At 34.9% G+C, this 144,179-nt stretch overlaps 11 protein-coding genes and 1 pseudogene across 13 annotated transcripts; 6 read left to right on the top strand and 6 right to left on the bottom strand.

Moving 5' to 3' along the window:
• Positions 1-1,800: 1,800 nt before the first annotated feature.
• Positions 1,801-2,735, bottom strand: LOC115962817 (germin-like protein subfamily 1 member 7). The gene is made up of 2 exons (XM_031081690.1): positions 2,609-2,735; positions 1,801-2,336 (listed from the first exon to the last, which is right to left on the bottom strand). Exons 1-2 carry the CDS (start codon positions 2,733-2,735, stop codon positions 1,801-1,803), a joined length of 663 nt encoding a protein of 220 aa, XP_030937550.1.
• Positions 2,736-16,056: 13,321 nt separating this feature from the next.
• LOC115964950 (germin-like protein subfamily 1 member 11) lies at positions 16,057-16,968 on the bottom strand. The gene is made up of 2 exons (XM_031084171.1): positions 16,842-16,968; positions 16,057-16,592 (listed from the first exon to the last, which is right to left on the bottom strand). The coding sequence occupies exons 1-2, from the start codon at positions 16,966-16,968 to the stop codon at positions 16,057-16,059; spliced, it is 663 nt and encodes a 220-aa protein (XP_030940031.1).
• Positions 16,969-35,994: 19,026 nt separating this feature from the next.
• LOC115962640 (probable E3 ubiquitin-protein ligase RNF217) lies at positions 35,995-38,908 on the top strand. Of its 3 annotated transcripts, none has more exons than XM_031081527.1 (3): positions 35,995-36,465; positions 36,714-37,310; positions 38,600-38,908. In XM_031081527.1, exons 1-3 carry the CDS (start codon positions 36,434-36,436, stop codon positions 38,772-38,774), a joined length of 804 nt encoding a protein of 267 aa, XP_030937387.1. In that variant the 5' UTR covers positions 35,995-36,433; the 3' UTR covers positions 38,775-38,908. The 3 variants fall into 3 exon arrangements, with proteins under 3 accessions (XP_030937387.1, XP_030937389.1, XP_030937388.1); XM_031081529.1 differs by having other exon boundaries at positions 36,699-37,310; XM_031081528.1 differs by having other exon boundaries at positions 36,694-37,310.
• A 6,678-nt stretch (positions 38,909-45,586) lies between these two features.
• Positions 45,587-47,006, bottom strand: LOC115964949 (UPF0481 protein At3g47200-like). The gene has a single exon (XM_031084170.1). It carries the CDS (start codon positions 47,004-47,006, stop codon positions 45,726-45,728), a length of 1,281 nt encoding a protein of 426 aa, XP_030940030.1. The 3' UTR covers positions 45,587-45,725.
• A 41,461-nt stretch (positions 47,007-88,467) lies between these two features.
• On the top strand, positions 88,468-89,145 carry LOC115964948. The gene has a single exon (XM_031084169.1). The coding sequence runs from the start codon at positions 88,468-88,470 to the stop codon at positions 89,143-89,145; it is 678 nt and encodes a 225-aa protein (XP_030940029.1).
• A 2,093-nt stretch (positions 89,146-91,238) lies between these two features.
• Positions 91,239-92,811, top strand: LOC115962793 (E3 ubiquitin-protein ligase RNF144A-like). The gene is made up of 2 exons (XM_031081666.1): positions 91,239-91,846; positions 92,484-92,811. Exons 1-2 carry the CDS (start codon positions 91,461-91,463, stop codon positions 92,683-92,685), a joined length of 588 nt encoding a protein of 195 aa, XP_030937526.1. The 5' UTR covers positions 91,239-91,460; the 3' UTR covers positions 92,686-92,811.
• Positions 92,812-95,130: 2,319 nt separating this feature from the next.
• On the top strand, positions 95,131-99,167 carry LOC115963210 (probable E3 ubiquitin-protein ligase RNF217). The gene is made up of 2 exons (XM_031082140.1): positions 95,131-95,741; positions 98,987-99,167. Exons 1-2 carry the CDS (start codon positions 95,131-95,133, stop codon positions 99,159-99,161), a joined length of 786 nt encoding a protein of 261 aa, XP_030938000.1. The 3' UTR covers positions 99,162-99,167.
• A 4,809-nt stretch (positions 99,168-103,976) lies between these two features.
• On the top strand, positions 103,977-116,213 carry LOC115965738. Its single transcript, XM_031085034.1, has 11 exons — positions 103,977-104,249; positions 104,337-104,512; positions 105,617-105,718; positions 105,808-105,872; positions 106,422-106,520; positions 107,046-107,125; positions 107,223-107,427; positions 110,136-110,191; positions 115,079-115,174; positions 115,332-115,512; positions 116,004-116,213. The coding sequence occupies exons 1-11, from the start codon at positions 104,194-104,196 to the stop codon at positions 116,127-116,129; spliced, it is 1,242 nt and encodes a 413-aa protein (XP_030940894.1). The 5' UTR covers positions 103,977-104,193; the 3' UTR covers positions 116,130-116,213.
• Positions 116,214-118,025: 1,812 nt separating this feature from the next.
• LOC115964947 lies at positions 118,026-119,607 on the bottom strand (annotated as a pseudogene).
• LOC115964946 (G-type lectin S-receptor-like serine/threonine-protein kinase At5g35370) lies at positions 119,447-120,679 on the bottom strand. Its single transcript, XM_031084167.1, has one exon. It carries the CDS (start codon positions 120,677-120,679, stop codon positions 119,447-119,449), a length of 1,233 nt encoding a protein of 410 aa, XP_030940027.1.
• A 1,920-nt stretch (positions 120,680-122,599) lies between these two features.
• LOC115964945 lies at positions 122,600-123,427 on the top strand. The gene has a single exon (XM_031084166.1). The coding sequence runs from the start codon at positions 122,600-122,602 to the stop codon at positions 123,425-123,427; it is 828 nt and encodes a 275-aa protein (XP_030940026.1).
• A 16,429-nt stretch (positions 123,428-139,856) lies between these two features.
• LOC115965619 (G-type lectin S-receptor-like serine/threonine-protein kinase At5g35370) lies at positions 139,857-142,571 on the bottom strand. Its single transcript, XM_031084882.1, has one exon. It carries the CDS (start codon positions 142,543-142,545, stop codon positions 139,969-139,971), a length of 2,577 nt encoding a protein of 858 aa, XP_030940742.1. The 5' UTR covers positions 142,546-142,571; the 3' UTR covers positions 139,857-139,968.
• Positions 142,572-144,179: the final 1,608 nt, after the last annotated feature.

Below are 144,179 nucleotides of genomic sequence, written 5' to 3'. Positions count from 1 at the left end.
CACTTTAATTAAAAATTTTAAATAATAAATTTTAATTATGAAATAAGATAATTTTATAAACTTTTCTTGTCATTAAGCAAATGGCATGTTAGTACACAAGATTTTTAATATTAGTTTAATAAAGTTTCTTCAATTGAATGTTAAGGGGGGAAAGTGTTTTTTCTCTTCAAGTTTGGGGTAAAGTGTCATTTTTTCAAACTTCAAGGGAGTGGAACGTAATTACCCTTAAAAATAATAATAATAATAATTAATACATTGTATTTGAATACAAGGAGAGTAGATTAGAAAAGGAGAGAGAGGATCTATAACCATATTTTATTTAAAGTCTAAGCCATCAAGTTAGGAAGATTATAGAGAGTAATCGGTTTTGTCCAATTGAACATAGCTATCCATTGGGCCAAACGATGGCAGGGGAATTACACTCCCTTAACACAAAAGAAAAAGAACAATATTCAAAAGTACTAATAAAACTCCTTTGAATCTATAGTGTCGGACCAATACTGATTATTTTTTATCATTAGAAACATCAATTAACTTTTGATGTAGATGAGATGTGAAAAAAACAAAACTTCATCTGTTTTTTTGGCTAAGTGTAGTGTAAAATTTTTAAAATAATTTATTAAAGATATTAATTTTAATTTTCAAAAATACTAGAGTTAAGTGATGTTATTTGGTTTTTCTTGTAAAGAGAATTAGGTTGTGAGTCGTGCTTTCATATAAAAACATTCAACAGTAGTGATGATGAACTAGTCTTACTTAAATTAGTAAGGTGATCGTTTCAACTTCAATGATAAGCATTATGATGGATATCACTTGACAACAAAACTAAGAAAAATAAATTGAACATGTGATGTAAAATTTGACACCAATTAAAATTAAATAGACAACAATTACTCTACTCCAAGCTTCAAAATAGTGAAGAACAAAATAAGAGAAGAAAAAAAAAATGGCAAGAAGAAAGGAATGTTTTTGAGGTCCCGACGTTTTTACAATTTGGTGATGTTGGAGAGGTAGTCAATTGGGAAGTATGATAATTCAACATGGAAAACTTGCAAATTAAGTTGATTTTCTGTCATTCTTGCACATGAGATATCTAACAATACAGTGATGATCTTGATGTACAATTATTGTAATACCTAGATAATCAACTCAATTTTATGAAAGTAACAACTTTTATGATCACTCATGCATGGTTTGTGGTGAATTTGTGTGCAAAGTTGGACCCTCAATATAGTTTTGGATACAAAAAGTGGGTTTGGCTCAGTTCTTTTTACTTTCGCGAACTTACCTTTTGCCCTTCTAAACATTAATTTAATTAAAAATATATATATTATTGGATAGTTTATGACGTAAATTTTCAAAAATATCCCATTATTATATAGCTACTATCAATAGCAATTGATATTGCTTTATTCCATTGGCCATTTAAGAAGAATATGAAACATAAGTAAAATATATACAAATTGCGGTACAAATGGAAAATATGCTAAATATGTGATTATACTAAACGTCACAACAATATCTAATTGAGGTTTAGTTGTGTATTTATTCTTCCGTTGTCATACTGTTAAAACACAGAAACAACAATATTATTTGATAATAATTATACTAAAAATTAATTGATATCTTGGTCTGACGATAAGGAATAATAATTATAAAACGGAAATTACAAATTCAAATCATAATACCTCAACAAAAAAATCATAATACCTCTATAAAAAATAAATAAATTGTTACTTTCAAATACAACAATTAAAAATGCCAAACTTTATTGGAGCTGTGTAATGGTTCATCATTTCACTAGAATTTTTGTTGAAGATAATTAATCACACTTTTGTCGAGTTGGAATGCCTTGGCGAGAACATAAGGATTGATAGGAGGATTAGATCCAAAAGTTGCATTTGCTATTGTGATAAGCCCAGGATTTTGGCTATCAAGACTAGAAAATGCAACGGCATTGGTCTCTCCTATATTGAACTGAAAGTGGATGAGACCCATTGGAAATACAAAGATGTCTCCCTTGTTCAAAACTTTGGTGAAGAGCTGATTATCAGGGTTGGATGTGACAAAGCCAACTAAAAGTGTACCCTCTATGACTGTCAAAAGCTCGGTGGCACGAGGGTGAATGTGGGGAGGATTTAGGCCATACGGTGCGTAGTCAACACGAGCCAAAGCTATCCCTAGAGTGTTGAGGCCAGGAAACATGTCCACGTTTACTAGAGTGACATTTGACCCAAGTTGATTAAGGGTGTTTCTAGGAACATCAAGCCCCATGAAGATAAAGTCATCAACTGTAGTAAGCTTTGGGTCCTTGCAAAACTTTCCATTCACAAATACTGCAAAAGAAAAGATTGTTAATATCACAAATGTGAGGCTTCAATGATAAAAGGATGATAACATGTCATGCATGTACGTTAAAAAAAAAAACAAAAAACAAAAAAATGAAATCCCATGTAGCTATTATATATCGCTTCTAAAAATAATTCCATTAATTTTTAAGATTCCCAATATCAGAAAGTTTTCATTAATGTGTAGAATCTAAAAGAGAAAAATCAATCCAAATAGCTTGAAACGACTCCAAGAAAACCATAATAGAGTAGGTACATACCAGCAGAGTTGGGATTGTCAACTGCAACACAAAAGTCTTGCAATGGACTAGGGTCATGAGCAGAGGCAAGAGGGGATGCCAAAGCCAATAGCGCAACAGTTAGAATGCAAGTAAAAAGTTTCGTCATATTTGAGGCTGTATGCTTGGTTTATTTTTGCTGAATGCTTGGTTGAGGTGTGAATGATATTGCAGATCAGAACATGTCCATTTATAGAGAGGAGTCACCGAATTGGTCTATATATTTTCTCGCAAATAGCATATAAGACTAGGTAAATTTAAACGGCTATGATATTTTTTATGTAATGCGTGAACCATTTCTTAACCACCACTACTAGCCCATGTTAAAACACCAATTTAATTGGAGCACTTCATTGTCATTGTTCAGGGTAATGTTTCTTTGACCAATTATCATACACATGTTTTATTGAAAAGATCAAATACTAATAATTAAACCTTACGTACAATGATATATACTATATTTAAACTTGAAATGATTGAAGGCTAAGTCTAACACGTCCTTGGCTTAGTAGTAAGCCACTGGTGAGATAATTAGTCTACTTGGTCACTTGTATAACTTGGTCTCTAGGAGAGACAGAGTTCATTGTTGTTATGTAGTTTCAGAACCAATGGTTCTTAATGAGAAATGGGGTTGCAAGTTCTAACCTGAGCCACAGTTTTTGCCTTGCCTGAGGCATGATGGTGAGGTCCACCAATGATGCATAGAGCCTTGAAGATTGACAGAGTGAAGGACAAGCTGGCCATTGACATTTGGCTTCGGTCATGTTCAGGTTTTTTGAGGGTAAATAAGATATCCTCAAGGTCTTTGTTTCTTTCCCACCATTTGTTTTCCCTATCGATCCCAACTACCTTCAAAAATCCTGTTCACAATATTGAACCTGTTGATTCTTGAACGAGTTGTTGCCATAAACTACCAATGACTTGGTCAAGCAATACCCTTGGTGCTACTGTGGTAGTAATCAGCGGTAGTCTTGCTCTTGTTCTTGCATGCTTCATTCTCGTAGCAATATAAATTTGAGTTCCGAGAACGATACTGCATGGGCTTGTAGACACCCCTTTGTTGCAACCGCCAGTTTAACCCAACAGAAAACCAAAACATAATTTTACATCATTAAGGGAAAAATCGTCATTTTGACCTTTCGATAAATAAGAGATTAATTGAAAAAAAAAATCTTAACAATCTAAACGACATTTTGAGTGCAACAATCGGACCACTAAATATGAAGCCACATCAAATTTCAATGGATAATATGCATTCTTGAAACCGAAGGTTAACCACAAGTGATTATGAGTGATTAATTATAATTTGAAATTCAAAATAATTTATTATAACTATGGGGCCGGGGAGCTTATGGTCCGGCCCACGTTCTATCTAGGCTCATGGCCCGTGCCGAGGAGGTCGTGTGCCGAGGACGAATAATCAAAGGCCGAGGTGTCGAGGGGAACAGCTAAGGACAACCCTATCCTCGGCACTCCAGGACTACAATGAGAAGAGCAACGTCTTGATGGAGGCTATCCCCAAACAGCCCCCTGAAGGGGATGTGAGTGGAATTGGGCCCACGTGAAGGTACGGTGTAAAATTGGTTCAAGGAAAATACGTCCCCTCCGCATTAAATGCACCCGCCAGCGTCCTGATCATGTTAATGAGAAAAGACGCTTGAACGGTGTAACTTCAATCATCGCAACTAACAGAAAGTAAGAGGGGACAGCTGATGGGACGGGTACAGAAGTAAGCACCTGCCTAACCAACAAGTGGAGGGCTAAGATCAACCAAGAAAGACTATATAATGTAAAAGTTAGTGTACCAGGGAGAGGGCGGGGAAAAATGGCCAAAAACCAGAACCTCCCAGCCCGCCTCCAGGAGAAAAACTCCTAGGACGAAAACGACTTAACCATGTATGAACACCACGAAAAACCCACCGTTTAGTGACCAAGGCCTAGCCTTTCAAACCCACGCTCTATAAATGATATTGTTTGAGCCTTTTTACGTGCGAACCCAACACTGTTATGGGTCGTTACAAATTGTGTCCTTACAATTGGCGCCGTCTGTGGGAAAGGCTTGTGTGTTGGCATAGGCGGTAGGTCGAGAGAGTCCCTTTATCATTTCCAACAACCGATTGTAGTGTTCTAGCGTAAAGTTCCACCAGGGGCTATGTTTTCTTTACTAGGGGCTGCGCTTCGTAGCGTCAACAGCACAGATGGTCCTAGGGGCTTGGCCGAGGAGCTAATTCTCCGTAAACCAAGATCTCATGTCGTAGCCGAGGGGTTAATTCCCCCAACTACTTATCAGAATCAAGTTTTGGACAGAACCAGGGTATTGCATGGTCCTCGGACTCAAACCTATGGGGAAACCAACTACTTATCAAAATCAAGTTTTGGACAGAACCAAGGTATTGCATGGTCCTCGGACTCAAACCTATGGGGAAACCAACTACTTATCAATATCTATCAAGTTTTGGACAAAACCAAGGTATTGCATGGTCCTCGGACTCAAACCTATGGGGAAACCAACTACTTATCAATATCTATCAAGTTTTGGACAGAACCAAGGTATTGCATGGTCCTCGGACTCAAACATATGGGGAAACCAACTACTTATCAAAATCAAGTTTTGGATAGAACCAAGGTATTGCATGGTCCTCGGACTCAAACCTATGGGGAAACCAACTACTTATCAATATCTATCAAGTTTTGGACAGAACCAAGGTATTGCATGGTCCTCGGACTCAAACCTATGGGGAAACCAACTACTTATCAAAATCAAGTTTTGAACAAAACCAAGGTATTGCATGGTCCTCAGACTCAAACCTATGGGGAAACCAACTACTTATCAAAATCAACTACTTTAAAGAAACCTGGGCACTAAGCAGGACTTAGCAACTACACGTGACATTTAAAATGATACCTATATCTTCATTGAATGAGGGTTAGAAATGAGTTCAAGGCTCTGCAGGTGCAGGTAAGCTAAGGTTTTGAAACATGATGTTAAATGTATCGCATGCACAAATATTCATACGTGTTAAGATAAATTAGTTCAAAATTCATAAACGATAGTAAGTACCGACAAGGGCAACTAACAAGTAACCAAAAGGAAAAAGGAAGAAAAGGATTTCATATATACATGTTCAACAGGTTCAAACTACTAATGGATTACAAAGTTTTCAAAATGAAAAAGAAACAAGTTAATCGTTAAACTAAAAACAAATACGGAGCCTAGTCAGGGTTTCTATTTCTTTAGTTTTGCGTCGGCCACGTCCTGGAAAGGCAGAACGGAATCAACTTCGACGCCCTGGAGGATAGTCCCTTCTGGGGAAGGCTGAACAGGGTCAGTATCGGTACTCTGGGGGACCACAGCAAGGGGAATTGCCTGTGGGAGCTGGGCAAGTATGACTGGTTCCTCAGCATTAGGCATCTGAGTGCCAACCACGGGCTCAGTAACCTTTTTGGGTACCTCAGGATCCGTATGCTGAGATATTTCTATCACATCCTGAAGTTCTTCCTCTTTGAGCGTCTTGCCAAGGGAGCCGCCGATCTGTAAGTTTTCCGACTGAGTGACCCCTTCTTCGGGTTGGTCGCTCATAGCCACGGAGCTGGAGGAAGTGGCCTCACGGATGGCTGTAGGGTAGAATATGTTCTTCGCTTTCCACAAATCAGATGAAGCATTCACCCCAGCTCGCTTCAATGCATCTTCCTAAACCTGGGAGCAGTAAAGCCTGCATACTCCAGGAATCTGGGTTTTAAGGATGGCTTGGGTTTCAGCTACCCCCGCATTATAACCATCATCCTCGGCCGTTTCCTTGGCAGTCTCAGCCTCATTTCTGGCAAACTCGGCCTCCTGCTTGGCCCTTATGGCTTCGTCACGGGCATACTCCACCACGCCTTTGTCATGCTCTGCCGCGGCCAGTTTTTTACTTAAATCCTTGATCAGCTCTTTAGCTATTTGCAACTGATCCTCGACTTCTAATAGACGTTTTGTTTGGTCCTCGGCCTGTTTTTGGGCACTAGCTAAGCCCGTCAAGGCGCTATCCCTTTCACGAATAGCAACTGTTAGGTCAGCCTTGGCCTTGGCGAGGTCCTCCTCAGAAGCTTGGAGAGTCTTCGCGGCCGTTAAGCGCTTGGTGCGTTCATTCTCGGCCGCCTTACTCTTATTATTCACCTCTTCCTCCATCCTATAGGTGGCCTGGAGAGCCTGGCAAGGGAGATAAATGCATAGTTAACGACAAACCAGGAGTGAGAGTTAATAAAGTTTTAGGTTTCAAGAAACCTTACCATGCCCAAATACCTCTTAGTATTGAGGAAGACCTCCTGCATCCTCATTTTCCTCAGTCCATCCACGTCAGTGGGAAGTAGCATGGTTCTCCCTAGTGCGTCTGCCACGTAGCCACCCTCGCCATCTCCAAGGTCCCTCATGGATGCAGTTTCCAGCAGTGGACCCCCGTGAAGCATTAGGGCAGGAAGCCAGGCGCTTGGCGAGGACTGGGCCTCAATCCCCTTTCCCTTGCCTTGAGAGGATTGGACTTCAGTCTTTTTACCTTTGCTTTGGTGCCCAATCTTCAGTTGTTTTGTACGCGGAGCCTCCTCCTTCTCCTTAGAAGGTTGGGATTTTCCCCCATCCATGGTTTCCTTGCCCTTGGGGCTCCTCTTTCTCTTTGAATCAGTGCCTTCCGGCCGAGGAGGTAGAACTGGTTGGGAGGAAGCAGGAAGTTTGGGGCGGGGGGATTGTGGCTGTGACTTGGTGGAAGATGACCTAGTCTAGACAATCTGGGGCTGAGGTGGTGGGGAAGGAGCATGAGGTTGTAGCGTTCCCTGCGTATCCTTCCCAGGTTGACCCTCGAGGAGTTCGAGTAGGGGGGTCGGGGGCTTTCTCTTAAGTCCCATCTCGGCTTGGGAAGAGGTGCCTACTGGCGACAATTCTGCCTCGGACAAGGCTGGGTCACCTATATCACCAGAAGGATCCTCAGATTGGTTGGCTAGGTCAAATACCCCAAAACCTTCCTCGGGTTGGTCTAGCTCGCCTTCGTCCTCTGCTACTTGATAAGACGAGGAGGGGCCCACCGGTGGGATGTTCTCGGGGACAGATGGTTCCTGGGAGATTAAAAATCCTGTCTCGACCACGGTAATTTTTGGAAGCTGAGGTCGGCTGGCACTGATCACGTGCCTTGCGTCCGCAAATGACTTCTGAACAGGAGGGTACCCTAGTATTTTGTGAGCGTCTCGGACTTGACCATCTCCGTCATTTACGAAAACTGCCGCTTGTAGAATAGTCTCCAAGTCCGCCCGGTTGACTAAATGAAAATGACGTTGGTAGGCGTGTGGATCTACAAAAAGAAAAACATGTATGCATGGTTAGTTATCGAACAACATCAGATTAGAATGGCGTAAAGGGTCATCGCCCTTCCATTCCCAGTACCCCACCTGGTTCTCCTTCTACTATGGGGCACGGATCGCTATCGTGCCATTCACCGAGACGATAAGGAAATCCTTGTTTAATCCCTTGTTGGAATCAGGGAGGCACTAGATTAATCGAACCCTTTCGTCCCTCGTCTTCATGTAGTAGGTTTTCCCCTTCAAATTTTGGAGATTATAGCACCAGTTCACATCATGGTGGGTCAGTCTTAACCCCATCTTTTCGTTTAAAGCGTCCACGCAACCCAGAATCCTAAAAACGTTGCCGGCGCACTGGGTGGGGGCTAATCGGAAGTGCCTGAGGTAACCCCTCGTTACCGGCCCCATAGGGATTTTCATACCCCCTCTACAAAGGCGAGGACGGGAATTACTACCGCGCCCGTTTCCCTCTTATAGTGCGACTCCCCCATCTTACAATGCCTCAGACTTACGTTGGGAGGAATCCTGTAATCGACGATGAACTTATTCATCGCCTCTTCAGTATCGACTAATTTCCTCAATCTCAATTTAGCCATCTCTATGATTTACTAAACAAACCCAACCCGCGACGGGAGAAGAAAGGGAACCAAAGAAAAATAAACCCAGAAAAGAAAAAGCACGAGTTAATGGAGGTAGGGAACTTACATAAAAGAAGAAAGACGCTTCGGACAGGCTTTTTGTGCTGGAGATAGACTTGAGTTTGGGTGAAAGTTCAGATGAACCCAGAATATACGCGCTAGAACTCTTAAGTGCAAAACTGAAGAGACAGATCCGTTCCAAAAAATCTTTTATACTTTCTAGGGTAACTGCACAAATTTTCCCGCCCTTAAAGGCCAAGGGATCACCACCGTTCGATCTTCATCATGTCGTAGAACGTGGGAAACACAAAGCCGCCCGTATTTAATGAGGCCACGTTTCGCCTTCCAAGGGCTCTAGAGACGTGTCTCGGGCAGATGAAAAGTCTCGGGAACCGATAGGTGACAAGGATTGCCAGGCATTAGCAGATATCTGATGTCATCAAAACCCTCCTATCCGACCGAGGAGTCAGATAGTAGGATTTTGAGGGGCTATTGTGGGGCCGGGGAGCTTATGGTCCGGCCCACGCTCTATCCAGGCTCAGGGCCCGTGCCGAGGAGGTCATGTGCCGAGGACGAATGATAAAAGACTGAGGTGTCGAGGGGAACAGCTGAGGACAACCCTATCCTCGGCACTCCAGGACTACAATGAGAAGAGTAACGTCTTGATGGAAGCTATCCCCAAACAGCCCCCTGAAGGGGATGTGAGTGGAATGGGGCCCACGTGGAGGTACGGTGTAAAATTAGTTCAAGGAAAATACGTCCCCTCCGCATTAAATGCACCCGCCAGCGTCCTGATCATGTTAATGAGAAAAGACGCTTAGACGGTGTAACTTCGATCATCGCAACTAACAGAAAGTAAGAGGGGACAGCTGATGGGACGGGTACAGAAGTAAGCATCTGCCTGACCAACAAGTGGAGGGCTAAGATCAACCAAGAAGGACTATATAATGTAAAAGTTAGTGTACCAGGGGGAGGGCGGGGAAAAATGGCCAAAAACTAGAGCCTCCCAGCCCGCCTCCAGGAGAAAAACTCCTAGAGCGAAAACGACTTAACCATGTATGAACACCACGAAAAACCCACCGTTTAGTGACCAAGGCCTAGTCTTTCAAACCCACGCTCTATAAATGATATTGTTTGGGCCTTTTTACGTGCGAACCCAACACTGTTATGGGTCGTTACAAATCGTGTCCTTACAATAACTAATTATATATCCTGATATTATTGGTTTGACTTTAAAGAAAAAAAAAGTACATGATGTGTGAAATAACAATATGTAAATAGGGTTTATTAATGTTCTAATTAGGCTGTGTTTGGTTGCCGTAAAACGTTTTCCGGAAAATACATATTTTCCGGAAATGCTAATTTCCGGAAAAGGAAAATATTTTTGTATGTTTGGTTGCATTTCAAAAAATTTTCTGGAAAATATTTTCTGGTGTTTGGAAAAGAAGAAGGAAAACACAAATCTAGAAAAACACAAGCCACAACCCAGAAAACACGAATCCAGAAAACACAAATCCAGAAAACACGATCGCGATCTTGCCGGCGCGATCTCGCGAAGGCGAGATCACGATCAACGTCGCGATCTCGCGTTCGCGAGATCGCGATCGACGCTTCGCGAGATCGCGCCGTCGATCGCGATCTCGAGAAGGCGAGATCGTGATCGACGGCACGATCTCGCGAAGCGTTGATCGCGGTCGTCGGACTGGTCTTCTCCTCTCGCACGCGCGGACTGGAGCTTGGACTGGAGATCGGCGCGGACTGGAGCTCGGACTGGTCTTCTCCTCTCGCGCGCGCGCGCTCTCTCTCTCTCTCTCTCTCTTTTTCCGGAAATCCTTTGAAGTGAAAATAGAAGTGGTAATTGATTTCCGTGGTCAAAGGCCTTTTTTTTCGGTCAACGAATTTCATTTTCCGGAAAATAGAATTTTCCGAACCAACCAAACAGCCTCATTTCCGGAAAAGCATTTTCGGAAATGATTTTCACCCAAAACAAACACAGCCTTAATCTAGCTTTGGCACCATGTTAGAATTTTTGTTGAGAATGTGAGTGAGAGAGAAAAGAGAGAAGCAAAAGTAAGAGGATTAACATGATTTGTCTTGACAGGCAATGTCCATAATGAAAAACCTTCTGTGGCTATATCTTTATTATATTATTTATATGAACTGTATTTTTACAATAAATCCAATATAAGGTATACTAATCAATAAGCCATATAAATATGTATAATGCATTGGAAAGTTTAATGTAATAAAATTTCTTCTTCTTTTCTTTCCTCTTGTCTACCTATGAAATTTGATAATTTTGGTAGTTATTAATAGTAATTTATTATAATTGTATTTTTGTACGGAACTATATACTCTCCTATTTAAAGAAAATATAATGTGCAAAGATTATATTGGTGAGATTAAATATTAAATAAAAGTTGATATATATATACACTTAAATTTTATATATATTATACTTTTAGTAACTAAATCTAGACTACTCCTACAGTTATATCAATACTTGCACTATAAGTCAAATTATGATTAGCTTGCTTGTCATATAAATACATACATACATACATACATATATATATATATATATGAGCCTACTATGAGTTTAGGCCTCTTCATGATAATTTCCACAAGTATAAAATTTGCGCAGATTTCAAGACTAATGCAACTTCTGCTTAATTGTTCTAAGGGTTAAAATAACTGGAAATGTGACCCTAAAAGCATTACCATTAGGCGTTGCAAAATTATGTCATTTTAACATATCAAAAAACCTACTTTATTATTTAACCACATCATTTTACAATACACCATTTATCACATGTTCTACTCTTCACTTCTACACATTAAAATAATATATACAACACACTAAAATAATATTTACAACTCATTAAACACAATCTACGTCACTGTCACAACTACCACACAACCGCCAACAACCAACAACCACCACCACATCCTCCACAACCCAAAACACAATTCAAAACAAACCCATAGCCCACCAACACCAAATTGGAAGCCCCACCACCACCACCTCCATGGCCATGGGTTAGAAACAAAAACCCAAAAAAAAAAAAAAAAGGAGAAAACAAAATATAGAAGTAGAGAGATGGTGAACCTCAGTGGTGGTGTAAGCCTTGAAACTTTTGGCCATGGAGCTTTCAGCCATCAATCAGAACTCACAGGCTAACCCACCCACCGCCAACCCATCCGTCGGAACCCACAGCCTAACCGACCCACCATCGATCCGCCCATCCAAACCCACCCACCACCATCGGAACCGAACCCAGCCAACACCATCTGAACCCACACATCACCGTCTAAACCCACCCATCAAATCACAGCAAAAAAAAAAAAAAAAAAAAAAAAAAAAAAAAAAAAAAAAAAAGAAAAGAAAAGAAAGAAAGAAAAAGAAAAACTGTTGCTAGAGAGAGATTGGCAGCACAGTGAAGAGATGAATCAACCTAATCAGTTGACCTCATTGGTGAGGCCGAACTCCATGACAACTGCCAATCTCAATGGCAATAGTCTAGGTGGAGAAAAAAGAAGAAAGAGAGAGAGAGAGAGTGATAGGAAAAAAAAAAAAAGGGAGAGGTGATCAAGATTCTGGAGAAAAAAAAAAGTGTGTGACAAAGATGAAGGGAGTGGCAGAGAAAAAAAAAAGTCATAAAAGAAGAGAGAGAAAACAAATATATATAAATATATATATATATATATATATATATATTTTTTAGCATTTTCATCTACACCGTTCCAAAGATGGAACGAAACTTTTCATATGTGTCAAAAATTATAACATTTGGAACATCTCATGTGAGGGGTTTTTGTGCCAAATGTGATAAGAATGCTCTAATGCTTTTCACTTGTAAGTTCTATATCTTACTATATATAGAAAAGGAGTTTTTTTTTTTTTTTTTTTTTTTTTTTTTTTTTTTTTTAAGGAAAGCTTGGGGTGTTTGGTAGAGTAGTTTGAGATGGGATTTTTGTAGTTTTTTGAAATACGTGTAGGTGAAAAATTGTGTAAAAATGTGTGTAATGTTGTTTAAAATGTAAAAATGTGAGTTTGAGTTATAATACCAAACAAGCCCTAACCTTCATTAATTGGAAACAAGGGATAGATCCAATAATAATTGGTGTTGCAAAAACAAAGTAGGCTTTCCTCTAGCTAACTATCAAATGATACGACATTTTGAGCATGTTTAATTAGAAAGGATGTGGCCTTACTTCCCAGGTGCAAAATTTGTGCAAGAAATGTTGAAAATCTTGAAGGGAAGAGTTAACGGATATTTTAAGAGAATTAGTTTAGAAAATAGTAAAAAATCTGATAATTTTTTATATTTCCCATAAAAGTAATATCAATATTTTTTTTAAATGATATATTATCATATGCCCTAATGAGACCCTATCTTGAATCATGTTGCCTAGCTACTAGCCAATAAGGAGAATTCTTCATTGTGAGATTGTATCGCGGCTATCATATTCATTGAAACGCCCTCCTAATCAATGTCGACACGACTGTCAACCTCATAGGCAAAGGTCAAAGCTCTAACTTTTATGCTTAAACCAATTTATGAAATGCGCTTTGGAGTTAGGAGTCTCGCACGATAACCCTAAGGTTTCAACTTTCAAGCAAGTCAAATTTTCCAAGCTATTAATTGTGAAGAAGAGTTCAAACTCATCCATGTTTCCTTTATCTATCTACCCATTGCCAAACCAGGTGCAAGGAATCCTATTGATCTTCGCGAATCCCATTAAACCACAATGGGCTAGCTATATATATATATATATATATATATATATAGTTTTGGAGTTATCTTGACTGATTTGAAAATTTTAAGGAAAATTATCATTTTGGCCCTCCATACTCGAATAATATATACAAGAAAGTCTAAAATTACATATAACTTTAAATAAGATAGAATCTAAGTAGTGATAAATAAATATATATATATATATATATATTACAATAATTATTAGACATTCAGAATTTTGAGATGCATAGCTATTTTAACAATTATCTAACAAATAAAAAGGGGAAAAAATCTAAATAATTTCATCTTAATACTTCTAGGGTTTACTTGCCCCAAAACAAAAGTAAGATCAAAGGTTGGAGGCGCCACATCACCACACAGTTGCAAACATTTTTCTACACCGGAGACTCTCTCTCCCTCTCTCGCTCTCACTCTCTTTGTCTCTCTCTTGCTTTCTTGTCTGACTGCTTCTATCTCTGGCATGGTGTTTCAACTCTCATTCTCTCAACAACTCAACTCTGCCTTCTTCTTTTTCTTTCTTTTTCAGTTTTTCTTTACTCTATGTTTCGTCATTTACAATGTAAAGTATAACAAAGCTTCCATTCAGTGTGAACAGTGAATAAATATTGCAGCAAACTAGACATAAGACAACCACCCATGTGTATGGTTAATTTTTCTACAAAAGCAATTGTGTTTGTTGTACCCGTGTAGGCCCTTTGGGCTAAAATGGTCAAATACCACTGTTAGCCGAAATATGTAGTAATCTACTACTGTTTTGGAACTATTTGGGCTATCTACCACTATTTTGGAACTCGAGTTCCTCAAACTCGAGTAAGAGTTTGACATGTTACTCGAGTTCCATTAAAAAATGCCACCATGGTGGCTGAGCTGGACTTTTTAAAAATTTAAAATGCCACCTAGAACTCAAGCTTGTGGAGCTCGAATTCCTTGTAAATAGTTTACAAAAATTCATTAACTTCTTGTAAAAATTGATCTTGTTCAACCTTTTCAATATTTTCTTCAACATTTAGCTTAAAAATGTCTAACTCCAATTTCTTGCTCAACAACGTTAGCTTTCCTTTCCTTCCTTCTTTTTTTTTTCTTTTCTTTTTTTTTCTTTTTTCTTTTTTTTAAGTAGTACTGTGTCTTTGTTTTTTGTGTAACTTTTCTTGCTTTTAATGTTTTGGTCATAATTCTATGGTTAGGTACATATGGTGTTTCTACTTCGTTTGTCATTGTTTTTGAGTTCCACTGTGTTATTTTGTTCCCAAAGATGCATTTCTGTGTTCTGATTTAGCTATCTAGCTTGAAGAGCTCAAACATTTTTGTGTTTTAATTTATTTTTATAGTACTCTAGCTAGCTTGAAGAGCTTGAGTTGTATCAGCAAGGAACTCGAGCTTCTAGAGCTCGAGTTCTACGTGGCATTTTAAAATGATAATAATCCACCTCAGCATGCCATGGTGGCAATTTTTAATGGAACTCGAATTTCCAGAACTCAAGTTACACGACAAACTCAAATTTGAGGAACTTGAGTTCCAAAATTGTGGTATATCTCTATATAATTCGTAAACAGTGGTAGATTGTTACATATTTCGGTCAATAGTGGTATTTGGCCAAGCCCTTTGATTGTGAAGCATATTTAAGCATTCCTACTTTCCTAGGTACAAAGGTACTCTTCTTTTCTTTTCTTTTTTTCTTTCTTTTATCATCATATATTTATTTGTTGTTAAAACAATCAATATATCATATAACATTATAATTTATAAATGTACCTAATTAAAATATACTACTATTTATCATTTAATTTAATTTATACATAAAAATAATATAACATGTATTTAGTTGTACTTGTATTTTGTTAGATGTTTTTTATTCATTGACGTTTAAATGATTGTTTGTCTTTTACTTAGCAATCTTTAAATTATTAGTATTTTTTTTTTAAATCTTAGTCATTATACTTTGCCCATTTCATAATTGATTAAAGATATTAAACCTTCTTGTCAATTTTGTCTCATGATTGTTTAATTTTAATTAAATATTTTTTTTTTGTAGCATATATTGAATTATAAAGTACTTAACTTCTATATTGATTATTAAATTGTATGTACATTACTATTTTAGACTTTATAGTGAAAAGTTAGTTGTCTAATTTTATGTTCGACCCTCCCAAAAATAAATTCCTAGCTTCACCACTAATTTGAGTTTTGAGATTTTTACTTTCCATTTGTTTCAGAAAATCATATAATCTAAGATTTTGATTTGTTAGTTCTCTCTCTATCAGATCATGGAGATGTCTTGCTAGGTATGGGTTAGTATAAAATGTCATTGGAAAGTTTGTGATGTAAATTTTCTCAAGATATCACTTTATTCCATAGCAACCATCAATAGGAATTGATTTTCCTATATTCCATCGACAATAAGAACAATATGAAACTTGTGTAAAATACATACAATGTGGAACAAATGAAAAATATGCCACATATGCGATATAGTACTAGCAGTCACAAGAAGATCTAATTGAGGTTTAGTTGTGTATTTACGATCACTAAACACTATTTGGTATCTTGACTTGATAATAAGGAATAATAATTATAAAACAGACATCATAAATTCAAATCATATCACCTCTATAAATAAATAAATAAATAAAAATTGTTACTTTTCACATTACAACAATTGAAAATGCCAAACTTTATTGGAACCGTCTAATGGTTCATCATTGCACTAGAATTTTTGTTGAAGATAATTAACCACACTTTTGTCAAGTTGGAATGCCTTGGCGAGAACATCAGGGTTGATAGGAGGATTAGATCCAAAGGTTGCATTTGCTATGGTGATAACCCCAGGATTTTGGCTACTGAGACTAGAAAATGCAAGGGCATTGGTCTCTCCTATATTGAACTGGAAGTGAATGAGACCCATTGGAAATACAAAGACATCACCCTTGTTCAGAACTTTGGTGATAAAACGGTTATCTGGATTGGATGTAACAAAGCCAACTAAAAGAGTACCCTCTATCACTGTTTGAATCTCCGTTGCACGAGGGTGAATGTGGGGAGGATTTAGGCCATATGGTGCATAGTCAACACGAGCCAAGGCTATCCCTAATGTGTTGAGTCCAGGAAATTTGTCCACATCTATAAGAGTTACATTTGACCCAACTTGATTTGAGGTGCTTCTAGGAACGTCAAGCCCGGGTAAGAAAAAGTCATCGGCTGTAGTAAGCTTCGGGTCCTTGCAAAACTTTCCATTCACAAATACTGCAAAACAAAAGATTGTTAATATCACAAATGTGAGGCTTCAATAATAATTGTTGAAACATGTCATGCATGTACATTTAAAAAAAAAAAAAATCCCATGTATATAAATCACCTCCAAGAATAATTCCATTAATATGTAGATTCCCAATATCATGAAATTTTCATTAATATGTGAAATCATAACCGAGAAAACTAAATCCAAATGGCTTGAAACGACTCCAAGAAAACCATAATAGAGTAGGTACATACCAGCAGAGTTGGAATTGTTAACTGCAACACAAAAGTCCTGCAAAGAACTAGGGTCATGAGCAGAGGCAAGAGAGGATGCCAAAGCCAATAGGGTCACAGTTAGAAGGCAAGTAAAAAGTTTCGTCATATTTGAGGCTGTATGCTTGGTTGTTTTTGCTGAATGCTTAGTTGAGGTGTGAATAATATTGCATATCAGAACATGTCTATTTATAGAGTGGAGTCACTGAATAAGTCTTATGTATTTCCTCGCAAGTGGACACAAGACTAGGTAGTTTTTAATGTTGATGTTTTGTATTATAGTTTATGCGAGAACCATTCCTTAACCACCACTACTAGCCCATCTTAAAAAACCAATTATTGGAGCAGTTCATTGTCATTGTTCGGGGCAATTGATGTTTCTTTGACTAATTATCATGTGCATTTTTAGTTTTTTTTTTTTTTTTTTTGAAAAGATCAAATACTAATTAAACCTTGCGTACCATGAATATGATAGTATATTTAAACTTGGAAATGATTGAAGCGCAAGTGTGTAAGCTGACTTTGTCCTGCTTTGTGAACTCTGAGGCACTTATATATTGGTCAAGTGATCTAAAGGTTCAAGTTATCCAGGTCTTATAGTTCAATCGCACTAAATGTAATACCTGGTACTTAAAAAAATATATCTTCAAAAGGGTTTAGCATATATATAGTGACCGTTTGGATAGAGCTGAAACTTGCGTTTCAGCTCTACGTTTTCCTGCCTTTTTTTTTTTTTTTTTTTTCTCTGCACGTGAACAGTAAAAGCACTGTACAGGAGACAAAAAATACTATTCACACACTGTTCACGTACTATTTATGGGTCCCACGATACTATTCACATATTTAAAAATTATTTTGTTACAGTGTTTTCTGTTTTCAGTTTTCAGTTTTCAGTTTCAGTAACAATAAGCTCAATCCAAACGGACCCATAATCTAGTTTTGAAAACTCTAGCCTCCATTAGGCTATTAGTTTTTGTTTTTGTTTTAAGCCCAAACAGAATTCTCTGTAAACATTCAAAAAAATAATAATAACAAAAGCAGGCCGGAAGATTTTTGAAAGGGAAAAACGTGTAACACACGCGTGGGATCCACAAATGTATATAATAAACAAAACAAAACTATCTTAAAGCAAAAGCTATAAGAAGTAAGGAACTTCATCTTAAGGCCAAGACAGAAATACATGCCAAACAAAACTCAAAGTTTTAGAAATTTTTAAGGGTAAGCGGCCAATTTTGAAGAAATCTAACTCTTTAATGATTATTATTTTTTTTGGATAAGGTTGACCGTATTAACTATCTTGACTCGGCATCAGTTGAAGCAACGTTGACCATGTTGATCTGCAAACTGCAGCCACAAGTGGTGAAATTCCTTACTTTTTTTTTTTTTTGATAAGTGTGAAATTTCAATATTACATTTATCGATCATTCATGCATGAAAAAGTTATGGTAAAAAAGAAAAATGGGTTTAATTAGAAAAGGAGCTTTAGCAAAATTAGAAAATGATTCTCTCTCCTTTTGAGGTGTAAAGATTGACATATAATTAATGACATTAGTCTAACGGTTGAATCCAGAAAATAAAATCTTAATTATAAAATGAATTTTTGCAAATAAAGAGCATATTTGTTTTAGCCATATATGATATAATTTATTGGGCATTACCTATTTACACCAAAATTAAAATTTCCATGTCAGCAAGATTTTAAAATTGACACGTGTGAGAGCTTTAATAAAAATAAAAATAAACTGTAAAGTGCTGCCACAATTGGTGCTCTATCATTGGTTTGACGGTGAATGAGTCTTTTAATTTTTGGATAAAACCAAAGGATTGATGTTTGATGCATTCACATTATGACATGTTCTAAAGGAATAAATCATCAGTAGCAACATATAAATACTAAGAAGACAAGGTTCTACCATTCCGGTCAAAAAAAGAAGACAAGGTTGAAAAGTCTTCAATACACTTTATTTCACTAGAATACAAGACCAATTTAACATTTCCTCTTTGTTTCCGATACTTATATTTAATGTGAACTGAGATTCACAATATTTTTACAATACTTTCATAATAAATTTTAAGTAATAAGTTGTTATGCACTATTACATATGGTCAAAAAAATAATTTAAGTGATGGATTCAAATTAAAACTAGTAACAATTTACTATCTATTTGTTGTGAGTGTTGTAAAAATATTATGGACATATCACTTTTCATGTGAAATTCCTTACTTGTTTTTCTTATCTTGTTATTATTGTTTGTCAAATTCTCTTAACTAAGCCAATTCCGAACCACACAAAATAAAAACCATAAAACTTTGGGCAAAATTAACAACATAATTAGCATCCCTTTTTCATGTTAAATGAATTTTAACTCTAATTTTTATTTTTATTTTTATTTTTGTTTATCAAAGATGAAATGGAATCAGAGATCTGCTTTGATATTGTGGTAACTTATTGCTACTATTCAAGTTAAGGAAGCGTTTTATTCATATCTTCCTACTCTTCAATTGCCAAGGATCTTTCCAATCTTATCTCAAATGTTATCTTTGTCTATACTCCGATTGTACCATGTATATGCGAATAACCCTTAAACCCCAAATCAGTTATGGCAACAAGTTAAGGAACTTTTGAAGGCTTTCAATTAGTACTTGATGATGTCCGAATTGTCAGTCAAGTGTGATCGTCCAAATTGGAGTCATCCTCAGCCAACCCAACCCTGAAAAATGAGTAGGGAAAAGAAGAAATGTGGGTCACTGTGTGGTGCCTGTTACAAAACCTCTGATGCCAAAGTCAGAAAAATTGGCCAAAGAAATGTTAAGAAATCAGTATGAAAAAGTTAGAGTATTACTTTGTATATGTACCTCTCTTTTGGATTTCATGGCTATATATACATGTACACAGGTGCCTCTTTCTAGCCATTGGTGGAGCCTAAATGGTGACTTTATTCTCTCCTGGTAATGCCTCTGCAGGGTGTTAATGGTGGGTTATCCTCCCAATGGTATAGAGGCTAATCATTACTTTATAACGGTTCATTAATGTGGATTAGTTTGTCCTTGTTTGGCGACCATTACTGGCTGGACGAATTTGGGAATCCTCTTCGTCCTTGCCCATGATTACGAACGACGATGGTATGATCGGGTCTATCAACTGCCCCCCTATTCCGAGGTCATCCACACTTTGGACGGTCACAGGAATACGAAAGGATTTATTTATTATTTATTATTTTTGGCGGTTGTGGCGCTTGGGGTTCTGCTCCCACATTGATTGCTTTGTGGCGGCATGGCACACATCGTGGCCACGTGTCTGATTTTGATTGGCCGAGGGGTCTTGTTTCCGGTGAAAACATTTTCAGGTTTCCCGCATTTTTCAAGGCAAAACCTTTTGATTTTTGCTTTCCTTTTCTCACTTCTTCATCTTCTCTCTGTGATTGGTTTTTCTGACTCCCTTAGTTGCGCATTTTGCTCTTAGTCTTCTCAGTTTCCTCCCTAATTTTCAGGTACGCCCTTTATTTACGCTCTTTTCCTTTCTGAATTTTGCTTGTATTCTTATCTTTTGAGTTCCTTTTTTCTTTCTGTGCTTCCCTTTTTCCCTTTTCGAGTGGTGTTGTTTCCTTTAATGGTGGGTTACTCTGAAGTTAAGCGCACCTCTCCCTCAGTCGCATTTCTTTTTGCCCGCTTAGGGGCGTTAGTAGAATCTTCTAGTGACCCATTGGGTGTGTTTTCATCTAGTGATCCATACCCACAGATTGAGGGTTTTATTTTTAGTGGTAGTGGCTTAGGTTTAGTGTTGGGTGATTTATACCCTTTATTGCATAAATCTTAGGTTTGGTTTAAATCTGTTCGAGGGGTCTTAAGGAGGGAAAATATGGGGTCCGAGGTGGGGTTAGGTGACTTGGAGAGAGACTCGTCTTCTAATGTCGGCAAGGAAGGGACTGGGGTAGACACAACCACTTCTGTGCCTTCTCATGTGCCGTCGTCTTCTCATCCTCCTGCTCCGGTCATTGCCCGTCCTTTTCATGCCCTTAAGGAAAAAAGTTATTTGAAAATAGAGGTCTTTAGCAAGTTCAGAGATAGGTTCCAGTTTCTTGAGGAGACTAGGGCTCATCTTCCCAGAAAAGGTGAGAAGGCTTGCGCCTTTACTCACGAGGAAGTTTGTTTTTACAAGGTTGCATTTTCGTGCAGCCTCAGATTTCCCGTCCATCCATTTATCATGGAGCTTCTTCACTGCCTAAACCTTGCACCAGGGCAGCTTATGCCTAATTCATGGTGAATCGTCATAAGCTGTATGGTGATTTGGACGACCATTGCCGACGGAGATATGATCACGCTGAATGAGTTCGTCCATCCCTATTGTTTGAAAGAATCCAAGGAGTTTGGGTATTATGAGTTTGGACCTTGGGATAGAAAGTCGCGTCTTATCGTTGATCTTCCATCGTCCTTCCGTTATTGGAAATCTAGATATTTCTTTGTGTCGGGCGACAGTTGGGAGACTCTTTCTGATGATTTTTAGGGGGACGTCCTTAGGTTGCTGCGCCGGTGGGAGACCCCTTTGCTTGGTGCGTTTGCTCCTCATGAGATGTTTTTTCTTTTCTAACTTCTTGTTTATATTGGTCATTACTTTTGATCTTTTCTTGGTTTTGCATTTTGCAGTAAAGGAGCGTCCTGAGCTCGAGAGTAAGTTTGAGGAATGGGTTCAAGCAGCAATCAAGTACGCAAGGACTATTGATGATTTTGATGAGTTAATTGATCCACGTACGTTAGCTCATTATTGCTTAGGGCCGGAGCCTTCTCTTTACGTCCTTAGCACGCTTGACCGAGAAGAGAGAAAACGTAAGTTGCCTTTGCATATGGGATCGTCTTATCCACTTTTTCTTCGTCTTAACTTTCTGTTTTCTTTGGTGTAGAGATGATGACCAAGTTTAACAAGGAGATGTACAAGAAGATTAAGGAGAAAAAGAACGGTCCTCTTTCCAACATTGGCCAAACAAGGTTAAGGATCACAGACAAGGAAAAAGAGAAAGAGAAAGAAACAATGGAGAGAGGTTCGTCCACCCCTGCCTTGGACTTAGAAGAGGGTTAGACAGCTTCTCCTAGCATTTCTGTTGAGGAGGTTGTCCGTCCTTTGAAGAAGCAGAAGATAGTGAATAAAGGAAAAGAGAAGATTGGTTCTAGTGTTTGGTCTGATGCCAAGATGGCCATGGACCGTGCCAATAAGCTCCTCATCCCGTGGAGATGAAAGAGATTTCAAGCGTACCCTCCCATGAGATGGTGAGTCGTCACATCCATAAGCTCGTGCAGGTAATCCTTCTTATCCTCGTCCTTTTTTGCTTCGTCCTTAAGCGTTTAACTGTGTTTACTAAATTTGATGAAACTTTTCGTTGTAAGGTTTTGGGAGAAACAATGCATATCACAACTCAGTATTTGGAAAACGAGGAGAAGGCCGTTGTGGCCAACTCGAAGGTGGAGGCACTGGAGGCTAAGGCTTCGGGGTTACGGAAAGACCTGATCACTGCTATGGATGCTCTCAACACTTCCAAGGAACAAATCAAAGTTTTAACCGAGCAGCTGGAGTCTAAGAGGCAATCAGTGAAGCAAAAGGACGAACTCCTTGCAATAGCTACTCAAAGGATGAAGGTTGGCGTAGCTAAGGCCGTCACCGCCTTCCAAACCACAGACGAAAATAACATTATACTGTTTCAGTGGTATTTCAAAGGCTTCGAACTTCTAAAGAGATACCTGATTAAGCACAGCCTGGTACGGATCTTGAGGAGTTGGATTTTGAAGCTGTTGATAAAGAGATTGAGGAGGATGAGGTAGCCCAAGCATCAGCCCAGACCGCAGTGTCAACTGGTGCAGAACCTTCCCAGGCAAACAAAGACGACGACGATGCCCCCCAAGCTTGAACCTGTTGCCTCTTACCAAAGGTTTTTTTTTTTTGGTGGCCTATATGTTTAGAGGCTACTGCACACCTGATATTCGGATGGCCTACCTGTTTTTGGGGCTTTTTGAATAGTTTAATTTTATATAACATGTCTATGGATTTACCTTTACCTTCCTGGTTGGTTGATATCTCTTGCTTGTGTTTTGCTAGAATTTACTTTTGGATGTTCTTCTTTTCCCTTCGGGGACCTAGAAAAATTTTGTTGGCATATTTGTTTATCCTCGTCCCTTTACGGGCTTACAAGATTTTGCCCAATTTTTTACTTGAACGTAAGGTTTGATGCTTTGTAAAAAATCTTTCGTTTGGGCAATGTTTTTGCAGCTATGAAATTTGACTGCTTTCATCAGGACGATGTGACTCCATTCAAGGATTTTTACCGTCTTTTCGTCTGGACGATGTATTTCCTTTTGAGGAACCATATCGTCTTTTCGATCGGGACGATGTACATCCTTTTAAGGAATCTTATCGTCTTTTTTATTAGGATGATGTACATCCATTTAAGGAATCTTATCGTTTTTTTGGTTAGGACGATGTACATCCATTTAAGGAATCTTATTGTCTTTTCGATCTGGACGATGTACATCAATTTAAGGAATTTTATCGTCTTTCTTGTTTGGACGACCATTTTGGTTTTTTGAGGAGGAAATAATTAGAGCACATGAATTGCTTGATAATTCTTGTGAAATGCTGAATAACAACTTAGGAAATTCTGAATAATCACTTATTACATAAAAAAGCACGAAATCAAATTACGTTAACTGCTTACAATCAGGCTATAACTCCTTTTCGTAATACCTCTTTAGATGTTCGACATTCCATGGACAAGGTAGCCTTTTTCCTTCTGAGTCTTCTAGATGGTAACTTCCCTGGCGTGAATAGTGGACGACTCTATAGGGCCCTTCCCAAGTTGGACCTAGTTTGCCTTGCGTTGGATCTTTTGTTGTAGGAGTCACCTTCTAAAGGACGAGATCTCAAATGCTGAATCTTTTCAACTTCACTCTCCGATTGTAGTATTCGACTATCTTTTGCTGGTACTTGGCCATTCTTTAGGAGGCTTGGTCTTTGATTTCATCCAGACAATCCAGGTTTTGCTTCAATTGATCGTCATTGCTTTGCTAGTCAAAGAATTCCCTCCTGAGGCTAGTGAGCCCTACTTTAGCCGGGATGACTGCTTTTATGCCATACGTCAAGTTGAATGGTGTCTCTCCTGTTGGTGTTCGTGTCGTCGTCCTGTAAGCCCACAGGACACTCGGTAATTCCTCGAGCCATGCTCCCTTTGCTCCCACTAACCGGGACTTGATAATCTTAAGCAAGGTTCCGTTGGTTACTTCCGTCTGTCCATTGGCCTGAGGATGTCCTGGTGATGAGTATTTGTTTTTGATGCCTAAGCTCGAGCAAAATGATCTGAACCCATGACTGTCGAATTGATGACCATTGTCTAAGATGATCGTCCTTGGTATCCCGAACCTGCAAACAATATTTTTCCATACAAAATTTTGTACCTTTGCTTCTGTGATTGTTGCAAGAGCTTCCGCTTCGATCCACTTCATGAAGTAGTCAATTGCAACGAGTAGGAACTTCATTTGTCTCTTTCCTTGTGGTAGGGGGCCCATAATATCGATCCCCCACTGTGCGAACGGTCAGGGCGAGGAAATGAAGTCATTTTTTTCTCTTGGGACTCATTGAACATTCCCATACCTTTGGCAACTGTCACACTTCTTCACGAAATCTGCTACGTCCTGCTGCATCGTGGGCCAGAAGTAGCCTGCCCTCATGATCTTCCTGACAAGGGATTTTGCCCCCATGTGATCTCCACAAACCCCCCCGTGTACTTCCTCTAAGACATATCTGGCTTCTTCCTCTTCTATACATCTCAAGTAAGGTCGGGAGTAGCCTTTTTTGTAAAGCTCGTCATTTAGTATTGTAAACCGGGCAGCACACTTCTAGATCTTCTTGGCTTCTTTAGGGTTTGGTGGTAATCGTCCATCTCGGAGGAACAACAAAATTGGGCTCATCCAACCTGAGCGAGTGTGCACAAGGAAAGTTTGAAGCTCCTTGATGCTAGGGGAGTTTTGTTCTTCTAGCCTCCAATCATTCATCTTATCCCTGTTATCTGCTGAGGCACTCTGTGCTACCTCGTCAGCTTCTGCATTCTGATCCCGTGGGATTTGAACAAACTCTGCACGATAAAAGGTACTTACCAACTGGTTCGTCAATTTGAGGTATTTCTGCATTCTTGTCTCTTTTACTTCGAAATCTCCTCTAACTTGCCCTATGACGAGCTGTGAGTCACTCTTGAGCACGATATTTTCAACTCTAAGTGCCCGAGCTATTCTTAGTCCTGTCAGCAAGGCCTCGTACTCTGCTTCGTTATTAGTTATAGGGAATTTAGCTGGACCCCATACTTAAGAACATCTTTTTCATGGGAGGTGATAACAACGCCCGCTCCACCCCTTTTCTGAGTGGACGATCCATTAGTGTTTATCGTCCAAAGGTCTTCTTGGTCGCCTGCCTTCTCGGGGGTGGTGAATTCTGCTATGAAATCGGCCAATGCCTAAGCTTTGATGGTCGTTCGTGGACGGTATTCTATATCAAATTGGCTGAGCTCGATGGCCTATTGTACCATTTGTCCTGGGACCTCAGGTTTGTTCATTGCTTTTTTGATGGGCTGGTCCGTCATTACTATGATAGGATTAGCTTGGAAGTATGGACGAAGTTTTCTTGAAGCCACTATTAGGGCGAAGGTGATCTTCTCTATGCGCGGATATCGCGCCTCAGCACCCTAGAAAGCCTGGCTGACGTAGTACATAGGGAGTTGCACCTTGTTTTCTTCTCTAATCAAGGCTTTACTGACTTCCGTGACAGATACCGCTAAGTACAAGAATAAGTCTTCGCCTTCTTTGGACGAACTTAAGAGTGGGGAGTTGCTCAGGTAGTGCTTCAACTTTTGAAACGCTGTTTCGCATTCCTCCGTCTAAGCAAACGCTTTCTTCAAAGTCTTGAAGAAAGGAAGGCGTTTGTCTGTTGCCTTAAAGACGAACCTGTTGAGGGCTGCCACTCTTCCTGTGAGGGATTGTATTTCTTTGATTATCTTTGGTGAGGACATCTCGAGGATAGCCCTCACTTTTTCAGGATTTGCTTCAATTCCTCTTCGTGATATCATAAACTCGAGGAATTTCCTTGAGGAAACCCCGAAAGCACATTTGGATGGGTTTAACTTCATGTTGTACTGTTAGAGTGTGTTAAAGGTCTCCTTGAGGTCGTCCAGGTGATCCTCTTCCTCTTTGCTCTTAACGAGCATATCATCAACTTATACCTCCACGTTTCTCCCAATCTGTTTTTTGAACACCTGATTCACCAACCTTTGATAGGTGGCCCCTACATTCTTTAATACAAAAGGCATGACCCTGTAGCAGTAGAGTCCTTGACTGGTAACAAAAGCAGTTTTTTCTTGATCTTCTTCAGCCATTTGTATCTGGTTATATCCAAAAAATGCATCCATGAAAGTGAGAAGTTTATGTCCGGCGGTAGAATCTACTAGCTAATCAATTCTGGCAAGGGAAAACTGTCCTTCGGGTAGGCTTGATTTAGATCTGTGAAATCGACACACATTCTCCATTTCCCATTTGCTTTTTTGACCATGACAACGTTGGCCAACCACTCAGGATAGTGGACTTCCCAAATAAAATTTGTAGCAAGCAACTTAATTACTTCGTCCATTACTGCTTTGTTTTGTTCGGGGCAAAGACTCTTTTTCTATGCTGGACGGGCTTCTTCTCTGGGTCTACATTTAGGCGATGCTGGATGATGCTTGCTGGGATCCCTGGCATATCCTCGTGGCTTCAAGCAAATATATTGAGGTTATCTTTCAGGAAGTTGATGATCCTTTCCTTCGTCCTTGGACTTAGAGTCGTCCTTATTTGGGTCGTCTTCGCTGGACTTCCTTCAACCAACTCTATCGTTTCTAGCTTCTCGACAATCTCTGGTGTTTTTTCCTCACTTATCCACGTATGGTTCTCTTTTGAGGCCAAGACGGCCTGGTAACACTCCCTTGCCAACACCTGGTCTCCTTTTATCTCCCCGACCCCCTGTTCTGTTGGAAATTTTACCTTCAAATAGTACGTGGAAGTAGCAGCTTTCCAGCGGTTGAGGGTAGGTCGTCCCATGATCACATTGTAGGACGAGGGTGAGTCTACCACCAGAAAATTGTGCTTATTGGTTACCTGGAGGGGGTATGAACCGGCAGTGACTGTCAACGTCACTATCCCCCTGGGGTACACCTTGTCTCCATTGAAACTGACGAGGGGGGACTCGAAAGGACGAAACCTTTTAGGGTCTAGTTTTAATTGCTGAAAGGCGGAAAGGTAGATAATGTCAACCGAGCTCCCATTGTCTACCAGAACTCTCCTTGTATTGAACCCCTCGATCATGACCATAATGACTAGTGGGTCATCATGAGGTTACTTTACTCCTCTGGCATCTTCTTCTGAGAAGTACATATCTTGGTTTGTCCATCTTTGCTTCAGAGAAGGTAGGCTATGAACATTGTTTACCTGCCTTTGGTGTGACTTTCTGAGGGATCTGAACGATCCCCTTGTGGTTGGTCCCCCCGTGATAGTTTTTATTTCCCCTAGTGCATTCTGTGGACGAGGTGGTGGGCGGTCTTCATCTCTTCGGGAACCCCTGTGCTGATCTTTCTGACTGTATTTGCTGGAATCTTCCCTTTTCACATATTGCTGTAGTTTCCCTTTCCGTACAAGTTCTTCTATCTACTCCTTTAGATCTCTGCAATCCTTTGTATAATGCCCGTGGTCTTTGTGAAAACGACAGTATTTCCTCTTGTCGCGCATACTAGGTGATGAATGGAGTGGCCTTGGCCATTTAAGAGATGGTTTGTCTCTTATTTCCTTCAGAATCTGGTCAACATGCATCACTAACGGTGTGAACTTCATTGGATGAGGGTTCTTGTCCTCTTTCCGTCTATTTCCTTCGTCATTTCGTCGATCAGCTTGATCTCTTTTTTGTCCTCTTCGATCGTCCTCCTTTTCTTTCTTCTTTTCCTTGGTTTTTTCTGCTCCATCTATGGCTGCCAGAGCTTCTTCAGCGTTCATATACTTCTGTACTTTCAATAACGCCTCTGCCATCGTCTTGGGGGGATTTTTAGCCAAGGAAGCCACAAAATCTCTAGACTTCAACCCTGCCTTGAAGGTCATGAGCTGCACCTTATTGTCTACTTCGTCTACCTCCAGCATTTCTTAGGTGAAGCGTGTTACATAAGACCTCAATGGTTCCTTCTCTCCTTGTTTGATGGTGAGCAAATGGTCAGTAGTCCTTTTTGGACGTTGCCCGCCGACAAAATGACGGACAAAGGAGCTGCTTAGCTACTCGAAGTTATCAATGGATGATGTTGGCAACTTGTTGAACCACTCCCTGGCTGCCCCTTTGAGGGTAGTTGGAAAGGAGCGGCACAAAATCTAGTTAAGGGGTTGTTGAAGACCTAGAGTTGTCTTGAATATATTCAGGTGATCCAGCGGGTCTTTTAGCCCGTCGAAGGGCTCTAGCTGAGGTAGATGGAACTCGGAGGGCACCGGGCACTCTTGGACGGCCACAGTGAAAGGTGAATTTGTCTTCTTGACTATCCTTTCCAAACTTTGGTCTGTCTTTCCTTTGATGGCATTTCTCAATTCGTCCATCTCCTTTCTCATCTCCCTGAGGAGATCTGAGTTCACCTCTTTTGGAGTGCTGGTTCGTCTCTTGTTACTATCTTCATCGTCATCCCTGTTAACGTCTGTTCGGTTGTCTTCCTGTTGCAGCCGCTACCTCATCTCCTGGTTTTGCCTGGTAAGTTCCTCCACAGTGGCTGCGAGCGACTGAATTTGTAGGGCCAACGCAGCAGGATTTGGGTTAGTATTGGATTCCATTTGGACTTGTGAGTTAAATAGAACAATACTCTCAAATCATGTGTTAAATAGTAATCGTTCCCACGGACAGCGCCAAATTGATGATGTCCGAATCGTTAGTCAAGTGTAATCATCTAGATTGAAGTTGTCCTGAGCCAACCCGACCTTGAAATATGAGTAGGGAAAAGAAGAAATGTGGGTTACCGGTTTGGTGCCTGCCACAAAGCCTCTGATGCCAAAGTCAGAAAAATCGGCCAAAGAAATGTTAAGAAATCAGTACGAAAGAGCTAGAGTATTACTTTGTATATGTACCTCTCTTTTGGATTTCATGGCTATATATACATGTACACAAGTGCCTCCTTCTAGCTGTTGGTGGAGCCTTAATGGTGACTTTATTCTCTCCTGGTAACGCCTCTGCAGGGTGTTAATGGTGGGTTATCCTCCCAACGGTATAGAGGCTAATCATTACTTTATAACGGTTAATTAATGTGGATTAGTTTGTCCTTGTTTGGCGACCATTACTGGTTGGACGAATCTGGGAATCCTCTTCGTCCTTACCCATGATTACGGATGACGATGGTATGATTGGGTCTATGAGTACTCTTGCACTTGTTTTGCCTCTCATTTTTGTGCAGTAATATATTAATGAAATTGCCTCTTTAAAATAGGAGCTTAGACCTCCATTGATTAATATTACTAACAAGTAACGAGCCTGTTTGGCTCCGTCGCTGTAAGGAGACTCTTAAAAAGCTGTGAGTTGTTTTACGGACCAAAAAGATATATATATATATATATATATATTTTCATACAGTTAATATGTCAGTCCACCATAGATCAAAATAAAAGTAAATAAGAATCATAAGATAATAAGATAGGATATCAAGACCCACCACCACAACTAAAAATAGCTCAAAACGGATTTAAAAGATATTTACAAATCTTAAAGAACTCTAAAGGTATGTTTTCTATTTCTTGCTCTCCCTATATTAACAAATATTTTTAAGAGTATCTACACGGCAGATTGTAAGTAGTGAAAAAAAAAAAATAATGCATCCATGTTATCAAGGTAACACTATAGGTCACTAAGATAATGGCCTAAGGCCCCCTCTATTACCCAATAAAATAAAATTAAGGTTTTCTTTTTTGTTTCCATAAAATAAATTAAGGCCCTTAGAATGTACTGTTCCAAAAAAATTTATTTAATAAAAGTTACTTAAAAAAAATTACACACTCTTTGAATATTGTACACTCTATCTACAATTTAAGAGTGTACAATTTTCCACTCTCCCATATTAAAAATAGATTTGAAATAAAATGATATTAAAAGCTAATAAATATTATTTAATTAATATTTAAATAATATTTAAATATAAGAAAATACTCACTTAAAATTTTCATCTTAAATTCCAAAATACATTGAACGGACCGTATATGTCATAGTGATAGATAGTTAATCATAGTCTGTAATTGTAAGACAGCTATGAAAAAGGGGGCAGGACAATTATCGAAAAATGTGTTTAAAAGTATGTGGTAATAGAATTATTCAAAGGAAAATTGAAGATTTTAAAACTCTGTTAGATAGTTAGGCTTGAAGTTCGCATCAACTTTAGGGCTATCATCATCTGGTAGAATTCTAGCTAACAAACTAGACCTATTGTTTCACAAATTTAACCTTCACCTTAAAATAGATTAGAATGATTCCATGGATTTGAGATGCGAAAGAGGAGAACAATAAAGAAAAATTATGATAGAAAATTAGGTAGCAAAGAGAGTTTTGTTCGAGAGAAAGTTACTCTTTGAAATTTTAAGTGTGATTGATTAAATTGCTCATTAGTGGAGAATGGAGTTGAAGTCTAGCAACCAGAAAAGATGTGAGATATGCATAGAGTTCAAGTCATCAAAAGAGATGTTCGTGAACAAGGATAGGTGTGCTCATTCTATATGCACAGACTGTATTGTCAAGCACATCATTGCAAGGGTTGAAGACAATGTTGCCGAGATAAGATGCCCTTATTGGTTCACTTGTAAGCAGATTTTAGACCCTCACACCTGCCGGCAAATCATACCCAAAACTCTTTTTGTCAAATGGTGTGATGTTCTTTGCAATTTGGCTATTCAACCCAATAAAAAAAGTTATTGTCCTAATAAGAAGTGTTTGGAGTTGGTGATTAATGAATGTGGAGGAATTGTTAAGAGATCAGAGTGTCCCAAATGCAAGCAGCTGTATTGTTTTCAATGCAATTTGCAGTGGCCAGAGTGCAACAACTGCGAAAGAATAGAAGAAAATGATCAAATTTTTAAGGAGCTCGCAGTGTCAAAGAAATGGGTCAAATGCCCTACCTGTGACTATCATGTGGAGCGTATTAGTGGCTGCAGACATATGTCATGCAGGTTTGATCGACTTTTACATTTTTGTTTTATTTTGACATTCTTTTACTATGATCTTCAAGGAACTCCAAAGTTCAAAAGTTTCTATTGCTTTTTCTTGTTTCCCCCCATTGCGCATATATATATTAACAAATATTTTTAAGTGTAATTTTGTCATATTAACAAATCATTTCGGAAATTCATCTTAAAAGTGACCTGATTAGTGAGTTCTAAATCTCAACACTACTAAAGCATTTGATTGAAAATTGAAAACACAAACTAATTAAAAATTTCAAGATTTTTTTACCTTGTATTTTCAATTCCTTATTATATGATTTTTTTTTTGGTGGGTGGGGTGGGGGGAGGGAAGCTGGCTATATGATTTTCAAATTTTAAATATATTAGAGGACCTGCCTCAATTTCAAGAAGAAAACAACTGTTTTCGGCAGCCTTTAAAATTTGATCTTTGACTCAGCACATTTTATTTTTGGCTGCAATTGAATTTTTTATGATTTAAAGTTTTTGGTTAAAATCCAACAAATAATTTAATCCATTCCATTATAGATTTCTGTGGGATTCTGCTGAAATGTTCTTAGTTTTTTTTTTCTTTTTCTTCTCAAAAGTGCCAACATATTCTTATTGATTCCACAGTATATATGGCTCTTTCATATCTAATTTAGCATGAACTGGCTGACGCAAATATCCCTATTCTTTTATTTCACTTAAATTAAAAAAATAAAAATAAAAGGAACAAAAACCAAACATTCCCCAAATTAATTTCAACTTTACCATTAGAGAGCAATTTCCATTTGGCCTATGGCTAATTGTTTGATAATTGTGAAAGATACATGGAAATTACTTTTAACAGATTCATAATATGGGTTGGGCCAGACCAAAAATGGGAAGAAAAAAGAAAAGCAAGATAATTGTATTTTTGTACGACATGCGTTGATAGCAAACCCAATCTAAAAATTTTTGCCAATCTTTTATATAGTATCTTTCCTTTTCTTTTTCCTTTTTACATTTCAACGTATGTTTCCCCCCCCCCCCCAAAAAAAAAAAAAAAAAAACATTTCAATGTAAAATGACATACGTGACATACCCTGTAGAAAAAAGAAATTTAAAAGACTAGATTTCTTTTCTATCACTTTGGCTATAAAGCATTTTACTTGATATAACCTACGCAAAAGATTTCATTTTACTTATATAGTACCATGTTTATGTTTATGTTTATGTTCCTGTTTTCTTTTCCTCTTTACTCGATCAATATTGTCTTCACCGTTAGACATATAGAATTATTTTTCATAATGTAAGTTTTATGATTCTGGATGCAGATGCGGTACTAAGTTTTGCTATAAATGTGGAAGGAAGCCAACTATACATTGGTGCAACTGTGTAGAGTGCTATGACTTCTTGCCTTTGTTGCTTCTCGTGTTGGTTTTTTTCATTCTTATTTTGTTACCTATGTTATATTATTTAGACTAATTTCATCCCGGTTTTATTAATAAATCAGGGGAAAAGTTAATGGATGTCCTAAGGGCATTAATTGAGAAAATATTCTTAGAAACTTTTTATGGAAAAAAAAAATCTGATTTTTTGAAAATTTTTTATATTTTTTTAATGAAATTTGTATCAAAATTTTCTTAAAATAGTCTATTAATAAATACCCTTAGAACACTATTTAACCGAACCCACAAATCAATTTTAAGCCTAGTGTTAATTAGTCCATTATATAGTTGGCCTTGGTTTAAGATATATATTAGACAAATAATATTCGTAGAATAAATAAATGCAGAATAGAAAGGGAAACGCGACATGGGGACATGGGGAAAATTGATAGAGAGCTATTCAAAAGAAAAATCACTGCAATGGCTTAATTATCAATCCCAAAAGCAAAACAGGTCGCCATATAAAATTGATGTTTTTATAAACGGAATAACCTTATTTTAGTTTGCTACAACCAATAGTATTTATGGTAATTACTAAACAAAGCTCTAAATCCACGGACTATTTTTATATATGATTGTTGCATGTGAACATCTTGCAAACAACTCCAAGTACCAACTTGAAGATTTAGTTCCAACAATTAGATAATAACATAAGAAAAATATTTATAAAAAATCTACCAACATTACGTTGAGAATTTCAATGAAGCACAAATCTCTCCTCTCAAAGCATTATCGCAGTAGAGTAAATGGATCAAATTGGACTGAATGGGACCGAAATGGATCAATAGATGGAAGTTGACCAAAATGGACTAAATAGATCAAAATGGATCGAACTAAACCAAAATTGAATAAAATGTTATGTTGACGTAGCTCAATAAGAGCATAATAACAATGAATGTTATGCTTTAGCTTTAGTATTCATATATAGATATAGATTGTTGTTTTTACCTCTCCCCTGGATTGTATTATTAATCAACTTAGACGTGATGCGTTAAGTATTTTTTATTGTAGGCACTACTGTAGCAGTGCCATAACTCTTTAGTTGCTTTCCTTAATATATCCAATATACCCAAAAAAAAAAAAAAATTGTTTTGCTTTCATATATCCAGTTTACCCAAAAAAAAAAAAGGGGTTGTTTATAATATATATATATATATATATATATATAGATTAATTACCTAATAAATAAATCAATAAACAAGTTAATCTTTTCTTTTTCTCTCAAAAAAAAAAAGTTAATCTTTTTTTAGAAGAAATATAAAAGTTACTCTATATTTAATATTCTATTAAATCATATTTATGTACACACGGTTCAAGGAATTCCCGATGAACAATGGCCACCTTCCATCCCCTTCATCTTTCACTTTCACTCTTCTTTAGTCCTTTAGATAATTCTGGCGTCTTTGTCTTTTTCCCGTATCACCACTCCTTGATCTCATTTGCCACCCTTCAAGCTCTTTCATATTGAATGAATCTTTGCTATGGTTTTTTTTTTTTTTAAATCAAAGATGAAGAACCGTCAGAGATTTGTTTGATACTTATTGCTTAAATTTCTTGTTAGGGAGCCTTGGACTAAGCTATTTATCATTATTGGATCTCTTACATAAATTAACCGACCATTCGGGTTTTGAAAGAATGACACTATGTTGTTGTATCCACACTGGCAGCTAAGTCTTGTTCGAACCCTTCATCCAAGAAAAAAAAAAAATTCAAACTGAGGGTAGGTGATTACTTTCATGGAGAGTCTAGTTTCTATCAAAAGAAGGCTAATCAGCTTCAGAAACAAGCCAACTCATAAAAATGGTAGAACACCCATCTATCTACAATTGCTGTGTACCAACAATGTAGACCTATAATCCAGTTTTTTTTTTAATCTGGTTTGCCTTGGGCTGAAAAATAACCTAGTACTATAATCTCCCTCCCATATATAGTCAAGAAATCTGCAATCTATGTCTCCACATAATTTCCTCTGACTTCTTATTCTAGTAGATTATTTATTTGCTTACTGAATTCCTTAGCTAGTCTGAGATCATGCGCATTAGACCACACTTCTAATGTTAGCTTGCTCTTTCTTTTCCCTGATATTTCTTTGTACTTTGCTAAATACCCCTCTATACCATAGTTGTAGGTTTTTTCTTGCAAGCTTTTATCTTCTCGGTGATTTTGTACATACTACTTCCTCTAAGCTTGTATGATTATCACACTATTGTTTATAACTTATTCACAGTTGGGATGTTATTATTACATTTCTTCAACTCTGAAGGCCTTCCTGCTTCTCTCACTACTTCCTACATCTGTTTTATAAGGAGTACCTATGATCTACATGATCAGATATCAATGCTACTAGTTGCCAAGGTGAGCTAAGGAAGCGTTTCTATGCATATCTTCCCAACTCTTTAGTTGCCAAGGCCCTATCCAATCTTTTCTCAAATGTTATCTTTTTCTGCTCTCTGATTGCACCAAATATATGGAAGACCCTTAAACTCCAAATCAGTTATGCATGGCATCAATATAGGGGCTTAGACCTATATTGATTAATATTAGTATTTACTAACAGTCTAACAGCCTATTCTAAATTGTGTTAACGTGAGAACAAAATACATAACATTTTCACAATAGTTAAAATGTAGCCTATCATAGGTCAAAATAAAAATAGATAAAAAATAAAATTTTATATTAATACCCACCGTAACTAAAAATAAAAGTGTTTTATAAATGTCATGATATTTTGTTATGCTCTTAGACTTTCTCATTTTAAAATCTAGAAGAGCTTCAAGTTTAAGATTTTTACACCGTTTGAGAATTTTTATTAAACAGCTTTATCTTCTCCAAGAGCTGAAAAACTGCATTAAGATAATGATAGGAATTTCAAATTTTAATGATAAAAATCTTTTGTTCACTCTTTCAGCTTTTCATACGGCTCCTCCAGAGCCATAACTAAGGATATAATTAATCTGGATTATTTATCTTTGATGACATTTATATGATAGACAGGCTTAAAATCAAGGAAATCAACTCTCACGGGGAATTAGGGGATTGGCTCATTAGTCTAAAATGTAAATCCAGAAGTTCTTTGAATTGATCGTATTATCCTCCAATAGTGGATCCATTAGTTGATGGCCTCCCCACTGGAGATATATATATATATATATATATATATATATAGTGGGCAAATCAAGATCCAAAAATAGAGGATTAAAAAAATCTCATATATTATATTTTTTTAGTCCAATTGAAACTGAAAGTTAAATCTAGAGAGATATGTCAACTATTATTATTATTATTATAATAACTAAAAGGAAAAGCAGAAAAATAAAAGAATTCTGTTAGCTAGAACCTAGAAGGACTAGAAGTTCGCACCTAACTTTAGGACTTCAACATGAGGCAAAATTCTAGCTTGGTAATTACACTTAATATTGTTTTACAAAGATTAAGTCCAGCACTTCTGTGCACTAGACCCGTTACGGATTATGACACATGCCTACTGTTGGTTGACAGATTCAATACACAATAGTTCTGGATCCAAGGTCCAAGCTAAGTACAGGACATACATAAGAATAATTCCATGGATTTAAGATGAGATTGGAACTAAAAGAAAAGATTAAGAACGAAAATCAGGTAGCCAAGAAATGTTTGTAAGAGAGAATGTTTGTGTTTGAAGTTTTAAAGCGTGGTTGACTCGCTAGATAGTTGGAGGTGTTGGGTGCACAGCACCAAAGTGCAGCCCACTGATGCATGATTAGTGGCAAAGAGAGTTATAGATAAGAATCCTTGAGTTAATAGGAACAAAATAGGTGGCTGGGTCCTTTGCTAAAAGGAAAATGTATGTGTATTTGTGGGTGAGATACTGAGGGGGCACATAAAAACAAGAGGTTTTTTCTTTAGTCTTGAGACATCTACAAAGAAAGCAAGGAGTTGTTTTGGATGCTACAGTCACGGCGAAGATCTTATCTAAGGTGAGTTCATATTAATTCCTATGTAAAAGAAATTATTGAATTGGTGAATCTCAAATTAGGCATAAATGAAAAGACATTATATTTGATTTTATAATAATGAATTTATTTAGAGTTTGTCACTTCATTTTTTGTATAGGGTTTTTGGTGTAAATTTTTGTGGTTTACTGTGTGACTAATTTTTTTTTTTTTTTAAATTAAAATTCTTAGTTGATTTTTTTCTTTAATAAGATTAGACTGTGACCCAACAGCAAGAAGTTGGAGGTGAACTTGTTGAAGTTTATAACAAGTGAAAAAAGCACCAATATGAAGTCAATATTCATTCATGAATGTCTGATATGCAAACACTCAAAGTCATCAAAGAATATGTTCAAGAACAAGAAGAGGTGTGCGCATTCTATATGCAAAGACTGCATTGTCAAGCACATACTTATAAAGGTGGAGGATGCTGTTGCCGAGATAAAATGCCCAAATTGGCCAGCTTGTAAACAGCTTCTAAACCCTCATACTTGCCAGAAAATCATCCCCAAATTATTGTTTGAGAAATGGTGCGACCTTCTTTGCGAATTGGCTCTTCAACCCTATGAAAGAAGCTATTGCCCTAATAAAAGGTGCTCGGAGTTGATAATTAATGAGTGTGGAGGAACTGTTAAGAAATCGAAGTGTCCCAAATGCAAGGAGCTGTATTGCTTTCTATGCAATGTGCCATGGCCAAGGTGCAACAACTGTCAAGAATTAGAAAATGACAAAAAGTTTTTTAAGCTCGCAGTGTCAAAGAAGTGGGTCAAATGCCCTTCTTGCAGCTACTATGTGGAGCGTATAAATGGCTGCAGACATATGATATGCAGGTTTAATATCTCTCTCTCTCTCTCTCTCTCTCTCTCTCTCACTCAGAGACATACACATACATGAACATTTATTTATATGAATAGTGCTCTATTTTTAGAATTTTGTTTTTATTTTTTACCCTTTATGATTATGATCTTACAGAACTCCAAAGATATAATGCATCTCTTCTATTTCTTGCTGCCACCATATAAACAAATTTTTTTAATAGTACTTTTGTCTTATTAACAAATAGTAGCAAATTCTTCTGATAATGACCTAGTGAGTTTAAGAAGTTTGGCTATAGTGATGCGGATTTCATTAAGTGATATAAGCTTTATTTATTCTGAATCTCAACATTACTAAATCTATTGTTTGAAAATTGAAAACATAGATTTGACTAATTAGAAATTTCTCAGAAATTTTTTATCATGTATTATGGATTCCTTGTCATATGAATTTCAAAACTTGAATATAAAGAAATAGTATTCAGTCTTGTTTGAATTTTGATCTTTGAATCAGCACAGTTTTTTGCTTTATTTTGTTTTTTCTTCATCACTCAATTGAATTTTTTCTGATTTAAAGGTTTTGTGTAAAATCCAACAAATTATACTAATTTCCTCCCCCACACCCCCACCAACCCACCACCCACCCCCCCCCAACACCCCCCCCCCCCCCCCAACACACTGAAGATTTGTGAGGGAAACTGCTGAAAGGTTCTCGTCTTTTTTCTATTTCAGAATTGCTATTACATAGCAAGAACTGACAGACACATATACCCCTACTCTTTTCGGTTTCACAACAAAATGAAAAAAAGAAAAGAAAAGAACAAATAACTAAAGATGCCCCAACCTTTTATTTATTTATAATATTTATATTTGATTTCAGGTGAAAGATGCCCCAACTTAATTTCTACTGTGGAAAGAATTTTCTATTTGATATTTGTGAAGGAACCATATGCTAAGGAACATGAATTACTTCAAGGATATTCGAGATTTTCTACTTTAGAGAGCATTTTTTTAATCGTGCCTTTAATTCACTATATAATAAGGAAGTACATGACATGAGTTATCAAAAAAAAAAAAAAAAAGATATTTCAATTCTGTCATTTAGGCTATAAAGCACATTACTTAACACAATAACGTACGTATAAAGATCTCATTTGTACATATATATGTTTAGGACTTTGTCTTGGATATCTCTATATCGACCATAAACAACTTTTAGTTGTTTTCCTCTTGACTCGATCTATTTGCTTTGCAGTTAGATAGAACTGTTTTTCATAATGTGGGTTCTATGATTTTGGACGCAGATGCGGGACTGATTTTTGTTATAAATGTGGGAGGAAGTGTTTTATGAGTTCGTGCAATTGTATGGAGAGAGATGAAGAAGAACAAGGTGGCATGCTTCAAAGACAGGCTAGGCAAGCCAATGGGAGATGGCATCAACTCGTTTTGAAGTTATATTCTGCTTTGAGTCTGAGATGAGTACTGTTTTATTATTTGATTTGGTCATAGATACGGTCAGTGTTTTGGGTATTTTGATTGTTCCAGTGTGGATTGACTGAGTCTATTTATAATTTATATCCAATATATAATAAAACAAACACTTCTGTTTAGTTTAGTTGGGTTATTGAGACTTATTTATGTTTTGGTTTGATCTTTCAAATTATTAGTATTGTTGTGTGGGGGAGTGATTTTAATTGTGCTAGGATTGATTTGATGTTGGAAAATTTTAGTTTGGATACCCAAAAAATCTTGGGAAGAAAGTTTTATGTTATTTTTAGTTTGTGTAATTTTAATTTGTGACAATTTATTTTAATTATTTAAAAGCTTTTCTTAGGGTTTTTTTTTTTTTTTTTTTTTTTGAGAAACCAAAACAAAAAAACCTAACTGAATTGACACTTCATGATTCAATTGGATAAACTAGCACATGTAAATGGTGTGAGTCACACTTAATGACAACTTTATTAATGAAAATGAAAGTTGATCAAAATTTTTAATTTTAAGAGATAAATCTTCTAAACTATAAGGTAGCGTTTGGTATAGGAAAATTCATATTATCTTTGGTATCTAAATGTGTGAGAATGTATGTTTGACAATCTAAATGTTTGGAAACATAACTATTTTTATATTTTGTTTGATTTAAAAACTAATAAAAATATATTTGTATTTGGTTTATTTTAAAAATCCTTATGACAATTATTTTATTTTTCTCAAAATACCATTTGATTCGTAAATACAATATTAAATTCTTTTTTAATCTTCTAATAAATATATTATGAGAAACAAAATATAAATTATAAATCATGGAAAATTCAATAAAAATATATTATAACAATTTTTTTAATAACATGTATAATAAAAAGATAATTATTTAAATTGTCAATTTATAAAAATATTTTTATTTTATTTTATTTATATTGGTTAAAGTGTAACTTTATCTATGCATGGGAATGTTAATACCCACATTTTTTTTAAGGGAATCTACATTCTTACAAAAAGTGCATTGAGTGGGAATCAAGATACTTCTGACATCTGATTCTCTTGTGTAACTTGCAATCAAATATGAGAATCTTTTAACATTCCCAAATATTACTCATAGCAAATGCCACCTAAGGGTGTAATTTGCAATTTAAGAAAAAAAATTCAATATTTTATTTGGAAGAAAAAAAATCAATATTTTAAGATTATATTATAATAATTTTATAATAGTTCTATTTTGGTTTATTATCTCAATTCACTGTTAAGTAATTAAATTTCACTTCTACTAAAAAAAAAGTAATTAAATTTCACTTTGAAGTTTATTAATAATAGGATTCCTGTTTGGGTTTCATCATTTTATGTACTAAAATATCCTTACACAAATTTAAAATGCTCTAAAATACCCCCTATCTATTAGTTATTTTTAAAAAAAGTTCTTAAATTTTAGACTTTCAAACTTTTTATCAATTTTCACTGTTAAGTAATTAAAATTCACTTCTACTAAAAAAAAAAAAAGTAATTAAATTTCACTTTGAAGTTTATTAATAATAAGATTCTTATTTGGGTTTCATCATTTTGTGTACTAAAATATCCTTACATAAATTCTTAAACTTTCTAAAATACCCCTATCTATTAGTTATTTTTAAAAATGTTCCTAAGTTTTAGGCTTTCAAACTTTTATCTATTTTCACGTAAATAAAAATCCTAAAAATTAGGATACAATCTCTATCTCACTTTTAAAAATTATTTCACTAAATTCAAAATAAAAAATAAAAAAGAGCCTAATTACACGTACAAAGTGCATGTAATGGGTCTAAAATATATAAATTTATCTTTAAAGTCCTAAATTTCTCTCTTGCTTCCCATAAAAATAAATTTAAAAAAAAAAAAAAAAAAAAGGCATGCTCTTGCTGTGGAGAAGAAGACTACAAAAGTGGGCTACGGCCAAAATGGCCAAATGGCCATAAAATCCTAACTATGTAGTTAGTAGTTCTGGTTTCCAAACTATATTTTTTACTAGCATTTCGAGTCTGAGAGACTCGATTTAGGGTCTATAAATCGAGTTTTTGGGACTCGATTTTCATGGGTTGTTCACATCTGATGTGACACTTTTTCCACGTAGCATCTACATAGAAATCGACTTTCTAAGACTCGATTTACATTTAAAAAGAAAACAAAAAAAAAAACCACAAGGACAACAGGAAAAGAAAACCACAACAACAGAAAATATGTGTTCATCAGAAAAAAAAAAAAAAAAAAAAAAAAAAAAAAAAAAAACAGTCGCGTGGCGACCTAGGTAGTGCGCGGCCTGGGTCGCGCGTGGCTTGGGTCGCCAGCCTGGATCTGGCGCTGCCTGGGTCGGCTTGAGCTGATCTCCATTTCTTGTTCTTCTTCTCTTTTTTTTTTTTTTTTCTTTCTTTCCGCGTTTTTTTCGCTGTTTCTGCATTTTGGGTCATTAATAATATTATTTTTGGGTTAGAAATCGAGTCTTAGAGACTCGATTTCCATGCAGTCGCCACATGGAAAAAGTGTCACATCAGATGTGAACAACCCATAAAAATCGAGTCCCAAAAACTCGATTTATAGACTCTAAATCGAGTCTCTTAGACTCGAGATGCTAGTAAAAAATATAATTTGGGAACTAGAACTACTAACTACATAATTAGAATTTTATGGCCATTTGGCACGGTTGTTTGAAACAAAGAAAGAAAAGAGAAAAGCAGAATGGCAATGGAGTGAAAAAAAGAAAAAAAGAAAAGAGAACTAGGCGTGTGACAAGACCTTAGGTGGGTCCCATTATTTTGAGGTATTTACTAAAATGCCATGTAAGTCCTAACTTGGAAATATGAAAAAACAAAAAATTTGTTTTCAATTCTCATCACTTCAACTCATTTTTTTGAGTTTTTAGTGATGAAAACAACACTCAAAAATCTTGTCAAACAACAATTCTCTTGTAGGTCTCACGTGTTTTGGATTATGGGTGATGAAAATTGAGTTATATAACTCACTTTTCACCCAATCCAAATACCCTTTAAAATTTTAAGGTGCAAAATTCAAACATCTTCAAACTTTAGAGATATAAACGTAGTTTGCAAGTTGGCCAAGATAAAATTAAGAACGAAAATTAGGTAGCAAATAATATATATGTGTGTGTGTATATATATATATATATTTGTGAAAGAATGCTTGTGTTTGAAGTTTTGAAAAAGTGTGCTTAACTAGCTAGTTGGAGGTTTTGGGTCCACCAAAGTCGACCCAGTCCACAGAGTCTGATTTTATGGCAAGCAATCGTGTTACCTGACGGATAAGAATCCTATTAGAGTTACTAGGAACCACGTACTTTTTCTCTAGTCTTGAAACATACATAAGGAAACCCAAGGGGGTTGGCCAAGTTGGTTGGACTCTTGGTCTCAAAGTGCTTGTACTGGGCTCGATTAGGTGTGCTCCCTAGTTCGAGTCCTGCTACTTGCACTTTGAAAAGAATTTCCTGGGCCAGTGCTTTACCCCTTCATGGGCCCACCCGGCACGAACATTGATTAGTCTCTGGTTGAAAGCCTTGAGGAAACACTGTGGGAAACAAAAAAAAAAAAACATACACAAGGAAAGATAATTTTTGGTTTTCCTCTAAGCATAGGTTTAGGGTATTACAAACACAGAGTTAGATTTGGTGAAGATCTTGGGTGAGTTCATACTAATTCTTCTATATATAGAAGATATTATTATATGTCAAGTTAAACATAAACTTGAGAATATATGGTAATTGTATATATAAAAGTGAATTTATTCAAAGTTTGTTACGTAGTTTTGAGCGAAATTTTTTTTAAAAAATGCTCATACACCCCCTAAACTTTGAAGTAGTGGCCAAGACACCCCTTGAACTTTTATATTAGCCAATTTACTCCTTAAACATTCTACAACTGCTAAATCAATACATAAGTTAGTCTACCATTAAAACATTAACAGAAGTGGCATGTGAGACTCACGTGAAATTAAAAAGCCACACAGCCCTAAGAATCTGAAACACAATAGAAAGAAGAAAGAAGAAAGACAGACCTGGGTCTAACCGGTAGAGAGTACAAAGAGAGGCGATAGAACCATGTGATAAAAAAAAAAGCTTGTTTTGATTCCCTTTTGAAAATTTTTTGGTTGATGTTCGGATCGATCACAAAAACCCAACTCATCTTAGCGACCCATCAAAAACATCTCTTTTTAATCTTTTCTCTTGATTCTCTTTTGGCTTTTGCTACTTTAGTTATTTGATATTAGGGAATAGATTACCAAGTTATATAACAATGGGAATCGATCTCATTTTTTGGCATCATATTAACTATTGTAATGAATAAATTATGGGTTGATGCTTGATGGACAAATACGTGTTGGTATAGGAGAGAAAGTTTTGGGAAAGTATGAAGGAAAATGGTACCTATCAAAAGACACAGTTGCCTTTTAGATTTTGACACTAAGAAACATAAAAAATAAAAATGTACCACGGATCAACAAAACGAGCCAGCTTGATCTGAATCCACCAAGGCACCTTCAGGATACAAACGGCGAGACGATGGTGAGATAAAGAACTAGGCGCCGACACACCGTGCCACAGTTGCTCTAGTTCTACTGCCTCTTTCTCTCTCTTTCCTCTCTACCAGTCTGTTCATCTTTTTTCTTTCTATCACGATCAAATTTTTGGGACTGTTCTACTTTTTATCTCAAAATAATAAATAAATAAATAAAAATTGGGACTGTGTTTTTTTTTCTTTTTTTTTTTGAGTTCACGTGAGTGTCGTGTGCCACTTCTGTTAGTGTTTTAATGTTAGACTAACTGATGTATTGATTTGGTAATTGTGGAATGTTTAAGGAGTAAATTAGTCAATATAAAAGTTGAGGGGGTGTTTTGGCCATTACTCTAAAGTTTACGGGGTGTGTGAGCATTTTTTCCAAAATTTTTCACTCAAAATTTTGTGCTATTGTGAGTGATTTTTATCTTGGCTTAGAAATTTTGGTCATAATATATATTTGTTTTCGGAATTAATTAAAATTCTAGTTTTGTTATTATTATTTTTATTTTTATATTTTCTTATCCAACATGAGGACGCTGGAGTTAAGACTAAGTACTGTAAAGGCACCAACATGATCTTAATATTCATTTGTAAGATATGCAGAGAGTTCAATCACCAACAAAGAAATTCAAGAACAAAGATACTAAGATAGGTATGTACAAAATGCAAGGAGCTTTATTGCTTTTATAGCAATGTGCGGTCGCCAGGTTGCAACATCTGTCAAAGATTAGGCGCAAATGACCTATTGCTAATAGCTAAGGGAGGTCGCAGTGTTAAAGAGATGGGTCAAATGCCCTTCTTGCAAGTGTATTTACCCATTTGTCCTTCTCTTAGTGCAGGTTTGTGATTTTGCGTTCTTTACTCTCTAAGGCCCAAATTCATTGGATATTGGGCTTTGTTCATGGATCCATATTTTATTGCTTTCATAGCAATGTGCGGTCGCCAGGGTGCAACATCTGTCAAAGATTAGACGCAATTGACCTAATGCTAATAGCTAATGGAGGTCGCAGTGTTAAAGAGCTGGGTCAAATGCCCTACTTGCGAGTGTATTTGCCCGTTTGTCCTTCTCTTAGTGCAGGTTTGTGATTTTGCATTCTTTACTCTAAGGCCCAAATTCATTGGATATTGGGCTTTGTTCATGGATCCATATTTTATATGAAAAATTTGGTGGCAACATTGAGTCATGTGACTCGTTTGAAGTTTAAATTATACACAGAAGAGATTCCTACAAATTGGTTTGTAGATCTTGTTTGCATGAATCCAAGCAATTAATAATGGTGGAAAATTATTGTATATTTCTGAAACATCATAAATGCGTACTCCCTCTTCTTACATCAGTGGCGGAACTAGGATTTTAGTTTAGGGGGGCAAGATTAAAAAGAACAGCGATAATTACATACTATGTGTACAAAACACATAGCTGAAATTGTGTTCATGATTTTGAATTATAAATGCAAAAACGTCAAAATGAACCTTGGCTATAAATGACTATGGTTAGAACAAACAAAAGTTCAAAACACCTTTGAAAATGATGTGACTTTGAACACATCTTAAAAATTAGTAAGGATTTCCTCTAGACACTTTAAATTCAAAACTTTAGAGAGCCAAGGGAGCTAGAGTGAAACTCCCTTGTTTCATGACTTTAAAACAGAGTGTGTTTCCCACCTTTTGAAACTTTGCAGCAATAGCAACTTGTTAACCCGTAAAACCCATGGATTAGCTCATCGATATTCCCTCAAAAATATTGATTTTCAATTATTGTAAAACACCAAAAGTGCCATAAGACTTCTAATAATTATCAGGAAAAAAAAAAAAAAAAACTATCGTTAGTCTATAATTAAGTTAGGAGTTTGATTTTTCTTTTCTTTTCTTTTCTTTTTTTCAAATAAAATGTAAAACTTTTCTTAACAAAATAAATTGTAATACTTGTCTCTTGACTCTTGGTTAAAAAGAGCAAACTAATCTAAAAATTTCCCGGGGGGGGGGGGGGGGGGGGGGGGGAAAATAAGCGTTAGACTGTTTGGGGGAAGGGCAGGGGGGGCAGTTGCCCCCCCTCGACCCCCCCTGGCTCCGCCCCTGTCTCACATGAATGGTGGATCTCACTTATTAAATTTATGGTAAGACCCACCATTCATGTGAGAAGAAGGACTATGCATTTATGGTATTCAGAGAGTACCTAATACTTTTCCAATAATGGTTGGCTTTTAGACATCCAAGCAATTTGCTCAAACAACATATTTTTTTGGCTGAGTAAATACAGGACTAGTTTACAAGGATGTGGAAACACAAAAATAATGTATTTTACAATACCAAATTCAATTACTTTGACAATAATAGCTAAAGATGATAAGTTTGACAGAAAGAAATCAAACCATCTAAAATTACAATAGCTTTAAACCTATAATACTTGGAGGATAGAACACACGGTTTGTATGATAGTTAGAACGAGAAGGATAGCAACAGCCACGGTAGAAGCAGTTGTACAAGGAGTGCTAAAATAATCTTGCTTTAGTATTGCCTTCCATCTGTGCCAACGGTCCTTATAGAATGCATTCAAACTTTCGCAGAGTTTACAATATTCAGTGCCTAGACCTACCCATAAGATATTTTTGTGAAGATTGTTTACAATCAATGTTGCTGCATTGTTATCGCCTAGATAATTATCCACAATTCCATTATCACAAAGTAAATCCATATCTTTGGTAGTATTTATAAGGAAATCCATCATGATAAAGTAATCGGTAACATATCCGTTTCGTATGTAACGAGTTTGCTCTAATGCCATAATGTTTCTAATAAGAGCTTCCGTTGTATCATAAAATTCTAAGCATGGGATTTCCAGCACTCCATTTTCAAATTTCAAGCCAACTAAACATTTTTTTGAACTCACCTTAAACTTGATTCCTGCCTGTTGCAGCTGTGTCGCAGAGTACAAAAGTTTAACCTTTTTATTGCCTCTTTGGGGTAGCTGAGTGGATGAAGGCCAAAGTGATTGTGGTAGAAGAAAGGTTCTAAGCAGATCCGTGAAGTGTTGTATTTTCACATCAGAGTTCTCATGGCTTATGTTTTGAACATTGAAGTCCTTAAAGAATTCAAATGTAAGTTGACGTACAGTAAGGACACCTGAGTACCTGGGAAATGCATCTTGGAACACTTCTTCAAGAAAAAAGAATGGAAGCTGATTTTCAAGTAATAACAAGTCATTGGTCACCGTTTCGAGTAGAAATGATTCCTTGAACATAGGATCTTCACTAGGCCAAATATTCGAATGGTATATTAGGAAAAGCTCCAAAATGAAGTAGGCATCAACCAAGACAAGTTTTGACAACCTAGCATCACTTAGCCCAATATCCTCTCCGTAGAACTCGCGAATTTGTTTCATGCTCTGTTCATTTACAGTTGAAGGTAAAGCTGTTTCTCCATCAAACCCGTTTTCGGCGGTGACCCGTTGCCAGAAACGTTTGGAATATTCCTCTTTTAGAGCTTGCATGGTTTGCAATCTGTTGCTGTATATTTGATTGTGAAAAGGGCCAATTGACATTTGAATGTGAAAAGGGCCAATTGAAATAACCTGAGGTGTGTACGCTTCTTCATTCAATTTGCGGAGATGATACGGCACCCTATAGATACCGGTAATGCTATTTGAAATATTTCTAACTTCATGTCTTGTTTGATACATATCCGCTTTTATTTATTTAATTTTTTTTAGAGAAGAAAAAAAAAAAAAAAAAAAAAAAAAAAAAAAAAAAAAACACGTTATGACAATGTCAAGTGCCATTAGCATTAGAAACACATGTTATGACTTGCATGGTGCACAAACACGTTATAATCTTTTTTGAGAGAGGCAAATAGTGCGAATGGAACTAATTTAAAAATAAAAGTCCCAGGGCGCGGAGCTAGAAATTTTTGTTTGGGTGGCCGATTTGTGTTACTAATTTATTAGTCTATATAAACTTTTATACACATACACAAACACATGTATCTATACACATACACAAAAAATTAGTATCTTTTATAATGAATCCTTAAAATTAAATGTTTTATAAAATTAAATTAATCTTTCACCATCTTCTATAGTGAAATCCTTACAATTTTCATTTTTAATATAAGTTACCAAATTGTTTACCATTGTGAGTAAAAAAATTTCAATTGAATTAGTGAAGTGTTCAAAGACATAAATAATTCAAAACTTTAAAATACGAGAGCACATTTTACCATAAAAAATGAATTTGAGAAACAATACGTTCTCTATAACTACTAGACAAATTGGACAATTTTTTTTTAAGAACATTATTAGACCAACTCAAATAGTTGGGGGGGGGGGGAGTCCCATTTTTGAGGGCTAATTATTAAAATATTAAATATTTCTATATAGTAAAAAAAAATTCAAAAATTTTGCCCCCCCACCCTAACATGTAGCTCCCCCTTAAAGTCCTGTGTGATCCATGTGTGATGTTCACTCCATAAAAGTCCTGTGTGATTCATGTGTGATGTTTACGTCATTAATATTTATGAAACTAATTTCAACTATATTCATCTCTGATTTCACTATGAAGAGGGATAAAATAAAATGTAAATTCTTAAGCAGCATATTAATTGACAAACTTAATATAGAAATTAATTATAATATCTATAATATATATAAGAGGTTTCCTCTCTTTTACTTGGACTTTTATATGATTCAAAAATACCATCATTAATAAATAGTAACTTTGTTTAAAAATAGGGTCATAAATGTCAAATAAGGCCAAATTTGCCCTTGTTTTTAATAAATGTGGGTTATGGAAGTTAAATAGAGTAAATCTCAAGTGAGTAAAATAACATTTTTCAAACCACAAGTAAGCAATGTGAATTCAAGCCAAACCACATGTGGGTTTAGTGTAATTACCATATATATATATATATATATATATATATAACAGTGTGTATTTTTTCTCTTAAAAAATAAAAGATGTAAGGTAATATGATATAATGTTTAAAAGTGAGATAGAGATAATGTCCTAATTTTAGGATCTTTCTCAATATGCGAGTTGATAAAAAGTTTGAAATTTTGAATTTAAAATAAAATGTGATAATTCGTAATGGAGAAGAGAAAGGAAAAACCCTAAAACTTAGAAACTTTTTAAATATAAGAAATTACTCTTTTTATTTATTTATTTTTTTAAATTATTTAACTAAAAGACAAGGAGTACTTTAAAAAGTTTAAGAATTTTTGTGAGAATATTTTAGTACATAAAATGATGAAACCCAAATAGGAGAATTCTGTTGTTAGTAGTATAGATAACAATTTATTACACATAAATAAAATTTCGTATTTCTATTTAGAGAGATTGTAAAATTTTTCAACTTATGAAGCAAACTGATCTAATTAAATCTCAAAAATTGATGATAATTAGTCAATAAACTATGCAATGCATGGAAAAATTTAATAAAAATATATTTCTTATTTACTATATATTTTTGTCTAAATAAGAAATTTAATAATTACATTAATCATTGATAGTCATTTATTGTAATTGTGTTTACATGAAACTAACTATCATATCATTTTAAAAAATACGTTGTGGCTAGATTCTAATAGAAGCACATTTATTATAAAAATTAAATCATCCCAGCCAAAAAAAAATCTCAGAATTGCAAAGATCAACTAATCCCAATCTTGATCAAATCACCTAAGGTTAGCATGGATATGGAGATTTGGTGAATAAGAGATTGGGAAAGATCAATATGATAAGGGAATGTGAATGATATTTATTCATCTTTTCTAAACAGCCAAAACAAATGGGAGGGATATTTATTCCCCTTCCCCACTACTTAATTTTTAAAACATCCAAATAAAGTAAAGGGTAACCATCCTCTAAGCAATAAATGAATCTACAGAGTGGAGGCTTAAATAATAAATACAATGTCAAAGTAGAGATGTCTATCATCTCAAAAAATTATAAGGGTCATGTTAATGGATGTCTTTAGAGCAATTTTTAATAAATTATATTAGAAAAGTTTTAACATCAACTTTTATTATACAATAATTAGGACTTCCTCCTAGTGTGGAATTAGAGTAGTGCTTAAGTGCTTTTGAATTGTTGGGATTCATACTCGTCATAGAATTATAGCTCAAATCAAAGAATTATGTAAATCAAATGCAAGATATTTGTTTCTGAGCTGGGTATTTTCTGGACAAGTAATTTTTTCTAGGTCTTTGGTGTCATCAGATTTTATTACCACAAAGTAAGTGAATTTTGTTTGATAGACTTTGTGTTTCTTTAACACTTGAATAGGCGAAGAAGACATTGTCGTCGCTAGTAATAGGCGTAGAAAGATTTCACCAATTATTGACAAAATGAGAAAAAGCATAATTAAAAACATTAAAATCTAAAAAATTGCTTTAACCACCGCACCCTTACCTATAGCGTTAGTAATACCCCTCTCATCCATGAGATTGTGACGTGAAAACCACTCTGAGCAGGCCGAGTGACAAAAGAAATACTGTGCACAAACAGAGAGCAATTTGTAAATCCTAATGTTAGATAAGCGTTAAAGAAAACCAGAGATTAATATTTGGACATGCCTGACTAATATATTACTAAATTAAATATCATATGTGGCAAGCTCATTAAAGAGGATGGAATGATTTCTCCCATTCTACCATATTATATATAAATATATAAAATGATGTCACTGAATTCTAAATTTCTAATAGAATGTTTAATTAAATATAGAATCGAATTTAAAATTAATTAAAAATATATTATAATAATATGTAAATTTGTAAGGCCCACAAAGTTAACGTATCACAATATTATAAGATGTAATTTGTAAAAGCTATGACCCTTATCTGATCTTCGAAATCGAACATATGCATTGTCCTCCTTTTAATACAAACTAGTATGTAGCCCCGTGCTATTGCACAGGAATGAATATATTATTAATCATGAGTTTATTCATATTTAAAAGGCTCAGTTAAGTCTAAATTCATATTATTAACCAGAAAATTTCATTAACAAAACTTAGCAGTATATATATTTTACACAAAAAGATGAACCTTGGGGACAATGTTTATCCAAAAGATCCATTCACGCTTTTGAATCTTCAATCTCTATTGGTGATTGAAATTTTCGCAGCTTAAAAAATTTAAAATTTAAAAAAAAAAAAAAAAATCCTCAGAGTTGTACTCATTTTGTAGTTTTACGATGGGTCATTTTGTAACATGATGGACATTTGTGTGAAAAAAAAACCTCTGAAGTTCCATGGCTGATAAAAGAAATTCTCTCCAATCTCTTTTTATAGAGAGATGGGTTTGCGCGTGTCTTTAGACATCCTTCATAATTGTATTATCACGAAGCAGGTCCGATAGATTTAGATTGGTACTATCGATTCCCAAAGCATGAGTGTTTAATGTGTTATTAATTTCATCTCATTGGCTTCTGCACATTATAGCAAAATTAAAAATAATTAGATTGTACAAGTATATAGTAAAATTGGAATGAACAATTGGAATGATAATATATGATAGTAACAACAATAGGAAAATTCAAATAAAATTTCAAATTAAATTGTAACAATCTAAATAAAAAATTCCAGTAGAAAGACACGGTGGAGTGATCCACTCCAAGAAGGCGACCAAACTTGTGTAAATATAGAATAATAAATCTCTCTGCGGAAAATTTACATTGTTCATAACTTTTACCTTCACTGAACATTTTAAAAACATAGTGACTCACATCTACCATCCAGATATCTACAGCCGGGTCCTCTCCAATTCGCGTGAGATTCCATTGATCACTAAGTTCCTTTGCATCCTACAAAAAGTATCATCCATCGGTCCACAGCAGTGCTTTCTTCATTGTTATAGGTGCCCAACCTGAACAAAAAGCCAAATATAAGGATAGTGAATTTTAGGCATAATGTGCATCTAATCACATATTAGCAATTTATAACAAATGTAAAGATGCAAACTTTGTAAGTGAATAGTAAACAAAACTCAATGTCAGAACCAAGAAGAAAGCACTTTAATCCGAAACTCAGTGCAAATGTAAAAATGCAAATTTTGTAAGCAATTTATAACAAAGATGCAAACTCTGACTTTGCTATCTTTTTGGAAATTATGCAATGTACCCAAACCAAGTTCTTATCACCGATATTAATCTCTTTGGTTTTCACATTTGACTACAAAATCAAGAAAAAACTTAATTAGCACAGTAACCCACTTGACCCGATACATAGAAGTGGTTTTAATGAGAATGAGCCCACATACATTTAGCCACATGATGCAAAATTCAACTTCAATTTCAGATTCTAGACACATGGCACAAAATTAGAGTTCTAATTTGGAATTCAATTTCACACTCTCTCTGCTTCACCTATTATTTTATATATAGATACGAGAAGAAATAAATGAAACGCTTAAAAATAAAAAGTTAAAAAAATACATAAATTCATATGTTAATCAAAATTTATTAGGCTAATAATTTCATATAAAAGAATCTATATAAAAAATGATGCATTATCAAATATCAACCTTAACTGCACAGCTGTTGTAGTATATAACATATGAAATAAAGTAACATACTATAAAATGCATTATAAAATTTATCCACCAAATAGACACATATAATTATGGTAGGATTAAGCATAGGTTGCATAAGACAGTCTTCATTTAGTCCAAGTAAGTGAGTAACTTAAAAAGATTTTAAAACAAACAATAGTATCATATAAAAGCAATTAAGACTGAAAACATATTACACAAATTTATAAAATAAAATAAAATTTTATATATTTAATTTTTATTTATGAATAGGTTATTTTATCATATTTTTTTTAACGATTTTTATGTCATATAAATGGCTAAAGAGAATACCTACAATATAAAAATTAAAAAGAAATAAAATAAATGATTAATTGAAGCATCATGATATTATTTCTTTTACGTTTACCAAAAAAAAAAAAAAAAAGATATTATTTCTTTTGCATAAATTCTCTTTCCTGTTGTTAGCAAAATAAAAAAAATAGGAAAAGAAACAAGAACAGAGTCATTGATATTTATTCTTCCTAAAAATTGGGCTGACCCAATTAATTCATAGTTAAATTAGTACTACTTATTATCACATACTTTTATAATTGATTAACTGAGTCTAATTTTATAAAGATCTAGTTAATGTATGCCCTAAAGGCATATATTAATCATCTATTTTATGAAACTTTTATAGTAAATTTAAATAATTGTTAAAAAGTTTTTCATTTTCTTATAAAGATTTCCTAAAATTGTTTATTAATATATACTTTTAGGACATATATTAGTAAAACACATTTTACAAAGTCTAAAATGAGTGGCTATGATAATGACATCATTTACGGTATTGAACCATCCAACATTTCAATTAAATTAACCCATTATATACTGCTAGTTACAGTACCAAATCAAACCACGTAAGTTATAATATTGACTGGCTTAAATCAAAAATAGTACCAAAACTAGAAATAATGAAAAGTATAAATGTTAAACAAGAGAGAGAGAGATGAGTGTATATCACATCACCGGCTACAATTATAGAACCTCGTTATGCCACTGAGGAAAGAAAGCCACCAGCAGAGAACTTTTTCCACTTCGATGGATGAGATACAAATTTGTTTTCTTTGATTACAAAGAAAACTGATACCCCTTTGCATGTGAATACAAATTTGTTATGCCTCCGAACTGTCACAACACGATGAATTTATAAGCAAGAAATTTGGATATTTTAGTTATTATTTTAAAATGAAATTTTAATTTTCCATGAAGGAAAGAATATGTCTTTGTTAACAACAATAATTTAATAATTACCAAGTTATTGCAAGCAACATTAAGGAATGAATATGCCTTTCTTAACGTCAATAGTTTCATAAACACCAAGATCGAAACAAGAACTTGTTTCTTTCTTAACTTAAAATATAAATAACATACCTAAATTTATAAAAAAAAAATATTCAAAATGTAATTTAATTCACCATGAAGCAAAGAATATGTATTTTTCGGAACATTAAGGAAGGAATATTTCATAAACACCAATATCGAAACAAGAACCTGTTTCTTTCTTAACTTAAAATAAATATAACATACCTAAATTTATAAAATAAAATAAAAAATTTCGAAATGTAATTTAACTCACCATGAAGCAAAGAATATGTATTTTTCGGAACATTAAGGAAGGAATATTTCATAAACACCAAGATCGAAACAAGAACCTATTTCTTTCTGTAAGAGACATATTTTTAGTAATTAGCATATCTTTTGACAAAACACACTTTACTTGTATTTAAGTAAATCTAAGTAGGTTCAAGATGATCATTACAAATGATTACATTGAAGACATGAAAATTACTCAAGAACTGCTCAAAAAAAGTGCAATCTGCAGGTCTCGATACCTCCTTAACAGAAACTCGATCTGTCGAGATTCATTAAAGCTCGGCACATGTCTCAATCTATTGAGCTTACGAGATTCAGACTATGACCAACAATGTTTTTATTCTAAAATGCTATTTGCTTATGGGTTTGTATAATCCTTATTGGACTAAGAAAGCCCAAGGTTTTTGTATACCTATTTGAAATAGGAAAGCCCATTGAGCTCCTATTTAAATAAGGAGGTGGAAAAAGAAAAACCTAACCCTAGAAAGCTTCATAAGGTTTTCTTTTTGAAACCCTAGACCCTAGCTTCATAGGATTGCTATGGAGTTTGTCACATACTGGGATTCATGTAAAGGAGTTAGTCACATACTGAAATCTGTGCATCATTGGTGGCGTCATATACTAGAGAGTTCAGAGGTTCTGAAATGGTAGAAGGTTTCTGCTGTAAGTTCATTTACGGGGTTTGTAGAATCTAGGGACAATGGTTTTGTACTAGATCTAAAACTTCTCTTTATTATAGTGAATTGCTTTTCGGGAAGGTTTCTCTCCAGGTTTTTACTGTAAAACTAGTTTGTTTCATTCATATATTGTTTTATTTATTATTCGGCTATGCTTGATATTGACATGATATTGATGTTTGTTTATTTAAACAAGTTTTATTCATTATAGATCTAATTAATAACTTGAGTTTAAAACTTATTAATTCTATCAACCAATAACTTGGGTAATTAATTAATTTGAAAGCGGTCAATACATTTTTGCCCTATCACTTTCTTAACTTAAAATATATATAACATACCTAAATTTATAATAAAAAAATGAAAGTTCAAATATGTGTGTAAACACCCTTGAACATTGAGAGTCGAGACCCCCAATTTACAAATTAACCAATTCAAGTATTATGTCAAACAACTAGTGTGCGGAAAATGAACATAAGCTATAATATAGAATTGGAAAAACTATCTAAGCCAAATTAAAATCACAACCCACAATAGATAATAAAAGGCAAAGATAAAGGGAAGGAAGATGCAAACACAAAGACAACACGCGATGTGTTATCGAAGAGGAAACCGAAGCCCTCGGTGTAAAACCTCTCTGCCGCCCTCCAAGCGGTAAACAATCCACTAGAAAATGTAGTTGGGATACATGGACAGCAATAGACCCTCTAAGCCTAATCTACCCAGTGCACCTAAGCCTCCAAGCTTCTTGCTCCAACGAGGTTGCGCCGAACCTTTTTCTTTTCTAGCTTCCCGAATTCCGCTACTAGACCGTAGCATCCAATGTAGATTGGTTCCTTCCTAACTGCTTTTCAGAAAACCAAACAGCCCTCTCACAGTGATGAATATGGTGAGAATAAGGTTTTGGTAAAATGCCTCTCAAGGATTTGACAATGGAGAGGAAGAGAGTTGAGGAATTTGAAGAGACTCTAATGTATAGATTGTAGGTGAATCAATCTTGTTTTTCTTTAGGATTTTTCTCTCAAAATTCTCTCTAGAAGCTCTCTTTCATTTGTGGGTATAAAGGGTATTTATATTGGAGTGAGAGAGGAATGTGAAACGTCAGGTTTTACAAAACAGGGGTGGCTCGCAGCTTGACCTCGCGACTTGACTGAGTCGCGAGATAACCGTATGACCAGTTGTCCTGTTTTGTCCTGTAATACTCTAGGTAGCATGACTGTTCACCTTCTGGCACGCTTGGCACGTGTGCTGCATTTGGCGGCCTGAAACCGCGAGCCACCCGCGAGAACAAGCCGCGAGTCTCTGTTTTCTTGCACACTCTTGAGCAATCAACACTCTATCTCACTCACTACCCTTACAACAAACTCACCTAAATACAGGGTTACTAAATGCTGAAATACAAGCAAATTTGGCACGGAATAAAGCCAATAAGATGGTTGATTAAATTCAACCTTACAATCTCCCCCTTTGGCTATTCCGTGACAAAACCCTAAAACAGACTCTAGACTTAACATGTGAATTGGGAACAGTTGAACAAAACTCACTCGCACCTAACTCTAGAAGCTGTGAAACACTTGAATCATAAGAACATGAAACTCCTGAAATACAGTAATACACCATGATCATTGTATGCAGAAAAGCATAAAATGCATATGAAACAAGCTTAAGGTAATCAAGCAAAGATGAAGTGAAGAATCAAATCATGGCTTGATCAACCAAGTAATCACCACAAGGTAGTGATCACAGTGCTCATTCACACTTGGAATGAACACTTGAACATACAAGTTAACAAGAACAAAGCAAGATACTTGTATACCCAACACTCAACCAATGCATAATATACTAAGTATATGCATCTAGGAACAATCCTACAAGGGCACAAGAGTGATAATACATAAAACAAAATGCAAGGCATTTAGATAGAAGTACTGATTTAAACAAAGCATATAAGGCTGCATTAAGCAAGGTACAAACCATAAAACCTACAAACTATGCATAAAAACATAACCCTAAAAGCTTACATAAGCAACATGGGTACAAACCACAAAATACTAAATATAAACTTAAACAATATGAACTAAAAGTGCATAAAGTTTCTCCCCTTCAAAGTGATGAGAAGCTGTGATGCACTTGGAACATATGTACTTGTAACCTAAAACACTTGCACAAAACACATTAGACCCTCAAGGTAAAGCAAGTAATAAAAGGACAAGTATAATGTAACAAGTAAATTGCGATCAAGTAAACATGATGTGAAACATGTGAGTAACTTGATCATACACCAAACAGTCATATAGAAATGACTACAATGATCACATAGCAAAACAAATGATCATCCGAACATGCATTCAATGGAGTACAATAACATTGGGATATATGCATGTCCAAAACAAAATCATGATGCGATGAGAACCACAAAGTATAACTCAAAGCACCATAAAGCCAACAAGAAAACAAACAGAACAAAGTTTTCTTATAATCTCAATGTCTTCTCCCCCTTGGTATATGCATCTCCCCTATGGAATATCTCTCCCCCTACAAATGTGCATGAGAAATAGAATTTTTCCCTCTAAGGATGTGCACAAGAGTCATATAAAAATGACAAAACACTCCAGTATACTCTCTAGAGTATACTCTCCCCCTTTTTGTCAGGAATAGACAAAGGGTCAAGGAGAAACGAGGGCAAGAGATGAAGGAATGAACAATGATAATGATGCATGAGGGGTGTGAGATGAATGAGAAAATGAAGCTCAAATCAAAGACAAAGTAAGATGCTACAAAGCATAAGGTAAACATGACATGCTAGGATGAAGAAATAAGGTAAAAACCAATGCATGAGAAAGGTAGCAAAGGTGTGTGCAAGAGGTGGCTAAGTGCAATGCATGACCAATGCATGAAAAATGCACATGTGGGGCAAAGTGTGCTAAATACATAACCAACGAACCAAACATGTTTCTAATGAAGAAACATGAGAAACCCCAAAGTTTGGTACTCATTGGAGTCCAAACAAGCAAGAAAATGTCTAAGAGGCATTTTATCAAACACCTAGTATGCACACTATGAATAAAAATGTGAAACAATGCATGAACATCATGAAATTCACCCTTAATACATGTTCTTTCTGTCACAAGGGGCCAACAACCAATGCAAATCAACAAAAGAAACCAAACCCATGAAAAAATTTGACAAAAATTAAGTTTTCTCAACCCCTATGATAAAAATCCCAACCAATAGCACAAAACTCTCCAAAACATAATCCAATGATCAAAAATAATGAAAAGAATTTATAATTACCTTAGAAATGTTAATGGAATGAAAAACCATTCAAATTGGTTGAATTTTGATGTAAAAATATTGAAAGAGGGGTTTTAGAGAGGATGAGAGAGGTTTAAAACAAGTTTCTCACAAAAAGCCTTTTAAAAAGCTATTTCTGGGCATTTCTCGACTGGGCGAGTCGCGAGGTTCAGTCACGAAAATTTTCGCGAGTCGCGAGTGAGTCGCGAGCAAGCCGCAAGTGAGTCGCCAAAAGCTTCTGGATGAACTCGCGACTGGCGAGTCGCCAGCTGAACCGCGAAAAACTCTGATACCTGTTTTTCAATACAGAACATGGTTAAATAATGAAAAACAAAGTAAACACTAAACATGAACACAAAGAGTGATAAAAATCACTTCCAAAAACATATAAAATGATCAAAAATCTTTTTGGATTGAACCATATATGATTGAGCACACACACATCACATTTAGACAAGTACAATCTAACAAATGAATAAGACATTTATTGAACATTAGGTATATGTGTTGTGTGTGTGTGTATCAAATGTGGAATAGTTCTTAGTCTAGAGTGAAATTTCAATGATCAATTCAATCAAGTCATACACAACTAGTACTAAGTCAAGTGGTCTATCTCAATTATAGAAATGAACATATATGACCTCCCACAATAAAATGATTACATAAGATTGAAGCTTTTCATTTGGTTTCTTACAATTCATATCATTTGATCATTTTGAATCAATACAACTCATTTTGAGCAATACATCTCATTTTTGAGATTGATGCCTGAAATTTTTGATATTTCAATTTGATGAACAAGCCTTTGGCTTTTGGGCATCAAACATTTCAATACAAGCCGCTTTCCCTTTTTCCTAGTCAAATACTAGTATATGTGACGGCTTTTGCAGCTCATTATCTCTTTTCATTTTGAGATTTACATTTATTGAGTTCTTTAAGCAATAAAAATAAAAGAGTGGGAAGAGATATAAGTACAAGTCTACGCAAGTATCAAAACCAACATGACTATTGACTAATCATTCATGACAAGCTTGAAGATCGATTTACAACAATCACACAAAGATGTCAAGATTTTTCTCACAAAGATATAAGTGCAAAAATAACAAGCTAAGCTCGTAAATGCACAAAGCCATTTGTACAAAGGTACAAGGCCAAACTCACATGTGATATGTGCTCAAACATAAACGATCAAACTTTTTAAATTTTTCGCTTTTTATGTGGTTTTGGATTTTTTACTCACACAAAACTGAAATATAAAAGTAAGATAAAAAAACAAAACAATGTATACAAAAAAATGCAAGACGCACAAAATGCATGAAAATATGACATTTAATGCATGAAGGGTCCTATAAAGATCGAAAGAATTAGATCAAGGACCAAAAAGAGCAAAAGCTCAACCATATGAACCCTTCCTCATCCAAACGGAACGATTATTTGGAATGAGTGTCTCAAGAGAAGCGAGACGAAGGTTGGAAGAATGAGAACCGGAGATGCACATAGTCAAGGAGTTAAGAGCATTAAACATTTTCTTTAACAACATGCTATTTTCACTCAAAACCGGTTTACTCTTTTTAGCACAATTTTCATGAAGCTCAAGTTTCTCTTTTCTTTTAATTCTTTTAAAAGCATGAAACTTAGAGCATTGAGGTCTTAGATGACCAAAGGCACCACAATGGTGACAAACAATGCGTTTAGGTCTACTAAGCTTTTTAGGAAGAGATCTAGCAACATTATTTTGTTCCCTTTTCAACTTGGAGCATTGAAATCTTATATGACCGATCACACCGCAATGGTGGCAAGTTGGAACAAACCTAGACCCATTCAAAACCTTAAGTTGAGATCTAAACAGAGGCTTTGACTTAACAGCCTTTCTCTCCACCATTTGATTTATTTTATGTGGAGGAATGTACACTGATTTGTCCTTTAAGGTAGAACACACACTAGGCACATAATCGAGTACCACAACATGATTGCAACAAATATTTTCATCATTTTTAACAATGGGATCAGCAATCAAACACTTGGCATGCATTTTAAGAGATTTATTTTCACATTTAAGATCATCAACAAGTTTGTTAGACAAAACAAGTTTAGCATCCAAGTCCATATTCAAACATTCAAACTCTTTCAGCTTTTCAAGAGAAATTTCAGCAAGTTTTTTATATTTTTCAACCAATTTGTTGGATTCATTGAGCTTAGCAATCAAATCATCATTTTCACAAAATAACTTGCTCAAATTCTTTTGAAACTTCTTAGCATTTTTCTTTAAGAGTTTGTCAACAACACCCATAGATTCAAATAACATGTCATCACACTTATGAGGATTAACACTCATAGAGGCATTTTCACAAACACGTGGCATGTTACATTCATCACCAACCAAATCATGCAAAGAGGCATACAAAGTACAATCCATGGCAAATAAACACAAGGGATCAAGGATCACACTTAGGTATTTAAACCACAACAAGCGTACCCACTCTGATACCAATTGAAAGTTCAAATATGTGTGTAAACACCCTTGAACGTTTAGACCCCCAATTTACAAATTAATCAATTCAAGTATTATGTCTAACAACTAGTGTGTGGAAAATAAACATAAGCTATAATATAGAATTGGAAAAACTATCTAAGCCAAATTAAAATCACAACCCACAGCAGATAATAAAAGGCAAAGATAAAGGGAAGGAAGATGCAAACACAAGGACAACACGCGATGTGTTATCGAAGAGAAAACCGAAGCCCTCGGCGTAAAACCTCTCCGCCGCCCTCCAAGCGGTAAACAATCCACTAGAAAATGTAGTTGGGATACATGGACAACAATAGACCCTCCAAGTCTAATCTACCCAGTGCACCTAAGCCCTCCAAGCTTCTTGCTCCAACGAAGTTGCGCCGAACCTTTTTCTTTTCTAACTTCCCGAATTCCGCTACTAGACTGTAGCATCAGCCAATGTAGATTGGTTCCTTCCTAACTGCTTCCCAGAAAACCAAACAGCCCTCTCACAGTGATGAATATGGTGAGAACAAGGTTTTGGTAAAATGTCTCTCAAGGATTTGACAATGGAGAGGAAGAGAGTTGAGGAATTTGAAGAGACTTTAATGTATAGATTGTAGGTGAATCAATCTTGTTTTTCTTTAGGGTTTCTCTCTCAAAATTCTCTCTAGAAGCTCTCTTTCATTTATGGGTATAAGGGGTATTTATACTGGAGTGAGAGAGGAATGTGAAACGTCCAGTTTTACAAAACAGGGGTGGCTCGCGGCTTGACCTCGCGACTTGACTGAGTTGCGAGATCCAATCGCGAGATAACCGTATGGCCAGTTGTCCTGTTTTGTCTTGTAGTACTCCAGCTAGCATGACTGTTCACCTTCTGGCATGCTTGGTACGTGTGCTGTGTCTGGCGGCTTGAAGCCGCGAGCCACCCGCGAGAACAAGCTGCGAGTCTCTGTTTTCTTGCAAACTCTTGAGTAATCAACACTCTATCTCACTCACTACCCTTACAACAAACCCACCTAAATACAGGGTTACTAAATGCTGAAATACAAGCAAATTTGGCACGGAATAAAGCCAATAAGATGGTTGATTAAATTCAACCTTACAAAAAATTTCAAAATGTAATTTAACTCACCATGAAGCAAAGAATATGTATTTTTGGGAACATTAAGGAAGGAATATGTCTCTTAAAATCAATAATTTCTTTAATACTAAGACCCAAACAACATTATTGAAAGAATGTCTTTCTTAACATCAGTTTTTTTTTTTTTTTTTTTTTGTGCTAAATTCATAATTTCAGTGTTAGGATTCTACTATTGGCCCATTTCATGACTTTTTTGTTAGCACTTTTTATGCTATGGGCTAGCATAGGTTTTTTTTTTTTTTTAATGTGATGGGCTAGCATTGGGTATGTCTATCTGTCAACTCATTTTGATTCGATCATTGAATATATGCTAGTGATTATAAGGGGGAGTTTTATAGATCCTCTGAGTTGACCCTCGTAGCTCCTGTTGCTAAAAGGGCATTTTTGGCCATACTTTCGCAAATAGATAATTTTCAAGGGCATTTCACAGTCATTGCTAAACAAATTTACCCTCAGAACTATACTGCCAAATGATAAGAAAAGTTGACAACTTATTTTTGGCTACAGGATGCACTTTTCATTAACAATTATTTGTGAGGCCTTCATGCCCTCACTATTAGTTATACATTTGCAAATTTCAAATTAAAGACTTCCTTTTCAGAGACAAATAATGGCGTCGCTAAGAATTATCTATTAGGGCCTTTTTAGCCCTTGCAATTAGTTATTTGCAAATTTTAAATTGAATGATGAGTAATTTTTAATGACAAAAAATGGCATAGTTGAAATTTTATATGAGGGAATTTATGCTCTTGCAAATAGTGATGATATTAAGCTGTCACTTAAAACATCTTTGGGAGAAGTTAAACAACATTGCTATATTTTTTATTGTGAAGGATGTTATTGTCACTATGAAGTTATTTATGTCCAAATTATTGTGTCATCGATAATGATGATTAATGATGCAAAAAATCGTCAGTTAAACTCCTCGTTAATACAAATGGACGAAGGCATTGGATTCGTCCAGAGATGGACATGCAATAAGATATGAAATAAAGAAAAAGAAATACACCGATGTGGTGTGTGCCAAAGGGACTCCGATGATTAAGTTAAAATGGAATTCAATTGAAGTATATCACAAAAGAATTCAACTTGGGAATAGTTTTTGGGATGAGAATTGTCTACCTCTATCCTTTTGGTTTGGTTTTTATAACCCTTGTCTTCGTTGTTTGAATAAATATCTGCATTTATGGGATATGGAGCCGTTGGTATTGATAGCTGGCTTTTATTGTTTGCCAACGACTATTCGTCCGTTGGTGCCCAACTGCCCATATATTACTCCTTAGCTGTCTTAGGCATTGAATGTCTTTTATGGCTTTGTCCGTCATTAATGTCCATACGTTACACCTTGCATTGAATAGTATTTAATTCGTCCATCTCTTGGTGGACGATCTTGATGAATTAACACTCATTAGTAATGAATGTAGAGGTGTTATAGACTTTAATAGTCTTTTGCCCGTTGGTCCGTCAGTTGCGCTTTTGCCCCTCTGGCACATTAACCGTTACTCATGTCATGTATGGGGTACTCATTTAATGTATGTTGTAGTCATTCATCACATGGACGATGTTAGCTTGATGGACGTGATGCTAAATTTCTCTTCTTTTGCTATATGATGGATGAGGGTGATTTTTTCTCCTCTTCATTGATGATGATGATGGGAAAGGAGGCTGACACAGCCATCAACACCACCACAACCAGCCTTCAATGCAGGTGCTGGGGAGAGAGTGGTGGTGGTCCTCATAATTGGCCGTGCACTCTTCTCTCTCCCTCAATTGCCAGTTTGACATTTTCGTTAAAACTGAATGTCTTCATTTCCTACGGTCCTATACTGTTTTTAACTATGTTATTTGGATTTCTGGCGTGGATGTTTGTATTTTGTAACCAAAATTTTTTGACTTACATGCAAGTTCAAATTCTAAATTATGATATAGGTTCTGCTTTGAGTTCTAAATGCACTTAATAATATTTTATACGAATCAGTTCCAGCAAAGATGAATTAGACAAAGGCGGAAAATAAATTCCTAAAATTTAGGAACCTTTAAATTTTAGACTCTGAAAGTTTTTGAATTTGAATTTTACCTTCTGAAATTATTTTTTGTTAAGTGCCACATAATCCTATTACACATGTTTAATTCATTCAATAAAATGATGCCACATCATTTTCAAGAACTCCAAAACTTTAGAATGTAGTTTTCACTTTAGCCTTAAAAAAATTATAACGCCTTTGTCCCTGGTTGTACTGAAAATTCTCAAGGACGCGTGATCTACTTAAATCAAAAAAGTTACATTCAAGTTCAGTACAAGAAGAAGGGAGGACTATGATAACCAACCGTATGCTTCGGTGGCTTAATTAGCCTAAGACTAAGGGTCTGTTTGATTGAAGGAGTGGAAAAGTGGGAGGATCAAAGTAGTCAATCTTGTACAGGAGGTTGTACCGGTTTAACTAGTAGAACGATATATTTCGGTACCGGTCAATACCGATGTACCGTTTCGGGTTTACTGTTATTTTTTATATTTATAAATATATATATATATATATATGTGTGTGTGTGTGTGTGTGTGTGTGTGTGTGTGTGTGTGTGTATTATAATAAATATAAAAGTTTACCATAAAATATTATCTCAATTCAGAATAAATTATTCATGGTTTTAGACTTTAGCATCAATTAAAAGAAAAAGAAAAAAAACACAATATAAAAAATAGAAAGCTTAATTGTTCATTGCATACTAAGAGAACAAATAATACTAATAAGTTACCATTCTGCCCTTACAAAAATTAAAAAATTACAAAATTAAGAAAAAAAAAAGGTTTTTTTTTTCTGTACCAGCCCGTACTCCCGATATAGACCAATAATGCCCGAAATCAGCTGGTATAACTGGTACGACCGGTATTTAAATCAGTACAAAATGAGGGTGTTTCGATATCGATATACCAGTACTGATATAGTATCGACCACCTTGGAGATGATAGAAAATGAGAGAGAATAGAAAAGTGGGAGGATAAAAAAAATTTAGTTTTCTCCTATTTGTGCTTGGTTGAGAGGATGAAAAAGTGAAAATATAGAAAACTTATTTGTTTGGTTGAGAAGAAAAATGAGAGGATGGAAAAGTAAAGTTGATATAAATGTACAATTATATCCTCATTAAATAAAACAAAAAATTGTGTATGTGCAAACAAAAAAGTAACACATTTTCTTAGCAAAAAAATTATGTATGTGCAAGTGGATGAAAAAAAAAAAAGAAAAAAAAAAGAAAAGAAAAGAAAAGAAGAAGAGGCCTCTGGGCATGGACGAATCCCTTATGCACTTGCACAAGGGTATTTTTGGCCAACCAGCTTCTTCATTTTCTCCTCTCTAGTTTTCTTTCCATTTTAGGGAAAAACTTTTTGGTAGTTCTAGGGAGAAAACACTCGGACCCTACCATTTATTTTCCTTTCTCTCTACCCAACCAAACACACTCCAAAAAAGTTTTCCTTTCCATTTTCTCTCCAATTTTTTCCATCCACCTTATTTTACCTCCAAACAAACACACCCTAATGGAGTTGCTACTTGCTAACATCCTCTTTCTTCTCTAGGCATTCTTTTCCCTCTCTTTATATGGTTAACATTTATTTACTTAACGGTGTTATATAAATTTTGACTCCGGGTTTAATTTGTTACATTACTTTTAAAAAGTTTAAGGGTTTAATTTGGTACCTTTGAATGTTGGGATTCAAAGGGTTTATAAGCATGTTTAAAAAACTCTATGTATTACTTTCGTGTTTGTGTGTTCTAATAAGTATTATTGTTTCCTCAAAAAAAAAATATATATATATATATATATATATAAATATATATAGGGATGTTTATCCCACATCGGTTGTATAACACCCCAAATTTTTCTCTAAATATATGTGTATATTTTTAGTGAGGGCATTTTTGTAAAATTGTCAACAAGATATTTCTTATGTGTGGTCCATAATCTCCCCCATCTATCACCACATGTGAAACCCCCCCCCCTACCCCCACTTCTCTTTTCATTCTCACGGCTACTCTCTCCTTCCTATCTCTTATTTATTCTTTTCTTCTCCAATGATGACTGAACCTCAAAGCTCCCATCTCCTGCATCATTTCTTTCCCCTCTGATAGGCCACAAACTGAATGACCCCTTGTAATAGAAATTAATTAATTAATTAATTAGTCAAGTTATTAATTAATCAATTTATCATGCAAAAACGTGGTAGCACAAACAAATCACCAATAAATTAATTTTGCAGCGGAAAATAAATAACACGGTGATTTGTTTACGAATAGGGAAAACCTAATGGCAAAAACCCCACCAGGTGATTTTCAGGTCACCACTCCCGAAACTCCACTATTATCACAACAAGCGGTTACAAGTAAAGGAATCCCAAGTACCTTACCAACCTACAATTGAACCCTTACTCCAATACCCAATTGGACTTGTTCTGTAGTGACTGTCCCCCTTTCTGATGCATGACTCCCAAGTACGTGACTCACCAATTGCGCAGATCTCAGTACGCGACTTCAATCACCAACTAAGAAGATTGTTACTTACAAAGTTCTTCAGTTCATCCACATGATGAAGATCAAGAAAATGCTTAGTCACAAAACCCTACGGTGTATATACACAGCAACTTCTTCAAGAGAAAGAGATGAACTAGGGCAAGAACTTCGTCTCTGGTCACAATTTGCTTGAACAGAGTTTGCTCAATGCTTATGCAACTTGTGAACTGTTTAACGGCCCTTAAAACAATCCTTTTATATGTCTAGGGTTATGAGAAAAAAAAGCCCAAAGACATATTCACGGATTCCAAGAAAATCATATTAGAATTCTGAAATTCTTAAACCTCGACAGATAGGAGGTGTCGAGTAGGTGTCGAGCACACCAGTCTTTGAAACAACTTTCTTAAGCTCGATAGATGCAGCTGTCGAGCCAGCTGTCGAGCTTTAATGAATTTGTACTATCAACTTGTTTTCTTGGACAGACTTGAAGGTTTCAACACTTGATCTTGAAATATGGTTTCTTGAAATATTTAAACACATCCTAAATCTACCCAAATACAAGTAAAGTGCGGTTTGTCAAAAGATAAGCCAATTACATAAAGTAGTGACATATGTTCCTAACAAGTGAAACCAATATGTCCTAACACCCTCTCTAGTCTAAATCTCCTTGTTAGGGAGGATTATGTCTCCATTGATTCTCCTAGTATAGCCAAAACTCAATGAGATTTTGAAGTGCAAGGGACCCAAGGTAAAAATCTAAGTTTTCTCTCAATTTCTTCTATGAAATCCTTTGGGTTTTGTTAGTTTATGATGCTTATGGTATATACTCGATGGGTTTGGTGAGTAATGGAAGATTAGAGGGTTATGAGGATTTGGGTATTAAGTGTTTTGTTTAAATCCGAAAATTTCAGTTCATTGGTGGGTTTTTGCTTTAATGGGATGATTTGGTTTTTACAATGGGTATTTATCCTATTTTGTTTGTATTGCTCTTTGATGTTGTGGGTTTTGTTTTGGGGGTTGTTTTATTGAGTTGTAGGGACATATAAGACTTTATTTGGAGACTATTAATTTAATGAGGTGAATTGGATGTTTTGTTTGGCAACCATGTGAGTTGAATTACTTGAGAAATCATATGGTTTTTGATTTATGTTGAGGATTGGGATTTATTTTTGAAAGTGAGTTCCTTGCATTTTGGGAAAGATTTTGACATATGTGATAGTTGATGGTATTGAATATGAAATTGTTTAATTGATATGTACATTATGCTTGTTGCGTGCCAAGTGTTTGATAAATTGTCTATATGAGTTATGGGATTGAATTTCTTAACTTGTGTTGTGATGATTGTTATATGAGATTATGGGTTGTAATCCTAGTTGTTTATATGTGCTAACACAAGTAGCTCTAAGGTTTAACCAAGTGTTGAAGCTTTTGACATAGTGTTAAAATTATAGTATTTTTCTTTTGGGACTCTAAATCTGTCCCTGACAAATTTGAGTAAGCGGCACTTTGTGATTTTTTATAAACTATAGAAAAACCATTTTGGGTCGAATTTTTTGTTGTACATACTAGACATATAAAGACTTCTCCTTATTTAATTGCAAGCCTTTTGGATAACATTAAGTGGATCAAACGAATTTTATAATAAGGGCTGACTTGTTGGAAGTTATCTGAAAGTGTGATTAGGATGCTGAGACTTTAAGAAATTTATTCCAAGCTTTTGTTGTGTGGTTTAGCTTGTAAGTTCATATGTGCTTTCTTTGACAAGTGTTTTACTTTGGCTAATTTTATCATGGTTTGATAGTGTAGACACCCTCTTTCGTTCCTCAATTATAATGTATGCCTTTTGCGCATGCGTCCCCCAATGATGAACTAATTAAATAACGTGCATAACTCTCTATTCTCTCTCACTTGACACTTTATTATTTTATTTTTCAACTTCTTTATTTATTTATTCACAATTTTTACTATCAATCTTTATTTTAGTTGCATTTGAAGTTACAATTTTTAATCCATGCACGCTTGTCTTTTTTTTCATTTTTCCACAAAATCATCAATTTTTGAAATTTATTTACAAAAAGATCAAGTTATGTCTCTCAAGCTCCTTCTGTTAATTTAACTTAAAGAAACAAATGCATCTTATTTCAAATATATTGGCAAACCCAGCTTTAGTGGTAAAAAAGAAAAGGACAAAAAAACAAAACAGAATGGTAAATGGTGAGACGTACATTTTGGGAATAGAGGATAGACACCTCCCACACGAAGCAGGTCCGGCGTGCCCTCCTTTGCACGATTTTTGTCTTGGTTGTCATTCCACTGTTCCAGCGGGGCAGTAGAGTGTGTGCAAACAAAAACGGACAGTGGGGTGTGCACACAAGGACAGATAACGGGTGGATTTTGAATTTTTTAAAATAGAGAGTGGAGACCATAAAAGGGGAAAAAATAACAATAGGAAGGGAGGGGAAGAAACGGGAGGGGAAGAAAAGAAAAAGAGGAGAAACAGAGAGACCATTTTTGTTTTCCACTGGATTCAAGAACTAAGGGACGGATCTATTTCTTATCTCCAGAAAAATCATCTTCATTACAACTTTTTGCATTCTAATTTTCAAAAAAGCTTTCAAAAAACACACAAAAAAAACACTGAGAGATTGAAATTTCCTGGGAGAAAACCCGGTCCTGAGAGGGGACAAATCTCACACTGTACACGGATACTTCAGCACTTCTCCATCAACCATTGCCAGTGGAGTGTCGCACGGTGGGAGGGCCATCCATCAGAGAAAGCCGTTGTTATCGCCGTTCATCTCCATCAAACTCGTCCAAGGGAGCTAGGTATGTTTTCAACTTTCCCACTCTTTATTCTTGCGTGATTCAGTGGTTTGAAGACATAGCTTTGCTGGGTACGCTTTGTTGGGTATTTGCTTTTTCAGTTTGAATGTTAAAGCTTGTTGTCTTGTGAACAAAGAACAAAACTTGGTTGTAATAAAAGAAAGTTTTTTTTTTTTGATAACCGGTTAGATGTATTAAAAGAAAGCTAAAAGTGAAGTGGGGTTAAATCATGTCATGTGACTTCTTAAAAGTTGGACCCATGCATTGAAAACTTGTGATGAAGACATAGCTTCCTCTTCTTTTTTTTTCTTTTTCTTTTTCCACCGTAGCTAACCTCAACATGTTGCCTAGACCCATGTTGTTTCCAACAACTCCCATGATTTCGGTTTCTACAAACAAAATAAAAAAAATATACTCTATTTTGCTACTTCAAATCAGAGGCAAGTTCTTGATTTCGGTTTCCACAAAAAAAAAAAAAAAAAAAAAAAAAAAAAAAAAAAAATACTTTATTATTATTATTACTCTTATTATCATTATTATTCTTATTATTATTATTATCATTATTTATCATTTTTTTTTTTTTTACTTCAAATCAAAAACAAGTCTATGTCTTCGGTTTTCACAAACAAAAATAAGAATATGCTTTATTTTTTTACCAAGTCTATGTTTTCGGTTTCCACAAATAGAAATAAAAATATACTTCATTTTCTACTTTAAATCAAAACCAAGTCACAAGCTAATTTGATTAAGCCCACTCTTCTCTCAGAAAAAGTAATCCCACTGGTTCCCTTAAAATGAAATTTTCTCATGTTGCTTAGATCATGACTTGGAAGAGTTTAAGTTTACACATGTTATATATATATATAGTAGTTGTTAATTTCTTTGTCATTATTTTGTTTCGTTATTAACTTGTTGCTTATTTTTATCATCGTTATTTTGTCTTATGATTTAGCTTTAGGCCACCATGTCATAAATCAATTTTGTCTTATGATTTAGCTGTAGGCCACCATGTCATAAAATCAACTACTTGCTTGATTTGGTGTAATGAATTCGATTAATAATATTGTGCCCATTGAACGATTAATTGAACATCAAATAGTCCTTACTTATTTAGTAGAGACCGGTAGACATACCAGGCGTGCGTGGGTGCCTCATACCTTCCCACGGCGTAATTTGACTCCCGAACTTATCCTTGGTGGATGTAGACCATTTTCCTTATCTATTGAGTCAATCAAATATTAAAAAAAATAAAATAAAAAAATAAAAAGTTTTTATTTCTTGTTTTACTTTCCCTTAAAAAAAATAATAAAATAAGTGGCGACTCCTCAACTTTTTTCAGACTCATGATTTTTCTAATTAAAAAAACTCTCAAGATCAAACCTTTATTTTCTCGAAAACCCATCCCGAAAGGCATCACATGGCCGTGTCCACAGATAGCGACATACTTTGTATCAAATTGGTAAATGCACATTGTTTGTGGTAGGGAAATTAAAGGCTTTGGTTGTGTTATAATCCTATGAGTTTCTTGTATGCTTATTTGGTTCCCATTTGGGTAGGGGTACTTGTCTTGGGATGGTCAAGATAGGCTTTAGGGCCTTAGGTTTGATTTTTGAGGGAATCATTTCCAATTTATGGAGACAAATTTGATGGTGTAATTTTGTAGTAAGCCTTGTTATTAATAGGCTTGATACTTGTGTTTCTAGGTTCCAAGGTACTCAGTGATGGAACTAGTAACTTGATTGGTTGAACGCGGTGCCCGGTTGAGGTAAATTTGGATTGGATTGCTAAGGTAAGTGGCTTCTTAATGGGATTTTTAAAAAGGAATCATTATTGCACTAAAGTATTTTATGGTTAAACCCATTTTGGAACATTATTCATGGTTTTCCTAAAACGTACTATGTGTATTATTATTGTTAATCATTTATGGAAAACGCATGAAGCATTGAAAGTGCATCGTATTTCTTATTGCATATGGGGAAATGCATGATTTGGCATGGAAAAGAAAATTTTAGGAGTCAAAAGTTGAAAGCTGTGGCTACATGTACTGTTTTCAATCTATGTGAAAATTTTAGGATTTCTATCTATTGTAAATGTTTTCAAATGAATATATATATTCTACCTTTGACACATGTTGCAGATGTTGTGGTTATCACAGTTATTGTTATAATTATAGTTCATTACAAGCATTGAAAGGTTATGGTTATCTGTACTGTTTTCCATCTATGTGAAAATTTTAGGAGTCAAAAGTCGAAAGCTGTGGAGGTTCCCGACCTCCTAGAGGTTCTTCACTACGAATATCTAAAACAAACAAATATAATAGTTCCTTGTCATTGAGGAAAAAACAGGAATTTAGATGTATGCTTTATTACTTTCAACGAGGAATTCCAAATGTTTTGCACTACCTACCTATGCTAGCAGTCACATGGGACCCATGACCATGATAATGATCCCCAGCAATTTGATTGTTAGTTCTCACCGCCTCAATCAAATTCCTTCAAAAAAAATTTGTTTTTTTGTTTTTAATTTATTTCAACCCATATCAAACCAATTTGGGGCCTATTTCGGACTAAATCGAACTGTATCAAGCTAAATCGAAAAAGGAAAAAAAAAAAAAAAAAGTAACGGGCACGCGTGCAGCTGCGTCCATGGCTACACAGCGTGTCCATGCGTATTGGACTCAGGTGCTGCGACCCAATCAATGCACTCGTGCTTTTCAGCTAACTATTGATAGTACACATAAATATCCTAATTACCGATAAATCTCTAACCCAAATCATTAAATAAATTTGTGCCTTGAAACAAAACCTATATCACATGCATTAAGATTATAACAGCAGGGAAAGATATTTTCTGACAACAAAGTGAAAAAAAAAAAAAGTGTAGAGATAGAAGGTGTTGTTGATGAAGGTGAAGGTTGAAGAAGGGGAGAGAGAGAGAGGGAATCAGTTTTATGAGAAAGATTGCAATGAAACCAGGTATAAAATTTAAATACCGAAATTTCAAGGTATCCTATATAATTTGCAATAATTATTATTTTTTTATAAATAAAAAAATCCAAATAATAAAGATAAATTATATAAGAATCAAGAACTAAAAATTAGTCCCACAAAGCTAAAAATAAAAAATTACATTAACAAAAATAAAAATATATCATACTAGTAAATCGCAGGTAGAAAAATATCGTTCGAATGTGTGCTTCTTATCATCGTCCTTTAGCATAGGGTGGTCATTCGGCGAAGGTGGGAGGAGAAATAATGAAAGCAGGGAACAAGATCCTGAAAGGAATGACCAAGGGGATCTGAGTGGGATGGAGATCATGTCCTTGACAATTGCTGTCAGATTTATTGTTTAGACTTTGGGCTTAGCATATGCTCCTATATCCAACAAATCAACCCGAGCCAGGATTTTTATGTCTGGCTATAAAAGCAGCATTGTTTGGCTTTGTCTGCTCAGTTGTTTCCATCACGATTAATAGAAGGACAAACAACAAAAAATGGGCAGATTATGTGCTTGATTTGGCCATTATGTTGGATGTATTTAGTGTCCTTTCAGGCAGCAGGAATTGTACCACTCCACTTTCTGCCTTTGACATATGTTACAAATGTTGTGGTTATCGTAGTTATTATTATAGTTGTAGTTCATTACAAGCTTTGAAAGGTTATGGTTACCTATATTGTTTTCCATCTATGTGAAAATTTTAGGAGTCAAAAGTTGAAAGTTATGGAGGTTCCCTACCTGCTGGAGGTTCTTCACTGCAAATATCTTAAAAAAAAAACAAATATAATAGTTCCTTGTCAATGAGGAAAAAATTGGAATTTAGATGTATGCTTTATTACTTTCAATGAGGAATTCCAGATGTTTTGCACTACCTACCTATGCTGGTAGTCACACAAGACCCATGACCATGATAATGACCCCTAACAATTTGATCGTTAATTCTCACAGCCTCAATCAAATTCCTTCAACAAATTTTTTTTTTTAAATTTATTTCAGCCCATATTAGACCGATTGGGGGCCGGTTTCGGATTGAATCGAACTGCATCGAGCCAAATAAAAAAACGCAAAAAAAAAAAAATTCACGGGCGCGCATGCAACTGCATCCATGGCTACACAGCACTTCCATGTGTATTGGACTCAGGTGCCACAACCCAATCGACGCACTTGTGCTTTTTAGCTAACTATCGATATTACACATGTTAGGACATATGTGTTTCACATGTTAAGAACATATGTCATGATTTTATGTAATTAGCTAATCCTTTGACAAAACGCACTTTACTTATATTTGAGTAGATTTAGGATGTGTTTAAATACTTCAAGAAACCATGTTTCAAGATCAAGTGTTGAAGCCTTCAAGTCTGTCCAAGAAAACAAGCTGAAAGTGCAGAGTTACTAAAGCTCGACAGCTAGCATGTGTCGAGGTATAAGAAGCTGTTTCAACCCCGTGGCTCAACAGCTAGCTCGACAGATGCTCGATAGCTTCGATCTATCGAGGTTTACAAAAACAAAATTTATGATCTGTTCTTCTTAGGATTCATGGATGTGTTTTTGGGCCTTCTTTTCTCCTAACCGTAGACATATAAAATGATTGTTTTAAGGGCCATCAAACAGTTCACAAATAGCACAAGCATTGAGCAAACTCTGTTCAAGCAAATTGCGACCAGAGACGAAGTTCTTGCCCTAGTTCATCTCTTTCTCTTGAAAAAGTTGTTGTGCATGTGCACCGTAGGGTTTTGTAACCAAGCATCTTCTTGATCTTCATCGTGTGGATGAACTAAAGAACTTTGCAACCAACAACCTTCTTAGTTGGTGATTGAAGTCACGTACTGGGATCCGCACAATTGGTTAGTCACGTACTTGGGAGCCATGCATCGAAAGGAGGAACTATCACTACACAACAAGTCCAATTAGGTATTGGGGTAAGGGTTCAATTGTAGGTTGGTAAGGTACTTGAGATTCCTTTACTTGTAATCACTTGTTGTGATAATAGTGGAATTTCAAGAGTGGTGACTTGAAAATCACCCGATCGGGTTTTTGCCGTTAGGTCTTCCCCATTTGTAAATAAATCACCGTATTATTTATTTTCCGCTGCATAATTAGTTTATTGGTGATTTGTTTATGCTATCACGCGTTTGCATGATAAATTGATTAATTAATAACTTGACTAATTAATTAATTAATTTCAATCACAAGGGGTCAATCCATTTGTGGCCTATCAACACATAAATATCCTAATTACTGATAAATCTCTAACCCAAATCATTAAATAAATTTGTGCCTTGAAACAAAACCCATATCACATGTATTAAGATTATAACAGTAGGGGAAGATATTTTCTGACAACAAAAATGAAAGAAAGAAAGAAAAAAGTGAAAAAAAAAAAAAAAAAAAAAAAAAAAAAGAAGAAGAAGAAGAAGAAGAAGAAGAAGAAGAAGAAGAAGAAGAAAGATTTGTAGAGAGAGAAAGTGTTGTTGATGAAGGTGAAGGACGAAGGAGGGGAGAGAGAGAGGGAATCAGTTTTATGAGAGAGATTGCAATGAAACTAGGTATAAAATTTAAATACCCAAATTTCAAGGTATCCTATATAATTTACAATAATTATTATTTTTTTATAAATAAAAAAATCCAAATAATAAAGATAAATTACATAAGAATCAAGAACTAAAAATTAGTTCCACAAAAAATAAAAAATAAAAATATATCATACCAGTAAATCGCAAGTAGAAAAATATCATTCGAATATGTGCTTCTTATCATCATCCTTCAACATAGGGTGGTCATGCAGCGGAGGTGGAAGGGGAAATGATGAAAGCAGGGAACAAGATCCTGAAAGGAATGATCAAGGGGATCTGAGTGGGATGGAGATCATGTCCTTGACAATTGCTGTTGGATTTATTGTTCAAAATTTGGGCGTAGCATATGCTCCTATATCCAACAAATCAACTCGAGCCAGGATTTTTATGTCTGGCTATAGCAGCAGCATTGTTTGGGTTTGTTTGCTTAGTTGTTTCCATCACAATTAAGAGAAGGACAAACAGCAAAAAATGGGCAGATTATGTGCTTGATTTGGCCATTGTGTTGGATGTATTTTGTGTCCTTTTTCAGGCAGCAGGAATTTTACCACTCCACTTTCTGCCTTTGACATATGTTGCAGATGTTGCGGTTGTCGCAATTATTGTTATAGTTGTAGTTTATTACAAGCATTAAAAGGTTATGGTTACATGTACTGTTTTCTATCTATGTGAAAATTTTAGGAGTCAAAAGTTGAAAGTTGTGGAGGTTCTTCATTGCGAATATCTAAAAAAAACAAATATAATAGTTCCTTGTCATTGAGGAAAAAATTGGAATTTAGATGTATGCTTTATTACTTTCAATGAGGAATTCCAGATGTTTTGCACTACCTACCTATGCTAGCAATCACATGGGACCCATGACCATGATAATGATCCCTAACAATTTGATCGTTAATTCTCACAGCCGTAGTCAAATTCCTTCGACCAAAAAAAAAAAAAAAATTGTTTTTAATTTATTTCAGCCCATATTGGACTAATTTGGGGCCTGTTTCAGACTAAATCGAACTATATCGGGCCAAATCAAAAAATGCAAAAAAAAAGGGTCATGGGTGCGCGTGTAGCTGCGTCCATGGCTACACGGCGCGTCCATGCATATTGGACTTGAGTGCCATGACCCAATCAATGCACTCGTGCTTTTCAACTAATTATCGTTATTATACATAAATATCCTAATTACCGATAAATCTCTAACCAAATCATTAAATAAATTTGTGCCTTGAAACAAAACCCATATCACATGCATTAAGATTATAACAGCACGGAAAGATATTTTCTGACAACAAAGTGAAAGAAAGAAAGAAAGAAGTGAAGAAAAAAAAAGAGTTGTAGAAATAGAAGGTGTTGTTGATGAAGGTGAAGGATGAAGGAGGGGAGAGATAGAGAGAGAGGGAATCAATTTTATGAGAGAGATTGCAATGAAACCAATAAAATTTAAATACCCAAATTTTAAGGTATCTTATATAATTTACGATAATTATTTTTTTTAATAAAAAAATCCAAATAATAAAGATAAATTATATAAGAATCAAGAACTAAAAATTAGTTCCACAAAAAATAAAAATTAAAAACTACATTAACAAAAATAAAAATTTATCATACTAGTAAATTGCAGGTAGAAAAATATCTTTTGAATGTGTGCTTGTTATCAAGATCCTGAAAGGAATGACCAAGGGGATCTGAGTGGGATGGAGATTATCTCCTTGACAATTGCTATTGGATTTATTGTTCAAACTTTGGGCTTGGCATATGCTCCTATATCCAACAAATCAACCCGGGCCAGGAATTTTATGTCTGGCTATAGCAACAGCATTGTTTAGGTTTGTCTGCTCAAAAGTTGAAAGCTATGGCTACATGTAATGTTTTCAATCTATGTGAAAATTTTAGGATTTCTATTTATTATAAATGTTTTCAAATGAATATATATATATATATATATATATATTGAAAACTTTCAACTTTTGACTCCTAAAATTTTCACATAGATTGAAAACAGTACATGTAGCCACAGCTTTCAACTTTGTAGTATTTGTTGGGTTCTAAGACTTTAAGTTTAAATGTATTAGAACTTCAATTTATAATGTTGACAAACCATGATCAAAACGTTTTAATCTTTGTTTTAGACTTGCTCAAAGTGTGTTTATATGTAATGTTGGAATTGAGTGTTTTGCAAGATTTACTGTGTAAATCTTCCTGGCTCAATCGATCGAAAATTAGACTCGATCGATTGAAGCTTGTGCAGATTGTTTTTTTGCAAAATTTTCCAACTCAGCCCAAGCTCATTTGACGTATAGGGTTTTATATTTTGTCTTAAGTATAAAAGAGAAAATCCTAGCCACATTTTTGGTTGCTCTTTATGCTGTGTGTGTGAATCTTTTGTGAGATCAAGAGGTGATTGCCTTCACACATACTTAGGGTTTCCAAGATTCAAGATTATGTCAAGAACTTGGTAAACAATTTAGTTGCTGCATTAAAGAGTTTAAAGATACACAAGCGGGTGTGCTTAGACTTGCTGGGAATCCAAGAAAGAAGTAGTCCGTGGACTCAGAGCTGTCACGTGGTCGTGGTAGTAAGTTTCCTACTCGAGGTAGCAATAGGATGTTAGTGGTCTAAGTCGCTATTGTGTAAACTTCAATTCTTTCATAGTGAATTCAGTTTTACCTTGAAGATAGCTAAGTTGAATCCTCCCCAGGCTTTTAACCGGTTTAGTTTTCTTGGGTCATCATATTGTTGTGTTCTTTATTTTCCGCACTTTACAATGATATGATATATGTGTGTTAACCTAGACTTGATAATTTGACTAAGTAATCACTTGGTAATTACCTAGGTTAATCTGGTTGTGTTTTAAGGGGTCTAAAAACAAACAAATGGTATCAAAGCGGGTTGTTCTCTTATTGTAGATCTTTTGATCTAAAAGCTGATCCTTAACCCCTATTATCATGGAATACGGACACTCTCTTGTTATTCCACCTCACTTTGATGGAAATAACTATGCTTATTGGAAAGTAAGGATGAAAGCATTCCTAAAATCTATAGATGAGAGAGTCTAGAACTCTGTTGAATACGGATAGGAAAAGCTTATTACTCCTGTTAGTGAGTGGCAAACTTCTTAGAAAGAAGCAACCGCTTTTAATAGTAAAGTTATGAATGCTATTTTTAATATTGTTTCTGTGGAAGAATTTAAGAGAATATCTAATATTGAGATTGCTCATACTGCTTGGAATATCCTCCAGACTATGCATGAAGGCACAAAAGCTGTTAAGATTAATAAATTGCAACAATTAACCATTAGATTTAAAAGTATTAGGATATCTGATGATGAATCTTTTAATGAATTATATGCTAAGCTTAATGATATTGTTAATTTTATATATAATCTAGGTAAAATCTATGATCAACCTAAAATTGTTAGGAAGATTCTTAGATCTTTAACTGAGGATTTTAGACCCAAAGTGACTGCCATCACTAAGAGCAAGGATGTGGACTCTATTCCTGTTTATGAACTTGTAGGATCTCTTCAGTCCTATGAGTTGGACCTACCTAAGACTAGTAAATCCAAATTAATGGCTCTTAAGTCTGTTGATGATGTTGATGTGAATGGATTTGATGATGAGTTCTCTGCTATAGAGATTGTCTATCTTGCCAAAAACTTTAGAAACTTTCTTAGGAACAATAACAGAAGGATAAGAGGTAAAAACAATGTTGAACCTAGAAATTTTAAGAGGAATGATCCCACTAAGGTTAATAACACTGAAAAGCCTAAAGAAAAAGTAGGTCAACCTTCTAATAATTTTATGGGTTAACAATGTTTTGAATGTCAAGGGTATGGTCATGTGAAATCTGAATGTCCAACATTCTTGAGGTCTAAGGGTAAGGCTATGGTTGTAACCCTTAGTGATGATGAAATTTCTAATAATGAGTCTGGTAGTGATGGGGATGGAAACTTCATTGCTTTCACAGCTACTACTGTAGTTGATGAAAGTGTTGTTGTTGAAGAGAACCCTTCTGATGGAGAACTCTTTGAGGATGCAGACTTACAAGAAGCCTACAATAAACTTTGCAAAGTTACTGCAAAGGATGCTATGAGTATTGATCTAGTCTTAAAGAAAATTGCATCTCTTGAACTTGAAAAGAAAAATATGCTTGTGAAACTGTTTGATACTAATGAATTGTTGAATAATGTGAAGACTAAGAACATGCTTTTACTTGATAAAGTTAAAACTTTGGAACTTGAATTATTTGTTGCTAGAGAACAATCTATTAGGTTGGCAAGCTCCAAACTTGATCACATGCTGAGTGTTCAAAAGTCTCCTTCTAACAAAACTGGGTTAGGTTTTGTAGAAAGCATCTTTGTGCTTGAACCCCATTCCACAAACTTTGTTCCTTCTTCTGAACCCCCTGTGAATGAGGTTGTCAAACTCTCTATGAGTGAGGCTGCTAAACCTGTTGAAGTTACACCTTCTAGGAAAATTAGGGTTGATCTTCATGTATCCAAACCTAAGACTCTTAATCCTCCTAAAGGCAAGTTGCATGATAAGCCTGCATGAGTTTGTCATTTTTGTGGAAATTCTGGACACATTCGTCCAAACTGTTTCAAGCTGCTAAGCGAGCAAACAAGCCAAAAGTATCTATGCCTCAAGTACAAGATCCTATGGTACTTATTGGTGAATTGGTAAACGCTTTAAACCTTTATTCTAATCTTGGAGTTGGAAATCATTCTAATATGAATAAGAACTCCAATGCTCAAGGTACATCTAAAAAGTTTTGGATGCAGAAGGCTCAATCAAATTGAGTCTTTCTGACATGGTCTTTGTGCTTCATCGCTCTACTCTTTGTGACCATTCTTCTTTGTTGTTTTTGTTTTCTTTGCTTTTCTAGGATTTACATTGCATAACATTCATGCATTTCATTCTAGGTTGTTTCTATTTTTTTTTTTCCAAAAAAAAAGGAAAAGGGAAGCAACATGTGTTTTGCATTATTTTCTTGGATTTGAAATCAAAGATTGGCCAATTTATTTTTACATAACATGTTTATGTACCTTGTTTAACTTGGATGAGTTTACTTATTACACTTTACTAGTTGAAACTTTGTAGTGCATGTTATGTGGGAAAGATATTTATAGTTTTTGATTACTTTGTCTTGATCTTGAAGTCACATGCTTTTGATTGTCGGACTTGAACTTATTGAGAAATGCATAAATAACCATCTCACCACTGTTTACTAGCCAATCATGAACACCTTAGTGCATATCGTAAGATTTTGTACTCGAGAAAGTGTAGCACATACACAAAAAGAATATAAGGTGTAGTCTCGATTTAAATGCTAAAATTGGTGTGTACATTATTGGGTTTTAATAACTTCACAATCAAATAAAATTTGAGTGTACATTATCCCGACTCTTTTAATAAGTTTCTGATCAAATAAAATTGGTGTGTACAATATGAGGCAAATCAAGAAACTTACATGATTGCAATCTTTTATTCTAGGAGATGTGAGAGTTATATGATGTAATTCTTTAGGTGATGGTCTCTCTCAAATTTATGTGATGAATTTTGTGGAAATTGTGATTGATTTCTATTTATATATCACCTCACATGTATCTCAAGTTTTTGCTAATTACACACATTACACAAGTTACTATTTGCTAAACTTTGTACATGTTATTGTGTGTGATTTTGGTTTGGCCAACCAAGTTTGAAAAATCCTTTGAATTAGAACTTCAATTTGTAATGTTGCCAAACCATAATCAAAACGTTTTAATCTTTGTTTTAGACTTGCTCAAAGTGTGTTTATATGTAAAGTTGGAATTGAGTATTCTACAGGATTTACTGTGTAAATCTGCCTAGCTCGATTGATCGAAAATTAGACTCAATTGATCGAAGCTCATGCAGATTGTTTTTCTGTAGAATTTTCCAACTAAGCCCAAGCCCCTTTGACGTGTAAGGTTTTATGTTTTGTCTTAAGTATAAAAGGGAAAACCCTAGCCACATTTTTTTGTTGCTCCTTATGCTGTGTGTGTGAATCTTTTGTGAGATCAAGAGGTGATTGCCTTCACACATACTTAGGGTTTCCAAGATTCAAGATTATGTCAAGAACTTAGTGATCAATTTAGTTGCTGCATTCAAGAGTATAAAGATACACAAGCGGGTGTGCTTGTACTTGTTGGGAATCCAAGAAAGAAGTAGTTCGTGGACTCGGAGCTATCACGTGGTCGTGGTAGTAAGCTTCCTACTCGAGGTAGCAATAGGATGTTAGTGGTCTAAGTCGCTATTGTGTAAACTTCAATTCTTTCATAGTGGATTCAGTTTTATGTTAAGGATAGTTAGATTAAATACTCCCCAGGTTTTTTACCGGTTTGGTTTTCCTGAGTCATCATATTGTTGTGTTCTTTATTCTCCGCACTTTACAATAATATGATATATAGGTGTTAACCTAGACTTGATAATTTGACTAAGTAATCATTTGGCTAATTACCTAGGTTAATCTAGTTGTGTTTTAAGGGGTCTAAAAACAAACAGTACTTTATAAAAATCTGATGGTACATAATAGAATATTATACGGATTTGCAACAATTTGAAAAAAAAAAGAAAAAGAAATAGATGGACTTTAAATATTCTATGAATAAATAGCTAATACTAATTTTTTTGATAGATTAAGATAAATATGAAAGTTAGTTTGTTTTTTATTTTGCGCATAGGAAAGACATCCATTAACTATTTAAAATTTAAAATACTCAACTTCTAATCCTTATCTTTTATTTTATTTTTTTAATAAAATTTTTTTTTTTAAATTGATTAGAAATCTCTCTTACTCGGTTACTCGTTAACTAAATTTTAAAATTTTAGATAAGTAATTTTTTTTTTTTTTTTTTTTTGTTTGGAGAATGAGATAAGTAAAACTTAAAAATTCCTTACACCTACACGTTTAAGGCTTGATAAAAATTGGTTAGGATAATCAATTATCACTTTTCTTTACACGTTTCTTTTTTATGAGAAATTCCATTTAGAAAATGTGGGGAAGTTAAATACGTGGGGAGTTTTTAAAGATATTAAGTAGAAGTAGAAATTTATATCAACGTAGAAGTAGGAATGGGGAGTTTTTTTAGCTATTGAGTAGAAGTAGGAATTTATATCAATGTAGACTAAGGAATTTATAAGTTCCCCACATTATATATTCAACATGTTCTGCACATTCACTAAGAAATTTAAACAAACACAGAGACAGCAATACCAATGAACCAAGAAAAAACATCACTGAGAAACTCAATTACAGATATACAAAGAATTATAAAGTAAGAAATGACTTCATTACAAATACACAGAATTATGAAGCAAGAAATAAAATTTTCAGAAGAGAGGAATGAAAAATACAAATTTTCAACCGTAAGTCGCAATTGTAATAAATAATTCCTAAAAAAAACCTATTTATAAGATGATGGTTATAGATTCCTAATTAAATTTGGTTATAGTTATAGATTCCTAAACAAATTTGATTGCCAAAACTTATCTACAAAAATAAATGAAATAAAACACTGATTTCTAACTAAACACTGATTGTTATGAAGACTCGTAACACTGATTGCTATGTGGTTTCTAAATACCTATGCAAATAAATTTGATTTTAGTAATATCAATTTTTTTTTTCATTTATTAATATTATTAAAATATAAAACATAAATAATATGAGTGATGATGTGGAAAATTGTCGAGCAAGTCAACAAATGGTCAAAGGTTTCGGTTATATATATATATATATATATATATAGAGAGAGAGAGAGAGAGAGAGAGAGAGAGGTACTACGTCCACAATATTTTCAAATCAACTCATAGGTGGTTAGTTGGGAGGAGGAAATAACTATTTTTGTTTTTCATTCGGAACATGATTTGCTACGAAATTAACAATACTTATATGCTTAAGAGTATTTGTCAGACCAAAATAAACCAAAATAAAACTGCATTGCAATAGACTTTTTTTTTTTTTTTTGTGGAGAATTGCATGGCAATAGACTTAATGTGAAAGAGTAGTTCTAGAACCGCACAAATTATTCAACAATTTTTTTGTTACAACTCTAACATGGCAGACTGTAAGTGGTTTAACATCACTTACACATGAACTTACTATTTTTTCCTTCACCAATCATATTCTACCATATCACAATTGTGCCAGAAGTTGTTAAAAATTTTATGGTCCTAAACTTTTTCTATGCAACAATTTGTATGATTTAAAGAATAGAAATGTATATATCAAAAAAGAATTAGATTTGCAACAGGATTGCATTCACACTTTTTCATGTACAAAGTACTTGGGGTAATAGGAGAAAAGAGTTGAAACTACGGAGTTAGCATCATATTGTTTCTATTGTTTAGATTCAACATTAAGATTAGAGCCCTAAAAAAAAAAAAACATTAAGATTAGAGTTTAATTAGACTTGTGTTTAGTGTGAATTAACTTTTAGCATTAAAACAAAAAAGTTTGTATTACCTTTTTATTTAATTTTAAAAATATGTCGTGAAAGGAAAATGGCATGACTGAATTGAGCATCCCCCTAAGCACAACACTACCAGGTGATAAACTAGTATGGATTGCAGCTATTAACGGGAGATTCGATGTGAAGAGTGCATATCACCTTGCCAAAAATAGGGACACATGTGGCAGAGGAGAAAGCTCTAACTCGTCAACCATGAAACGATTTTGGCAGAGGATGTGGAAAGCAAAAATTCCCAGCAAGATCAAAGCTTTTGGGTGGAGGGCATGCCAAAATATACTCCCAACCAAAATGAATTTGTTCCATTGGAAAGTTATTGAGGACCCGACCTGTGATGAATGTGGATTGGGACCCGAAACTGTCTTACATGTGCTATGTCAATGCTCAAAAGCAAAGGAAGTGTGGAAACATTGTAATCTGCACAATATAATAGAGGACAAGGGAGATTTTCAGGTTATACTTTGGCTGAGCGGGTTGACTAACAATCAGGACTCGAACCTGATGGTGTTGGTGCAAACATAATAATAATGGAAATAACACAATGAGAAACTGAATAGTACTTCTGAATATTATTAATTCAATGAGAAAAATTACACAACACCATTTGGACTGAGGCGCGGCACTCGTTCTCTTTAAGGAGATTCAAGCTCTTGGTTGGCTAATCTTTGTAACCGTTGTAGACCTTCTCTGACTTGTCTCCCCCAAGATACAACAGCCCAACAAATATTGTATGGTTAGAACAGCTTCTGCACAAAGTGTTCAAGCTCAAAACTCCACCAGAAAAACACCTTTCTTTGGCCTGAAATCTCTCAAGTATTTAGGAATATTATTGAATTCACTCTCTCACACAATACTCTTTGCTTTTTACTATTTTCTTCATTCACTCTTGATATAAAATTAGTCCATAGCATAGCCGTATATATAGTCTACCAACCCTTCACATAACCTACATGTTATTTATTAATTTAGAAAACTTCTCTTAATTTATTTAATCTAACTTATATACAAGTAACTCTTTCTTTAACAACTTTTATTATAACTCATCTCTTTATTCATCTTCAGTTATTTTGAGTTTTAACATATTTAATTTAAAATGTACTAACATTCCCCCACTCATTTTAATATTAAATTTGGAAAATGAGAGATTACCGGGCAAAGAGGGATTATTATGCATCATGAAGGTGTGCTCTACATTGAACCTTCACTTAGTGAAACAACAATCTCTACTCCAGAGTCAGTAGTGGTCTCCGATTTGAACTATGACTGCTTAAGGGAAATAAAGTATTGATGCTCACACATAGTGATCCAGGTGTTGACATGAGCTTTTATAGCTAGCACTTTACGGCCGTGTCCTGATCCCAGTTTCATGAGTGTATTTGAGATTAATTCCAAATCTCATAGGGAGCGGCCCCACCCCCACACTCACATAGGTGAAATTTTGTCAAGGATGCTCCTGTAATTCTGACACCCCACTCATACGAGTTACAAATTTCATTAAGAGTTTTTACTCAACCTCTCCACATTACAGGATGAATGCACTTATATCATAAGGATGAACAATTAAAAAATTATTTACAGAATAAATAATTAAAAAAAATGAATAGTGCATTTCTTACGACCATCATATGATTCGTTTTTCCCATTGAACCCAATTCTCAGGATCTTTGGTCCTTGCGTTGGGTATCCTCATACATGGCTCATGATTCTATGGACTTTAGTCCCATCCCCCTTGATGTATTCCAGACTCTATCTTTTGCCAAGGCCTTGGTAAACAGATCTGCATGATTATCATTAGATTTAATATAATCCACAGTTATGATGCCACTACTCAAATAAGATCGCACGGTACTGTGCTTTCTTCTTATAGGTCTGGATTTACCGTTGTAGTAACGGTTTTTAGCTCTACCAATTGCGGCAGTACTATCACAATGAATTAATATAGGAGGAATTGGCTTTTCCCAAAGTGGAATTTCATATAACAAATCTCTAAGCCAATTTGCCTTTTCACTAGCTGAAGCTAATGCTATTAATTCAGCTTCCATTATTGAATTAGCAATTATTGTTTGCTTTTTAGATTTCCAACAAATAGCACCACTACCTAAGGTAAAAATATAACCAGTGGTAGAGAGAGAATCACCTGACAAAGTATTCCAATCGGCATCACTAAAATCTTCAATCACAACAGGGTGCTTTTTATAAAATATGCCATAGTTTTTGGTACCAATTAAATATCTCATGACTCGCTCAATAGCTAGCCAATGATCTTTACTAGGCTTGCTAGTAAATCTGCTAAGCCACCTACTGCATATGCAATGTCAGGTCTAGTACAATCAGTAGCATAACGCAAACTACCAATGATACTAGCATAATCCTTTTGATTAAAAATCTCATCATCATTATTCACAGGAAATAAACGAACACTAGAATCAAAAGGAGTAGCTACACTTTTGTGATCATGAAAATTATATTTTCTCAATATTTTCTCAACATAATGTAATTGATCAAGATATATTCCATCACATGTTTTTGTAATTTTCATGCCCAAAATAAAATTAGCCTCACCAAGATCTTTCATATCAAAATGGCTTTTAAGCATATTTTTTGTCTCATTTATAACATGCATATTTGAGCCAAAAATCAACATATCATCCACATAGAGGCTAATAATAACATGTAGATTATTCCATGATTTAGAATAAATACATTTATCACATTCATTTGATTTATAACCATTCTCAATCATACAGGAATCAAACTTTTCATGCCACTGCTTAGGTGCTTGTTTTAAGCCATATAGGGATTTAGTTAGCTTACATACCTTGCTTTCTTGTCCAGGCTCTACAAAGCCTTCAGGTTGGTCCATATAAATCTCTTCCTCTAGGTTCCCATTTAGAAAAGTAATTTTTACATCCATTTGATGAATTTTCAAATCAAAAATTGTAGCAATAGCAATTAACAATCTAATAGATGTAATTCTTGTTACCGGAGAAAATGTATCAAAGAAATCAATATCAGCTTTTTGTTTAAAGCCTTTTGCAATAAGACTAGCTTTAAACTTATCTATTGATCCTTCCGGTTTCAACTTTTTTCTAAGGACCCATTTACAACCTATGGTCTTACAACCTGGTGGAAGATCTACTAATCCCCAAGTTCTATTAGAAATTAGAGATTTCATCTCATCATTTACAGCCTCTTTCCAAAATATAGTATCAGGTGATGTTAAAGCCTCTTTTAAATTTTGGGGATTTTCCTCAATGTTAAAAACATAATAATCAGGACCAAAATCTTTTTCAACTCTAGCTCTTTTACTCCTTCTAGGTTCCATTTCAAAATTTTCTTGATTTTGTAAATGTGAAGTAGAAGAACTAGGTTGTGACAAAATATTTTCTTCACCCCCATTATTTTTCAATTTAAAAGGAAATTTTTCTTCATGAAAAATTGCATCACCAGATTCAAAAATTATTTTGTTTTCAAGATCAAAAAATCTATAGGCTGCACTATTAATCGCATAACCAAGAAAAACACAGGTAATAGCTCTTATACCTAATTTAGGTATTTTAGGGTCAGTAAGCCTTACATAAGCAAGACAACTTCATACTCACGGCCTCTATCACTTCTTATTCTTTTTATTTTTCTACCGAATTGATTTTCAACTTCTTTTAAAAAATCTTGAAATTTTTCAAAAGCATCACTTTTTTTTTTCAACAAATAAATAGTTGTATATTTTGAGAAATCATCAATAAAAGTGATAATATATCTATTTCCTCCACGAGTTAAAATTCCCTCAAATTCACATAAATCGGAGTGAATTAACTCAAGCAATTCGGTATTTCTTACAACACTTTTATGAGGCTTTTTTGTAATCTTAGCTTGACTACAAGTTTCACATTTTTCAAAATCTTTTGAGAATCTTGGAATTAATCCTAAACTACTCATGATTCCCACATATCTACTATTTATATGACATAAACGAGCATGCCAAAAATTAATAGAAGAAAGCATATAAACTGAACTGGTGGATGCTTTATTATTCTCAACATTCAATTTAAACATTCCATCACAAGCATAACCCTTGCCCACAAATAATCACTTTTTAGTGATTACATAATTATCAGATTCCATAGTTTGCTTGAAGCTAGCCTTGTTAAGCAAAAAACTTGACATCAAATTCTTCCTCATGGACGAAGTGTAAAGAACATCTTTCAATGTTAGCACGCGTCCAGAAGTGAATTTCAATTCAACCTCACCACTCCCAAGAACCTTGGTTTTGCTAGAGTCACCAAGTATAACAGTTTTTTCTTCTTCAAAAGGAGTGTACAATTTGAACCAATTTTTGTCATAACAGACGTGCCTATTAGCACCAGAATTTGCCCACCACCCTTCAACATATTGCACCATATTGATGTCTGTAATCATAGCCACTAAAGGCTCTTCGGTTATGTTAGCCTGCGGGACAGATTCATGTTTCCGAAATTTGCAAAATCGAGAAATATGCCCACTCTTGCCACAGACAAAACAGGATCTATTAAATTGATCTTGTGAAGGGGGTCCTTGGTTCTTATTGTAATTTTTATTTGGGTTTCCCCTTCCTTGAGGTCTATTATTATTTTTAAAGGCTCTTTTTTTAGACTTCAATTGAACATTTCTAGGAAAATGATTTTTGGACATATTATTATTGGATGAAATAAGGTTTACCTTTGTGGTGGAATTACCATTGCTCTCTTGTGTCATGAGTGCATCTTGTCCTCTAGCTTCCTCCTCCACACGGATGCGTGTGATCAAAGTCTCCAAGGATGTCTCCTTTTGTTTGTGCTGCAAAGTCTTTGGGAACTCCCTCCAAGATTGTGGTAGTTTATCAATTATGCCAGCTACCACCAAATTGTCTTCAATCTTTATGCCTTCGGATCTCAATTCTGTCACGATTATTTGGAAGTCTTGTGCTTGATCCACCACCGATTTTCCATCAACCATTTGGTAACGGAAAAATCTACTAGCAACATACTTCTTTGCACCTGCCTCCTCGGTATCATACTTGCTTTGTAACGCTTTCCAAATTTTCTTAGCAGAATTGTAAGTTGTATCATAATAATCATAGAAATGATCGGCAAGACAATTCAAAAGATAAGAGCGACAATTATATTCATCTTCTGTATACTTATCTATTTTTTCTTGATGGAGACTATATTCTTCCTCACTCATCTCATCGGTAGGAACTTTTGATGGATTCTTGTCAGTGAGGATGTAGAAGACTTTGAGAAGACTCAAGTAGAAGAGGACTTTTCCTTTCCACCTCTTGAAGTGGGCTCCCTTAAAACGAAAGGGCTTGTTGAGATCTCCAACAGGTTCATTTGGTTTCTCTTGTGTAGGCTCCATATGTTGAATCTCCTTAAAATTGTTGGTGCAAACACAATAATAATAGAAATAACACAATGAGAAACTGAATAGTACTTCTGAATATTATTAATTCAATGAGAAAAATTACACAACACTATTTGGACTGAAGCGCGGCACTCACTCTCTTTAAGGAGATTCAAGCCCTTGGTTGGCTAATCTTTGTAACCGGTGCAGACTTCTCTGACTTGTCTCCCCCAGGATACAACAGCCCAACAAATGTTGTATGGCTAGAACAGCTTCTGCACAAAGTGTTCAAGCCTAAAGCTCCACCAGAAGAACACCTTTCTTTGGCTCGAAATCTCTCAAGAATTTAGAAATATTATTGAATTCACTCTCTCACACAATACTCTTTACTTTTTACTATTTTCTTCATTCACTCTTGATATAAAATTAGTCCATAGCATAGCCGTATATATAGTCTTCCAACCCTTCACATAACCTACATGTTATTTATTAATTTAGAAAACTTCTCTTAATTTATTTAATCTAACTTATATACAAGTAACTCTTTCTTTAACAACTCTTATTATAACTCATCTCTTTATTCATCTTCAGTTATTTTGAGTTTTAACATATTTAATTTAAAATGTACTAACAGATGGACATGATCCTAATGATTGCATGGGGTATTTGGAAGAACAGAAATGAAGTGAGGCATGGGGGAAGGAAGTTAGCAGCTGCTGAAATATATGGGACAGCCAGCAGGCTTCGTGAGGAATATGTTGCAGCACAGGAGGTTTCAAACCAACCTAGGGACAATCCGATAGATCAGCTCAGATGGCTACCTCCACCACATGGATGGTACAAGGTAAATGCAGATGGTGCTGTATTCTCTAAGCACAAATGGGCTGGAATAGGTGTGATAGCCAGGGATGATCAAGGCCGGGTGGTTGCTGCCATGAGCCAGAGATTGCAGGCTCCTTTAGCTGCACTAGAGATTGAAGCAAAAGCAATAGAAGCTGCTGCAATGTTTGCGAGAGATATTGGCATTCAGAATGTAGTTTTTGAAAGTGACAACTTGCAGGTTTGTTCTGCTCTTCAGGGAGAAACAGAAGCTTCCACAACTATTGCAAATATTATTGCTGGTACCTTATTCCACATGCATCAGATCCGCCATGTTGAAGTTAGGCACACAAGAAGAGAAGGAAACAAGGCAGCGCACGGACTTGCAAAGCGTGCCCAGTCTATAGATGATTTTGTAACATGGGCAGAGGAAACTCCACCTTTTATCAACTCTGTAATTCTCTCTGATGTGAATCAGGCTTTTCAAGTGTGAATTAAAAGTTTCATATTCCCATTAAAAAAAAAATGACGTGGGGCAAGAGATAATTGGACTAGAACTTAAATACTATCATAAGTCATAGCTAGCCTCGTTAGATACTCATAAGTCAGATATATATGTTACTTTTTGTTTACTGTAATGATTATTTTCCAAGAAGAAGGGGCTGTTTTATTTTTTTAGACTAGTTTTGGTTTTCATCCGAAAGAAAGGGGATTGCTTGAGGAAAAATTTGTTGCAAAAATAAATGCATTAACTATACTGATATGATTAAGTGTTAAGAGTATTTATCGAACCAAATTAAAAACTGTCAGGCAATAGAAGATTGGCGTTAAAACAAATCCCCAGAAGCTACTTGACGTACGTTAAGGTTGGTTATATATATATTAGAATTGTTGATTGGTTATGGGCTTATGGTTGTATCTGTTCTTTAATATTTGATATAATGATGTGGCATGTTGGGATTGAAAAGTGTAAAACCACATTATTTTAGAACTTAATCTTTTTGGATTAATGTAAACAAGCAAATAGAAAATTATAGTTTGATTAGACTTGTGATTAGTATGAATTACTTTTACGGATATAGCTTTACAGAAAGTTCACCGTAGAAAGAGATAAAGCACGGGAGACTTTACAATGACAGAGAACTTAAATAAGTACCAGTATAATAAGTCATTATCTTATAATAATACTCTCCCAAGCTTATTCTCAAAAAAAAAAAAAATGCTCTCCCCAAGCTGTATTGCTGTAACATGGGAAACAAAATATAGAAACCAAGCCAAACCTCAATCAAATCTCAACAAGGAGCAGCACTTGTGTCCACCTTCGATTGTCAAATATGTTTGGAACCCATCATTTCCAACAAGATATTAGACCACTTTTCATGTCAACCTATCATTTCCAAAACGTTGGTTACTTTTTGTTTACAGTTATCAGTTATGACTACTTTCCAGATTGAATCTCACGCCAAGATAACATCAAAGGGTTTTTTTTTTTAATGATTAATTTTTGGCTAGTTTTGGTTTCTATATGAGAAACAAAGGGACCGCTTGATACATAATTGAGCGATGATAGAGGAGTACTACAAAATTTGTTACATGGAGCTGTGACAAAACAACTTAAACATTCATTTAATTGGTAGTTTGAATTACTTTTATGATGTGTTTAGATGACATGATTTGGGTATTTGGATTTGAATTTGGGTGATTAAAATTCAAATAACTTGTTTGGAAAGTTTAAAAAATATCAAGGATTTGAATTTAACAAATCCACCAAGAATTTCAAACATTTAAAATGCTTGGATTTGAAATAACTCTTAAAATCTAGGGATTTGAAATCAAGGCATTTCAAAACTATTAATTTAAAATCTAAATCCAAATTCAAATTCAAGTTCTCAAACACAACCTTAGTATTTTTTTTCAATGTAATTTGATGTGAAATTTAAAATACATTTATTAACTATACTGATATGCTTACGAGTATTTTTACCCCCCCCCCCCCAAAAAAAAGATATGCTTAAGAGTTTTTTTTTTTTTTTTGAGAAATAAGATATGCTTAAGTGTTAAGAGTATTTATCCGACCAAATTGAAAGTACGAGGTAATAGAGACTTCACGTGAAAATTCTAGGATTTGAAAATTAGATTCGTGCCTATTAAAAAGAAGACTAGATAAGTATTGCAACAGGATTAGGGTTAAAACAGTTTTTTTTTTTTTTTTGAGAAATAAGATATGCTTAAGTGTTAAGAGTATTTATCCGACCAAATTGAAAGTACGAGGTAATAGAGACTTCACGTGAAAATTCTAGGATTTGAAAATTAGATTCGTGCCTATTAAAAAGAAGACTAGATAAGTATTGCAACAGGATTAGGGTTAAAACAGTTTTTTTTTTTTTTTTAATTTAAAATAAAAAAACAAACAAAGGGTTTTGGAATCAACTTGAATATTAGAGTTTGAGTAGACTTGTGATTAGTGTGGATAACTTATTCCTTTAGAGAAAGTCCACCATGGCAAGAGATAAATGGACGTAAGACTTTTCAAAGACTTAAATACTATTGTAAGTCATAGCTCGCCTCATAAGTCATAATCTCATTCTCCCCCAAGCTGTAACATGGGAAACACAATACAGAAACCAATTCAAAAAGCAGCACTTGCTTCAACCTTCGATTGTCAAATATGTTTAGAACCCATAATTTCAAACAAGAAATTCTACAATAAGGAAACTTGTTAATTTCCACATTTTTTGTGTGGATTGTGTCTCAAAATACATCGATGCAAAGCTTGAAGACAGTGTTGCCAATGTCCGGTGCCCCGGGATGAACTGTGGGAAGCTGTTAGACCCCTTTTCATGCCAACCTATCATTCCCAAAAGACTATTTGATCGGTGGATGAACCTTCTTTGCATATCGAAAATTCTAGGGTTTGGAAAGTGCTACTGCCCTAACCGGAGTTGCTCGGTTTTAATCATAAACGAAGGTAGGAGAAAGGATAAGAGATCAAAGTGTCCAAAGTGCAAGCAACCATTCTGTTTCAATTGCAAGATTCCATGGAAAAGTGGTCATCTTTGTAGTCAGAAGGAAGATGACATAGATATGAATGACATTTTATTTGTGGAAACTGCACAAGAGAAGGGATGGGTAAGATGTCCTGAATGCAATTTTTGGATAGAGCGCAGTTATGGTCTCCCCATTATTACTTGCAGGTTCTCTCTCTACCAAATTATATGCAAACATGTAATTGTGTCATGTGATTGTGTTTGTTTGCTTGCAACTGTTGTGAGTTTTTTTTTATTATATTTTTTTTTAAAGTTTTATCTTATGACGACCATCTAATTATATGATGATAGTATATTAAAAATTTGAAACTCATTACTTTTTTTTAATGTTATTAAAGTAATTATTGAATGATTAAATTCATCATTTCATAATAATTTAAACTTCAAAACATTTGCTAATTTATCTTTGGTATTGTGTTGATAATATTCACTGTTTCTTATTTACCTCCGATTTAATAAAGGTATTTAAATTCATCATTGTTTAATAGTTTAAAATTTTGAGATAATTTGAGGTGCAGATAAATGCTTCTACCTCGCTAGGATTTATTTTGATTATTTGTTTCTTTTGGTCATGACTCATGTTAGTGATGGAGTTCAAGCCTAGTACTCATCCATGGTGATAAATAAAAGTTTTAATTAATCATGATTATGGAAACAGTATTATTATATATATGTAGAACCTATTATATGCCCCTATTAGGAAATTATGCTTTAAGCCTTTAATAGTTCCTGGCTGCCAAACAAACACATGCTAATATTGATTCTTGACTGAGTTGAAACGCAGGTGTCAGACAAAATTTTGCTATCATTGTGGGAGAAGGTGTTCTCGGCATACTTGCAGCTGCAATGAATATGTGAGGGAACGGAATAGGGTGGTGTCTGCAGAGATGAACATGGCTCGAACTGATAAAGTGATATTCGCTTGCGTGGTGCTTTTCATAATTGCTGTATTAATATTTTTTGTGCAACATTATATATTGCGGTGAATCTGGGAAGAAAGTATTTGGAAGGTGTAGTACACACTGTGTAAACCATTTCAATGCTAATTGCAAGTGGAAAAAAATCGTTTATCTCCAAATCTTGTTAATTAGAGAAAAGTTCTTTAAACTCATTATGTGACAATTGCTATTAGAAATTCTCGTCAATGAAGATGTTATTCTTTACAAATTGCTATTAGAGAGGAGCTCTCTTAATTAATTCTATCTGAAATAGAAAGTTTTATGATTTTGTCTAGAACAATATGAAACTTATGGCATCATTTTTGGAGTTTAGTTTCTTTGGTTTGAACTCGATCGACCTCTACCCTTTCCCATTATATATCTAACTATATTACATAAAAAATAAAACTGCATGTGATCGACTTATGATAGATTAATTTGATTTATGATAGATTAAATAAAAGGTTTTATTTTTTTCATTCTTAGAATCCTCTCCTAGAAAACTCAAGCCTGAGGAAATAAAAGGTTTACCTTCAGTTATAGTCTCTGACTTCTTCGCCTAAGCCATGGTTTTAATTATCTTGTGACACTGTGAAATCACACGTGGATAGTTGAAGATTAGAGAGAAAGATAAAGACAATAAGCAATAAGCTTTTATAAAGACTAACCATGCCTAATGATTGATAAATGGCATACCATTACAATTGACAGCCAAGCAGAGACCGGGTGGCTCTCCCTTTATTTACCTATTTCATAATTATGCACATTTTCAAGAATATTTGTTTATGCATGTGTTATTGGGGTGGACTCCCACTCAAAATTTGTTGTTTTAAATCAAAGATTAATTATCAATGAATCACTGAAAAAGACGAAGAAGTGTTAATTGATCCACAAAATACCTATTTCACATGCACTTTCAAACCGAATAGAAAAATTTTGATGTCTCTCCTTAAACTCATATCCTGATGAAATTATGTTTATTCTTAAGTGGTGACTCTGTAACTCTCTGTAGAGTAACCGATGGCGAAGGACCCAAAAATGCAATAATAGAAGACTATAACAAAAAAATTATCATTCTCTCCTGTGACCTTCTAAGGGCTTGGGAACAACAAGAAAAAACTTGTGACTCTTATACCAACGGAGGAATACAATTAAACATGCACCCACGGAGATAAGCCCCTAACATCTTTCCACGATATTTCCAACAATGAACACAACCCCTACAAGTGCTAGGGAAATTGTATCCTGATGATATATAGAAGCGTTAAAATAAAGGCAATTCTTAGATATATAGTTTCAAAGCAATGTTCCAAGCTCTCAAATAGAAGGTGGGTCTCTAGTGAGACCAGACATGTAAGGCCCACTTCCTATATGAGAGCCTGAAGCACTACTCCAAGATTACTTGAGTTTTTCCCTAAAATAATGGACAAATCAAACTGAGCGCAATAAGAATTACGAACTACAAGATCAGCTTCAAGGTCCCAACCCCTCCTAGTACCAGGTTGAGAGTAGGCAACCAAGCCTAACCTTGAAGATATTTAAACTACAGGGAAAATTTTTTAATAAAAATGTTAATTGTTTTTTAATGAAAACAAAGGCTAAAGTACGCGGAATTGTGAATGCCATTTGCTGGGTAATTCTTAATTAAGGGCCCAATCAGTTGATTACATACTAATTTTTAAACCCAATTAATTGGCCATGTATCTCTTTCTAAAAAAAAAAAAAAAAAAAAAAAAAAAAAAAAAAAAAAAAAAAAAGGCCAATTATCTAGTCTTAAATCAGTTGAACTAGAACCATTCAATTGTGATCAAATAGTTGAGATTTAGTCATTAAAATTTTCCCTTAAACGTATTTTTTATTTATGCAGTTGAGTAGTTAGCCGATTCCAAAATTTTAGGGCCAAGGATTTATTTGTTATTGTTGTTGTTATAATTCAGTAGATAAATTGGGAAACACGGGAAAAACAAAACAAAAACCAACAACAGGTAGACAATAGACTATCTGTTAGCATACAGGGCATGCTCCAATTTGGGACACTACCGCACTGCCTCAATGACATTTTAAGGTTGTGTTTGTTTCAAATTGGGACGCATCTGAAAATACTTTCAATGTAAAATGTTTAGTATTTTCAGAAGTTTTATTGAAAATTTTAATTAAAAAAAAAAAAAAAAAAAACATAAGGAAGATGGAAAGGAAAATTTTTAATTAAACACCTCCGGGAGAAATTAAAACTCAACGAGACTTGGTCAACTGGACCCATATCCATGTTTGTTCTCGACAGTTATAATAACTTATATCACAATTGAATATTCGTTTGTGTCCATTTCCATTTCCATTTAATGATTGTTCTCGACAGTTATAATAACTTTTATAACATCATTTTGTTATAACTTCCATTTCCATAGTTTAAAAATACAATATTCGTTTTTATAACATCATTTGGAAATGGAAATGGCCCATTTCCAAATCATATTGCAGTAATCGTTTTAGGAAATGGGAAACACGCTAAAGAAAAATGGAAGAGACTTAAAAAAACCCCAAGAAGAGCAAGTAGAGGAAGATCCTGTGTTCACATGTGAAATATGCATAGAGCCCATGCAATCAAACAAGAAATTCAACAACAATAACAATTGCGTACACCCTTTTTGCATGGATTGCATAGCCAAATACGTCGAAACCCAGATTGACAACAAGGTGGCCAACATTAAATGTCCTAGTTTATATTGCACGCAATTGTTGGACTCTCTCTTTTGCAGGAGAATCATCTCAAAACCACTATTTGATAAGTGGTGTGATATTCTTTTCGAGTCGGCTGTTCTTAAGGTTGAAGAAAAATGCTATTGCCCAGACCCTCAATGCTCGACTTTGGTACTTAACGAGTGCAAAATTGTGACAAAATCTGAGTGTCCTGTGTGCAAGAAGGAGTTCTGTTTTCAGTGCAAGACTCGATGGCATGCTGGGTATCGATGCAACGAGAGTGGACAGTTGAGAGATGAGAATGATGTTCTGCTTGGAAGGCTTATTGAAGAGAAGAAATGGAGTAGATGTCCCAATTGTGGTCATGCTGTTGAACGTGTTGATGGTTGCAACGACGTCATTTGCAGGTATTTTAACATACATTGTTGGATTTTCTCATCAACCATGATATATACACATGAAACCATTTTTCGAAGGTTATATAGACATGGGTATTTATACCAAATCCCTATTTAATTTAGTCTGCTTTTTTTTAGAAGAATTTAATCTGCCTTTATAAAACTGTGACCATGAGTATTAGATTTAAATATTACTTTTGAAAGATTGAATTTTGATTTAAGGTAAAAAATAAAATAAAAAATGTAGTGTCCTTTTAAGTTAATATAATGAAAATATAATTCTTTAGATCCTTTTAATAATTTCTCTATTATTTACATTGTCACATCATATATCTCATCCCCGTTGAAACAACTAAACATGAACCTAGTTTCTTTGATAACATTTGTAATAGAAACTTAGTCGCAGGAATCTTAAATTTTGATTCATTTGCAATATATAATTCACTCTTTCTTTTTATTTCCATGTTTTCCAGTGAATATGTCAAAATAAATTGTTTGTTGCTTGAACCATAGGAACTATGGGATTCTATTAAATTCCATTTACAGGAAATCTTAAATCAAACCATAATGAGTGGATTGACATACCAAAACCCAAAAGTCCCTTAGGACCAGGTTGACGAGGGACATGCATAGAATTGGTGTTGGTTTACAATCTACATTGTGGTGGAATGGCAACCAGGGCTGGTGTTATGTCCGTAAGAATATGTTGGCACACTATTAACTCTTGTAACACTTCGAATCTTTGTAAGTCTTGGTTTAGTATTGAAAATATGTCAAAGAAGTCAAGATTGAAGTTGTGAAAGAAAGTTAGAAACTAGACAGGTACTATACTACATTTTGACACAAGCTCAATCTATCGAGTTCTACTAAACTCAACTGCTCGAACCTGCTTGATCGAGATTCATGTAGAACAGATCCTAAGGTGTTTTCTATCAAACTTTTGACCAAGGGTTTTGTGGATTACAAGATAAATATAAAAGCAACTCTAGAGAAAGTTTTTCAAGATTTTATGAGAGCCATGTTTCTGTTCACATTTATAATTTTTCCAAACTCTCTTAACACATCAACCAAAGTTATATTTTCATACTAAAATGTGGTGATTAAGTGAAGTTGCTGCAACCAGTCTACATCCAAGTTGTTGGTTAAACCTTCGGGAGGTTTCTTGGAGTTGTGAACGGATAATGTTCACATGCAATAAATCTAAAATAGAAGAGTTTGTAGGGATAAAACTATATGCGATTACATCCATAATTTATACTTAAATAGCGATAGATTTAGGGTTAAGTCTATTTTATTCTAGTATTTTTTTTAAAAAAAAAGAATTCTAGTAAATTTGTTTACCTTGGGATTGTAAGGTTAAATCCCTATAGGTTTTTATTGTGAAACAATTTTTTTCACTAGTTTTCTTGGGTCATTATTTAGTTATCCCTATGTGGTCCATGTTATGTGATGTTTACCAAACTTGAAACATAATTTGGTTAATTACCCATATTTGGATTAATTTGGTTAATCAAATCACAACTGAGGCCTAAAACCCTAACAGCTGGTGGTTGTGAGCCACACATCTTAAAGGCCCTACAGGTCCTTCACTTATTTTCAATAGCTAGGGCCAAGGCTATCCATTAATTTACTTAGCGCACACCCATATTCTAATTCTTCTTTTAGACAACATCAAATTATATCATCGCAGTCCACATTGTCATTCATTATATAAGTACAATTTAAATAAAATATGAAGCATAGTGAGTCAAATTAACATTGACCTTTAGGCGAACATAATCTAACACATTAGGTTTTTTTTTTTTTTTTTTTGAGGGGGATCTAACACATTAGTTATTCATATACTCGCCAAATCTGTAGTAATTCCCTTTTTTGAGGTAGACAGACTTTTAAGTGTTTATAAGAAATTGGACTAATATACGACAAGCAGTTCATTATTTAGAACCTTCGTTCACATTTTGTAAACGAGGAACCCATCTATAAAATTACATTCAAATTTCAATCAGTTTTATGACAATATATTTTTTGGAAATTTATTATGTAGTTCAGAGTACAATAATATGGTACTATCTCTTCTCACATAAATAATGAATCTCATTATAAATTATCAATATTCAATATATATATATATATATATATATATATAAACAGAGACCTCATATTAGAGAGTATCAAGTTATGCCATGTGGCACATTCCTTGAAGTTCTCTTTATTTAGAATTCTAAATCAACAAAGTTTGCATTATATCAAAGTATTAGTTCATTAAATTAGACAATAGAATAAATGCTTATATTAATTATCTATAATTGTACATTAATTATTTATATCAAATGAATTTATATGATTATTTTTATAAACCATATATAAGAGATAATTTTTAGTTGGAATAATAATAATAAATTTAGAATATGACATTCTTACTCATGTTTAGTTGCACTTTGATTGCAATTGACACAAAAGCCATAAAATTAAATATTTGTGAATTCACTAAAATAAATCTTAGTCCTTTAAATTTCCTAACTCCTTTCAGTCACATGTGCGAAATAGAATAAATATATTTATTTTGTTATAGCATAATGAAATTTAAATATTTTTCTCAAAAAAAATTAATATAATTTTTCTACGATTTATATGAGAAATAATAATTGAAGGATATATGCATTTTTTTAGTAGGCATGAAACGTGCTTATTTATATTAACCACTATATCATGTAATTTTTAATTTGTGAACACACACACACATATATATTGTGTGATTTCTATTTTGTCTATAAAATAACTAAAGATTATAAACTTTTACAAGGAAATTTATTCAAAAAAAAATTTATACATCAATAATTGAGGGGTATGAATCATGAATATTTTTATTGGAAATTAAGGTGACATCCAATTAAGTTACAAAATTCTTGGTAAATTTATTGAAATATTGTAGAAAACTAATAATAAGTTACACCGCACATCGTGTAGGAATTTAGCTAGTTTAATTAATAAGAGCTACTATTCTTGTGAGAAAATGAAATACCAATGACTCTGAAGGCCAAGCTACTTGATAATTACTCGCATTTTTTGAAGGACACCACCTCATATTACTCTTGCTTCATTGACCACTTAACTTTTATGTTCTTATAAACTTGAGATTTGAATTTTTTTTCTTTCTTTTTTTCTTTTTTCCTTTTTTTCCCATCTTTTACAGATAAGTAAACATAACATGTTTTACTATAGAGTTGATCAAGAATGATTGGTTTTCAATGCAGATGTCAAACTCGTTTTTGCCATAAGTGTGGACAAAAGTCTCATATTGGCCAATGTGGAGAGAAGGAACTCGAAGAAAATCTTTGCAGTAACATACTTCAATACATATTGGTTGTGTTGACGATGATATCCGTTTATGTGTTCATCAAAAATAATTTATTTCTTATAATGCAATAATTACAATGAGAGATTTAAACTAATTTATATTCTAATTATGGGAGATTTGAGCTAATTTATATTCTAACTATTGACATATTTTGAAATATTTTATAAGAAATTGTCTTAATGGTTGCGTATAATATTTAAGTAATTAACTTCAATTATACTTGTGATTACATTTTGCTTCTTCTTCTTTTGTGGATAATTCAATAGTTCAGAAGAAGATATTTGAACTACTAATGTTTTTATTGGAAACACTAGGATCGGTACTAGTTAAGTTACAAGGCTCTTGACAATGTAACAATGTAATTTTGGTTTTTAATTTTGGTGTATATATTGAGTTGAAGTTATTGGCAAATAAAATTTAAAATGCTTGGTGTTGCTTTGTAATTCTAAAATATTTTAAGTTTTTTTTTTCCCTTAACTTTAAACCAATACCAATTGGTGTTAGGGAAATCAAGATTTCATCTTGCCCAAGTATAAACAAAAAAATTTAACATTTAACAACAAGAAATATAATAAGAATCTATACTAAATTAAGTTATCAAAAAAGTGCGTCTATTCAATATTAATAAGCTATAAATAAAAGAAAATCAGAAATATTTCTTTTAATACACGCCAATTCAATAAAATAGAAGTCAACGATATTTTGAATTCCAAAAATTATATATGATTTATTTTATAATAAATTGTATTGAAATTTTCCTTTCAATATATATCATTGATTTTGTAATCATCTTCTTCAAGACCTAGTTTTTACTATATTCATGGCTAGAAAAGTGTAAAACATTGTAGTTGGTTTTTTCATCATATGCAAATCAAATAAAAAACATATTTACTATCATCTTATATATCCATTATTCTTCTAACTAAAAAATAATAGTGTTTCTAAGTAAATAATAAAAAAAAAAAAAAAAAAAAACACACACACACAAATAGAAGTTCAAAATTACTCAAAACTCAATCGCTTAGCAATATATTCTATAAATATGTCCAATTTATTACAAACTAAATAAAATAAAGCGTCCAAACAGGTCGTTCAATACACAACAACACAACAACATCCAAGTCCCAAATCTTCAACATTTTAACTTGAAAATTGAAACCCCAAACAGGTCGTTCAGAAGCCAAAAACAACTTTTTTTTCTTTTTCTTTTTCTTTTTTTGGTATTAGTTCTAATTTAAATTTACAACTTAAATTATTTTTTTGCCCACTCATAATAATCAATAACAAATTGTCACTTACGATTTGTTATGAAAGTATTGTGAAAATACCATGGACATAACATTTCTCTAGCCAAAGTACCAAAGTAGCCAAACACTTTGTCATTAATTTGGGGGAGAAATATCAAGTAGTAATGTGAGTATTAACAAAACCAAATAAATTTATAAATAAATTAATACCGCTAATGACCATATATTTCAAAAATATCAAGACCGGTAACAATTAGGAATTTGTATAAAATGTTTTTCTTTTTCTTTTTTTGGTGAGGGATCATCAACTATAAGAATGAGTTAGACAATTGTTTTATTTTTCAAACCCCCTTTGTCTTCACTTGGTTCCGTTTCTAATTGGTGTTGCCTTCTAAACAGACACACGTTGCCCAATAATTTTCAGGTTTTTTTTTTTTTTTTTTTAGAGTCGGAATTTTTTAAGTTATGACTACTTTTTGGGAATACAAACTAACATGGAAACTATGTTTGTCAGCACAAATGATCTATGTGTGAGACAGAACTTGAGTAAATCTAGTGCCACACATTTTGGCACAACAAATGCCACAACTCGTCACATGGTGAGTTGTGGTTGGTGGAGGAGTGATGGTGTTGTTGTGCCAAAATGTGTGGCACCAGACTTATTCGACAGAACTTTGTACCAAAAAGATGTACCCTACCACTGACTAAACTAATAGGACTTCAAAAGTACAAAGATACAACCTGGAAAAGAGGAACAAAACACCAAAACCACAATTTATTGATGTTTCAAATCAAAATATAAGATCGCATAACTAGAGAAGATATTAAATTACAATACTCCTAAATTAAGTTACAAAACTACTCCTAGATAATTCATGTGAGGTGAAGTGCACTTACAAATATGAAAGTATCCTTCCATTAATCATGCAGTAGGTGAGGCCATTTTTTTTCCAAGATTTGACCGACTTTTTTTTTTTTTTTTGGCTAAGAGTATAGCCATGTGTTTCTAGGACCTCTAAATATGCATATGCTAGTTTTCCTATGAAAACATCAACCATTTATTTCGGAGAAAAATCTTAAACCGTAGTAGATCGGGGCATTTCCATCCAAAATTTAACTGACCTTTTTTTTTTTCTTCACAAAAAGGTATTGCTATATCATATATGTTTTTAGGACCTTTAAATATGCTATTTGCAAGTTTTCGAGTACAAACATCAACCATTATTTTAGACAAAAATCTTAACTCATAGTAGGTGGGGGCATTTTCGTCCAAAATTTGACCAACTTTTTTCGCAAAATAGAATTGTCATATGTTTCTTGGACCTCTAAATATGCTTTGTGCAAGTTTCCGGGGAAAATGTTGACCTTTTATTTTGGATTAAAATCTTAATCTGTAGTAGGCAAGGGCATTTTTGTTTGAAATTTTACCAACTTTTTTTTTTATTTTTTTTTTTGGTTGCAAAAGAGCATTGTCATATGTTTCTAGGACATCTAAATGTGCTATGTGCAAGTTTTCGGGTAAAAACATCAACTATTTATTTTGGACGAAAATCTTAACCCATACTAGGTGAGGGCATCTTCATTCCAAATTTGACCAATTTTTTTTTCCTGCAAAACAACATTGTCATATGTTTCTAGGACCTCTAAATATGCTATGTGCAAGTTTTAGGGTGAAAACGTTGACCTTTTAATTTCAGACGAAAATCTTAATCCATCATAGGTTGGGGCATTTTCATACGAGATTTGATAGACATTTTTTCACAAGAGAGTACTGCCATATGTTTCTAGGACCTCTAAATATGCATATGCTAGTTTTCCTATGAAAACATCAACCATTTATTTTGGAGAAAAATCTTAAACCGTAGTAGACAAGGGCATTTCCATCCAAAATTTAACCGAACTTTTTTTTCTTTTTCCTTTTTTAATAACAAAAGAGCATTGCTATATCATATATGTTTTTAGGACCTTTAAATATGCTATGTGCAAGTTTTCAAGCACAAACATCAACCATTATTTTAGACAAAAATCTTAACTCATAGTAGGTGGGGGCATTTTCATCCAAAATTTGACCAAATTTTTTCGCAAAATAGAACTGTCATATGTTTCTTGGACCTCTAAATATGCTTTGTGCAAGTTTCTGGGGAAAATATTAACCTTTTATTTTGGATTAAAATCTTAATCTGTAGTAGGTAAGGGCATTTTTGTTTGAAATTTTACCAACCATTTTTTTTTTTTTTTTTGCAAAAGAGCATTGCCATATGTTTCTAGGACATCTAAATGTGATATGTGCAAGTTTTTGGGAAAAAACATCAACTATTTATTTTGGATGAAAATCTTAACCCATACTAGGTGAGGGCATCTTCGTCCTAAATTTGACCAATTCTTTTATTCTTTTTCCCACAAAACAGCATTGTCATATGTTTCTAGGACCTCTAAATATGCTATGTGCAAGTTTTAGGGTGAAAACGTTGACCTTTTAATTTCAGATCTGTCATAGGTGGGGGCATTTTCTTATGAGATTTGATAGACATTTTTTCACAAGAGAGCATTGCCATATGTTTCTAGGACCTCTAAATATGCTATGAGCAAGTTCTTGAGCGAAAACATTGATCTATTATATACGAAAATCTTAACCTACAGTAGATGACTGAATTTTCATTTTCATTTGAAAACTTTTTTTCCCACAAAAAATAGTATTGCCATATGTTTCTAGTACCTCTAAATATGCTATGTGCTAGTTTTTGAGTGACAAAGCTGACCTTTCATTTCAGACAAAAAGATTAATCCATAGTAAAGGGCATTTTGGTTTGAAATTTGCCCCCCCTTTTTTTTTTAAAGAGCATTTTCAAATGTTTCTAGGACTTCTAAATATGCAATGTGCAAGTTTTCGGGCAAAAACATCAACCTTGTATTTTGGAAGAAAATCTCAACTCGTAGTAAGTAGAGGCATTTTCATCCGAAATTTGATCGATTTTTTTTTTTTTACAAAAAAGCATTTCCTAGTGGAACTCAAGTTGCAGAGACCCGAGTCTTTCACAGTAACACTATTAATTTTATTTTATTTTTGGCTAAAATGACCAAAACACTTTGGATCTGTTAGCAAACTAGAACGAATAACCCCCTATTCCACCTCGAGACAAATTTTAGACTGTTTTAGTCTTTTTCAGTGATTTTGGCCCATTTTGGCAAATATTAGTTGGTATGAAAATTTTGCCTGTGACAAATCCATTCACATTTATTGTCCATTTGATAAAGATTATTTTTGCCAACTTATTTTACTATTCAGCTTATTTTTGTTACTATTTATAAGTCCCACTACACTTTTAGATACTATTCATGGATCCCATTGTACTATTTCAGCTAATTTTTAGCTTTATTTAAAATACTTTCAGTAAAAAATTTTTAATTTCAACAAAATAAATAGATTCCAAACAAACTCTTAATGTTTCTTTTGATAGTATCTAAAGTTTTTTTTTTGGAAACAATAGTATCTAAAGTTTTAATTTCAAAAGAAAATAAATCACATTTTGAAAAATTTAAAGTGCAAAGTGTAATATGAATATAATTTAGGGGTAAAATGTAATTTCACTTTGTAGTACTACTTTACATTTAAATTCAACATAGAAGCATTTAAATTGAAAACATAGTCTTTTCTAGCCAGACCTAGAAGCATATTTAAATTCAAAAGTTTGAGAGCGGTGAGAGAAATGTGAGAAAGTGTGTGCTAGTACTGGTGCAGAGTTGCGATAACTGGAGGTGGTGGTGGTGGTGGGTTCAAGCCGATACACGGCGGCATTTTGGACGATACGAAACAGAGAGGGTACTTTGCACCTGTCTCAACACCGGAACCCATTAGATGGACATGGAGACCGTTCCGTCCTCAGCCTCCGTCGATCTCCACACTATCCGGCGGTCTCTCTCTCTCTCTCAATTGAATTTTTAAACTATTTTTTTTTAACTTTTAATTATTTAATTTATTATTTTTGCTATCTAATTTAGTCGGATAAGAGAGCTGGCAGAGCTTCATGACGATGATGTTCCCGACCTAACAACAACTACGTCAGATTCCGATGAGAAACTACTCCGAGATTTCACTTTCGACTTCGACAATAAAGTGAATCAGATTGTGTTAGACTCCACTTCGCATGTTGCTTCCTTAACCCTTCAAGATTTTGGTATGTCCTACTCCTAATCCTGCAATATTTTTTTTCTCACATCAATAGTTGAAAGAGAAATGCTAGGTATACTACATTTAACATTTTCACGACACTTTCACTGCAAATCGTAGTAGGTGGTAAGTTGTTATTGGTACTAATTTGAATTCGCAACTCGAATTACTTTTTTGCTTACCAACCGTAACAACTAATAACAACATGTCATTTTGGATTTTTTGAGAAAATGTTGTGGACATAGCATTTCTCATAGTTGAAAACATCAAGAGATGTCAGTTGAGTTACAAAGCTCTCGACATTTTTTACTTCCTTATTTTGTAAGGTAAGTGATGCAGGACAACAATCAAGAGAAGATAAAAGATCAAGAAAATTAAAATAATAAGCACTTAGGGGTCACTTGGAATCAACACCAAGTAAAACTTAGGCATCAGCACCTAACTATTGGAAAATCTCTAATATGAATTTCATTAATCAATGTCTATTCTGCATAATACAAATAAAACCAGGCTTTTGTATAGAGCTAGATCTTCTAGGAAATAAAGAGATAAAAGATAACAACTAATGAAATCTATTCCCTATCTGAATAAAAGTACAATTATTCAAATTCCTATGAGATAAATACAAAAATCTGAAAATATGAATTCTAAAATAATGTTGGTTTTGCTCCTACATCAGTAAGGTACTGAATTTGGGTGTACAGGGTTTTTGGAGAATGAAGTGAGTCAGGGCCACACAAATGAAAAATTGCATTGCGAAACAGAATGATACTTTTGAATGACAGATGTAACTATGTCTGATATAAAAATGGTGCCTTTTATATAACGGGATCTTTGTACTGAAGTTCATTTTTCTACCTTTTTAGGTGAACAAGTTCACTTTTTGAGTCAGATATAACACTTTGGCATGTTAATATGCTTGAATGAAAAGATATAAGAATTCTATGTATGTATATTCTTTTTCCTTTTTGTTTGTTCCATTTTCTTAAGCAGATCAAACCTAGGATAACTTCTTTGGGTTCTTATTCATTTTTTCCATTGTCTTTGCTCTCTCTCTCTCTCTCTCTCTCTAGCTTTCTCTTGATTCTGAATTGGTTTGCACTTGATATAGATGCATACTTTGAACGTCTAAAAGAGGAGCTTAACATGGTGGATGCTGAAAGTACCAAGATCTCCAATGAAATTGAGATTCTTGCTAGAACCAACATGGAAGGCAAAGATCAGTATTGACTTTTTATGTACAAACCAGTCTGCATACACTCAGGTTTTTTTATTAAGTTTGTTTCCTCTTTTTTATTGCAGATTCTACCCAATTGGAGACATGTCTTGAAAGGTTGGATTGTGATTTAGATTCTATTACATCACAGGTCAGTTATCTATTAAAGATAAATTATTAGAAATTTTAATTTAGTTCTTTTGGTGACATATTAGCCCATGATTAAGCTGAAAGTATGGGCCTAGAGTGGGTAGCATTTGAACAAGAGTCAACCCTGATTACTGGGTTGAACAAGAGCTGAACCATTTTGAAGGGATTAAAAAATGTCTTTTGCCCACTTTAAACAAAGAAGTGAGAGAATAGCGAGCTCATGTGCACACACACTAAGGGATAGTGACAGAATTTCTAAGAGCCTTGTGGCTCGACTGGCATCTCCCGGTTCCAATGGGGACATCTAGGTTCAAATCCCCCTCTACGCTATTGTAACCATTGAATTATTCAAAAAAAAAAAAAAAAAAAAAAAGAAGAAGAAGAAGAAGAAAGTGATGGAGTTTTTTCTTCATAACATGGACAATGTGAATGAAACAATACTAATGGGCATGTCAAAATTCTAATTCTACCCAACACTTGGTACTTATATATCAAGCTCTATTTGAGGCAATCTGAATTCTGAACCCTGGGTTCCTATGCCATTTTGTAGGGTCTGGAGAAAGTAAAAGGAGGTGCAAATGCTAATTGCCCTACATATGGAGATGATGAATCAAGCTTGATAAATGAGCCTATAGACCATAAGTTGGAGGTTTTGTTCATTATAATTATTTTGTTTGATACTGTTTGCTTTCTGGGAGTTGCATTAGTTTTGTATACTTTTGTTGAGAGTTTGCAATCATTTTTGATAGGTAAAATATATGAAAGTACGATAGAGTTTGCAATCATATTCCCAAAAATTTAAACTTAATGGTTTCTGTAATGTCTAATTCTATTTTACTCTTAACAAACCTCTTGTTAATTTTTGCTTATACAATATAGTCAAAATGTTAATCTTCCCCAAATCATATAACATTGTATTTATCCTGCATGTTGTACTTCACTATTCATCTGAGAATTTTTAATTTTTAATTTTTTTTATAAGTAAAGGAAATTTTATTCAAGAACTTAATAATGAGTCACCCGAGTATACAGGAACTAGGAAGTATACAGTAGGAGACCAAAATAATCAAATACAAAGAATTTTTAATCTTTAGTTAATGATATTGACCATGTGGTCCATTATACCATGTAAGGAGGGTTTTTAATTTTTAATTTTTTTTGGTTTACCTTACAGCTATTGGAACTTGAAGTTGAGATTGAGAGGAACAAAACAGCTTTAAAGTCTTTGCAGGATCTTGATCATATGTACAGATGGTAACTCAGCCACAGTGGGATTGCATCTTTTTTATTTTATTTGTTTGTGTGCGTGCTTTGTACACATGCCTTATATGTGTTCATTTAACCATTACAGGTTTGATGCCATAGAACAGATTGAGGATTTGTTGACAGGTCTAAAGGTCACTGCATTCACCGAAAACTGCATTAGGTTGTCATTGCAGACACATATCCCAAAATTAGAAGGCTCACGAAAGATTGAAGGCATTGAACCATCTGTACTGAATCATGAGTTACTAATAGAAGTTTTGGAGGGGACGATGGAGCTAAAGAGTGTTGAGGTATTAGAATACATTTTTATTCCATGATTTCTTTAGGAATATCTTGTCCAATCAGAATTAAGAATTAGATAATCTACTTTAACATTACAGACTTTGCAGCATTTACAATGGTGATTGGTGAAGCACCTGTATTTGTAATGACTAATGAGCCTAGAATTGTATTATCAAGATTTAGCTGAACCAACCAAGAATGACTTATGTAAAAGAGAACAAAAGAGAAGTTAGCTAACATCATAATAAGTGTAAAATTTTTGTTAATACTCATATTTTAGAATGTGGGGGATGAGTTCAAACACCATTTGGTGGGATGGGTAAGGTCTGCACTCTTGTTGCTAATGGAGGATTGGGGATTAGGAAGCTTGCTACCTTTAATCAGGCTCTCTTGGGAAAGTGGCTATGGAAGTTTTGGGTTGAGGAATCTTGGCTTTGGAGATGGTTAGTCATATCAAAATTTGGAGAGGACTGGGGTTGGAGGAGTTCATAGTCAGTCTAAGGTGCCTGTGGTTGTGGTCCATGGAATATTAGGATGGGTTGGGAGAGGTATGCTTAGCATATTCTTTATGAGGTTGGAGTTGGGAACCGGATTTGCTTTTGACATGATTGTTGGTGTGGTGACCAGCCCTTGAGAGTGGCTTTTACTGCATGTATGATAGTTCTATTGACAAAAATGCTTCAGTGGTGTGTCTATTGGTGAGGAAGTCTGAGGAGGGGCAAAGTTGGGATGTTAAATTCTATCGGGTTTTAATGATTGAGAGTTGGACTTGGTAGCTAGCTGCTTTTCTACAGATTTTGGAGTCCCACATTTCATTTAGAGAGGATGAAGACCAAGTGACGTGGAGTTTGAAGAAGAATGGGGAGTTTGATATTCATTCTTTCACTTTGCTTTAAGGGGGTCTGCGTTTGCCATTTTCCCTTGGAAAGGAATTTAGAATGTGAAGACCCCATGGAGGGTTTCCTTTACGTTTGGATGATGGTTTGGAGGAAGATTCTCGCTTGTATTAATCTTTTGGAAGAGAAGCTACAGTATAGTGGTCTCGTGTTGCATGTGCCAGTTTAGTGGGGAGACAGTGGAGCACCTTTGTTGCATTGTAATGTGGCCTATCAATTGTGGAGCTTTGTCTTCAGATCTTTTAGGATCTAGTAGGTTTTATTGGAGAGAATGATTTATCTTATGTTTGGCTGGAGTAATTAAATGGGTAAACATTCTTTGGATGTTTGGGACTTGATTTTGATATGCTTGATGTGGATCATATGACGAGAATGCAATAGGAGAATGTTTGAGGATGAGGAGAGTTTGGGGGATGAGCTTCTAGCCACCTTCATAGGCTCTCTGTTTGATTGGTCTCGGGTAAGGGGCTTTATGCATAGAGATTCCATTCTGTTGTTGTTAGAATCTTTTTCCTTTTGTACATAATTCTTTTGTATTTTTTGTAATTTTTTAGGCTACTTTGTGCCCATTCTACCCGTCATTTAATGAAAATATTCTTACTTATCAAAAAAATAAAATAAAATTCGGTGTTCCCATAAATGGATTTGCACTGGAGCTCCAAGTGTTCACTTAGGTTTCTATCTGCTGTAGGGGAAAAAAATCCCGTAGGTGAAAAGTTTCATGTGTCTTGTCAAAAGAGGCTGCTGGTTCCCCCCCCCTCTCTATTTATTTTTTGATGAACTAAAAACAGTTCAATGGTTCTTAAGGGGCAAGCTTGGAGAACTAGGTGATGCTTGCTCTGTCTCTTACTTGGATGGTTGACTACTTGTCTGTTTCTAGTAAATTGTTTTGTTTGAATTCAAGATTGATTATCCAATACAATTATTATTATTTTTGGTTAACAGATGAATTCAGTTTTCTATGGGATTCCAATGAAAATTAATGTTTGTATATATTCACTTTTGACTATTCAATGGTTATAAATTCCTCTCTTAGTTTCTGGTAATGTATAACAATTGTCTTTTCTGCTTTGGTGATTGTCTAAGGGTAAAATAATATACGCAACCCAAAACCTTAGTCCCAAAACTTTGGGGATTAGATATGGATCCTTAGCAGACTTACTGGGTGGCCAAGTGTATTCCTTTTTGCCATTTTATCCTATCCAACATTGTAGTCAATGTCACTTTTTAAATTAATATGTCATTTCTTACTATTACCAATGTTATTAGCTGTTTTCTAACTAACTAACAGCTTACTCACTTACATCCTCGTTCAACTACCAAGTACATACAATTAAGCTACCATTGAATGCTCATTATATCCCTTTCCTAGCTGCTTGCCTGCACCAAGCTCAGCAGTCACAGTCTTCTACTTCACTGCCTGCTGCTTCTTTTTACTCTATTGCTGCAATGCCGTTGCTTGTGTCTTGGTGACAGTAACCTCAACACTAAGCACTTGTCAATTAGAAATTAGCAATGTAGATGCCCCTGCATCATTTGCGAAGCTTATTGAGCTATAAGGCGAGTAATTAAAGGAGTTTTACGTTATGCAGTGTTGCGCTCTTTTAGCTTATGCTTGCACATTGTGGTTGATTATGTAAGTTGTAGGAGTTGAGTTGCCTTGGTGGCCCTTGGTTTCTAGTATAAGTTCTCAAAATTTTGATTATGTTATGCAACTTCTTATAGGTAATAAGTAGTTTCTTCAATAATTTAATATCAGCTACATACCCTATTGCTTTTTTCTTTTTTGGTTAATTATAGATGTTCATGTTGTTTGCCAGATATTTCCAAATGATGTATACGTAATTGACATTCTTGATGCTGCAAAGTCTCTCAGGTTTGTATTTGACATTTCTCTGTTAAGTTTAAACTTATTTTCTCTTGGAAACTTTTCTTTTTGCCGAATATGTTTCTGAACCATAATGCAAGAACCTGTATCATGGTTTTTTGTTCCTAATTTTGAACAAAAAGAAGGTTAACTTGAGTGTTAATAATATCAAGTACTCCTATTATGGGTAGACTATTTATTTTTATGATGTAGCTTTTTTTTTTAATTTTTATAAATAATTTATGTGCATTATTGATTTTCATCCTTATATAGTTGAAAGTTAATGTTACAATGAAGCCCTTTAAGTTAAGAGTAAATTTTTTGCATCATTGGCAACTTCTATAAAGTTGATGGCACTTAACATAGAAAAGGTAAAATTTCCCTTGTTGCATATGTTGGGAACTCATATGGATTGCTGGGAGTGATGAAGCTCTGCTTCTGATGATAACCCTATGTGACTGGGTCAAGCCCCATTGAACATTGTAGAGAGTTTGGATTGGAGCCATTCCATTCACGGTAAAGTCTTATGTCACTAAGGTTTCCTTAGGGAAACATTTATTGAGGTATATGCAAAATTATAAAATAGTTTGTTTTACTAGAGTAGGTCTTTGAAGTGTTGTGTCATATACCTTCTTTTATTACTGTTTATCTTGGTAAAAATGTGTTTAGGGTTTGTTTTACGTAAATATTATTTATATATATGTTAGTCATATACTAGATAATATTACTGTTTTTCCCTTAATTAAATACTCACTCATGACATTCCCCACCAAGTTGGGATGTATGTATCATTCAATCCCAACTTGTCACATAATAAATTCAACTAAGTCCTACCCAAGCTTTGGTAAACATATCAGTTATTTGGGCTCCTGTAGAGATATATGGAGTATCAATTACATGACTTTCCACACTCTCGAGAACAAGGTGACAATCAACTTTTGTTTGCTTGGTTTGCTCATGGACACAGGATTCGAGGTAGTGTGAATTGCTGCTTGATTGTCGCAATACATAGTCATAGGCAACTTCACATCAAACCTTAATTCCACCAGTAAATGCTCAATCTGCATAACCTTGCATGATGTGTGTGTCATTGCTCTGTACTCAACTTTTGCGTTAGATCTGGATACAAAAGTTTGTTTCTTACTCTTCCAAGTAATCAAGTTAATCAAGTTTCCTCCTAGAAAGGTGCAATAGCTAGTAGTGAATCTTCTAAATGAGGGAGATCCTACCTAATTTGATTTAGGTGACCATTAGATTTATACAAAAGACCACAACCTGGATGTACTTTAAGATACCTCACTATTTGAATGACTGCCTCTAAATGTGGAAGACAAGAAGGTGCCATGTATTAGCTCACAACACTATTTGCAAATGATATATTTGGGCTAGTAATTGTGAGATAATTCAACTTGCCAACTAGATGATATCTCTCATGATTAGATAATGGTGCCGTTTGGATTCGGCTGAAACTTGCGTCTGGCATCTACGTTCCTTCTTTTTTTTTTTTTTTTTTTTTCATTTCACGCGTTTTTCAGAAAGGAGGGGACAAATAACACTGTAGCAGTACTGTTTATATACTGTTTATGGGACCCATAACCACTTTATTCATAAAAAAATATTAAAAATGGGTTCCACGGTACTATTTACACATTTAAAAATTATTTTGCTACAGTATTTTCAGTTTTTAGTTTTCAGTTTTCAGTTTCAGCAACAATAAGTTCAATCCAAACGGATCCAATAGCTCTTGCTGATCGATATACAATTTGACAATAAGACGCTTCTACTATTTTAGAGCCTAACAAACTAGTTTAAAAAATGTCCAGCATGTACTTTCTTTATGACAAATTGATGACTTCTTTAGATTGTGCTACCTCAATACTTAAGAGATACGGAAGCTTCTTTATCCTTTGTTTGAAATGAGTTATGAAGAAATTCATTCGAATCATCAATGCCCTTCTTGTCATCACCCATGATAATAATATGATCAACTTATTAACATAATCTTCCCTCTCTTAAAGGTGTAAGAAAACAAAAAGTGATCAGATTGAGAACATTGAAATCCAAACTTGATTATTGCTTCACTAAATTTATCAGACCAAGCCCTAGGAGAATGCTTAAGACCATTGATGGCTTCACATATTAACATAATAATATGATCAACTTATTAACATAATCTTCCCTCTCTTAAAGGTGTAAGAAAACAAAAAGTGATCAGATTGAGAACATTGAAATCCAAACTTGATTATTGCTTCACTAAATTTATCAGACCAAGCCCTAGGAGAATGCTTAAGACCATTGATGGCTTCACATAGCTACACACCTTCCCAACAAACCTTGGTGGTTGCTCTATATAGACCTCTTCCTACAATGTAGAAAATTCAAATCATTTTAGACACCTAATTGAAAGAGTGGCCAGCTCATTTTTTGTTCGATTTATTTTAATTTTAGCTATTTTGGTTTTATCCCAAAGCGATCTACCATGGAAGCTATCTACCATATAAAGAAGCCTATAAAAATCTTCATGTGTTTGTGTGTGTCTATTTATTGATATTGACTTAAAGCTATGTGGTGCATTATTGGTACCCATACAGTATAATTTCAGCAAATGAAAGTAAATATTGAGTCAATGCCAAGTTGGAAATTTGGAGGTATGTTTTAGTAGCTAAAGTCTTTAGGTTAATAAGGACTAAAACATAGTACATAAAGTGCAGGTTTAGTAAAAATATAAACAAAGATGAAGGAGTGTAAAACTCGATATTTAAGAGATATAAAAAAGTAAATGTTTTCAATATCTTGGATCGATAATTTATAAGGATGTATAGATTGAAAAGGATGTGACCCATAGATTGAAAAGTAAGGTGGATGAGGTGCAGAAGTGTATTAGGAGCACTCTATGATCCTAGAATACCAATTGAGTTGAAAGGGAAAATTTGATAAGATTACTATAAATGACCAGCTATGCTCTGTGGTCTTGAATGTTGGGCTGAATAAACATAGTTAATATGAGAATGTTGAGGTGGATAAGTGGAAATTCAAGCAAAGATAGAATACGAATGAAGAAATTCACTTACAGGTAGGGGTTGCTCCTTTGGATGAGAAAATGAAAGGGAGTCACTTGAAATAACCATCAATTAACGCAAAATGAGATAAAGTTGATTGTGTGTAAAGCAGAGTAATTAATGCACCAATTAGACAAAGTTGATTCATGTCGAGGGTACAAAAAGAGGCAGAGGAAGAGCCAAAATATCATTGTTAGAATTAGTAAAATAATCATGTCAGTTTTTTTTTTTTGATAAGAAAAATAATCGTGTTAAATAAAGAGATTTTGGACAAGATAGAATGGTAGAGAAGATTACATGTGGCTGACCTCAATTTGGTTTGTTGAGAATCCATGGTTGACTCCAAAATGTTGGGGCTTTGGTTTCGGTGATATATATATATATATATATGTATGTATGTATGTATATGAGAATCATATGGGCTAAAACCTCTAAGTAGGTAGTACAATATCAAAGAAGTAACTATTTAGTAGGGGCCATTGTTGTAGGTGCAAAAGAATTCATGGAGGGTTTTGTAGTGGGGGCCACCGTTGCAAGGGTGGATTTGGCTGGGTCTAGGAAGGGTTTGGTTGCCAACTGTTTTACAGTTTCTGTGGCAGTCGATGAACATGATTTATTATTTCTACGGTTTTAGGTTGTCTTTTTATAAATATAATATTAATATATCATTATAGTCAATTATTTTATTACCAATAAAAATATGTACTTCTGGATTTCTAATTTTATTGCGAACTCTGGTGTTCTGTTTATTTCAGCACTCTAAAAAGGTTTATCTTACGTCTATCTAAATTCATTGGTTTCAATGGACAATCAATGCATATCTTTCCCTTATATTTCTCCTGACCTCATCATTTTGTATTAGAGTTAAAGACAATCCATTGCTTTGCAATAAAGATAACAAAAGTTGACAAATGATATTAGAGCCAACTAGTAGCACCATGTGGCTCAGAGGCACTAAGGCACAATTTGGGTCCTATGGACATCTGGGAATGGGATATAAGTAGGAGATTGTGACCCTGAGATTGTTTGGATTTAATATGAGTGTTGCACGGTTGTGTGTTGACTCCTACATCGGGAATGTAGTAGGTCGAGCTGGGCTATAAAGCAACTTGACTAGTCCTTTTGTGTGCCACCCTTTTTGTGGGATGTGGAAAGATGTGGGTAATCTTTATGTATGGTTTATATAGATTGTTCCATTAGAAGTTAGAATGTGATAAAGTGGTCTTAAGTTTTGGCCTAGGTTTGCCCTTTTTTTTTATAAGTGGTTTTGCCTAATTATTTATTTATTTATAAATGTATGAGGGTTAGTTAATTGTTGGAGGGCTAAACAAAGAGAGAAAAGGTAGCTAGTTTTCGTATTTGCTTAGTAGGGCTTAAGTGTACCACCTTTAGTTTGAGCAATCTTGAATTATGGTTCCTTGGACAGTTGTGCATTATGGTAACTATGCTCTGCCTTATACCTTGCTACAATCAACTGTTATCTTCTTCTATTCGTAACCAGTAACTAGTATCAAGGGGCCATTAGATGGGAATGCCTGATTAAAATGGTTTTGTCTAACTGGTGTTGGTTAGTGCTCCCTTCAGAAGCCATACTTTGGATATCATTTTGTTGTAGCATTTGATTCAGATATCTCAAAACTGTAATTCACTTTAACTACATGATCATAAGTTCATCCTTGATATTTTCAATTGTTCAATGATGCTCCATTTCTTTTTATTTATTGCTCAGCAAGATTTCTTTCTGCAAAGGCTTTTTGAATAGATTAATCTTTTTATAAACTTGGTGAAACAAAACCAATCGGCATATTATCTGACTCAATTCATGCAAACCATGCAGTAAGTCTTCATTGCAGTGGTTTATAACAAAAATACAAGACAGAATTACCCTCTGCACTTTGAGGCATCTTGTGGTAAAGAGTGCAAATAAATCTAGGTGAGACTTGTGTTTTAAAACAGTGTAGTTCTGATGTTCTGACTTTTTGCTGAAGGTCAAGTAAATAGAATTATTGGTTTCTTGTTAAATTTCTGGTTTGCTATATTATACTATCTTTTTCATGTGGAGTTTTTACACGAACAAATTTCCATTGCAGATTCTCACTCGAGTACCTGGATAGAGATGAGACTATAATAGCTCATATGGCTGGGGCAGTTGATGCGTTTATAAAGATTTCTCAAGATTGGCCAATTTTAAGTTCTCCGTTGAAGCTGATATCTCTCAAGAGCTCAGATCATTCGAAGGAGATCTCTTTAACTTTTCTATGCAAAGCTGAGGTGAGTGTTATTTATTTATTCTTTTTAAAATTTTCCACATATTTCCTTTTTAATTTTAAATTATAGCTATTAGATGAAAGAAAGTTCTCATATTTTCAAACTTTTGATCTCTCAATAGAAGCCTTACCTTAGCTATTTTGTTGTGCATTTGTGCGTATATATCTATATTTGAAAAAAAATTAACGATTTGGTTCCTAAAATAGGAAAATAACTCATCAACATAAAGTAGTCACCTTTTGGAGAACATAAAACTCCCTTTGGTTTCTGGAAAGAGCGATTATTCCTGTTTAGGTTTCTAAGAGAAGCATAGGCATTTCTGGAGGCTTTGTTTCATTAACTCGTACCCTTTTTTCTCATTTTTCTTGCAATAATGTAGTACAGAAGCTATTAAATATCTCTGTAGCAGCTGCAAAAATGAACTCCGTATGTAATTGTTTAATATCCAAACTGAAATTTGTCCTTCTCTGGGTTGCTTAATTTTGATCTGCTAGGAAGCGGCAAACTCATTGGATATACACATACGGCAGGATATATCAAGCTTCGTCGATGCTATTGAAAAGATACTTGTAGAACAAATGCACTTGGAACTCCATTTTGATGATTCTTCAAAAAAATGATTGCTATTACTCTGAAATCGGTTCAGTAATGTCTAATACTTTGTGAATTTTTATGTTGTGTATATATTTAGAATTTGGTTGAAACTTTTTGCTCATGGAATATTATTAAGTTGAATTTTCATTACTCAGACTTAAAAGGTTACAATTTTGTCCTTTTTTGGGGAGAGGGGGTGGGGGGGGGGACACTCAATTTTGTCATTTTTTCTATCGGCTGTTAAATTTATTCATAATTTTGTCTACTTTTTAATGCATTAAGTCAGCTCTTGGCTGGTTATGTATGAAAATTTTTTAATGGAAAATGGATTAAGGGGGAAACCGATACCTTTTTAAATTTTTAGGGGTGTAAGGTTTTTATTTATTTATATGTTTAAATTAGAGTTGTAAAATTAAAGTTTTTTTTTTAATTATTTATTTTAAATTTGAGTTAAAAAAATTAGAACTTGATTAAATTTAAGAGACAAAAGGTGTATTATATATTTATATCCTTAAATTTTTCATTAATAGATAACAATTGAAGTTCTAACAAAATCTCTGGTAAAGCAGTTGACAAAAACATTAAACAGGAAGATTTAGAATGTCAATGCAAGTTTAAGTTAATTACCATAAAAATTTCTCACTAATAATTGTATGTTTTATCTCAAGAGCCCGTTTTGGATAAGGGTTTTTGGGCATAAAAAAGTGCGGTTTGATAAAAAAAAGAAAAAAAAAGATACACAATAGGTTGGAGAAGTTTTAGCTAATCATGCCAATTGATCTCAGTCACCTTTGGTCTTTAATTCTTCACTTGATGGGTTTGCCTCCAAACCTCAAGTAACCATATTCTTTATTTATTTTCCCTGAATCTTTTCCTTTGTTGTATGAGCTTATGTGATTAATTTTTTTATTTGCTTCTTAGTGTTTGTAATTCCCAAATGGCTTGGTAGGCAGTGGTGTATCACATCTGGATCCAAAGGATAATAGGGTACATAATGGGGTAGTTAAAACCAAAATCAACCCAACTACCACTGGCAGCTATAAACACAACCAAATTCAGCCCACAACCACTGAGAGAGAGAGAGAGAGAGAGAGAGAGAGAGAGAGAGAGAGAAAATGTTTAGCATTTCTATTGTACCCTTCTATTAGAGCATTCACATCCGGTCTTGTATATGACATATGTTGTTATATTTTAGCATCAAAAAGTCCATTACCCGGTCTTCTACTGCTAAAAAATTTTACAATTGTGCTACAGTACCATCCTATTTTTATGATGGTACTGTAGCAACATTCTAAACATTTATATTATATTTTATTCCCAAAAGTATCTGCCTCTTTATATTATTTGAAATAATTAAAAGATTATCGGGTGAGTTTTTCAAATATAATATAATTAAAATATTCTTTTAATTATTTCAAATAAGCAGATAATGATCCATGTTCTCAAGCAAATTGATATCAGCCAAAGTTTCGGTTCTAAAATCACAACTTTCATTCTGCGTTATTATCAGTTTATCACTTGTTACGTAGTTATACCGCTTACACCGAGGCACCAAAGTTCTTTTAAAAAGTTCCAAGCGATGGAGTGCCAAAGTGAAGCTCACTTAATATTTGAGAAAAAAATTTGGAAGCAACATTAGTTAATATCTTCATAATCTTTTTATTTTGGTTAAACATGCAGCGCTATATGGGAACTGTCATGTGTCAACCAGAGCATAATACCAAAATTTCATATCAAAATTGGATAAAACTGACCATGAAAAGTCTGAGTCACACACATGGGCTCCCAATATCTAAGCAAAGGAGAACCAAAACTGGCGTACTTACAATTGGCAGAGGAAAATTGCAAGCAGCATTAGCAGATGAAATGAAAATACTCTGAGCCTAATAAATCTAGCCAAAAAGCTAAATACATAGATACCCTTAAGCCAATTTTATCTGGCAAGTAATATAGACAATCTTTGGAGCATTACCTGGGACCTGAGAGCAGTTGTGGAGAGATGTAAGACAATGAGTTATATATGTAGCAATTGCAGCACCATTCGAAGTAGGCCCTTGCATTTTTGCTGTCTCCGTGAATCTCTGCCCGTAGGCTCGCAAGAAATTTAGTGACTTGACCCTCGGCTCGCTCAAAGCCAATCCACCTTCCAACATGCCAACAACGTTAGCCATAGTCGGCCACAGTGCTGGATCTTGGTGCAAACAACACAAGGCAATCCGCACTAGCTTCTCAATCTCTTCGCTTGACACTCCTACCTCTAACCTTGGATCTGCAAGCTCCAAATATCTTCTTCGCACATGCATTTCTAATGCAACTAGAGGGAAATATATTAGTCTTAGTTACGAGCTAGAAGAGTATGAGGATACGCCATTTCCTTTGATATCATTTTCTGTAGTGTGGCTATATCTTTGTAATGTGCAATTCCTTCTGCCCCTTACAATCTCCAGTAAAACCATCCCATAACTATATACATCAACCTTGTTAGAAATAGCTGAACTTGTCAACCACTCTGGTGCAAGAGAACCTCGAGCTCCTCTCATTGTAGTAAAAAAAGTGGATTGTTCACGACTTATGAGCTTCGAAATCCCAAAATAGGAGATATTCATTTGTAAATTGTCATTCAAGAGAATGTTCTCTGGCTTCACATCACAGTGGATGATCCTTTTCTCACATTCGCTGTGCAAGTAAGCAAGTCCTCTAGCTGTTCCAAGTGCTATTTCCACTCTCTCTTCCCATTGTAAAACAGGACCATCACCAAAGAGTGTACTGTCCAATGAGCCTCTATTCATATACACAATAACAAGAAAGCGCTGCTTCCCTTGTGCACAAAAACCTGTCAATCTAACCAAATTGACATGGGGGATGTTCAGAATTATTGAAATCTCAGAATAAAACTCCTTCTTCCCTTGGATTCCCGAACTTGTAATCTTCTTCACTGCCACAATAGTTTGGTCTGTCAGAGTTCCTTTGTATACAGTACCGAAGCCACCACGACCAATCTGGTTCTTGAAGTTCTCAGTAGCAGCCGCTAACTCTTCATAATCAAACCTTCTTGGAAAGCCTGGGATAGAGATCATCTCTAGCTCTGCAGATAATAACGAGTTACTCTGGCCTGGTTTTACAGTTTTGGTTTTAGAAAGCCTGTTTTTCCTTAACCAAAGGATTGCAATGATTGCAAAGGCTATTAATATTAAGAATCCTGTTAAAGGTAATAGTACCAAACCAGCAATTGGGAAGTTATGTTTCTGATTTTTGTTAGACCCAAATAGGTTTCCATGAGAACCAACCAAAACTTTGACATAACCCAAACGCTCTTTATTGTGGTCTGTCAAAATGAAAGAACCTAAATGATTTTCAAGAAGATAACAAGAACCAGCAGAGTTTCAATGGAAAAGCCCAAACAAGAACAACTTTGAGAGCATAAATCTTGGCAAACCGACAACGTTACATTATTTTTATCGGGTTCCCTGAAATTATTAGCAAAATAGTCCATACCAGGGCCGAATTTTAGATAGGAAACAGAGGAATTCAATTGACTGTCATTTCTAGCTGCAGTACAAGCTGAAGGCAGAGAAAGCAAACCATTCACTGGCATGCAATCACCATTGGTTTGATAACTGAATTCTGGTAAACAAGAACAAATTCCATCCAGAGGGTTTCTTCTGCACAATCCAAAATTGCAATAGAGAGGAAGATCACAATCCTCAAATGGTCCTGCAACTTCTGACTCCCATTTATCGCTGCTCCGAGGTCTGACGATGCTAAATCTGCCATAGGCACCCAACTTATCTCTCCTAAAACTTGATGAACCATTCAAAGCTACTTGAACAACCGTGGAATTATCACTTGCTAGCAAATACAAACCTGTACCATTCATCACCATCAACGATACGGCCTTGTTAGAGTTCCTGACAGCCTCTGGATCCATGGACAATTTCCAATAATTCATCTTATTCCATTGCAGCACCATATCCCTGTCAGTAACTTCAAGTCGATAATCACCTACCGACATGTCATCGTATGACACAGCGCTTTGCAATGATTTTCCAATAGGAATTCTCCGTCCCATGACAATAGTGTCCGTCGGATGATCAAAACTCTCCCACAACGTATTGTTTCCTGCATCAACTAAAACGAGATTTCCTGTCTCTGAAAGCTGCATAGCAGAAATATCACAATTGAATTGAGGGGTTGACCAGAGTGATTGACCAGTTTGAGTTGTGACTGTGAGGCCATTGACAGTTAGTGACAACTGGTCAGAGCTTGACATGGGTCTGTTGCGGTTCGCTGACCAGATTATGATGTTGGTGGCACTGTGGACGATAGAGAAATAATATTTTGAGGAGGGTGGCATGGCATCAATTGTGGCTTTGAAAGTACCATTTTGAGAGCGTAAGAAAGCGCCACTGGTGTCGATGAATTGGAAGTTGGAGGCTGTGAAATCGGGGCTGATTGAGTGGGTGGAAATGGAGGCTGAGAAAGTAAAACTTGGAAGGAAAACGCAGCATATAAAGAAGAAGAATGAGTAAGAAGAGGTGGGTGTTTTGTTCTCCGGCTCTCCCATTTGGATGGTCATTTCATCTCACATAGAAACATGCAATTTCACTGTGACAATTGTGTTGGCTGTGAACTTAGAACTGTTGGGGAAAAATCTCATCTCATCTCTCTACTAACACATTTCACTTTTGTTATTTGTGGTTGATATTTCCGCAGGTAAGGAAACTCGAAAGAGGAAGAACGGATTCAGAATGCGTCTAACGTTAACTTTTGACCAAACGTTGACCTTTATACTTAAAAAGAAGAACTAAACTGCGCTCTTTGGATGGAGGACTATTTGGGAAGAACCTATTTAGCTGATTGAAATTTTTTTACTAAAAGTATGATAGTTAAAACTAAAAGGCAACTAAAATAATATAGTAAGACTCATAAATAGTATAAAAAACAGCAATGAAACTCATGAATAATAACAAAAATAAGCTAAATAGTAGAAAAAGTTGGCTTTTTAAGCCAATGCTAAACACAACCTAAGTAGCTTAAGTGGTGTTGCACAGGCCACAGCGTTTCAATAAACTAGTTGTAGACCTGCCTCTTGCGTGATTATTTTTTAAGAGTAATCTCATTATTATTATTATTTTGCAATTGAACTAATTTAATTAAAAGAAATGCATTTCATAATCATATTTATCGTAACATAATTTTTTATTATTGTATAATTGTTTTATTTAATTTTTGAAATCTTAATTCTACCATAATCGGTTGACTAATTTGTACATCTCTAAGTCAATTGAACACATTTCGCATTTTGCACGTTACATGTAAATCCTCTTTTCCATAAGAGTTGAAATAATATGGGAAATTTTTGTTTTTATGGAAGTTTTTCATTTTTAGAAGAATCGTTTCTATGGAAGTTAAAAATTAAAGTTCATAATATATGATCCTTTATTGAATGGACCCTACCGTTGCCAAATCAAAAAGTTATTTTTATTGTCAATCCTAAAAACTTCTGTCAAGAATTACATAGAGACAATTTTGGTAAATAAAATTTATGGCATATTTCTTACTACCAATTACACAAAATTTGACCAGAAAGTGGATTTATTTGATCAAAAATCATTCGTAAAGGAAATTACTTATTTAGTAAGTAAAGTTGCAATAAAATCAACATAAAATTTTAATATGAAAGGATTTTTAATTTATTTCTATTTCCTGAAAACAAACAAGTAAGAATTGATTCAGAAGATTGAATAATTTTTTTTTTTTTAATATTTTTATTGGATCAAGTTATATCTTGTCTTGATGTTGCCTAAAAACTTTGGAGATTCTCTTTCGATAATTGTGAAAATTTCGAGTAGTAATTCTGAAGATAACTCATGTTATATGCTCATGCTTTGATTGTGTAGTTATATGATGGATTTCGGTTGGAAATTTTAAGTTGTTTAGGATATTAAATATAGTGTTGTGTGTGATTTATAAAGTAGTGATTGTTGTTGTAATTAACAATTGGGCTTGGGTGTTTTCTACACAAGCCCACCAAAATACTATATCCCTAATTTTGGGAGAAAATTGGAGTGATTTCGTGGACATTTACATTTCTACCCCTGTAAACAAACGTTTAACTATCCATTAGGCCAACACCCACACACTTCTTTATCTTTTTCTTTTTCTTTCCAATAACATGGTTGTGCCTCTCAAAATGTGTACATTTTTATATTTTTTGTGTGTACTAGCAACATGAAGTTCACCTAAATTGTTATTAACAAATAATTATATAATGATAAGGGTATTTTTGTCCTACAGGAAATTTAGTTGTTCATCCGTCCTAAGCAATCCCGACAAATGGGACAACAAAGAACAGAATGGCAGTCATCTCCTGACAGGAGATTGGCAAGAGAGTGAAGACCAAGAAGAAAGCAATATCCCCAACAGGCGAGATGGATTGAACAACACTGATCGTTTGTCAGAACTGGAGAGCAGCGCAATGCGCATGGTGTAGGACATGCAAATGATGAAGGAGAAGATGAACATGATGATGAACACCATGAGGGGACAAGTTTCCATCGATCTGGATGAGCTACTACAACGGACTGACTCACCCTTCATAGTGCAGGTAACTTTTTTCCCTCTTCTAGCCAACTTTCAGATGCCATTGGTGGAAGCATATGATGGGTCACGGGACTCGCTCGATCATCTGAAGTCATTCAAGACTCTTATGCACTTACAAGGAGTTCCAGATGAGATCATGTGCAGGGCATTCCCCACTACCCTTAAGGGACTAGTAAGGGTGTGGCTTAGCAAGATAGCCCCTAACATTATCACTACCTTCAAGGAATTGAGTGGACACTTCATCACCCACTTCATCGGAGGACAGAGGTACAAAAGGTCCTCGGCAAGCTTGTTGAACATCAAGCAATGGGACGATGAAAGCTTGAGATTATATGTGACTTGTTTCAACAAGGAAGCCCTTTTGATCGATGAGGCCGACGACGAAGTCTTAGTCATCACATTCACTAACAGGCTCCAATCAGGAGAATTCCTTTTCTCCATCTACAAGAACGACCCAATAATGATGGCCGACATGTTATACAAAGCTATTAAGTACATGAATGCAGAGGATGCCATGATTGCCCAAGGGGGTAGGCCGAAGAAGAGGGAAAGGCAAAAGGATCACCGTCAAGACAGAGGAAGGAAGTCAGCCTGGACGAATGACCGAAGTGACGATAAGAGATCAAAACCTCCGTTGGGGAGGACGGTCAACTTCACACCACTGAACACCCCGCTTGACCAAGTCCTCATGCATATAAGGAATGATGCGGCGTTGACCTGACCAAACAAGCTGAAAGGCAATCCAAACCAAAAGCCTAGAAATAAGTATTGTTGTTTCCACCAAGATCATAGGCACGAAACTTCCGAATGTTAAGACTTGACGCAGCAGATAGAAGCTCTCATCAAGCAAGGGAAGTTATAGCGATTCGTCAAAGGTAGAGAGAACCTGCCAAGGGACCCTGAACCTAACCGGCGAGTTGAGGAGCAGCCAAGGTCTCCGCTTGGAAAGATAAGGGTGATTGTTGGAGGAAGCACAATGCTCTTTTAAGAAGACAAGAAAGACATACTTACAGATGGTGCAAAGCGTCTAGATTTCTGGCCGACTGCCTAAGATGACTAAGGTCGACGACCTGACCATCAGCTTCATGGAAGAGGATGCCCGACAACTCCACCACCCTCATGAAGATACTCTGGTCATCAATCTACCAATAGCAGACTTCAACACCTAGCAAGTGCTAGTGGACAATGGGAATTCAGCAGACATCCTCTACTACACTACATTTTAGTAGATAAGGATCGACAAGGAGTGTCTTCTGCCCTCGGACACATCGCTAGTCGGATTTGGTAGTACCAAAGTCTTCCCTATCAGAACCATCACCCTACTAGTGACCATTGGAACATACCTTTAGCACCTCACTAAGGAAGTTGGTTTTCTAGTCGTCGATTGCTCCTCTGCCTACAATGCCATCATTGGGCGACCTATGCTCAATGCATGAAGAGCAGCCACGTCTACGTACCACTTAATGGTGAAATTCCCAACGGAGCATAGGATAGGAATAGCATGCGGAAAGCACTCGCGAATGCTACATAGCTATGTTAAAGATGGATAATCACCTAAAAACGTTGAACATCAAGGAGCAACGGGTTACAGTGGAACCGACAGAAAACCTGGAAGAGATCTCCCTAGATGACAACTTCCCAGGTCGGGTCACCTGTATCGGTACATAGGTAGACCATTTGGTCTGCAAGGAGTTCGCACTCTTCTTAAAGAATAATCAGGACATCTTTGCTTAGAGTTATGAGAACATGCCAGAGATTAATCCAAGTGTCATGGTTCACAATCTCAATGTGTCCTTATCCTTCCCTCCCATCTGACAAAAGAAGAGAGTTTTTGCCTAGGAGAGAGACAAGACCATAGTGGAAGAAGACCGCAAGTTGTTGGAAGCAGGCTTTATTAGGGAGGTTTATTATCTAGAATGGTTGGTTAACGTAGTAATGGTAAAAAAGGAATATGGCAAATGGAGGATGTGTGTAGACTTCATTGACCTAAACACAGCCAGCCCGAAAGACAATTACCCATTCCTGCATATTGACCTCCTTGTGGACTTGATGGCTGGGCACCAGCTATTGAGTTTCTTGGACGCTTTCTCTAGCTACAATTAGATCAAGTTGGTCAAAACTGACTAAGAAAAGACTTCATTCATTATAAGCCAAGGACTCTTCTATTATCAGGTCATGCCATTCGGTTTAAAGAACACTAGGGCAACGTATTAGAGGCTTGTGAATAGGATGTTCATCTAGTAGATGAGGTGGAATGTCGAGGTGTACATGGACAACATGCTTGTGAAGAGTGCAAAGGAAGATCGTCACCTGGAAGATCTACGGGAGACGTTTGAAACCCTACGCCTTTATGATATGAAACTTAATCCCAACAAATGTGTGTTCAAAGTATCATTAGGAAAATTTATAGGCTTTATGGTGTCGCAGCGAGGCGTGGAGGCTAATTCCGACAAAATTCAGGCCATATTGGAGATGAAACCTTCAAAGAACATCAAAGAGGTACAAAACTTAAATGGTAAAGTTACGGCTCTCAACAAGTTTGTCTCCAGGGTGACAGACAAATGCTTACCATTCTTCAAAAAGTTTAAGAAAGCCTCTGAATGGATCGACGAATGCTAGAAGGCCTTCGAGGAGTTGAAGACATACCCTGTGTCCGCACCACTACTTAGTCCGTCTAAACTCGAAGAAGAGCTCTCCCTCCACTTGGTTGTAACCCTAACAGTCGTCAATTCAACTCTCATCCGGGAAGAGGACTAAGTACAGTTACCAGTCTACTATACTAGTTTAGCACTTCGAGGGGCAAAAGAAAGGTACCCCTTATGGAAAAGTTAGCTTTTGCCCTAGTCACAACCGCCCGAAAGCTCAGGCCATACTTCTAAGCATACACCATAATGGTCCAGATGGACAAACCACTATGAAGGGCAATGAACAATCCGAAGGCAACCAGACGACTAGTCTTGTGGGCGATAAAGCTAGGCGAGTTCGACATACTGTACCAACCGAGGACCGCGATCAAGGCCCAAGCCTTGGCCGACATCGTCCCTGAATTCACAGCAAAGGAAGATAAAGACAGGAGACTAGTGACATGGATGATACGGATGGACGGCTCGTCCAACCAACGTACTAGGGGAGTCAAGGTCATCCTACAGTCACCAAAAGGAGATTTGATAGAGTGTGCAATCCATCTCCTATTTCCAAAAACTAATAGTGAGACAAAATATGAAGCAGTTCTCTCGAGTCTAGACCTGGCTAAAGCAACAAGGGCTTCGTCAGTAGGCATACACAACGACTCGCAAGTTATTGTTGAACACATCAACAGAGACTACAAGGTCAAAGGGGAATAGATGAAGGAATACCTAAGCATGGTCAAAGAAAGGGTAAGCTAGAAGTTCTTGGCTAAATTTGTGCAAGTCCCAAGGGAAGGGAATGAGCAAATTGATCATCTAGCCAAAGCAGCATCTGTGGAGCACATGGTCATCACCGGTGAGGTACTGTCCTTTATTCAATACTCACTTGCCATTAACGAAATAGATGTATAGTTGATCCCCTCAGGAATGGGACGCTTCTAGAAGATCACAATGCTTCCTAAAGGCTGAAGGTGCAGTAGTCACGCTTCGTAATAATTGGGGATGTTTACAAAAGGGGTTTCTCTCATCCGTACCTGATATGTTTAGTCCCCGATGAAGCAAACTGCGTCATGAAAGAAGTCTACGAGGTAGTATGTAGAAACCATTCAGGGGCATGCTCGCTAGTTCACAAACCTATACGAGTAAGGTACTATTGGCCCACTATGCAAAAGGACACCTAGTCCTATGTAAAAGTGTGCGATAAATGTCATCGCTTCAACAACATCATACGGCAGCCATCGGAATATCTTACCCCAATGAACGCTCCTTGGCCATTCGCTCGACATAATAGGACCCTTCCCTATGGCAATGTCGTAACTCAAGTTCCTCGTTGTAGGGATCGCCTATTTTACTAAATGGGTCAAGGCAAAACCTTTGTCCATTATCACTGAGAAGAATGTCTGAGGCTTTGTCTAGAAAAGCATCACTTGTTGCTTCAGCATCCCTAGAGTCTTCGTCTCTGATAATGGAAGGTAATTCGATAACGATGTATTCAGGGACTTCTGCTACTAGTTAGGGATCAAAAACCACTATTCCTCTCCCGCCCACCCTCAAGCCAACGGTCAAGTTGAGGTTACAAACCGATCTTTACTCAAGATGATCAAGACTTGGCTCGATGAGGTAAAGGGTATACTTCCAGATGAAATACCAAGTGTGCTATTGGCATACTGGACAATAGCTCGCACGCTTAAGGGCTAAACACCATTTCATCTCACCTTTGAGAGTGAAGCCATCATCTTGGAAAAAGTTGGACTGACTAGTTACAAGGTATCCTACCATGACGAAAGAAGGAACGAAGAAGGAATGCGCCTACAATTGGACCTTCTAGATGAGGTTAGGATGACGGCTGAACAATGGATCGCACGTTATCAAGACTTGATGGCAAAATACTACAACACCAAGGTCAAACCTCAGCATTTTCAAGTCGGGAACCTGGTCCTAAGGAAGGTGACAACAGCTACCAAAGACCCCGTGCAGGGCAAATTAGGCCCCAACTAGGAAGGACCCTACAAGATCGTTGACTGCCATAAGAAGGGGACCTACCACCTAGAGACCCTTGACGGACAAAGGCTCTACCACCCATGGAACACCAAGCACCTATGGAGATACTACTTGTAGTGGACTATTACAAACTATGTTATCGCTTTCTTCTTTTAATATTGTTAAAGTAGGATGTTAAGTTTTTCAATTATTGAAATGAGACTCTTGAGGATTATCAAACATATTATCTACATTTTTTCTACACTATTCGTATCTTTTGTCCAGTGTCTACCTTTTATGAAATAGTCTACAAAAATTTACTAAATCCTACCTACAAGATGGACGGATCACCAAAGACACTGACAGGTGCCTTAATCTCAAAAATTTTACTAAGTCCTACTTACGAAGTGGACGGATCATCAAGGACACCAATGGGTGCCTTATCCCAAAAAAATATTTAACAAGTCCTACCTATAGGGTGGACGGATCACCAAGGACACTGACGGGTGCCTTAGTCCCAAAAAATTTACTGTCCTACTTACGGGGTGGACAGATCATCAAGGAAACTGATGGGTGCATTGGTTTAGAATTTTTTTTTCTAAATCCTACCTACGGGGTAGACAGATCATGAAAGACATTGGCGGGTGCCTTGTGTTGAATTTATATGTACCTAATGTTCGTAGGAATTTAATTTCTACAACTTATTTAGGTAAACATGGATATTGTGTTATCCTGAAAGACAATGATGTAATAAAGAAGGATAAATTGTTTATCTGTTTTGGCAATATTGTGGATGGTCTTTATATTTTAACTCTTGATAAGCATGAATTATACAATTCTGAAGATAATGACTCTCATGTAAAATCATTAAACAAAAAGTTTCTTTCTGCTAATGATGCATATCTTTGGCACTTGCGTTTGGGTCATATTAATCCAAACAGAATTCAAAGACTGATCAAAGATGGACTCTTAGAGCCATTGGAGTTTGATGGATTTCCAATTTGTGATTCTTGTTTGGAGGGTAAAATGACCAAACGACCTTTTAATGCAAAAGGTAGAAGAGCCCAAGAGTTGCTTGAATTAGTTCATACGGATGTATGTGGTCCTATGTCAACCTAAGCAAAAGGAGTTTATGAGTACTTCATCACTTTTACAGATGATTACTCAAGATATGGTTATGTGTACCTAATGAGACGGAAGTCCAAAACCTTTGAAAAGTTCAAAGAGTTTAGGGCTGAAGTTGAGAATCAATTAGGTAAACGCATAAAGGCCATTCAATCTGATCGAGGTGGCGAATACCTTCTCGGAGATTTCAAGGATTACTTAATTCAAAATGGGATTGTATCCCAATTGACTGCACCTGGAACTCCACAAAAAAAATGGTGTAGCAGAGAGAAGGAATAAGACTCTTTTAGAAATGGTTAGGTCCATGATGAGTTATTCAATTATACCAATTTCCTTTTAGGGATATGCACTAAAAACTACAATGCATATTTTAAACTTAGTTCCATCAAAATTTGTTCCCAACACACCTAAGGAATTGTGGAGTGGGCGCAAGCCTAGTATGAAGTATTTCCACATTTGGGGATGTCCAGCACATGTGTTGAAAGGGAAGTTTGATAAGTTGGAAGCAAAAACGGAAGTGTGCATGTTTTTAGAATATTTAAAGGAAACTAAGGGTTATTTATTCTATAATCATAAAGATAACAAAGCGTTTGTTAGCACCAATGCCAAATTTTTGGAAGATGATTATGTAAATAATTTTAATCCTAGAAGTAAAGTTGTTTTGGCTAAAATAGATGAACCTGTAATTGAACAACCAATGGATGAAACTATCAGAATTCTTTTATCCATTGCTGCTCATTATGATTATATGATTTGGCAAATGGATGTCAAGACTGCATTTCTTAATGGCAATCTTAAATAAGAAATCTATATGATGCAACCGAAAGTTTCATAGTAAAGAACCAAGAACATATGGTATGCAAGTTGAAAAGGTCCATTTATGGACTTAAGCAAGCATTTAGTTTTGAACAAAATCTTGATGAACCATGTGTGTACAAAAGACATCAAGACAAAGTAGTAATGATCCTAGTGCTTTATGTTGATGATATTCTGCTCATTGGAAATGATGCAGGAGTAATGTCATCTGTAAAGATTTGGTTGTCAAGCCAATTTGATATGAAGGACTTAGGCGAAGCTAACTATATTCTAGGGATCAAGCTTTGGCGAGATCGTAAGAATAGAATGTTAGGTTTGTCACAAGCTGGATATATAGATAAGGTTCTTGAATGGTTTAGCATGCAGAACTCCAAGAAATGATTACTTCCTTTCAGACATGGAATTCCTCTGTCTAATGATCAAAAGCCTAAGACTATTAAGGAAGAAAACATAATGAGACAGATTCCCTATGCTTCTGCAATAGGAAGTCTCATGTATGCCATGCTTTGTACTAGGCCAGATATCTGTAATTTAGTTGGCATGGTTAGCAGATATCAATCAAATTCAGGACTTAAACATTGGCAAGCTATAAAGCATATTCTCAAGTATCTAAGGAGAATGAGAGATTATATGCTTGTTTATTGGTGTGAGGATTTGATACCTATTGGTTATACATATTTAGATTTTCAATCAGATATTGATTTCAGAAAGTCCACTTCAGGTTGTGTGTTCACCTTGGGAGGTGGAGCCATAAGTTGGAGGAGTGTTAAGCAATCTTGCATTGCCGACTCTACCATGGAAGCTGAATATGTTGCTGCTTGTGAAGCGGCAAAGAAAGCTGTTTGGCTCAAGAAATTCCTTTATGATCTTGGTGTTGTGAGAATTGAGCAAATTCCTATCACATTGTTCTACGACAATAGTGGAGCGGTTGCACAATCCAAGGATCCAAGGAATCACAAGAAAGAAAGTACCACATCATTCGAGACATTGTTGCTCGAGAAGATGTAGTAGTGGCAAAGATTGATAGTGCAAATAATCTAGCAGATCCCTTTACCAACGCCCTGCCCCAAAGGACTTTTGAGTCACATTTAAAGGGAATGGGAGTTAGATTAGTGCACAATAATCTTTAAGGCAAGTGGGAGATTATTAGGATTAGTGCCCTTAAATCTTATTGTATGATGTTATGTATGACATTATGTTGTGATTAATAAAATTGTTTTATTACTATTTAAAATAATGGTAACATGAATATTTGGACATTATCATATAGTCCATAAGATGCATAATATGTGATTTAGTCACAGAAAATATAAATTACAAGTTCTTTGTAAACTCAAAATTTTAGTTCATAGTTGGTAATGAAATTGGGCATTTCATCTGCGAGGACTATAACATATCAACTAAGATGATTTGTCTTAATCATGGAAGTGAAGACTTCTAGTTGGTATGTTGATATGTTTTAAGAATTAAGACATATTGAACTAAACCGCTGTGAGATTTATTATTCTCCTAACGACTGTTAAATGAATAATAAATCTCATGACTTTTATTTACATAAACTCTTAATCCTGAGAGAATAATGAACCTGATCATGAAGTGTAGGTTGCTTTGATATATCAGAAGTGAGATCTAAAGTCATGATCAAAACCTCAGTATGTTGGGCAACCACATTTAGTGTTGAGGGAACATATATTCTCAAGATGGAATTCATAATATCTTAACAGTGATATAAAATATTCACTTGAGATAAGTTTAATGGATTTGGTTATTCAGAGTGTTAGGCCTAACTACTTTAGTGAGGAGTTACTAAAGTATATATTTATGAATTTGGATTTCATAAATATATGATGAATAACTTAAAGGATTAAACCAGGTACTCAAGGATTAAGATGTAGTAATTTTCAAAGTAGCAATCAATATTCATGACTTTGTATTATTACGAATATTTTATGATGGGGTTGAGTGTATAACAAAGCCTTGGGATATAATTTATAAATAAGGCCTAGAGTGCAACTATATTTGTATGATGGTATTAAATATAGTTAATGGTAATTTTAGGCTTATCAAGAGTTGATAGAAAAGCCCAAAACTCATTAGAGTTAGTGTCTATGTGGGTCCTTTATGGACGGTGCCCAGGCCCAAGTAGAAGCAAGGACCCCGGGCCTTTAAGTTATTGTTTTAAGGGACTAGGCTTGGTTCACCGCAGCTAAATGGGTTGATTACGAGCTAGATAGTGCACAGAGCATGAATCTTACAACACATACATGCTAGCAAACAAAAAATATATGTATTGAATAGAAAGAAACATAAAAGAGGGGAATGTGATAAAGAAAGACACAAAGTAAAGCGTAAAGGATCCTTAAAACAATGTAAAATATTCCATTACTTTCTTAATTGTGTAATACACTATGCTCACTAGGACGTGTTACAAGGTCCAAATAAGTTCAAAAATCACAGACTTAGATGGCTCTTCAAGCCTCTAAGCCTTGCAAAGTTTGAATCCCTTTGAATCCACGTATGTTCTCCAATGGCTGTTTGAGGATACTGGGCGGTATTTCCCTCTCTTTTCCTACTTTCTTTTAGTTCTAACAGGGTTTTCTCAATGATTCTACTCTAATTCACTGTTGCTGAATGTCTTTCACTGTTGGCTGTTTCCCCTTTTTATTATGTCACCCTGGGGTTCCGGGGTACCTCTGATTCCCCCCATTTTCTCCCTTGGGTACCAGAACCAATGTTGTGCTAGCAACATTGGAGGTTGATCCCTTTCTTATTTCTCATAATTTTCTTATTTTGGTGCTTCTTCCCCAAAAGTCTCTTGTTGACTTTCTGTTCTGGGGTGTCCCTAGAGAGCTGACATTTGGTCCTTCTTCCTTCAAGGCTTCTAAACCTCACCTTTTCAGACTCAGATTTTGGCTGCCTTTTCTTTTGTCATTTTTCCCAAGTGAGCTAATTCCTTCCTGCCAGCTTGAAAGTTTTTCCAGCTACTTCCCTTCATGGTTCTTCTTTCTGGGTTCCCCGAGGTACCAGCCCCTTGTTCATGAATTGTTGGTTTCCAAGTTTTCTGGTTCCTTTCTGCATCATTGGGTGGTTGATAGGGACGTATCTATTCTCGTTCCTTGTGTTTCTTAGCACTCCTTTTGAGCTATCTTAATATCATCCTGGCTTTCTTGCACGTCCCAAGGATCCCGAGCTCCTGGCAATCCCTGGGTATCCTGACCCAGTTCTTTCCACTAGACTCCCTAGTGGTTTTTTGATCTTGGCGGGCTGGGCTTTTTCCTTTCATGGGTTCTAAGGCCTATCCGTTCATGGGTCTGGGCTCTTCCTTAAATCCCTTAATGGATTTGGGCTTACCATCTTTTTTTTTTCTTTATTGCATGCCCATGTCTTTTATTTTTTTTCATGGAGTTCAACTCTCTATGCCATTTTGGGCCTTGGTGCAACATTGTGACTTTTTAAACCTCAATAGTGTCTTATTGGTCCTTTTTGGTCCCACTCCAAGCCACATACTAAAGCCCAATTGGAATGACCCAAAAGGCTAGCCCAATTAGATAATCAATTATGTATAAGGAGAGAAACATACATAATTTTTGGGTAAGACACTTGATATGTGTGAAAGTGTATGTGAGTGTAAGTCACTCTCTTTTTCTCCCTTGAACTGATTGAGAGACCACACTTCTTGGGCATTAGTGGAATTGGAGTGAAGATTAAAAGTGTTCCCAAGTATGAGTAATCTTTGTTTTTGAATTTCACCACACCAAGGTATGCTCTCTTGTTGTTAAATTCTGAAATTTACATAGTACATGTTATCAATTGCGAATGAAGTAGATCTGTTAATTTTCCACTACATATGTTCTGTATGAGATACAAACCATGTTTTTCCAATAGATTCTACCACCCATCTTATCAAGGCTTCAATTTTTTCCTGGTTTGTTAACAAATTCCTCTGTATTTGATATTATTTTGGTTTGTTTTGTGTGATATAATTGGATGATTTAATTCTAGTTTTTTTCTTGATGTGATAATTAGATTTCTTGTTTGTAATTTTTTTAAAATTACCATTTTGGATAACTCTTCTTGATTAATCATGTACAATTTTTTTTTTTTTGAAAAATTATTTCCCAGGTTCTTAGCTAGCTTGAGTTTGTGTAAGTAGGTTCTGTTTTGAGGTTCTGTTGGGTTTGGTAATTATGATGTTCTCGTGTATAAATTTTGTTGTATAGGTATTTAGCTCATCTTTTTATGCTTATCAAATCAATATATTACTAAAAACTGAAGCGTAGCATTTATTGCTGCTACTCTCATGTTGCGCCACATCAGCTGCCACGTCATTCTTTTTTTCTTTTCTTTTTTAAAATATAATTTTTCCTACAATTTTAAAATGGTTTTTACAATTTTCAGCACTATAAATGCAGCTCACTACTTATTTATTTACTTCCACTACCACCCTATAATAAATCCAGTTCACTACTTATTTATTTACTTCTACTATCACCCTATAATATATAAATCTGTATAATTAATCTAGCCCATCTCTTATTTATTTAGTTCCACTATCAAGCCCAACCCAAAGCCTTTTCAGTTTAGCTTTAGGGTTTTGTGTAAGCCTTTTCAGCTTAAAGGAAAAAAAAAAAAAAAAAAAAAAAAAAAAAAACAAAACAAAACATTGAAGCCTTTCAAGCTTTAGGTTTATTTATTTATTTTTTTTTTCAAATTTTCTTATAATTGTTTTTAACATTTATTTTTTTAATATTTACACTTCTCTAACCTTTCTCTCTCCCTTACCATTTCATCTCCCCACTACTTCTTCAATCTTTCTCTCTCCCTTACCTTTTCATCTCCCCACTACCCTCTACATTAATCTTCCTTTATTTTTGTCTCTTCTCATTCACACCCTCTTACTATAAATTTGTTACCATCTCTTCTATTCTATGTATAGTTTTCCCTCACAAAAAAAAAAAAAAAAGGTTCCCTCTCTCTCTCTCTCTCTCTAAATTTTTTGGTGAATTTTTTATTTTTCTTGCATCTCTACTTTAGGTTGATAATTTTTCTATATTCTTTAAAACTCTATTTTGGGTTAATGCAATTTAGTTTTGTTTTTAAAATTGTGATTTAGTTTTGTTTTTTAAATTTGTTGTTGTTGTTTTTTTTTTTTTTTTTTTAAATTTTTTATTATTCTCTTTGATTGTTAAATGTTATCCTAATGCATTTTAAAGAATTAAATATAGCATATAAAAATATAATATTATTCTATTACATAGCATGATTTTGATAATTTGATATTTATTCTGTTACATAGCATGATTTTTTATAATGCTCAATTTAGATGTTAAATTATGAGACTTTACTCATTTTTGTTTATTTTCTAATCCTTTGTGGTGGACAAAGTACTCTTAATAGTTATATTAGAAGTACTCTATAATGCCATTTATTTGAAGAAAAGCAAAGGTTAGCCAAACGAAAATAATCGGATAGGTGACAAATTTTAACTTTTGCAATTTTATTTTTATTTTTATTATTTTATAACAATGCATGTATAGAAATTTAATTCTTAGATTTTGCTAATAATTGTTTATTTGATAATATGCTTTGGGCGGCCAAAATTATAATTTCTACAAAGAAAATAACCTTAATAGATTATCAAAAACAAAATTTTATTCTAATATTGGTTCAATTAATCATTTTTAAGTTTTATTAATTTTTTTTTTAGTTTACATTTTTTTTTTTGGTGTTTTGGATTGTTCCTATATTATATTTATGATTGTTCTTATAATAAATAAAAATATAATTACGAAATACATTACTCATTATTAGATTAGTTTAAATTGTAAAAAAAAAAATTTAATAAAACCACCATAAAAATTATTATCATGCGCAATGCGCGGGTTCGCGGCTAGTTGTAATCAATTGGTGTGTTAAGAAGAAATAAAGGAATTGCACCCAAAGAACAAATTTCTTTCATTGGTGACATTTAGCAAAAATATGAACCACGGGCAACAATTTTCTTCTTGTGATTTAAAGCTGCACTTCATGGGGATTAATGGTTGCTATCCTATTTATTCACTGATAGATAAATTATTTCTTTATATTGCATTTACAACAAGAAATTATTGTATCTTTGTTAAAACTTGTAATATTGTGATTATTGTGGCATAATTAGTTAATCTTCCCCTAACTTTGGTTAATGGCTGTTGTAATATGTGACCTTCATTATTTGTGAGCATTGTAATGATGATGTTTTCTCCATGATATTAAAAATTGTAAGCAATCCTAGTCCTTCCAATTCTTTGACCCCGCTTACATGGACAACAAGGTTGAAAATTGCTCAAGGAATTGGTATGGGCTTAATGTACATGAGTTTAGCCATTGAAAATGTGTTCATGGCAACAAGTTTATAGACCTAGCATTGCTGCTTGAAGTGTATGCAAAGAAGCAAGTTGTTGCAGCATTTCATATTACACTAGATTGCATTGAACTTGATCCAGAGATGTGGCCCAGGATACGAACAGTGTTAGAGAGTCTTGATTTTATAGAATCACAGAGAAGAAAGTAAAGAACATTGCAAAATTTAGGTTCTTGCTTATTTTTTATGTTGAAGGTGTTTGGTTTGGATATATATTTGGAGGGGGATTTGAATGTATATTTTCTTGGAAATATTTTTTTGAGTCAATGTATTGAAATATGGAGAATGTACAAGGAGTTAATTTCATACACTATTTCTAGCAAGTTTGCAATGAATGTGTATCAATCCAACCAATGTGTAATTTATTGATGTTGTCACCAATCTCCATAGCTCTGCTAAGTTTGATTTATTGAAGAGTATTTTTCTTATAAAAGAGAGCCAAATAAAAGGAAAATTTCAACAAATCTATTGCTAAATTTAAACTTCTAGGATTTAAGTTTCCATCCACATCACTATATTGCATTCATCAATTTGATTTCCTAAAGAGTATTGTTCTTATAAAAGAGATCCAAATAAAAGGAAAAGTTCAATAAATCTATTGCTAAATTTAAACTTCCTAAATTTATATTTCCATTCACATCACTATATTGCATTCATCAATTTGATTTCCTAAAAAGTATTGTTCTTATAAAAGAGCCAAAAAAAAGGAAAAGTTCAACAAATCTATTGCTAACAAATCTATTCTGTCCACATCACTATATTGAATTCATCTAAAGCCGATTGTTCAAATATGCAAATACATAGATACAAAAATATAGAAATGAACTTTCCATTGCATATGAAAATATCCACCCTTTGCAATTATAATTGGTACCTAACTAGAAGCTTACTCAAACATATATGGGACCTAAGATGTTTGAGTAGCTTCATTAGTTACAAAATATTTTTAAAAAGATCTATAAGCTCAGATGTGCTATCCAAAAGATCTGTCCAAAGTGTCTAATATGCTCTCTAAAAATTTGTCAAAGTTCTGTCAACTAGTTGTTATAACTATGCAATATATTGTCCAATAATTGTACAAAAACAAGGAAAACAGCCAATTTGGTGTTTTTCAAAGGTTATCAATATCAAGACCTATTGAAGCCTACAAAATATGCCACCAAATATAAATCAGTAAATGAAAGAAAAAAACTAAAAGGAAAAATATAAGTTTAAGTTGTAGCAAAATTTATAACAACTATAATGATTCAAGCCATATAATCTATCGTGATCTTGTCCAACCAAAAATCCACAATCAAAAGATTCCTACATATGACATTTAAACAAATTAATATTTCACTTTTTATACTAATGAAAGTAACTAGGTAGTAGGATATTAGAAAAAATTTATAAGTAATAGCATTAATTAGTTTGTAGGATATAACCAAAGAAATTTATGTGCATACTTGATTCAGACCATATAGCCTAACAACATTGTCTTGTCCAACCAAATTATTACAATTGAAAGATTCTTGCATATGAAATTTAAATAAATTTATGTGTCACTTTTTAACAGTAGTAATTGTTTAATAGGATATTAGAGAAAATATCTAATTGGTAGCATCATACTTGAGTTATGTTATCTACTAATTGTGATGGTTGTTCAACATTACTATATTTTTTCTGAGAATTAATAGTGTTAAGAATTTTCAATATTAAATATAAGATTCAATTTTTGTAATAAACCCAGCAAAAGAACCATAGTTGCTTATAGTCTTACGTAATAATGAACAACAGCAACAATATTCAGTACTCAAAATACCTAAAAATCCTATTCAATAGAAATTATACTCAAACTCCCTAAAAATAAGTAGTAAACAAATCTTTTCCACTAACAATAAATACCCATTCAAAACCAACAAAACCATCACCTCTTAAGCTATAGAACTCAGCTATGGTAGTAATTATAAGGACAAATATTCAGACTTCAAAAATAATGCAATTTGAGAAACAAATTTAAAGAAATAATTAGCTTAAATTTTTTTTTTCAATTACAACAAATTTAATGAAAATCAAACCTGAAAAAATTGAAAGCTATTGCCTTTGTCACTTTCAGAGAGAATGTCGAGAAACGATGGGGTGGTAGGAGTGGTGGTCCTTGGCGGTGAATATATGGGTGCGGGATGAGAATGGCAGAGGGAGAGAAGGTTGTTTGGGGTGGCATTGGCTGAGTGAGAGAGGGAATGGGGTGGAATCGGTGAAGAGGGAAGGAGGTGAGGAGGAGGAATGGAGACATGGTCAAGTGAGATTGGCGGCCTCTGCATGTGGCTGTGATTCTCTAGCCGGTCTGGGGTTCCTAAGAAATACAAAGTGGAGCCATGGAGGAGGAGCTTGGTTGTGTGTGGGACTATGGGTGTTGTCTGAGATTGAAAGAGAGAAGCTATTAATGTTAGGTTAATAGTTCTTCGCTTAAAATGGGTCATGTGTGCACATGACCCTTGCATATGTGTTTTTATTTTTATTTTTTTGACACCTATCCTTGTTTGCAGAGTTGTTGCTGGCTTGTGTGCAGGAAATGCTTGTCTATTTAAGTTGTCTACTTGTAGTTTAAAATTTGACACTTTATCCGTTAGGTTTTCGTAACACACCTCCCTATTTGCTGTTAAAAAACATACTTTTTTTTTTTTTTTTTGAAAACATAACATAAAACAGATATTAAACTATGGTTTGAAACTCTATGAACATTGAACATGAAATTTTTTTTTAAAAAAAAAAAAATACAAATTTAGACACATAAAAATTTCAAACAAACAAGAAGTCAAGCCACCTTGAAAGTTTTTCTAACTTTATTTTTCTGTTTGTAAGAAAATCTCTTAAATTTTGAGAACAAAGCCGATAATTCAATGCAACGGCCCATCAAAATTAACAAAACCAAAATCCCAAAAACAAAAAGGAAAATAACCCAAGACCAGGAGTATGAAATTTAATTAGAAAAAGACACCATGAAGAAGAAAGTAGCAACAACAATAAAGCTATGTTTGATGCCCTTCTCAGTTACATGACGTAGGTTAATCAGTTTGGTTGTTTGTCTCTAATTCATTGTAATCAATTTACAACTCTACATGTGCACGGCATTGGGCACTCGTACATGTCTCTCTCTCTCTCTCTCTCTCTCTGGTTGGGCCTCTATGCTTGAAATAGAATGGGTGATTTGACAATTTGGCTATGCCCAAGAGTATTGCTCACTGTAATGTTCATCCATTTTTTTGCAATATTTCAAACTCTAGCTTTTTGATCCGTTTTTTGTTATGTTATTATTTTTATTTTTTAATTAAAATGTGTTTTTCAATAAGCAATTTTCTTTTACAACAATGCTAATATGTATATATACAAACTTACAGTTCTTAGATGCCAATTTTTTTTAATAATAACTATAATAAAGCATGTTTTGAAAAAGGGTTTTACTAACTCTTAGGGGTACATATTACTAAACCATTTAAAGAAAAAATTTATGAAAAAAAAAAAAAAAGTTAGTAAAAGATAATTTTTTTATTAAATGTGATATATCTCAGCCGGTCTACCTACTTTTCTGGGATATATAACATAAATTCAAACAAGGGGCAGACCACCATTATGAGTGGAGAGTGTAGGATCCACCCTACCGTGGTACAAAATACCACCTATTAAATAAACCGATCCGTTCATTAACAGTTTGGATTTTGAAGGGTAAAAAAGTTCATTTATTTCTAACAAATCTTGTTTCGGAGCAGGAATGATAACTGAGTTGGGTCTTGTTGGTCTCAAACGTGGATGATAATCACTGTATTTACAGTGGTGATCACTTCAATCTGAGGCACCAATGTTCTATGATAAAGTTCGAACTGGAAGCCATGGAGGGCCAGAAGTGATGCGCATTAATATTTGAGTACAAAATTTGGCAAGCAACAGGAGTTAATATTTTCACTATCTTTTTATTTTGGTTAGATATGCAGCTCTATATGATGGAATCGGAACTGTCAAGTCTAGGTGTTAACTTGTACAAAGGCCTAGCACTCAGCTAGCAGAACTCTCAACATTTAGCATAATATCAAATTTTCATATCAATATTGGATAAAACTGACCATGAAAAGTCCGAGTCACACACGGACTCTTAAGTATCTGAGAAAGGAGAACAAAAACTGGCGTATTTTACAATTGGAAGAGGAAAATTGCAAGCAGCATCTGCAGATAAAATAATAATAGAGAAAGTATACAAAGACCAGACAAAGATTTCAATTCTTACAGATCCTATTAGGCCAATTTTATCCGGTTACTAATATAGACAATCTAGGAGCACTACCTAAGACCTGAGATCTGTTGTGAAGAGATGTAAGACAATGAGTTGTATGTAGCAATTGTAGCAACATTAGAAGAAGGCCCTTCCATTGTTGCTGTCTCGGTGAATCTCTGGCCATAGGCTCGCAAGAAATTTAGTGACTCAACCCTCGGCTCACCCAAAGGCAATTCACCTTCCAACATGCCAACAACGTTAGCCATAGTTGGCCTCAGTGCTGGGTCTTGGTGTACACAACACAAGGCAATCCGCACTAGCTTCTCCACCTCTTCGTTTGCCACTCCACCCTCTAACCTTGGGTCTGCAAGCTCCAAATACCTTCTTCGCTCATGCATTTCTAGTGCAATTAGAGGGAAATAATATAGTCTGAATTCTGAACTTGAAGAGTATGAGGATAGGCCACCTTCAATGTCATTATTTTCTGTAATGTGGCCGCATGTTTGTAACGAGCAATTATTTCTTCCACTTACAATCTCCAGTAAAACCATTCCATAGCTATAAACATCAACCTTGTTTGAAATTGCTGCACTTGTCAACCACTCTGGTGCAAGATAACCTCGAGTTCCTCTCATTGTAGTAAAAATAGTGGATTGTTCACGACTTATCAGCTTCGAAATCCCAAAATCCGAGATTTTCACTTGTAAATTGCCATGCAGGAGAATGTTCTCTGGCTTCACATCACAGTGGATGATCCGGTGCTCACACCCGCCGTGCAAGTACGCAAGTCCCCTTGCCGTTCCAAGTGCTATGTCCACTCTCTCTTGCCATTGTAAAACAGGACCATTACCGAAGAGTGTACTATCCAATGAACCTCTGTTCATGTACTCAAGAACAAGAAATCGCTGCCTCCCTCGTGCACAAAAACCTGTCAATCTAACCAAATTGACATGGTGGATCTTCCCAATTATTGAAATCTCAGTAAGAAATTCTTTCTTCCCTTGGACTCCCGAACTTGTAATCTTCTTCACCGCCACAATAGTTTGGTCTGTCAGAGTACCTTTGTATACAGTACCAAAGCCACCACGACCAATCTGGGTCTTGAAGTTCTGAGTAGCAGCTGCTAGCTCTTCATAATCAAACCTTCTTGGTATGCCTGGGATAGAGATCATTTGTAGCTCTGCTGATGATGATGAGTTAAGCCGGGCTAGCTTTGCAGTTCTGGTTTTAGAAAGCCTATTTTTCCATAACCACTGGACTGCAAGGAATACAAAGGCTGTTAATAGTAAGAATCCAGTTGAAGGTAGAAGTACCAAACCGGCAATTGGGAAGTGATGTTTCCGATTTCCCTTTTGCTCAATCGGGTTTTGAGGAGGAAAGTTTCCCAAAACTTTTATATACCCAAAACGATCATTCTCACTGTTGGCGGTGGAAATGAGAGAACCTAATTGGTTTTCAAGAAGGTAACAAGAACCAGAAGAATTTCTATGGAAAACGGCCAGACAAGAACAATTTTGAGAACATAAATCTTGGCAAACCGATAAATTTATGTCATTTTTAGCAGGCTCCCTGAAATCATTAAAAAAATAGTCCATGTCTTGGCCCAGTCCCAGATAGGAAATCGAGGAATTCAATTGACTGCCAGTACTAGTTGCATTACAAGCTGAAGGCAGAGATAGTGAACTATCCACTGGCATGCAACGATTGGTTTGACTACTGAATTTTGTTGGACAAGAGCATTCTGCCATCAAAGGGATTCTCGTGCACAATCCAATTTCTCCGCAAATGAAAGGAATATCACACTTTTCAACTGGTCCCGCAAATTCTAGCATCCATTTATTTCTCACAAAGCTGCTTATGCTAAATCTTCCTTCAAAACCCAACTTACCTATCCGAAATCCCGATGGACCAGTGAAAGCTACCTGAATCACAACCTTAGATTCATCACTTGCTAGCAAATACAAACCAGTACCATTCATCAACATCAACGATACTGCCCCATTGGAGTTTTTGTAAGCCTTTGTATCCATGGACAATTTCCAATAAGTCATCCTATTCCATTGCAGCACGACATCACTGTCAGTAAGCTGGAGCAGATAATCACCCACCGACATATCCTCGCCTGTCACAGCGCTTTCCAATGATTTTCCAACTGGAATAGGCTGTCCCATGACAATGGTGTCCGTTGGATAATCAAAACTCTCCCACAGCGTAACGTTTTTTGCATCAACCAACATGAGGTTTCCTGTCTCTAAAACCTGCATAGCAGAAACCTCAGAACTCAAAGGCGGGGTTGACCATAGAACTTTACCAGCCTGGTTTGTGATTGTGAGGCCGTTGGTAGTTAGTGACAACTTGTCAGAATTTGACATGGGTGCGTTACGGTTTGCAGACCAGATTGTGGTGTTGGAAGCAGTGTGGACGATGGAGAAGTAAAAGTATGAGGATAATGGTTTGGCATCAATTGTGGCTTTGAATGTGCCATTTGGAGAGAGCAAGAAAGTGCCCGAGTAGTCGATGAATTGGATATTGGAGACAGTGAAGTTGGGGCTGATCGAGTGGGTGGAGATGGGGCCTGAGAAGGCAAAACTTGGGAGGAAAACGCAGCATATAAAGAAGAAGCAAGAGAAAAGGCAGCCCATTCAAGCAGAGAATATGTGGGTGTGCTTGCTCTAGGAAGAATGATAATGGAGGTAGAAGAGGTGAGTGTTTTGATCTTGGGCTGCCCCATTTGGAAAGCAATCTCACGTAAAAACAAGCAATTCCACAGTGAGTCTGTGACGTTAATTTGTTGTCTTTACCTTCTATTTCTTCGTATTAGTTGAAAAAATCAAAGATGGGTTGACTGACTTGTGAACGAATTACTGTGTCTTGGAGAAGATTCAGACTGCTGGTAACCCATCCAGAAGACACGGTCCGAATTAATATGACCGTTATCCTCCATTGTCAAAGTATGCATCACCTACTATATAAGACCTAATAATAGGAAAAATTGACAAGATTTCTTTTTTTTTTTTTAATGTGAAAATTGAGAAATAAGTGCTAGTTCCAAACCATCTCAAAATGATTTCATTATTTTCTTGCAAAGTATAATTGATTTTGGTATAATATAAACAATTTGTAAGTTAAGCGGAATATTATATTTGTTATCTGAAAATGTTCTAATTTTTGTAATTTTTTTTTTTCTTTTTGGGTTGTTACAAGGGAATAATGCATTTGGATAATGTATAATTTTGATTAGAAAATACAATTAATCTTGATTATTTCATACGGAAAATAAAATTACTTTGCATTTATGGGGAATTTAGCCAGCATTTTATAAAACAATTGTTTGCATTTCATCACATAATGGAAACACGAAACTTACATATGAAGAATTAACTATATTAATAAAATGTTTCTCCCCAAAACAAATACTAACATATTTTCCTTCCATACTATTTAAACTAGTTTATAACCTCCTGTACATGCACAAATACATTTAAAAATAATCTTAATTAACACACACGTGTGTGTGTTTTTACCTAGTTAGTAACAAATCATACATGCATATTCTTAATATTATATAAATGACTTATAAATTTGAATTATTTTTAGTTTACACAAAAAAGTAGCTCATAAAAGTAAATTATTTGAAACTCTCTCTTTTTCTAATTTTATATATAGAGTTAGATATATGATTAGGTTTTTTATATATGGTTTATTTGTATTGGATTTCTCATTTTCTACCTTGAATTAACTCAGTTGTCACAACCAAATTTATCAGTTTGCCAAGATTTATACTCTCAAATTTGTTCTTGTGTGAGTGTTTTTCATAGAAATTCTTCTAGTTCATGTTATCTTCTTGAAAAATCATTTAGTTTCTATCATTTCGACAACTGCAAGTGAGAATGAGCGTTTGGGTATATAAAGGTTTTGAGAGACTATTCTTTTGAAAACCCAAATGGACAAAATAGTCCATGCCAAGGCCCAGTCCCAGATAGGAAATCAAGGAAATCAATCGACTCCCATTTCTATTTGCGTTACAAGCTGAAGGCACATAAAGGGAACTATCCACTGACTCGCATCCACCATTGATTCTAGCTACCACGGAATCCTAGTGAACAAGTACATACTTTAGGGTTACCATTTCTTGTGCACAATGCGATTTCTCCACAAAAGAAAGGAATATTGGAATTTTCAACCAATGCAGCAGATTCTAGCACCCATTTATTGCTTATAAAGCTCCTAATGCTATAGGCTATAGCTACCATCAGAACCCAACTTTTATAGTAGA

This window comes from Quercus lobata, chromosome 10 (assembly GCF_001633185.2).
Source record: "Quercus lobata isolate SW786 chromosome 10, ValleyOak3.0 Primary Assembly, whole genome shotgun sequence".
NCBI classification, from domain to species: domain Eukaryota; kingdom Viridiplantae; phylum Streptophyta; class Magnoliopsida; order Fagales; family Fagaceae; genus Quercus; species Quercus lobata.
This window is presented reverse-complemented; position numbering and strand designations above follow the sequence as displayed.

Coding starts and splice junctions, on each gene's coding strand:
- LOC115962817 (XM_031081690.1), bottom strand. CDS start 2,735: ATGACGAAACTTTTTACTTGCATTCTAACTGTTGCGCTATTGGCTTTG. Junction 2,337..2,608: donor TGACAATCCCAACTCTGCTG/GTATGTACCTAC, acceptor TTTCTTTTGCAG/TATTTGTGAATGGAAAGTTT.
- LOC115964950 (XM_031084171.1), bottom strand. CDS start 16,968: ATGACGAAACTTTTTACTTGCCTTCTAACTGTGACCCTATTGGCTTTG. Junction 16,593..16,841: donor TAACAATTCCAACTCTGCTG/GTATGTACCTAC, acceptor TTTGTTTTGCAG/TATTTGTGAATGGAAAGTTT.
- LOC115962640 (XM_031081527.1), top strand. CDS start 36,434: ATGCTACAGTCACGGCGAAGATCTTATCTAAG. Junction 36,466..36,713: donor CGGCGAAGATCTTATCTAAG/GTGAGTTCATAT, acceptor GTGACCCAACAG/CAAGAAGTTGGAGGTGAACT. Junction 37,311..38,599: donor TGCAGACATATGATATGCAG/GTTTAATATCTC, acceptor TTTTGGACGCAG/ATGCGGGACTGATTTTTGTT.
- LOC115964949 (XM_031084170.1), bottom strand. CDS start 47,006: ATGTATCAAACAAGACATGAAGTTAGAAATATTTCAAATAGCATTACC.
- LOC115964948 (XM_031084169.1), top strand. CDS start 88,468: ATGGACATGATCCTAATGATTGCATGGGGTATTTGGAAGAACAGAAAT.
- LOC115962793 (XM_031081666.1), top strand. CDS start 91,461: ATGAACTGTGGGAAGCTGTTAGACCCCTTTTCATGCCAACCTATCATT. Junction 91,847..92,483: donor CTCCCCATTATTACTTGCAG/GTTCTCTCTCTA, acceptor GTTGAAACGCAG/GTGTCAGACAAAATTTTGCT.
- LOC115963210 (XM_031082140.1), top strand. CDS start 95,131: ATGGGAAACACGCTAAAGAAAAATGGAAGAGACTTAAAAAAACCCCAA. Junction 95,742..98,986: donor TGCAACGACGTCATTTGCAG/GTATTTTAACAT, acceptor TTTTCAATGCAG/ATGTCAAACTCGTTTTTGCC.
- LOC115965738 (XM_031085034.1), top strand. CDS start 104,194: ATGGACATGGAGACCGTTCCGTCCTCAGCCTCCGTCGATCTCCACACT. Junction 104,513..105,616: donor CTTAACCCTTCAAGATTTTG/GTATGTCCTACT, acceptor CACTTGATATAG/ATGCATACTTTGAACGTCTA. Junction 110,192..115,078: donor GATGCTGCAAAGTCTCTCAG/GTTTGTATTTGA, acceptor CAAACCATGCAG/TAAGTCTTCATTGCAGTGGT.
- LOC115964946 (XM_031084167.1), bottom strand. CDS start 120,679: ATGACCATCCAAATGGGAGAGCCGGAGAACAAAACACCCACCTCTTCT.
- LOC115964945 (XM_031084166.1), top strand. CDS start 122,600: ATGCAAATGATGAAGGAGAAGATGAACATGATGATGAACACCATGAGG.
- LOC115965619 (XM_031084882.1), bottom strand. CDS start 142,545: ATGGGCTGCCTTTTCTCTTGCTTCTTCTTTATATGCTGCGTTTTCCTC.